This window comes from Glycine max, chromosome 9 (genome assembly GCF_000004515.6).
Source record: "Glycine max cultivar Williams 82 chromosome 9, Glycine_max_v4.0, whole genome shotgun sequence".
Lineage (NCBI taxonomy): Eukaryota > Viridiplantae > Streptophyta > Magnoliopsida > Fabales > Fabaceae > Glycine > Glycine max.
Window position 1 is genome coordinate 3,100,719 of NC_038245.2, and position 144,179 is coordinate 3,244,897.

The 144,179-nt window shown below is 31.4% G+C and overlaps 13 protein-coding genes, 1 long non-coding RNA gene, 2 other non-coding genes and 2 pseudogenes across 32 annotated transcripts in view; 10 read left to right on the top strand and 8 right to left on the bottom strand.

Annotated features, from left to right (window-relative positions):
- The window catches only part of LOC100819598 (PH-interacting protein), a 20,915-nt gene extending 12,829 nt beyond the window's left edge, over nt 1-8,086 (top strand). For all 5 annotated transcript variants that reach the window (XM_041005349.1, XM_041005350.1, XM_006586835.4 and 2 more), the window contains 10 exons: nt 1,090-1,170; nt 1,253-1,323; nt 2,058-2,154; nt 2,236-2,295; nt 3,646-3,700; nt 3,829-4,229; nt 4,317-6,302; nt 6,439-7,011; nt 7,097-7,155; nt 7,633-8,086. In XM_041005349.1, coding sequence (XP_040861283.1) covers nt 1,090-1,170; nt 1,253-1,323; nt 2,058-2,154; nt 2,236-2,295; nt 3,646-3,700; nt 3,829-4,229; nt 4,317-6,302; nt 6,439-7,011; nt 7,097-7,155; nt 7,633-7,828 — 3,579 coding nt within the window. In that variant the 3' untranslated portion in view covers nt 7,829-8,086. The remainder of the gene's footprint in view (nt 1-1,089; nt 1,171-1,252; nt 1,324-2,057; nt 2,155-2,235; nt 2,296-3,645; nt 3,701-3,828; nt 4,230-4,316; nt 6,303-6,438; nt 7,012-7,096; nt 7,156-7,632) is intronic.
- A 2,948-nt stretch (nt 8,087-11,034) lies between these two features.
- LOC100305979 (uncharacterized) lies at nt 11,035-13,308 on the bottom strand. Its single transcript, NM_001248874.2, is given in 4 exon segments — nt 11,035-11,274; nt 12,553-12,711; nt 13,071-13,146; nt 13,222-13,308. Coding segments are annotated over 4 exon segments (345 nt in total). The 5' UTR covers nt 13,251-13,308; the 3' UTR covers nt 11,035-11,193.
- Nucleotides 13,309-22,461: 9,153 nt separating this feature from the next.
- Nucleotides 22,462-23,933, bottom strand: LOC100794186 (uncharacterized). Its single transcript, XM_014761895.3, has one exon. The coding sequence runs from the start codon at nt 23,344-23,346 to the stop codon at nt 22,594-22,596; it is 753 nt and encodes a 250-aa protein (XP_014617381.1). The 5' UTR covers nt 23,347-23,933; the 3' UTR covers nt 22,462-22,593.
- Nucleotides 23,934-34,665: 10,732 nt separating this feature from the next.
- On the bottom strand, nt 34,666-37,113 carry LOC100800540 (outer envelope pore protein 16-2, chloroplastic). Its single transcript, XM_003533147.5, has 7 exons — nt 36,897-37,113; nt 36,619-36,670; nt 36,068-36,145; nt 35,738-35,769; nt 35,598-35,631; nt 35,276-35,343; nt 34,666-34,931 (listed from the first exon to the last, which is right to left on the bottom strand). Exons 1-7 carry the CDS (start codon nt 37,032-37,034, stop codon nt 34,788-34,790), a joined length of 546 nt encoding a protein of 181 aa, XP_003533195.1. The 5' UTR covers nt 37,035-37,113; the 3' UTR covers nt 34,666-34,787.
- A 1,753-nt stretch (nt 37,114-38,866) lies between these two features.
- Nucleotides 38,867-54,022, bottom strand: LOC100775758 (serine/threonine-protein phosphatase 4 regulatory subunit 3). Of its 9 annotated transcripts, none has more exons than XR_005886502.1 (24): nt 53,816-53,998; nt 51,623-51,703; nt 51,122-51,221; nt 50,925-51,009; nt 50,775-50,824; nt 50,121-50,200; nt 48,431-48,490; nt 47,683-47,782; nt 47,520-47,597; nt 47,283-47,350; nt 47,093-47,161; nt 46,934-47,011; nt 46,750-46,845; nt 45,675-45,745; nt 44,965-45,042; nt 44,783-44,876; nt 42,414-42,512; nt 41,828-42,042; nt 41,626-41,740; nt 40,581-40,712; nt 40,211-40,500; nt 40,026-40,130; nt 39,207-39,935; nt 38,867-39,116 (listed from the first exon to the last, which is right to left on the bottom strand). XR_005886502.1 is itself a non-coding variant. In XM_003534774.3 (24 exons), exons 1-24 carry the CDS (start codon nt 53,858-53,860, stop codon nt 39,446-39,448), a joined length of 2,604 nt encoding a protein of 867 aa, XP_003534822.1. In that variant the 5' UTR covers nt 53,861-53,993; the 3' UTR covers nt 38,867-39,445. The 9 variants fall into 9 exon arrangements, 4 of the variants coding, with proteins under 4 accessions (XP_003534822.1, XP_014617383.1, XP_006586899.1 ...); XM_003534774.3 differs by having other exon boundaries at nt 38,867-39,935; nt 40,211-40,317; nt 40,393-40,500; nt 53,816-53,993; XM_014761897.3 differs by having other exon boundaries at nt 38,867-39,935; nt 40,211-40,317; nt 40,393-40,500; nt 51,122-51,252; nt 53,816-53,877.
- Nucleotides 54,023-55,718: 1,696 nt separating this feature from the next.
- Nucleotides 55,719-60,390, top strand: LOC100776304 (dihydrolipoyl dehydrogenase 2, chloroplastic). Its single transcript, XM_014761564.2, has 10 exons — nt 55,719-55,909; nt 55,991-56,071; nt 56,806-56,868; nt 56,956-57,030; nt 57,104-57,182; nt 57,267-57,367; nt 57,570-57,683; nt 59,042-59,155; nt 59,313-59,384; nt 59,490-60,390. The coding sequence occupies exons 1-10, from the start codon at nt 55,814-55,816 to the stop codon at nt 59,535-59,537; spliced, it is 843 nt and encodes a 280-aa protein (XP_014617050.2). The 5' UTR covers nt 55,719-55,813; the 3' UTR covers nt 59,538-60,390.
- A 619-nt stretch (nt 60,391-61,009) lies between these two features.
- LOC112997957 (uncharacterized) lies at nt 61,010-61,130 on the bottom strand (annotated as a pseudogene).
- Nucleotides 61,131-62,142: 1,012 nt separating this feature from the next.
- On the bottom strand, nt 62,143-62,867 carry LOC100803210 (60S ribosomal protein L29-1). Its single transcript, XM_003533149.5, has 3 exons — nt 62,809-62,867; nt 62,601-62,704; nt 62,143-62,432 (listed from the first exon to the last, which is right to left on the bottom strand). Exons 2-3 carry the CDS (start codon nt 62,700-62,702, stop codon nt 62,349-62,351), a joined length of 186 nt encoding a protein of 61 aa, XP_003533197.1. The 5' UTR covers nt 62,703-62,704; nt 62,809-62,867; the 3' UTR covers nt 62,143-62,348.
- A 6,170-nt stretch (nt 62,868-69,037) lies between these two features.
- LOC100306687 (GTP-binding protein SAR1A-like) lies at nt 69,038-71,479 on the top strand. The gene is made up of 3 exons (NM_001251814.3): nt 69,038-69,458; nt 69,567-69,698; nt 70,891-71,479. The coding sequence occupies exons 1-3, from the start codon at nt 69,330-69,332 to the stop codon at nt 71,209-71,211; spliced, it is 582 nt and encodes a 193-aa protein (NP_001238743.2). The 5' UTR covers nt 69,038-69,329; the 3' UTR covers nt 71,212-71,479.
- Nucleotides 70,338-70,461, top strand: LOC112997954 (small nucleolar RNA snoR83). Its single transcript, XR_003263003.1, has one exon. It is a non-coding gene; the product is annotated as a small nucleolar RNA snoR83 (small nucleolar RNA).
- Nucleotides 71,480-73,308: 1,829 nt separating the features above from the next.
- LOC100804804 (GTP-binding protein SAR1A-like) lies at nt 73,309-75,109 on the top strand (annotated as a pseudogene).
- Nucleotides 75,110-75,919: 810 nt separating this feature from the next.
- On the bottom strand, nt 75,920-86,196 carry LOC100776839 (calmodulin-binding transcription activator 5). 2 transcript variants are annotated; one of them, XM_006586837.3, is made up of 14 exons: nt 86,007-86,196; nt 85,700-85,843; nt 84,200-84,325; nt 83,583-83,698; nt 82,555-82,643; nt 82,338-82,383; nt 81,370-81,493; nt 80,763-80,879; nt 80,622-80,680; nt 79,301-79,681; nt 78,256-78,953; nt 77,399-77,945; nt 76,588-76,893; nt 75,920-76,298 (listed from the first exon to the last, which is right to left on the bottom strand). In XM_006586837.3, exons 2-14 carry the CDS (start codon nt 85,767-85,769, stop codon nt 76,242-76,244), a joined length of 2,736 nt encoding a protein of 911 aa, XP_006586900.1. In that variant the 5' UTR covers nt 85,770-85,843; nt 86,007-86,196; the 3' UTR covers nt 75,920-76,241. The 2 variants fall into 2 exon arrangements, with proteins under 2 accessions (XP_006586900.1, XP_040861287.1); XM_041005353.1 differs by having other exon boundaries at nt 85,700-86,008.
- A 9,164-nt stretch (nt 86,197-95,360) lies between these two features.
- Nucleotides 95,361-97,558, top strand: LOC100809617 (chitinase-like protein 2). Its single transcript, XM_003533154.5, has 3 exons — nt 95,361-95,870; nt 96,329-96,488; nt 96,870-97,558. Exons 1-3 carry the CDS (start codon nt 95,498-95,500, stop codon nt 97,288-97,290), a joined length of 954 nt encoding a protein of 317 aa, XP_003533202.1. The 5' UTR covers nt 95,361-95,497; the 3' UTR covers nt 97,291-97,558.
- A 14,461-nt stretch (nt 97,559-112,019) lies between these two features.
- On the top strand, nt 112,020-118,897 carry LOC100812823 (beta-D-xylosidase 1). Its single transcript, XM_003533157.5, has 6 exons — nt 112,020-112,675; nt 114,940-115,221; nt 116,088-116,257; nt 116,369-116,817; nt 117,094-117,507; nt 118,029-118,897. The coding sequence occupies exons 1-6, from the start codon at nt 112,106-112,108 to the stop codon at nt 118,613-118,615; spliced, it is 2,472 nt and encodes an 823-aa protein (XP_003533205.4). The 5' UTR covers nt 112,020-112,105; the 3' UTR covers nt 118,616-118,897.
- Nucleotides 118,898-120,672: 1,775 nt separating this feature from the next.
- Nucleotides 120,673-123,726, top strand: LOC100813896 (uncharacterized). 4 transcript variants are annotated; one of them, XR_001382584.3, is made up of 7 exons: nt 120,673-120,883; nt 121,176-121,233; nt 122,854-122,913; nt 123,031-123,078; nt 123,215-123,286; nt 123,401-123,480; nt 123,583-123,726. It is a non-coding gene; the product is annotated as an uncharacterized lncRNA (long non-coding RNA). The 4 variants fall into 4 exon arrangements; XR_001382585.3 differs by lacking the exon at nt 120,673-120,883 and adding an exon at nt 120,932-121,086; XR_001382586.3 differs by lacking the exon at nt 123,031-123,078.
- Nucleotides 123,727-127,086: 3,360 nt separating this feature from the next.
- LOC100817970 (uncharacterized) lies at nt 127,087-129,887 on the top strand. The gene is made up of 4 exons (XM_003533164.5): nt 127,087-127,325; nt 127,404-127,621; nt 128,556-128,781; nt 129,560-129,887. The coding sequence occupies exons 1-4, from the start codon at nt 127,244-127,246 to the stop codon at nt 129,685-129,687; spliced, it is 654 nt and encodes a 217-aa protein (XP_003533212.1). The 5' UTR covers nt 127,087-127,243; the 3' UTR covers nt 129,688-129,887.
- A 1,983-nt stretch (nt 129,888-131,870) lies between these two features.
- On the bottom strand, nt 131,871-131,942 carry TRNAP-UGG (transfer RNA proline (anticodon UGG)). Its single transcript has one exon. It is a non-coding gene; the product is annotated as a tRNA-Pro (tRNA).
- A 7,261-nt stretch (nt 131,943-139,203) lies between these two features.
- On the top strand, nt 139,204-143,857 carry LOC100819041 (transcription factor MYB13). The gene is made up of 3 exons (XM_003533165.4): nt 139,204-139,418; nt 139,552-139,681; nt 142,862-143,857. The coding sequence occupies exons 1-3, from the start codon at nt 139,286-139,288 to the stop codon at nt 143,601-143,603; spliced, it is 1,005 nt and encodes a 334-aa protein (XP_003533213.1). The 5' UTR covers nt 139,204-139,285; the 3' UTR covers nt 143,604-143,857.
- The last annotated feature ends 322 nt before the right edge of the window (nt 143,858-144,179 follow it).

Here is a 144,179-nt window from a genome sequence, read left to right on the forward strand (position 1 = left end):
TGATCATTCTTTCTGTATTTTTAAGCTATCTTTCTAGCAGTTCATCCCTCCACCATCTCCAGCATCCTTGATTGTTTTTCAGCCTTGTTTTATGTTGTCTACTTTATTTTCTTTTTATTCTGTTTTAAGAATTCATCTTATAACATATAACAAGCTTAATGCTCAATAAGCTTTAACATGAGGGAAATGTTAGAATATGTAGAAAATATCTCATATATGTATGATTTCCTTCTGTCTAGTAATTTTTCTGAGAAACAAATTCCTAAGTAGAATGTTACATGATATAATGAAAAGTTGAGTTTAATTAGTCATGTAACTCAATTTATTAATGACTAAAATTGTTCTCTTCCAGTTTTTACATCTTATGAATATGTTGGTCCTGAACTGTAGTCACTTGTAGTTTGGTTGTTGGGCTTTGGTCTTCTATCTCTGTAGAGAATTTCCTGTTATTTCTATAGAAGTGAATGAACGTTCCTTACTCCTTTGACAACCTTGTGAAGCATGTGTCTGCATTTCACCTATGTCAATATATTTTCTATTAAAATAAGTACGCACAGAAGAATTTGAGGCTGCTATGATATCTATCTGTCGCATTGTTGAACAGTGGAGAACACTTAACCTGAAAGTCTAATCAATTAAGATTTAACATATCAACAATGGGCTTGAAATATTGTAGAGTATACTATTTGTTGGAGAAATTTCAGTTATAAGAGCAAGGATAGCATGGATCAAACATTTTAATCCATGGCTGACTAGTTTTTGATTTTGTAAAAACAAAGTTGTTGATGTTGAAGTTTATAATATTAAGAAAGAAAATTTTCGATAGAAAGTCACTTTTCCTTCAGGAGGAATTTGATCAATGTGAGATTTTATAACCATCAAGTTACATTGTCAGCCTTTGGTTAGCTTAGCCTCTGCATGCATGATCACTTTTCTGTTGCTTAGTTTGCTGCTTCTCTCTCTGATGTATGCTAAGTTTTTTTCTTGATACTAAGTCAATTACTGAAGGGAAAATTTTTAAATTTTGGATGCATAATACTTTTTGTTGGGTCTATTTGGCTTAACTTGATTTGTTTCTTTGCATTTTAGACATATGTTCTGGATGTTCATCCTTTCAATCCCCGGATAGCTATGAGTGCTGGATATGATGGAAGAACTATCGTGTGGGATGTGAGTCACCAGTTACTTTTTTCTCACTTCTCTGTAGGCTTTCCTTTACACTTTAAATAACTTTAATATGGTCTGACTTTAGATATGGGAAGGCATGCCTATCCGGACATATGAGATATCACGTTTCAAGTTGGTGGATGGAAAGTTTTCTTCGTAAGTACACAATGAGTAAACTAGCTTAGAACTTTATTTTGCATCAAGTGTTTTTGGGTATGTCCCACCCCCCACAAAGATATTCTCATATCATAATCATTTGCAGTTGTTATTTTCAGATACTCGTGACAGAATTGTGAACTCTATAATTTTTTGCAACAAATTTTTATTATGTGACTTTCAAAATCAGTTCTAGTCCCTCATTACATTAAATTTAAATTACTTTAGAGATGATATATCAGTTAAGTGTTTTGCTGAGGATGTAGCTTTTGGGTGATCTTTTTAGGATCCTCCTATCAATACACATTCATTATTTGGTTAAATTAAAAATTTGGTCCCTATACATGATATCATTTTTTTAGAATCACTTTGTGACTTGCATAAAGTTGATTTGTTGAATTTCCAATGCCTTTGCAACTTAAATCAGTGCCATTCTGAAATTGAATCCATTGCCGTACTCAATGAGGATTGCAATTTGTATTTGTAATATGATTCACTCTGTGGCAGGAAAGCTGTTTTCTAGTATATTTAAATAGCATTGACTGGTGAAGACATCATGATTTGTTGGACGAAATCTTCTTGTTTTCTGATTTGTAAAAACACATGGGGTGTAGCCATGTTATGTGGACCTTTTTATAGCCTTGTTTTATTGGTCTGCTGTGTTTCATATATCCATTGTATACTACCTATATCAGTTCACTTTGTGTTTTGTTAAAATTTATTTAACGTCATAGGGATGGGACATCAATTATACTTTCGGATGATGTTGGTCAACTATATATATTAAGCACAGGCCAAGGCGAGTCCCAGAAAGATGCCAAATATGATCAGGTACATACATTATCATCCTATTATGATTTTCTCTTTCCTTTGCTACTGTTTTGCACTAATGTTGTCTGTTAATATTTGCAGTTTTTTCTTGGTGATTATCGACCTCTGATTCAAGACACTCATGGTAACGTACTAGACCAGGTTAGTTGATCACTTGCTTGCTACTCTTTTCATTTAAGAAACTGTTCAAACCTAGGATGTACTGATACAACATGGGTTACAGTTACGATGACATTGACACAGAAATATGGCAAATTTGAAAATTTATAGGACACCATAGCTATGGCCATATATAAAACTAATTTAAAATTAACATAAAATAAAAACATTAAATCATGAGAATTCATGTATAAAAAACAAGCACAAGTCGTTATAAACATAAAACATAAAAAGCGATCTAATTAATTTGGTATTTTTTATCAGCATTGGTATGAAGTTTAAAAAATTATAAAAATGCAATAAAAATTATTTCAAGTGTGCATGCAATGACTAATATGGATATGAATTTGACCTGGTTCGGACACAGCTACTATTTGGAAGTGTTTGTACTTCTTAGGTTACAACATCTTTTTATCTTGGTTGTGTTCCTATGTATTGGTTTATCATTTGGGTTAGGTTGGGGTGGGGAGGGGGGCATTGTGACCTTTTACTATTAATGTTTCTCTATTTTCTTATCTCAAGTGAAAGATTATGTAGCCAAAATCCCAAATACTACTTTTTTACATTCAGAAGTCATTTTGGGCTAAACCAATTCTAAACATGGTTTCTTTTTAAAGCATTTAGAAAATCAGCTTCTTGATGCATGTAGTTATCTTTTATAAAAAAGAAAATACAAGGGAAGTTAATTTGGCCAAAACCAACTTTTTAATGCATTTAAAAAATATTGTAATGCAAAAAAAAAAAAAAAAAAAAACAAGCAAAGAATTCTAGTCTATTTAAAGTAAGGGTTTCACTTTAGATGGAAAATTGGGAAGTTCTATATAGCCATTGATTAAAAAAGCATCGGTTGAAATTGTGATGAAATGCTTGTAATTGTATAAACTGTATAGTTTGAATTTGGATTTTCAACTTTTCAATTAATGGGTATGACTCCTCACTTCTCCCTCTAAAGTGATTCCCTCACTCCCTCACTGTCAGTTTAGAGGAGCTAAGTTCAAAAGGCTAAAAAGGGGTATTTGGGTACAAAATCTTTGACCTTGTATTAAGAAGGGGGGAAGGAATATTAAAATATAAAAACCTTTTTGTTAAACTGTTAAGTGTAGTGAAGTATTTAATTTTCACACTGGCACATTAATTGCATTTTGGGAAGGACCGTTCACTAGCTCTGCTTGTAATAAATTTTGTAGAAGCATATAAGTGATTTTGATGGGTGAATCCTGTTGTTTAAAATGGTTTTCTTTGATATTGTGAGTTTAGTTTTGAATACATGCTATCTCTACTATTGCATAGCATGTGTTTTCTAATCTTAAGTAATATTAAAATCTGTGCCAGGAAACTCAAATTGTTCCATATAGACGGAATCTGCAAGATTTGCTTTGTGATTCAGGTTATTTGTTTTCTTGGATATATTCTTTAGTCTTTACATATATCTATTTCTTTGCCGTATTTCTTTCACATTTCTTGATCCCTCATGTATTCTTATTAAATGTTGGTCATACGCTGCCAAACTTCCAGCAATGATACCATACCCAGAACCTTATCAGAGTGAATTTCAGCAAAGACGATTAGGAGCATTAGGCCTTGAGTGGCGCCCATCATCACTAAGGCTTGCTGTTGGTCCTGATTTCAGTCTGGACCCTGATTATCATATGCTTCCATTGGCAGACTTGGATTTGCTTACAGAACCACTGCCTGAGTTTATAGATGCTATGGAATGGGAACCTGAAGTTGAAGTGTTTAGTGATGATACAGATTCAGAATATAATGTCACAGAGGGTTTCTTTTCTAAGGGTGAGAAAGGAGGTTCAAGCTCCAATGCTTCTGGTGATTCAGGGTGCAGCACAGATAACAGTGAAGGGGAGGACACTTGCATGGATAGCATTCGTAGATCAAAGAGGAAAAAACAGAAGGCTGAGGTAAGTACAGATTGAAAATATAAAGTGAATATTGCTCCTTTTTGTAACAACTTTAAATCATTCCTGCTTTCTTTTTCCTCCCTACAGACTGAGGTTATGACTTCTTCTGGGAGACGTGTGAAACGGAGGAATTTGGATGAGCGTGATGGCAATACTTTCGGCAGTAGCCGAAGTAGGAAGGGAAAAAGTGTCCAAAAAACATCAAGAAGGAAATCTTCTAAATCAAAATCTTCCCGACCTCAAAGGGCTGCTGCACGCAATGCTCTGCATCTATTTTCCAAAATTACTGGTACACCAACAGATGGAGAAGAAGATAGTTTGGTTGGTGATTTTTCAGGTAGTGAATCAACATTGCAAGAGTCTAATATTGACAGTGATGAATCCGGTGGAACTTTACAGAATGAACAACTGAATTATTCTAAGGGAAAAGAAGTATCATATTATGAATCGGAGGACACCAAATCTCACGAGTTAACTGAAACTCATGTGAATTCGATGAACAAGAGGTTGGTTCTCAAGTTGCCAAATCGTGATATATCCAAGTCCACAAATGAGTTTGGCTACCAGGCTGAGTTGGTTGGCTCATCATCAAAAACTGCACAAGAAGCTACCGATTTTAATGGGAACAGACCAAGTTCTAAGGATTCAGGGTATTGTTCTGGAAGTACAAGTTACCCTGCAGTTGAAAAAACAGATCAAGCAAAACTAGGCCAGGTGACAGACCATGTAGACTTGCTGGGGAAAATTAGATGGGGAATGGTTAGGGCTCGTTCATCTAAACCTTTGAGAGTGGGAGAAGCTATGCCATCAGACACAGATCCCTACTCTGGAAAATGTCCTAATCATCTCGATGAAAAAGAAAATGTTAGCAGTGGGCATGAGAAAGAGGACAAGAACTTTAGTGCACTAACCCCCGAGGTAACCCCTGAGTTAGAAATCCATAAGGATGACTATAGGGTAGATAGTTTGACAGAGATTAATGGTAAAAAAGAAAATGCTATCAGTGGGCACGAGAAAGAGGACAAGAACTTTAGTGCACTAACCCCTGAGTTAACCCCCGAGTTAGAAATCCAAAAGGATGACTATAAGGTAGATAGTTTGACAGAGATTAATGAAAATTGTGCTGGTACTACCTCACAGCCTTTTAATCTTACTGAAGATGGAGGAGAGATCACAGCTTCCAGCAATTGCAGGGACAAAAATGAATCACTAATTTCTGCTTATGTGATTCCTCAGGATATTGTAACTGCTTCCATCGGCTATAGTGAGGTTGACCAACTACCTGAACCAAATATTGGTTTTGCTTGTGTTTCAACAAAATTAAGGTCTAAAAGGGGTTCAAGGGATCCTGAAAGTCCATCCAAGCTTGAAACAAAATCTTCAGTGCTAAAGAATAGTGCATGTAGCACTAATGATAATAAAAATTTGAACAATGTGGTTGTGGATGACAGCAACAACACTAGAGTAGCGTCTAATCATGGAGAGAATGGATCTCAAGAAGTAGATCCTCAAATTAGACAAAATAGTACTTCACAGGATTTGCCAGAACCACATTCACACAGAGATAAAATGTATAAAGCTGTATATAGAAGATCAAGATCACATAGGGCTGTGACTAATTTAGCTGACAGTAGTGGCCAGGGAGAATCCAATTCAAATGGGAGAAACAGTAATTTCAATGCTGCAGCAAACTTCAGCAATGGCACATATGAAGCTATTCATACAAACGGATCCTTAGAGTTGGAGCCCACCTCTTCTGACCCAAATTATGAGCGGAATAATCTCAAAGTGCTGCAAGGACCGGGAAATTGTATTGTTAAAAGTCCACAGAATGTTTCCACAAGTGGAGGACAACTCACAGAAGAAGAAAGGTGTTCTAATTCAAAATTGACTGTTGGTTTGAGGTCCACTAGGAATCGGAGGTCTAGTTATAATATTCGTGAGACTAGTCCTGTAAATAAAAGGAAATCACTACAATCAGCTACCAGAGGATCATGGTTGTTGTTATCAACCCATGAGGAAGGATGCAGATATATTCCACAACAGGGGGATGAAGTTGTATATCTGAGACAGGTTAGTTATAAGAGCTTACACATTTTATCCGGTAGTATATTTTTTACCTTTTGCATCTGTGTGATCTTTTTTTTTTCTTTTTCTTTTTTTTTTTAAATTTCAAATTTTGAATTGCCTATGAAAATCTGTTTTTCAGGGTCACCAGGAGTATATAAATTATTGCCGTAAAAGAGAGTCAGGGCCTTGGGTATCACTTAAGGGACATATAAGAGCTGTAGAATATTGTAGAGTTCAAAGTCTAGAGTATTCCCATCTTCCAGGGTCTGGTGATAGCTGCTGCAAAATGAACCTTCTGTTTGTAGATCCGAATTCAAGTGTTGTTGGAAAATCTTTTAAATTAACCCTACCTGAAGTAACCAGTTTCCCTGATTTTCTTGTTGAAAGAATTAGGTTTGACACTGCTATGCAAAGAAATTGGACTCGCAGGGATAAATGCAGGGTTTGGTGGAAGAATGAGGATAATTCCTCTGGTAATTGGTGGGATGGTCGAATTCTGTGCGTGAAAGCCAAGTCTTCTGAATTTCCAGACAGTCCATGGGAGAGTTGTACTGTTCGGTACAAGAGTGACCTCACTGAAACACATTTGCATAGTCCTTGGGAGCTTTTTGATGCTGATACTGAATGGGAACAGCCTCACATTGATGATGACATGAGAAATAAACTGCAATCCGCTCTCACCAAATTACAGCAGTCAGGCAACACAGTCCAGGTATTTGTCCAAAAATTCCATATGATAGAATTGAGTTTGTGTGCAGGTAAATGAAAATATTCACTTCTTTGTTATTAATATCCAGGATCGTTATGGAGTGCATGAATTGAAGAAAATTTCAAACAAGTCCAAATTTATAAACAGGTATTCCATCTATGCCTTTTTTATGCGAAACTATGAAATCTATGAATAACAGTGCATTGGTTGTAAGGAGGGAAGAGGATGAGACTTGGGAGGAATTTAAATAGACTAGAGTCTAGAGGTCAAGGAAGGAAGGTTCCCTTGTTATGTTTGGTTCGAGAGAAAGGGAAGGAGCGGGAGGAGGAAATTTGGAATTATGGATAATAAATGGTTAAACCTCATAAGCAATAATGGAGATGCAATTTAGTTAGACACAATTAAAAATTTTAAAACATTCTTCTTCCCCGACTAATCCTCCCATTTTTTGGAGGGGAGACAAAAATAGGAGGGAGGGATTTGAGTTCTGTCGTTTTCCCTCTCCTTTGGTCCAAATTTTTTAATCAAAGGAAAATTTTAAAAATATATAAAATCGCCCCCTCTCCCCTTTGTTCTATTTTCCTCCAACTAAACATATAGTAAACATTTCTGCTAAATTTGCAGGTTTCCTGTTCCTATATCCATTGAATTGATACAGTCAAGGTTGGAGAACAATTACTACCGTAGTTTGGAGGCGCTGAAGCATGATGTGACCATTCTACTGTCCAATGCCACCACTTTTCTCGAAAAGGATGCAGTGCTGTCAGCAAAAATCAAACGCCTATCAGAATGGTTCACACGGACACTATCATCTTTATAGTTCTTGGCTTTCTGGAGTCACAGGCCAGCATTAAGGCAGAAGCAGCCCAGCTGGTTATTTCCCCCCATACATTGTGTAGATAGATTTTTTTAATTGTACCTTGGATTAGTTTTCTCTTGCTCGCTGAATTAGCTTCTGAGGATAGAGATAGGAATATCGAGATTAAGTAGCATTTTGCTGTGGAAAATTTCTGCGGCTACATTCATTGTTTGTACAAAGACACCACATTGATAGCAAATGCATAATTCGCATTCATAATTTCTGCTCCTTGTCTTCTGGTATGGTTACCAACCCGATGCTTTACAATTTTGATAATTGGGGTTTCTATAATGAAACAATTTGAATGGCATACAATTGAAGTATCAAAAGATAACGATGGATTTTAGGGTTAAATAACTTTTTGGTCAATTAAAATATGTTAAAATATTAGGTTTATATAACTTGTCCTTATAATATTAGTTTGATTTCGTTTTCTTTTTTTTCCCATTTAATCTCTCTCTTTTTTTTTTCATTTCATTATAGTCTTCAACTGTACTATTTTAATTTGAAGATTTTTATTTTAGTTTGTTATTTAAAAAATACATGTTTTCAACCACTGTTAGCTATGTCATTCCTTTAACAAGAATTTTGACGCCAGGGATTAAATGATGTATATAATAGCAATCAAAAGAAAAAAATTTAAGAGGATCAAAACAAAAATAACGATATATAGGAATTAAAAATTATTCAAGTTTTATTCAGGTTTGTAATGTGTTTTGGAAGGTGGTATATATTGTGTTAAGGGTTCTTATGTGTAGAGAGCTACATATTTATATTAAAAAATGATGTAATTATATATCGTTTAAAATTTTAGAAGCATTGTTTTGACTTGTGAGGAACATTGCAAGTAACTCAGATATGAACTGTTAAATTGCAAGTAGAATGTATCTTAAATTATAGTTTACTTTTACTATGACTGACCACCCATTTATTTTATGATTTGAGTTTTGCAACAATTACATATTATTAACCTACTATAGCTACCGTTACTTTAAGTATTAGTTTGTTCAGAAAAAAAAAACTTCAAGTTAAGAATGAAAAAAAAAAAAAAACCTGTAAGTTTTAGTTCCTACATCTTTGTTAGCGGCGTTGATGTATGAACAATGAAAGCAAGTTCATCTGCTATGACTCGGATTGAATGCAAATAGTCACTAACATTGGAGGTGTCTTTTGAAATAGTTGTAAGGCATTTCTTGGGAGACATTACACAAGTTTGAGATCAATTCGCATAATGTTTGTTGAGCCTCGTCCATGCAACAACAGGACTATATGATGCAAGAAGTGTCAGGAAAACATAATGATCCTGCAGCTTCCAGTTAGCATGAGTAGGATTGAAAGTGGCAACATCTCCGGTACACCAGTGGTTGGAGAGGGACAGGGAGTATCATTGGTGACATAGCCATACAGATCATGAGCCTTGAGAAGGTGAGTAATTTGAGTATGCCAAGTATAATGGTTATTGGAATTTAGTTTAATACGCAGAGGCATTTATGATTTCTACCAGGGACGACATGGTAAGAGAAGTCATTGATGGGTTGAGAAAAGTTATTAAGCGTAGGGCTAATCTGATAACAAACCCTAAGTTATCTATTAAATTATATGTAACTTAATTAAATTTGAATTTAAATGATAACAAATTAAAAGATAAACTTAAATGATCATGTCAATAGGCCAATGATAACATATAAAAATGAAAATGAGTGACTAAAAATTAATTATTTGGTGCATAAACATGATGCTAATTAGAAAATTGTTCTTGTGTTAAAAATATTCTTATACTACCTTTTTTAATACAAAATGATCTGTCATTAGATTCTTCTTTAAACATTGTAATTTTAAAATTCTCATCGACATTATTATTGTCTGACCTAGAGTCATGCATTTTCTTTCCATAATGATTGAAATTAGTCTCCGGTGTATCAAAAAAAGCTGAGTGTTAATATATCTCGAGAGGAAAATACAAAGAGAAGAAGCCTCCTAGCAATGGTTAAAAATGTTTATTGTTGACTTCTAAATTCTTCAAATAAGTATTGTCTATCTATACAATTTTTCTCAATAATAAATCAAGTTTTAATAACATTGCAATTCTCAATGACCAGTCAAGTTTTAACATTGCAATTATTAGCTTTTACACATTTTTTGTTGAAGACTGGTCACTACTATTTTGAAAATTATTTCCTATATTAAAGACGCAACTTTTAGTCCCTATACTACTTTTTTTCTATTACGCAAGTTTTTTTTTTATTTCCTATATTAGAATTGAGATAAAACCTCAATTCTCAATAAACTGAAAATAAAATGGAAGAAAAAGTGAATATATATTAAATATTTTTTTTACACAATTATGTTCTTTGAAAGCGATACTTTATTTATCTAGTTTTCAAAAGTGTTGTGTACAATCGATTCTCCAAACATGACAAGTTATTTCCAATTGTCATATATTGCCAAAGTCTATATAAATGATTGTTGGTCGGAATCCCACATCAAGTAATTATGTATTGCCAAAATGTATATAAGTAAATGTCCAACGCTCATCTTAGTACCTTACAAGTAAATTTGTGAGAATAAGTTCTAACTCAAATTTTAAACTAGTATCAAAGCATATCTTAACAATTAAGGAAGATGAATGCTTTATTGAATGATCATCTATTTAAATATAGATTTATTATAACAGAACAAAACAATAATTATTGACTTTAGGCAACTGATACACGTTCAACATAAATTACTTTTTAAAAATTGGGTTATATCGTAACCCAAATACATCAAACTTCATTAAAGTCTTTGACAAAATTGCACTTACATATACTATTATAATAGTTGCCTTCAAATCCATACAAAACCATAACATTTTTACATTATCATATTTATATTTTCCTGGGAACGTCCAACCCCTTTTAGGGGCAGATGGATGACCTATATTTATATGTTAATCGGTGTCATCGCTTTGGGGAAAAATCAAAGAGAGTCCAAATGAACTTTTAATAAGAATTTTTCATCAAATAATATAGCATATAACAAAAAAAAAAGTCATTTTGATTCCTAACTCCCCACCAAGAAAGTTAGGCCCATCCATAAAAGCAGTGTCACTCATCCTTTTTCCTTTTAACAAACCATGAAATTTATGCCCATCCTCAGAATTTATCAGCATTGGCAAACAACAGTTTGTCCATTAACTGTATTAATTATTTGATCAGGAACTGCAGTTAAACAGGTAACACAAATACTTCAGTATTACTGTCCCCGCATCAGCCAAGTTTTTTCAGATAACCACAAATAGTTAGATCTCCCCAATATTGAACCTTTGATCTGAGGAAGCACAAATTTCAGTCTCTCCATCTGTGTCCACAGTTTGGGTTGCAGCAAACGAAAAAAAGTGTCATTCCTTCTTCCCCTCTGGCAGTTGCCTGAATACATAAATAAATTCAGATGTTCCATAAGAAATTAAAATAAAGTTTCTTAGCATGCAGTTTGAAAATTCGCCAAAAATGCATTCAAAAGGGTTGTGAAGAAATGAGCATTATTTCTTCAGTGCTATTTCAAAGGGAAGTACAACATTTCAGAGTCAGAAGGTTATACTGAATTTGGCTTTCTTCTTATTCAATATATCTGCATAATTTATAATGACAGATAGACATGTTTTTTCGAGTGTAAAGTGTAGCATGGATATTTGCAGCCAATAGTAGGTCCCTCATTAATGTGTAGCAAACTAGTGTCCAGAGTTCAGTTAAGCAACTAATTTAGTGTTTGAAGACACGGCATGAATCAAATCTTATAATGTATTGTAAGATACATCATCAATAATTGAAAAAGAAACATTAAAAACATAAATTTTTAATTCAAATAAGTACATAACTCAAACACTTCCCTAGTTCCCATTTGGGGGGTGGGGGGTAATGCCCTTTTGTTTCTTATTTGAAGAAGGACTGCAGAAGGACACAAAAAATCATCACAGTACAACATTTCACCAATATTTTTCCCAAAAAAGAAAAGGCCAAATTTATTCATGGCAACAATCTGCCCAGAACCATGGGAACTACAATGGATACTAGAGCGGCATGACAAAACATGCTGAGTAAAAGTCAAACTTGGTCAAGCTTAGTTTTCATTTTAAACTTGAGCTGCCTGACATTCCAAATAATGAATGTCATCAAACCAACACAATGTAAAGACAAGAAAAGGTTCTCAAGCTACGTATAACCTATATATCACATATCTCTTAGTATCTTAGTTTCTATGCTGTAGTCAAGATACTTTTACAACCCTAAGCAAATTGACACTACGCGTAATATCTGTACACCTTTACACATTATCAAATTGTTCAGACTTTTAACTTTTATTAAGTTTCTCTCCTTATACAATTCACTTCTTCCAAATTAAGAGGTTGGGAATAGAAAGATCAACACTAATGTTAAACAGTGAAAATTTGTACTATATCCACAAAATAATAAACTTATAACCATCCTCAAATTTCACGGCACTACCTCCACATCGTTCCATGTACACAAGGAAGAAGGGAATACCCATCTAATGTGAAACAAAATCATGAAGGCATGCAATATGCCCTAACCTTGGCAGGGTACATTGTACAACCTATCTTCCCTCTAAATTCTTAATACCAAGATAGCAAACTGCAAAAGTAACAAAACAATTCCTGAGTTTCATACTTAGAACAAGGACTTTACCTGGAAAAAGACAGCTTCACCATGATTGCATTGACTGCAGCGAACAGACTTGGTTCGAGGAAGCGTTGGATCTGCAGCGACATCCTGCAACACCTGAGTGCGCTCTCCAACAGAGTGATGTATCTCATTCCTATACACACAGAAGTTATCAGCAACCTCCTGAACAACAACAAAACCAAGCTAGTGAGACAAGTATATTCATCCCATCAAAGTTCATCATATCAGAACAAGGGTCCCTCTAAACACCCTCTTCAAACAAAGGCAACCAACAAAATTGATCCATGTTTGGATACAGCTTAAATCCTGAAAATAATCGTTATTTTCTGCTAAAAACAATTAAAACTTTTTTTGTCACAAAATAAACCAATGCAAACAAACACTTGATTTGGCAAAAGCATGAAGAAAAATTCAGCACTTGACAATTCTGTACTTCGAAACAAAAATTGGTTGTTTTTTACAATCAGTGAAATGGGGTATGCTAACTAGGGCTATACGAAAAATAGGTGAAAGAGAAGAACCTGATGGTCGCAGTTGCGGCAAGCGAAGAGAAGAACTTTCTGGTCTCTGTCTTCCTTAGGGTACAGAATGTTATTGCTGAACCACAATCAATGAATCAACAAAAAGAAATTAAAAAGGAAACTCGTAAAGGAAAATGCAAAGGGGACGAACCATTCACGGCAAAATTTCATGGCACTCATCTTGCCAACGATGAGAAGGGAGTAGGAAACCTACTCGATGCTCCTTTTGTGTGCTCCTATGACCCTCTGTCTCTCTCTATTTTATATTTATAAAGGCTTAAATAACTGCATGTTATATATTTTTTACTTTTGATACCTATTTTTTTTTTTTTACATTGGTAATTATAAAAAATTTATTTTTTAAAAAATATTTGTCATTGGAAAATTTCTGTTAACCTCAATGACACTTGAAACGTGATGCTTTGTTAGCATATCAAAATTAAAAAAAAAAAGTTTAACTATCATAGTTATCAAAATAACATTTTAACTCATAAAATCATACAATTTTACTTAGTTCACCTTATCTTCTTGCGAACTCACACAAAATTGAGAAATTGAATGAACTGGCGCAGAATTAGATAGACTTAGAGTAAATTTGATATACTTGTGAGTCTAAGTCTATGTTTACTGAATTATCTAAGTGACATTAATCCTTTTTTACTCATTTTTGTTCATGTAATGTATGACATTTTATTGTTTAAGTTGTTTGATACATTAGTCCTTTTTTATTTATTTAAGTTTAATTATACTTATTATTTTATGATTTATTTGACATAATTTAAACTTAAACTTATCTAATAGTGATGTACTATTAAACTTAATTTAGTATAAAGTTTGTGGTTTATTATTTTTTTTATTATGGTGTCGAATTGATGTTATTTATAGATATTTTAATATTTTTTTTATACAAAATAGATTTTTAGAGTTTATAAAATTTTCAAGAATTTACTTATACTCTCAAGTTTAATAATCTTGGGTGTCATATAATTATTTTAAGCATGTATCATATATATATATACTAATTACCAGTCTTCAAATAAGCTTATAAAATCTAAAATCAGAAAGGTCATATATAAAATAAATAAAAATTAATCATGTTTTAGTTTATAAAAATCTTAAAATTTTAGTTTTAGCTCTTCATTTTTAAAATGAATGATTTTAGACCCTAAAATACAATTTAATATTTTTTCCAGATTAATCTTTGACAATTGGCCTAAACATTTTGAGTTTAAAAAAACATTATCATAGGTTTTTTCTTCCTAAAAGAAATATTCTAACTTCAATTCTAAATATTAACTTTATTGGTGAAATAATTGTGCCTCTTAAGAAGTCACGATACCCATTGCTAACATGACCATTTAATTAGATGTGACACATTCATGTAGAATATATTGGCCAAGTCACCATCAAAAGGCTCAAGGTAAAAACAATTCTAAACAAATGAATGACATTCATAAATAAATAAAACTTAAATATTTTTTTTAAAAAACTTAAATATATTTTGTCTTTATAAGTAAAACGATTTTTTATTTTAATATTTTTTTTATTCACATCTCCATTGCCTAAAGTGTCTTGTTTACACTTTACAATTATTCATCACTACAAAAATGTTGATGCGACTAATAAAAGTCCATTTGACCTTGCCATGCGAGATTAGTGATGCCCCAGTGTATCTAAGTTAGATGATGATCTGTCTCATGATAGGAAATTTTTTTCTTTCTCATCCCTTTAATTTTTACGTACTATGGATGTTAAAATGAGTTAAACTACAAGTCAACTCATGTAACTCTCTAAATCATAAAGAAGTCCAAAACTACAACGTATCTATTGAACAAACTGAGCCCTAGAAGCATTGGCCAAAGTTGAATCCCCGCAAAGCGGAGAGGAAAATGAAAAAACCTAGCTAGCACCATCCTTTAGGGATAAACCAAATTTATCAAATGTATCAGCTACACTATATTAATTTCTCTATACACGAGTCTGATCCAACTAACAGCTTGGACTTGTTGAGCTAAAGAAGAAATCAAAATAAAAAACTGATATGGCATGTGATTGGCCCAAAAACCTTGAAAGATGAGATTAATTGTTGTTAGGGAGTCTAATTCTATAGCAATATGATCTCACTGCACCTTTGATAGCAATACACAGGACAATAACACTCAAGAGGGAGATATAGCACCAAATTGTTGATAACAGGCCTTGAAGATCTGTTGCAGCACCATACTTGTTTTGGCAGCCTCTAGAACTCGTTTCCCATAACTGATAGCATTTTTCACGTTTCTGTTAGCATTACTGCTTAGTGCAATTTTCAAAAGTCTGTTATAACAAATTCCAGGTCAGCTTGTAAGAAAAATCTATATAAGAAGCAGCAAATGAAATAAAGAGGCATCAGAAACTTATCTCGAATTTAGCCTTTCCCTTTTGCTCTTTAGTTTTCTTTATCCCGTTCCTTATCAACCTTCAACTAACATGATATTCCTCTGTCACTTGCCAAGGTTATCTAGCATAACTTGTATGCGCTCTGACTCCGTATAGGATCAAAATGGGTCGTTAGAATTTCGACACCAGGAATAATCACCCCCAAGGTCATCAGGTTAAACCCTTCACAACCTCCACTAGCCGAATTCCTACATACTTTCCACCTAGTCACAACTTAAATACATGTTCTCATATATAGTTTGTGAGTTTATCACGAATTTGCACCTTCTATGCCATAAGTGGCTACCCTACCATCTTAAATCACCTTAAAAGACCCACAATTGATTCCTTAGGCCCTTAAACATCAAACTAGCACTAAATACCCAATTAATCACGGAATCCCTTGAAATTCCTCATTCTTCAAGTTAGAGTTACCATAAACTCATTTCCCCCCTAATTCAACCTCAAGACAACCCCAAAGGCCTCGCGATCGCTCATGACCTCTCTATACGTCAAATGTTGAACTCGGCATCATAATCAAGTCTAAGATTTGATCGAGTCTAACACTTCCATCAAGTTCAAATGAATCAAGCCTCGCGACATGATCATCAAGATTGTCCAACAATACGCACAAAAAAGGTGTGATGAAGGTTGTTAGAGACCATAAAAGGTAACCAAAACGAAAATGGAGTTCAACTATGTAAAAACTATCCGAAACTAGAAAAACCATTTATTTGAATTGAACGGGACTAGAAAACAATTTGCCAGAGCTAAACTAATTTTTTTTTTTTTAGTTCAACAATTTATTTTCTCAAATTCAAATCATACTTTGAATCGAAACTAAATTGTTTTCGAACCGGATTGAACTATTTTTTTTTTATTTATATTGGAAGTAGGAGAATTTATACTCTTTTACAAAAAATAGTTCGACTTTTATGGTTTGGTTGAATCTAACTTCATTCTCAAATAGTTCAGTTCATTTTATTCCAATATCTCATAGGGAGATGTCTTGCTTTTTGATTTGGGGATTCTATTTAGCACATAACAAACAATTAATAAAATTTTGCTCCACCAAAAACATGTTGCACTAGAACTCAACATAATAGCTATAACTAATTTTGTAAAAGTTCAGTTCTTTCTTTCAGTTTTACCGTTCATTTTAGGTGAACATGGAGGGGTCGTCTCATGTATGATTTCATGCAAATTATAAAACTCATTAAACAAACTAGAATCATACTATGTGCCTCAATCACTTCGAAGTTTCTTAATTTTCTTATTGAATTTATTTTCAATTTCTTGTTACATATAACTTAAACATGTCAAGCGCTTCACTTTTATTTTTCATAAGATATACATATGTATAATCAGAGCGGTCATCAATAAAAGTGATAAAATATTGTTTTTCATTTCTAGTCAACGTTCCATTAAATTCACATTTTTCATTTTAGATTGACTGCAAAAACACATTTTTCAAAGTGATTTGAAGATAGCTTTGGAATAAAACCTAAGTTATTCATGTTATGTTAGATATGCAACGACTATTTATATGACAAAGTCTAGAATGCCATATATTAAAATCACACACCATGTAATCACTTTGAAAAATATCAGCCATAAAAGGTAACCAAAACGAAAATGGAGTTCAACTATGTAAAAACTATCCCAAACTAGAAAAACCATTTATTTGAATTGAACGGGACTAGAAAACAATTTGCCAGAACTAAACTAAATTATTTTTTTAGTTCAACAATTTATTTTCTCAAATTCAAATCATACTTTGAATCGAAACTAAATTGTTTTCGAACCGGATTGAACTTTTTTTTTTTATATATTGGAAGTAGGAGAATTTATACTCTTTTATAAAAAATAGTTCGACTTTTATGGTTTGGTTCAATCTAGCTTCATTCTCAAATAGTCCAGTTCATTTTTTAATTAAAACAATTCAATTCCTTTCTCTTATAAAAACAATTTAGTTTTATAGTTTGGTAATTGGGTGGACCATCTTGATAGGTGGTCCATTTTGGATCATAATTTTTTACCATTGGATTAATATGATGGTAATAGGTATATGTTACATTTGCCGCACCGGATTGTTCTTCCCTTAAGTGATCTATCGCCACCGCTCGCAGTCGCCGAAGGTGATTTTCGGCGGTGACGGTTATATTTTCCCTTTCTTCCAACCTCACTCTAACCACACCTATGTCTCTCGTCCTCCACTGCGTTGCTCTCACCGACGATTTTCGGTGATGACTTTTCAACTTTTATCGCACTCCGCAGATCTGATATTCTCTTTTGACGTCTTCCTCAACCACCATCGCAACCACCTTGGTCGAATCCACTTCAGCAACCACGACGGTTCGACGACCATCCTCCATCTCTGATTTATGTACTGGCCTCCAACTCGATGCCTCCATGTCCTCAACGCGAGATGATTGCAACGAAGATGCAAGAAATGGAGAAAGTGGAGATGGCTAAGCAGAGAGGTTTCGTCGGAGGAAGTGGTTGTTGGCCTTGTCGCCGACATTTATGAGAGAAAGAGAGAGAGAGAGATCGTGGTGTCCCTGTCGACGGAAACCTCGTCGCTGTTCAAGAGTCGGAACACAATACGAAGGAAGGAGGGGGGGATGAACAGTAACGCCATTATTCGACGAACATGGCGGCAGAGTGAAGGAGAAAGAAGTAAAAATCATCACATTATTACTTTTTGTAAATCATAATACAACTGACTCAATTTTCACTATACACATGAACTAGGTAATTTGTTCCTCTTATTCTCATTTGGTCGTATGAACTAGGTTTGTTTCTCTTAGTCTCACGCAAGATATGCGGTTGGACTAATAGGTCTTCTATCTGTACGTTGGGTAATCAACCATTGCATATGCATGCAAGAGTCATCACCACCATCCTCTCCGTCGTTGCTGCCCTTAGGCCAACGTTGACCCACGGCGGCGTTTCTAACAAGAGCCACCGTGCTTGCCTCCATCTCACTCTTCACCTTCCTCTCCATTCTCGAAACCACATGATTCATATAATCCCTTGTAAGCTTCACAGGCCCTTCCACCTCAACGTCCAACCCTTCTCTCCCACCACCACCATTCCTTATTCTTATTCTTATTTTCACGTGCATGGTTTCTTCGCCGACGACAAAGTCGTGCGTGGCTTTCATGTTGAAATATAAACTTGATTTGGGCCCAAATTAATTATTTGGTTCCTTGGACTTAGTTATTTTGGGCTTAAGTAATTATGGGTCATGTTTCTAGAGAATTCTTGTAGTGTTTGGAGTGTCTAGATATTTCTTATGGTTGTAATATTCTCTAGAATACTCTTTGGATCTCTAGAGTTGAGAAATCTCTAGAATTAGTGTGTCTAGAGTTCTCCTTAGAGTAGTATAAATAGAGATGTAATCCTACACATTTGAATCAAGTAAAAATACAAAGTTCTCTCCTCCATAAAGAATTCTCCTTCCTATCAAGTTTCTATTCAAAGTCTCCAATATTCCTAAACACTTTTCCTAAACATAAAAGCCTTATTTCCAACATTTCATCCTCTCCGTGACGACACCATCATTGTCGCTCTTCTTCTTCTCTAGAGTGAAACAGCCGCCGGAGCCTCCGCCGTCGCGACAAAAGTAACGAATCACTTCTCTGTCCGGCAAAGGCGGCACGCAGTAATTCTCCTTAAAGGAATCGTACGAGCCGACGAATTTGGTGTTCATGTAATTGCATAAGATTCCGTACCTCTCGTTTTTCGTGACCCGCAGGTTTAGGTTTGCGGAAGAGTCCTTGCCACTGTCCTCGGAGATGTCGATGTGTACTAGGTTTACCCGACCTGCGAAACCCTCCTCGGTTATGGACAAAGATACGAGTGTTTTACCTAGTGAGTATGTTATGCACATTCCCACAGAGAACTCGCCCGTTTCAGTTTCACCCTCTCTGGATTTCTGCATTTGGGTGTTGATTTCCAACGGAGAACCACCGGACTTAAGCCTCACAACACTCTTATTTCGTTGCATTGCTGCTGAAAAGTGAACCTACGTACGTACGTAGTACAGATTCGAAGCGTTAAAAGAATGCAAAGCATATATGTTAAAGAGCCACCAACAAAACAGGACAAGAAAGTGACCCAAAGAGGGAATGCAAAGTATCTTGTTAAGGGCTTCTGAGATTAATTGTCAGTTTGGAGTTTCATTTTTCACCTGTCCCACGCTGCAAATTTTAAGTGTGAAACCGTGGAAAAGGGGTAGATATACTTACCTTTAATGGGATTAATTTTGGATCTAATGTACTTATTTTTATTCTCTCTTTTATAAGACTTAATTATTTAATTTATTAAAAATAAAAAATAATAATTAATTTAGTTTATAATAATAAATTTATGTTAAATATATAATTTTTTAAAACTATCATTATTATTAATAAGAAATATTTTTAATTTAAAAATAATTAATAAAAAAATATTATAGATTGAATTCTAGAAAAATTATTTTATATATCTCATGAGTTCAGAAAACTTAATCACGAGGTTTATATGTTGCTAGTATCACGAGTTTATGGAAATATCTAATAATAAAATAATCACTTGTCAAACAAATTAAGTTAATCATACATATGTGTGTTAGCTAGGTGGACGTTCCGTTACGATTCCTGGTATACGTTTATCAATCATATATTACTCTAAATTCAAAGACATTATTTCCTCAAAAATGTTTTTACTAAAATAAGATAATTACCTTTCCTCTTTTTTTTTTTTTTTTTTTTTCTATCTTTCTTGTTACATCATTTATCATATACATCACCCACACATTCACTTCCTTCCTCCCTTTCCCTAACACCCCATTTTCCTACTTACAATAGACAAAACAAACCATATTATATAATTTCACTATATAAAAGAAGATAAATTGTGAAGATGAAATATTATTCAACCCACGGATTACGCTTCAGTTTATATAATTGATCCTAATTGTCGACTATATATCCAAACTGTCAACTAATTAATCTGAGTTAACCTATCCTAATCTAACCTTCTAACTACTAACAATACTTAATAGGAAATAAAAAGTACAGATGGAGTAAGTATACTCCTATACATTAATTCATCCGAGGAACAAGGGCAGAATCAAATGAAATTTTACAGTCACGAAATATCAAAGAACCGTTATAGTTGCCATTAGTATACCCACTAGTGCTTAAAAGCGACGTGATGCTTTGGCGGCTAATGCTAATCTTGAGACCTTATTATTAGTATTACTATTGTTTTTGTTGGAAAACTCGATCGCACAATCAGAACTACTAGGCTTAGGCAACCACCCTTTCCCTTTGACATCATCCAACATGGACAACAAGGCACGTTTGACCCGAATAGAAGGCTTCTGAAGCTCAACACTCAAACCCCCATCACCCCTATCGCTACGAATCTTCGCCACAAAGTACTCTTCACGGTCATCATGTAAGGAAGCTCTTCATTGTCATCAGTTATCTTCTCCCTCAAAATGATGATAAGACCCTTTCGGTCGTTGTCACGTGTCCGTACAAGAAGGAGGAGGACTTGACAACCCCACCACCTTGCGAAATAGGGTTTTTCCTCTCGGGAAGTTGCTGCATGCTTCTTGGTCCGTTTAGGGTAACGCTTGCTAGAAGAAGACCTTCTTCGACGCTCATTTTCATCTGAAAATCAACGTTGTCGTTTGCATGGCTCGATGCGCGGTCGTTGATCGAGATGGATAACTCTTCTTCTTGATAGTTGCGATTGGATTGAGTCAATTCGAGTTCATGAGTTCACGTATTCTTCTTCCGAATGAGTAGTAATCTGCACTCCAAGTGTCCACAACTTCACGCCCTTTGGGGCTCTTGGTTTTACGTAAGACAACCATTGATGAATTGTCCAGCGAAAGCCGCTCGAAGTAATTGTTGCTACTGTGAAAGTTTCCCATGATGGAAAACCTTACACTTGGATTTGATTCCACTCACAAATTAATCACAATGGTGAATATTGGTGTTATGAGCATTGACTGGCACTGGCTTGTTTTCTTATAAGATGCACTTATACAGAATAATAAATCATTGTCTTTGAATAGAAGGAAGCGTTCTTCTTCCGCATTGTTACTTTTGGATATGTTTAAAGGTTGTTTGACTAACCCTAGAGTGTTCGTTGAAATGGAGAATGATATTCTCTTGTGTGTGGCTCGTTTAATTCTTAAGAGGCAAGCACTTGTACAATGCCATGATATATATATATATATATATATATATATATATATATATATATATATATATATATATATATATATATATATATATATATCATTGCCTCTAGACTGAATGAAGCATCAGCCATCCGCAATAGTTATTTTTATTCCTTATTCTCTCACTATACATCAATTCTTAATTAATTTATATGAAATGATTGATATATATTTCTCTTTCGGTATATGGAAAGATAGAACAATTATTCAAAGATTTATTGTGACGCACAAGCAAACTACATCATCAACTTATCTAGGCTGATTAATTTTTATTTTGACGATTATATTTTGAACACTTCATAATTTTAAATAATCAATCAACATTCCTCAATTCTTTTTTTATCTTTTTCCTTATCAAAAAATGATTTTCATTTATTTCTTTTTTTTCACTCACTTTCACATCATTTTTATCATTACTCCTTCATATCACATCATATAATTTATTATATTTATATTTTTTTCCTCTTCAATTAGGTATAGAATAGAATAATTACGTGATGTTGGGTTGAGTAGAGTTCGCTTGATAATGGTTAGTAGGCTTATGTAAGTCTTTGTAATATTTCAATTTCCATTAACTTTTTTTTGAATTATTCAAAATTTATATTTAAAAATATTAACACGAAAAACTATTAAATGAATGAAAGAGAAGATTAATTTTACAAAGTTTATCTTATCATCATTAATTTATTTATAGATTTTTTTCCACCAATAATATTAAAAAAATATAACTATAAAATAATTATTAATATTACATTAAAAAATTAAAATACTAATTCTTTTCTGACATATTTTTTTTCTTAAATATAATTATAAAGGGATAGAACAAGTAAAAAGTATCCAAATATTATTAATTAGGTTTAATTACTCATTTGGTAAAGATAGTTTCATTTTGTAGCAGGATCTCCCGGAGTTCGTAACATACGGAGGTTGGTCGGTGCTGTTTCCAAAATGTAACATGGCACTAGCCTCAGTCTCACCATTAATCTTCTCCTGGATTTTCTCCAAGACATATTCCGAATAATCCGTCGCAACCTTCACGGGGCCATCCACATCAACACGTAAACCAACTCTGCTGTCATTTGTTATTTTCACTTTCACATTCAGAGTCTCGTCGCCAACCACAAAGGAATGCGTGCCCTTCACCCTCTCCACCACGTTACTATAGTCGTTCGCCTTCTTCTTTTCCAGAGTGAAGCAACTTCTGTCACCGCTCTCACGACAAACGTAGCATACAATTTCTGTGTCCAATGCTGGCACGCAATAGTTTATCTTGCGCAATTCGTACGACCCAGATAATTCATTGTCCATGAAACATAGAACACCGTACCTGTCATTTCTTATTATCTGCAGTTTCAAATTGGCTAAAGAGCTCTTACCAGATTTTTCTGCGAAGCTAAGATTTACTATGTTCACTTTCTCGGCTTTGATTACCTTAGTTATCTTCAATGAAAGGAGTCGCTGCATACCAACCACCGAGTATGTGATGAACCTTTCCACAGAGAACACGCCCGTTTGTCTGCTGTCAGTGCGTTTCAGCTTTTGGGTGTTGACTTCCACAGGAAAACCGCCGGACTTAAGCGTCAGCATCATAAAACCGCCACTACCATTCATCATATATTGGCGCTTCTGAAATTAATGATGATTACTATGTGAATGACTATATATATCTTTAATTTGCTCACGTATACGGTTAATGATGACCTTGCATCAGGGCTTATTTATTTATTTATAGGTGAAACAGTGAAAGTGCTGAACCAGCTTGGACAGATTCGTAGCGTCAAAAGAAAGCACAAGGCAGAATATATATGATAAAGGGTCACACCCACAAGATAAGAAAAGCCAGGCTTGTTAGATTGTGTGGTTTGAGTTTCATTTTTTTTTTTTTGTCTTCTTTCTTAATTTTTTTTTAGTTGAATAAATTAAATCTTGAGGTTTTTTTACTTTTCCTTCTTTTTTAAACATTTAATCAACCTTATTTCTTCTCTCATTTTTCATCTAGTTGCATATTTAAGCACACGCCTGATATCACCACGGAAGAAAGGGGTGGATATAGTTACGATTAGCTTTAGACTTAATAAAGTGTTTTTTAGGGACCTTGCTGGTCGATTAAAAATATTTCTTGACAAACCGCCCCCCGCTTGCAATTAATATAAATCGAGCTTTAATCTGACCCACTCGCAGAAAATAATGATTTTTCTTAAAAACAATTGACTGAATTTTCTTAAATTTTATTCAATTGTGAAAGATAAGAAAAAAAAAGGAGAGTATCTTTATATATACGACGGGGGGAGGGGGGATTCTATCATGATAATATAGAATCAATATACTCCTTTTTATTGGATAAATATTCTTTTCCACGGATGAAAGATCAACAAGCATAATTTTCTATCAAATTATACTTACGACAGAAAAGAATATGGATATTTATTTAGATTATAAAAAAGATATTTGAATTTTTGTTCAAAAAATGTTTTTTTTCTGATTTTTTTTTGGGAAACCAAAAATTTGTAGCTTATGATTATTTTAAAAGCAGCTTTTTTTTTTTTTTTTTTTTTTTTTTTTTTTTTTTTTTTTTTTTTTTTTTTTTTTTTTTTTATTTTTTTATTTTTTTTTTTTTTTTTTGTAAAAATATTTGTATTTTGTTCATTTATTTTATTTTTGAAAATGTTTTTATTTTCACTGTGTAATTTGTTGTTTTTAGGGTGGGGAAGAATTCTATCATGATAATATTGAATCAATATGCTCTTTTTATTGGATAAATATTCTTTTCCACGGACGAAAGATCAACAAAATAATTTTCTACTTACGACAGAAAAGAATATGAATATTTATTTAGATTATAAAAAAGATATTTGAATTTTGTTCATTCTATATATGTTGTTCAAATAATTAAAATCAAGTTGTTTGAAGATCATGTTTGGAACAGCTGAAATCTCAATATTTCATAAGTTTAGAAAATGTTTTTTTTCTGATGTTTTTTAGGAAACCAAAAATTTGTAGCTTATGATTATTTTAAAAGCAGTTTTTTTTTTGTGATGTTTATACTCTTTACTGTGTAAAATTTGTTGTTTTTAGGGGTGGGGGAAGAATTCTATCATGATAATATTGAATCAATATGCTCCTTTTCTATTGGATAAATATTCTTTTCCACGGACGAAAGATCAACAACAATAATTTTCTACTTACGACAGAAAAGAATATGAATATTTATTTAGATTATAAAAAAGATATTTGAAATTTTTTTCATTCTATATATGTTGTTCAAAATAATTAAAATCAAGTTGTTAAAAGATCATGTTTGGAACAGCTGAAATCTCAATAATTCATCTGTTTTTGTTTTTTGGGTGTGGGGGGGGGGGGGGGGGGGGTGGATATTGTTTCTACAATAACTTAGATGTTTGGAATCTTAGCTTAAGTTTAGAAAATGTTTTTTTTCTTATTTTTTTTACGAAACCAAAAAATTTGTAGCTTATGATTATTTTAAAAGGCAGCTTTTCTTTTAGTGATTTTTATACTCTTTTATTGTGTAAAAGTTGTTTATTTAGGGGTGGCGGAAGAATTCTATCATGATAATATATAATCAATTAATATGCTCCTTTTTTATTGGAAAAATATTCTTTTCCACAGATAAAAAAATAAGAATAATTTTATATCAAATTATATATATGAAAAAAAGAATATGATTATTTATTTAGATTATATAAAAGATATTTGGATTTTTTTCCTTTATGTTGTTCAAAGTAATTAATCAAGTTGCGATCATGTTTTGAACAACTGAAGCCTCAAGATTTCTTCTTTTTTTAGGGAAAAAGTGTTCTAAAATAGGTTATATGTTTCTTAGCTTAATTTTTTTAAAAAAAAATTGGATTTTCTAAAAAAAATAAATTGTTTATAAGTAAGCAAATTGTAGCTTGTGATTACTTTTCAACAATTTTTTTGTTTTCTTTCTAGTTATTTCCGCACTCTTTCTGTATATATAAAACTATTTTTTGTTGTTGCATCTCTTCAAACTATTTTTAGAACATTTAGCCAACAAAAAGGGTTTCTGATTATAATCGAAAGCCGGTAATTAAAGTAGTGTTGATTAAATCAGTCTTGTTGTCTCTTTCAATCTACTTTCGTTCCTTCTTCTTTAAAAGGTATTATTTCTTTGCTTGAACCTATGTTTAAGAGTTATTTGTTGGGTGGGTGGAGGGTAGGAAAAAAACACATTGGGTTGCATGGGAAAAATTAGAAAAAGGAGATCTAGGGGAAAAAATTTAAAGACATTCAATTTGACATTATAGAAAAAGCAGAGGTGGTGAATGAACTTAGACCAACATACGCTGTGGTATATATAGGGTACAAAAGGTGAAGAATTGAGTAAGTATATTTTTTAAATTTTAATCCTTCAAAGTTGGTATTTATTTATTTCTTTTCACTTATACATCCATAAATTTATGCTTACATGGACCAAAGATGAAAAAATACAAACTTATGAAGACTAAAATAAACAAAATACTTTACAGAACCTAAAATTAAAAAAGTGTAAACTTCCAGTGGCTAAGAATAAATAAAAAAATTTATAGGGACCAAAATTAAAAAGCAAAAATTTATAAAAACCAAAAATATATTTTAATTTTTTTAATCCGTGAATACTTGCAAATATTTAAAAAATATTTGAATATTTGCATGCGTAATAAATACCAATGCAAGTCGCAAGCAGACACATGACAAATACCCATCCGCACTTGTTTTCATCCCTAGTAAAAATTGATAGCACAAAGTGATTTTGTTACCTACGGAGAAATAATATATTGGCATTATGACATGAATGAGTATTACATAATAAACTTTACATTAAGAGATAGGATGTTTATAATTTGGTTATTTGTGATAATTTTATAGTCGTGATATATGTCTTATTCATCACATCCAAACTTTGTTGATGTTCTTCAATTGTGATTTTTACAAAGTTCATAAATTTTATTTAATACCTTGCATGACATGTTATAAAAACAATGTAATAGGGTTTGGTTTAGAAGTATTGAAACACAAAAAACTTCCAGAAATATTAAAAAATTTACTAAGTTTTTTTCCCAATAAATTCTCATTAAATCAATTACATCATGATTTGTAAGTGAAATATTTATTTTATTTATCACATAAGTATCAACTAATTATTCAGCAATAAGAAAGTAATACTTTTATTCCTTTTTAATTGTCAGATTTCTTGAGAAAAAAATATTTCTATATATCTGTATTTATAAAATTAATAAACGAATTAATTTTTTTTATCAATTATACATTTATTTTAATTAATTTAGACATACATTTATAATAAAATGGGAAAAAATGAAATAAAAAACCTCATAACTATTTTATTAAAATAAAAAAAAAATATTACATTTCTTGATAGTTATACATAACAACCACAGAATGAGGGAGTGTAAAACTAAATGTTTCTCTGATTATTAAAAGTATCCACCATTAATTAGGTCTACCTGCTACCATTGCCTTTAAAGTATCCACCAATATAATAATAATAATAATTATTATTAAAGAGTGGATTATTGTTAGTAGAACCGTTACCATTGCCTTCAAAGTATCCACCATTGCCAATGGCAACGGTAGGGTTTTGGTGGCCAGGATTAGCATTTGCAGGATTCTTGTTTTGGCTGGGAATTATCTCAATGGGACAATCAGAACTGCTGGGATCAGGGCACCACCCTTTTCCTTGGACATCATCAAACATGGACAACAAGTCATGTTTGTGCTCCTTACTAGGTTTCTCTAGCTCAACACTCAAACCTCCGTGGCCGCCGCGACGAATCTTCGCCACAACAGAGACACCATGAGAACAGCATGCAGCCACAAAATAGTGCTTGACAGCGATCACATACGGAAGCAATCCACTCTCATCGTTTCTCTTTGCCCTCAAAAAGACAATAAGACCCTTTCGGTCAGTGTCACTTCCGTACAAGAAGGACGAGGACATGAGGACCCCACCGTGGGCAATAGGGGTTTTCCTCTCGGGAAGTTGCTGTGTGCTTCGTGGTCCGTTTAGGTTGAAGTTATTCAAAAGAAGATCTTCTTTGACTCTGATGCTCATCTGAAAATCGAAGTTGTCCTTTGCATGATCTGTTGGGTGGTCGTGGATTGAGATGGATATCTGTTCTTCGTGCTTGCTGATGGTTTTGGTCAAGTCAAGTTCGCAGGTTGTCCTTCCAAGTGTGTAGTACTCCGCACTCCAAGTGTCCACAACTTGACGCCATTTCTGGATCTTGGTTTTGCGTAAGACAACCACAGAAGAACCGTCTATAGGAAACCGCTCAGAGTAATTGTTGCTACTGGAAATGTTTATTCCCATGATTTATACAAGTTAGAACCTTTGTGTATAAATATAACTATATTAGTATACACTGGATGTGCCACACTGGCTTGTTTAATTCCTAAGATGAATTTATACAACGCAAGGAATAAAAACTCATTGTTCCTAGAAGGAAGCGTTCAACTTCCGCAATTTGTGGTTACTTTTGGAAAAAAACACACAGTGAAGAATATATATTTTAAATAGAAGAGAATTTTATCTCACGTGTCTTATCCCTTTTCTTCTCTGTCGTTTCCTTTTCCTTGCCAACATGAAAGAAAGAGCAATTGGATTTACATGGGAGAAGAATTGTGATTATGAGTTCTGTGGCATTTTGAGAATGTAATCAGAATAGAAAATGCAATTTTCCACCATTTAATTTGTTCCACACCATGGTTGGATATTTCTCGCGGCATGACTCTAGTTCAGCAAGTCTAATGCAGCTTAGTCCACTTAGGTTTTTTCTTTAAAATCTTGAGTCAAGCAATTTCTTGTGTAAAATTGATTTTTTGTCCTATTAAAAAACACAACAATCAAACCTAAGTCAAACCCTTTGTCAACTTGTTTTTTAAACTTCTCTTTTATAACTATTTTTGAAAAATATTTATTCAACCTTCCTTAATATGTTTTATTTATTTGAAAATAAAAATATTCAAACAAAATCAAATTACAATAAATTTACTTTTAACCAAAATTAAGTTCAACTTAACTTCACTTGTTACACTCAAATCTAAACACACACTAAGCTATTTTGCACTGAGATGGTTGAGCTTGGGAGCTTGGGACGTGTGACTAAATAATAGGATCGAGCTAATAGAAGCCATTTTCTACACAATGGAACCATTGAACAATTAACCATTGTCAGTTAGATTCAAGCAAGAGTCTATTGAAAGAAGTCAAAGTCGTGTATTGATTTAAATTATAACCCACCATTTTTTATGGAGAAAAGTTAATTATTAATTATTAGTTTTTTATTAGTGAAGAAATTGAACCTATGAGATTTTTCTCATTTTTTTTCTTTTTTTATCACTCAACCAATCTTATAATTTCCTATAACGCATAATTAAGTTATTGAATGAAGTGAAAAGTTCAGGGTTATGTTGGAATGAAATTTTAGTAGTGAAGAAAATATTTGAGAATGAGAGAAATTATAAAATTTTGGAATAAGAGGATATTTGTATAAATGACTACTTTTTTATTTTTTGTTTGACCTGGTTTCATACAAATTTTAAGACATCATCCTTATTTATACTAGTGACTCCTCCCAAACTAATGATTAGAATTTTGTCAACACACTTAATCTAATGATTATAAATAACTCTCTATAATTTTCTTTATACATACAAAGTTACTCAAATATTCTAGAATATTCTCTAAGTTATTCTATAACTTTATATTTCAACAATTTCTTAGTATAAGTAGCATTTGTACCACACGAATTTCAATCAATCCAGTTCAAAATTTTGTCTTTTGTATTTTATCTTTACCGCATTTCAGTTAAAGCTCTATTTCCTTTAGACTTTTGCTTATCGTTTAGCCCCATTAATTTACCTTCACCTACCCCAAGCAGTTCCTAAAGTATCTTGCACCATCAATTGTTTGCGCATTAATTTTGAAAGTGAAGAAGGATATGCCCAATTGGGGGGAGTAGGACAAGGGGACTCAGGAAAAATCAAGAAACCAGTTGCCAATAATTAGAAAGTAGTAGCCAAAAAAAATAGTAAGGCGGAAGAAAATTGGTGAGGCACAACAAAGCATTGATGGTGCAAGGCGTTCTCAGTTAGAGAAGCATGAAGAGGAGTCGAGGTTATCCAAGGTGAAACCAATCAATAGTCATGACAGAGGAGTACAGGTACGTAGTTGATGTGAAGATTATTAAACTCGTGAGAGTTTCATAAATTTAAATTGTTGATTCATAAAAGTTTATTTCATATAAAAATAATAACAAAATATTTATAAATAACATACCAATTAAAGATTTCAACAATATAATAAAAAAAATAATAAATCATAAATTTCATAATACTTAAATAACCAAGTCTAGTAATGCATCACTATTAGATAATAATTTGTAGATGTTATAGTAGTGGTATAACATTTTCATCGAGGCTTAATATTATTAGAGAATAAGAGTTTGATGTTATTAGAGGTGAAAATTTTTCGATTCAGGAATAACATACCAAATGGAGATATGTTGAACACTAAATAGACAAAAAAATCCAAAATGACTTGAGTTTTGGTCTAATTCTTTTAATTAGCTTACTCGTTGACTCGGTGATAAACTCAAGAATCTATCGAGTTTACTTAGTTTATTGAGTCTACGTAGAGTCTACTAAAAATAGAATTTGCATACGAATCAACTCACAAAGGGTAAGTAAACCCGTAAACTCGTAAGAGTTAACGAATTAACTCAAGAATTGATAACCATGGTTGATACTATTATTGGGGGTAGAATGAAGGGTAACAGACAAAGCCAAGTAGGATACAAAGAGGTGGCAGTATCTCACGCTCAAAAGAGGAAGAAATTTAGACAGAAGGCTCACCTGCTAGCTGGTACCAAATCAGAACAGGTACCTCTGAATTGTGTTGGAATGCTTTGGTTAAATGATTAATATAATGAGGTGAAAAAAATTTGTGGAATATAAGAGTTGAATTAGGGGTTAGGTTTTATGAAAATAAAGTAGATGTTAGTAATAAATTTTTGTCTATGAAGGAAAGAGACAAACTTCAATAAGAGAAAATTCAAAGATTGGTTAAGAGGAGGGAGGAAGGTCACTCACACTATCAAAGATTGGAACACCGTTGATATCTGTCTTTAGATGTGCAATCAAAGGTTACATGTCTTCAATAACTTTTGGTTTGCATCTTCAAATGATTTATGTCTTCAAAAACTCTTTTCACAAATCGAATTCAACAAACACTTAGAAACTTTTTAAATATTTTATCATAAAATCTTTTTATCAACTTTCATATTTTGATTATTCAATTGAAATGAACATTACACTTCCAATAAATTTTTTAATTTCCAATTGATAAACAAATACTCATTTAGTCATATATTTGAATGACTCTCGGATATTAATCCAAACAACATATGCACCTAAATTTAATGTCAATGCTTAATCATAATATCAATCTATCAAAAATTAATTACTTTCAATTCAATCGAAATATAGTCTCCCTCAAATCACCAATCAAAAGTAACATTATTATATCTGACAAATCAAATTAGATCAAATTTTGAATACGACAAAGAAATTTTCAGTCACGCTTCCAACTAATAATGAGAGATCAAGTTATACATCCAAAGTAATTTTAAGAAAATTATTTTTTATCTTTATTATTCATTTTCTTGAAATATAATAATTTATATTAATCACTTATTATAACTATTAGATTTCAAGAAGTGAATGACAAGATAGAAATTATCTTTCTTAGTCTATTTCTTATATATTTATGTATCTATCTATATTTAGTATGAAAGAATGACTTTTCTGGTGAACTAGTAAGTTTTGATAATTCAGTAAGTGCACTAACTAATTAAAAAGATAGTTAAAGCTAGCAAGCCTCCTAAAAAAGCGTTAATAAAGATAAGTGATATTTTTAATTTACAGTTAACAATCATAGAGAAAGCATGCATTATTTGCTCAAGAAGCTTTTGCTAAGAAAAGGGTGTATAATTACCTTATTCTGTTATTCACTACATACAATTAATCTCAATTCTAAAACCATATTCTACTAAATCCCCCGAGCAGAATAGGCGTCAAACCAAATATATATTAGGCCGTCCTGAAATATAAAAGTGTTGATGACGTATAATAGAACCGTTACCATTGCCAATAAGGGAAGTGTACTTTTGGTCGCAGCTAATGTTAAAAGAAAAAGGATTAGCATTTGCAGGAATATCCTTGTGTTGGTAGGGAAGCTGATCGAGTGCACAATCAGAAGTACTTGTATTAGGCCACCACCCTTTTACTTGGACATCATCAAACATTGACAACAATTCACGTTTGGGATGCTTACAAGGCTTCTCCAACCTCCATCACCGCTATCACTACGAATCTTTGCCACAACAGAGACACCATGAGAGCAACACGCGGCAACAAAAATAGTGCTTCACAGTGATCATGATAGGAAGCTCTTTGTCGTCATCACGTCTCCTTGCCCTTAAAATGACAATAAGACCATTTTGATCGTCAGTGTCACGACCATACAAGAAGGAGGAGGACTTGATGAGAACCCCACCACCTTGCGGAATAGGGTTTTTGCGCTGGGGAAGACGCAGCATAGTTCTTGGTCCGTTTACATTGATTTTTCCTAAAAGAATTGTGATGGTTAACTCTTGTTCGTGGTTGTAATTATTGCCACAGGTTTTCTTTCCAAATGAGTAGTACTCGGTACTCCAAGTGTCCACAACTTCACGCCCTTTCCCCCATCTTGGTTTTGCGTGGGGCAACCACGGAAGAATGGATGTTTCCCATGATGGATGGAACTGGAACCTTTGTGTCTACACTCTTGTTGTCACTCAAAAATTAATCACAGTTAATGGTGAATAATGGAACAATGAGACTCACATGTATTCCCAAGATATGCACTAATTAATTATACAACGCCAGGAATAAACAAATCATTGTGTTTAATTAGAAGGAAGAGCGTTCATCTTCCGCAATGGTTACTTTTGGATAAAGGTTGTTTGACTAACCCTTGAGGGAAATGGAGAATGTTTACTTTTTTAAGAGGGGAATGGAGAATGTTATTCTCTGGCATGTGGTTCGTTTAATTCTTAACATGCACTTGTATAATGCAAAGAATATATCATTGCCTCTAAACCAAAGCATCATCCTTCCCCAATATATAGTTACTTTTATTTCTTATATATTTTGAGTGTGGCATCAATATTTATATTTAGCAGTGACTACGTGTAACAATTGAACTCATAATAGAGACTATTTAATACTTATTCGAGATAGAAAATTCAAATGTAGCAAAATCTCATAACTCTATCATATTTTGAAAGGACATGTACTGAAATATTATTGAAGTTGATCAAAAGTTTGTGGAAGAATATATTTGAGTTGAAGAAACATAAATTAAAACTAGTGAAAGGGGGGCATTGTAATGTAGCTTCATTTCAAGCTTTTCCTGTTTACTTGTGCTAATCAAAGTTTTAAGAGTTAAAACCCTTTTTGTTCTGTGTATATCGTAAAAATGTGAGACTTCAATCAATCAAGATTGAATGCTTATGTTTTGTGTCATGCATCTGTTTTTTGGACAGTCATGTTGATATTGAATGCTTATGTGTTTTGGAACTATACCATAGGATGCTCATCTATCCGAAACCCTAATCAAGCGCACACAAAAGGACTACCAAGTCCTTGGCATGACCGAATAGTGTACAATCCTTCGGCCAGGCCGAGTACAACTCATAAAGAAGTTTTGGCTAAAGTGACTATTGCAGAGAAATTAAGATTGAATTATTAAGAGGGTTTTAAGTAAGATCGTAAGAAGCAAACCATGCCATTAACTATCATTAATGATAAAATTACCTGAACTGGTAATCCACCACAAGATCCATGGATCCAGGAGCCATCATGGGATGTATAAATAAAGGTGAAATTTCAAAAGTTAAGAGATTGTCAATTTTTATTTATTATTCTCATTTATTAGTTAGCGTCCAACTCTGATCTGACTTAATGCTGGATTCTCATTTATTACTTAGCGTCTAACTCTCATCTGACTTAATGTTGGAGTACCTTTTATAAGTAGTTTTTTGAGGACCCATCGGCTAATCACTAGAGGAAAGGATCCTGAAGCAGAAGCAGCATTCAGGAGGAGTTCACCTAGTTACCCCTTAGCAGGAACTATACATGATTAAAACTGAGATACACTCTCTGGATGAATTTGTTCAGGATGAATTGTTTTGGAACTTATGTGTGCAAGATTGTTTAGTATAGATCAGCTTTAATAATAGGCAAAATTTCTGGCCTCCAAAGTGTCTGTAAGGAGGGTATTAATAGCAAGCTACTCTTGCAATGCTTGACTAAGGAATGAAGTGACTATTTCCTTAATGTGCTTGTATGTCCTGTTTAATGGTTTAGGGGAACTCGGTCTTTAAAACTATGCTTTATGCTCCAGTTTGTTCACTTTAAGTTTTATGTGCCTGTTAACTAAACGCTTTCAAATTTTCATTTCAAATTTCAATATTTTTTGTAGGCATGACATGTACAATCCACACTTGGCAACAACAGATAAACATTTTCTCAGATAATAATCGAGAAAACAAAGTGACACAGCAAAAAACGTAATGGAAACTTTCCACTACATATCCTTCCTAGAAAAATATCTCTTTTCATGATTAGATGCGGTTAGCTTTCGATTCTGTGGATGTATTTAGTTTCAATTTTATATTTTGAATGTTTTGATTTGTCCTCAGTCAGCTACTAGAATATTTTAGTAGTGTGTTTACATTCGTGGACAAATAACTTGTCAAGTTTAGATTATTATTCTAGCTAGTAGATGAACGGCTATTAAGGAGAAGAAGAGGTATACATAAGCAAAAATAAGAAAGCAAGAACTCGAAATCCTTTGACAAGAAACTAATCACTGATGACTAAAAATTCAACATCTTAAATATCTATAAATAACTGTCACAGTTCAGAAGAGGGCATCCATTTATAACTAAAGCCAATAAGAACAGGGCATCCATTTAGAAAATTCCAGTGAGAAGATTTGCGGCAGTGGAGATAGCAGCTCCAGTGATAGCACATTGCACAATCTGTTCGTGAGTGGAATCTTCCAATGTAAGTGCCAGGGTTGCCCCAGTGATTGCTCCTGCAACTGCACTGTTTTTCTGCATCAAACATAATACAATTATGATGTTATTATTGTTATGAACATAATATATAATGATGTTACTAATGTTGTGAACACTAGAAGGCAGAGATATATCAAATGGCACTATGCTGATTGACGAGCACAATACAAATGCCTTAAAAGTAAGAAGTCCATTTTTATGACACAGAAAATGAGGAGAGAATGAAAATTATGGAGGTATAAATGGTCTAAATATCCCAAATTATAAAGTGTAGGATGAGATACATGTTTTGTCCTGCCACATAAGTTCAAATATTTGTAGTATATTGTACTAAGGTTGAGATTTCAATTTTAAACTCACAAAATAAACCTAAGTATTACCCAGTCATGAGCTCCACGAGCTTCCTTTAGTCCATATGTGAGACCTGCATACAATCCTGCTGCCACTCCTGCATTCAACAGACCTTAATTTAAGGTTCATATGACCACATAAACAGGGAAATTTGCGTTTTAAATTGTGCAATACTGGCAAATAACCATTTAGAATAAACACAGAACATAAACAAGAGGAAAGCAGAAAATGTTGAGACTCAATTAGGCCTTGCAACTTTGGCAAATTTAAGTTATCATTACAGCGCTAAAAACCATCACTATTCCTCAGAAAATTCAAATTTGAATATAACATAAGAAAATGCTTCATTACCCCATTGTAAGGACTCTTTGCCCGTGTTCTTCACCTGAGGATGAGAAAAATAAGAAAAAAGATAACACAATTAACAGAACGGCAGGCATTGAAGGATTACGGTAGGAAAAGTATATATAATATTGTAATTATAGACTCACCATGGCCTCAAGAGATTTGTTATTGGTCTCTCCTAAATGCACAAAACAAAAATTAGAACAAAATACCAATACTTTACGAACTTAAAGCTTTCCTACCCCAGAGTAATAAATTCAGAATAACAATGAAGAGATTGACATATAAAGGATAATGGGACACAATTTCTTTTCTTTCTTTTTATTTGGTGGGGGTAGGAAGTTGTCAATCTATTTTCAACTCCAGTCCTTTGAAATATTTATATTCCGAGACAACACTTCATTTGAGGAAGAAAAAGAGCAAAAAGTAATGCAATATCTATATAGTTAATAAAACTCGTACTGCATGACATGTACCTTTAAGACTTGGCAAACGATTTTTCTTGGCACTTGAAATTTCTGGTGGCAAACCTCCACTATTGTCAGTCCCGGTACCTACGATTATGCATACACATCATGCGCTGCAATGCGTCATCACTACATAATACTCATTGGTTTTATTTGAGCAATGATTTCTGAACACCCAATTTTTTCAAACATCTAATTAACACTCATTATTTCTATATATTTCTCTTCCTATCACATCTAATCATCTATCATATTTATTCTTTTTCTATCTTTTATCTGACTAGGTGTCAATTAAGTTTTTTGGTGTCTAAAAATCATCTTTCATTCAAATTGGACCAACATTTCTGTGAGAGAGAGAAAGTCATAATTTATTTCAAAACAGAGATTAATGAAAATAGATTTATCAAGACACCAGAGAATTATATTACATACATAAGAACAATTCCAATCAAATCTTAAATCTAATTATATACCAGTTCTGCATGTTATTTATATAATAATGAATAATGGTCATTTGCAAAAATAAACTTGAAATAACAGGAAGTGGAGGAGTATTGCACCTTCAATGGCTGTGAAATAAGCCTCACGGGACACAGCTTGAACTGCTCCAATCTGGAAAAACAAAAACATATATATAATAAAGGAAGACATGATCAAGGTGGTAAAAAAAAGAGAAAAGATGGTGGAAAAGATCATAGGTTCGATTTTTTTTTTTTTCACTAAAAAAAAATCATGCATCGGCCGGGATAGATATAGAATCAAATTAAGAACGAAACCACATGCATGCAATATTCATGCAAACAAAAAGAGAAAAAAGGAAATGTGCAGATAGATATACTCCAGCAGCTTTGACGAAGGTCTCAAGGATGCGATTAAGAAGAGGATGTCCAAGGTCGAAGAGTCCCTTCTTGTGGAAGTTACAAAGCTCATCAAGCAGTGACCGAGTCTCCAAGTTACTGCTCGTGTTCAGGTTCATCTTAATTAACTAAAATTACTACTATTGATTCACTTCGAAGAGAAGAAAAAGGAAGCGAGGTGTTGGTAATAATAGCAACAAAGGGAGAGGGAGAGAGAATATATAGAATAGAAGAAAGAAACCAAGAGAAGTGGGTTGGAGAACACGTGTACCCACACGTGGCGCTTTTCTGAGACAACGAGAATGCGAACAGATTCATTTGACACTCGAAATACGATGATGATATATTATATTAGATTCGGCTTCCTTTCCTTCACTGATCATGCCACTATACTTCTTATTCTAGCTACTAATCAGGGGTTAATACGAACGACTTGGTCATCTTCTGCAGATTTTACAAGTTTCTAAGGCTGTGTTTGTTTCATCGTTTTAATCTGTCGGCATGCCTTCCAATACAGTATTTTGTGTATCCTTAAACGTGCATTTGAAGCTTGTTCAATGAAAAAACAAACACACACTAAATCATTTGTAGTATTTTTACTTCTTAATTAAAACTATTCATTTCAAGTTTTCAACAACAAAAAAACTAAGACTATTGATATTTTAGTTTTTTTTTTAAATATTTATAAATTGAGTTTTATTTATTATTTTCTTCATATATTTTATTTTTGTTACAAAAGAGAATTAGCAAAATATTTTTAAATTATTTTTAAATTAAATGAAATAAAATAAAATATTTAAACTTTTTTACTGGAATAAAATATCTAAAATAAATACATTAGTATTCCATATTTATTAGATATATCATGCATTAACCTTCAACATCGATTATTTTAGAAAAAAGGTTAACAATATTTGAATATTCAAAGGTTCATTTTCCTTGTCTCGATCTCTAATGTTCAGCGCTTACACACGGAACTAACCTTCTAAAATTATTTGCCACGATCATTAATCCAATGCAAGTTGAAATAGAGAAATGCCATTCACCTTTCTTTCTTTTATTATCATAGTTACGAAATATCTATCCATTTTTTATAACTACTCTTGTGACTAATTATCTTTGAAAAAATCTCTTTTCTTAATCACATTATAATTTTTTCGATTCGCAAAACTCAAATTTAAAACCGGTTCATGTTTAGTTTTAAAACATTCATGCTCACATTGTTTCTAGCCTAAGATTTGAGTGAACAACATTGATCGGTAGGATTATTTACCGGAAACTTGCTGATGGTCAAGCTACTTGATTTCAAAATGATTTACATATCATTTTTTTATTTAATACACATCACTTTTTTTAATCTTTATGATCATTCACATTTTTAACCCTTACCGTCAAAAGATCTAACTTAACTGATTAAATAAAATGCATCAAGTTATTATAAATTTTCTGACATCATCTTCGGATTAAGAAAACTAAAAATACCTTCAACTTCAACATCTGCATCCTCCAATCATTACCGTCTTGGCAACGTGTTGTGAAGAAGCCAATCAGCATTGGTAATACTGTTATTGACTACCATGCAAAACAAAAATTCAAGCTAACCTAATACGAAACGTTTTATCCATGATCAAAAGTGAGCATTGAAAACACATCCTTGCGGCCTATACCACCACTCATAAGATGATAAGATTAAAAGTTTCCATTTCCAACGATACCTTTGGGTAGAGTAAGAGTAAAAGTTAGGGGTGAAAGTTCCCCATATAGTTTGGTAGTTGTACCTAAAGAAACGGAAGAAAGTATGTGCCCAAACAATGGACGGAAAAATTGATACAGGCCAAGCCGTCTCAACTAGAGTTTTACCTTAGAAAGACATCATACTAGAAAAAAAAACAGAATTAAAAAGCTATCTCAGGCGAAACTAACCAACATGATTTTAGTTACGATGACAATATGGGAAGTCTAATGCATACGTTACAATCCAATATAGCTTTACATCGGATCATGTTTTCTCCTTACTACATTTGCGAAAAATTGGCCCTAGAAACTCACTGCACAAATCCCTATATCACATTCACCACCAAAATTGGGTAGGAAAAAAAAAAACCTGTGTAGGGCGAATATTGACGCCCTCTATCAATAAGTAAATATAACTTATATAAGTAAAAAATGATAAGAGGATCAACCCCCCAACCCAGAATCCTCTGCAGAATGAAAAATGAACTGTAAGAGGTTGAGAAGGAAAGGTAAAAGAGAATTATTGCTGGTGAATGTTACACAGAAGCAACAATTACCATGCCCAAAAAGCCTACAAAAGCAGATTGAAGTTGCTGTATAATATCTTGCCCACTTCTCAGTGGCACTGTACAGTATTTCCACATGTCCTCCACAGAAGGAATGAATAATCAGAACCTACCACTTTGTAGAATGCAATCCTTTGTTTCACATAAGCACAGCAACCACTTAGCACCAGCAAATGCATATACGTCAAATAGCACAAACAATCTGCCTTCCTCTGTATGGTTTGAAAATCTTAAGATCCATTTACGGCCATCTCTGGGGAGGATTTTGGTGAAACCAATGTATGTTCCTCACCACCCAACTGTCCATTATCTGAAGTGCCGTACAACCCATCAGAAAAATTTCTATAGGCGGCAGTCTCTTTCTCTACATGGTTCACTTCAGCCGTTGCATTGCTATTCTCACAGAAATTTCTAGAAACATTTGACTCCTCTTTATTGTCTTCTCTACAAGGACCAGTATGAACATTGACTGAAGGTTTCTTACCAGGCAGCACAGTCTGGCTCAATGTTGAACACAAGGAAGCAAAAACACTATCTTTTGATTTTGAGTTTTTTGACAACTTCTTTGCAAGCTCAGGGTTCTCAGAAGGCAATTTTCTTTTCTGCCTGAGAGACTCCATTATCCCTTCATCCTCTTCAGAAGCTTCTGGCCTCTTTGGGGGTGGCCTGTAATCTTCATCCTCATCATCATCATAGTCAACCAGTCCACCAGGCCTTGGACTGAAAATCATGAGAAATACATTACCTTAAGGATGTTGCTCGGAAAATTAAAGCAATAGACCAGTGAAATACAATGAAAAAAAAGTATACCTTAACTTTGAATAGCTTGCAGCAACTCCATTGGATAGCACAGGTTGTTGTTGCTGCACTTTCTGATTATGTGAAATGGATGCAGAGGTTGTATCCTCCTCGTCACTGATTAACTACCAAATGTCAAGAGACCCCATGCCAGTTGTATAAAATCTCCAACAATACATGTGAGAGAAGATAAATACCTGTCATTAAAGTAGTCTTCCTCTTCTTTATCCAGAGCACGCTCATCAAGTCGTCTTCGAAGGTCAATCATAATAGCAGTACCTTTTGTCCCATCATTATCCAAACACTGCAAGCAATCACATAATCTTGAGTCGGAACTATGTGCTTGGGTAGGACTGGGTAAATATAAATTTGAAAATACCTGCTCATATTTTACTTTCAGTGAATGAATGGAAACCAAATACTCAAATTTCACTAACTGGTCCCAGAAAGAATCAACTAAATACTTCAATAATAATTTCAGATTCTCCTGCATTATACAATGTTATATCAGTACAAAATTGCTTGAGGCAATGATATCCATAATGGATACATATAACAGAATGATACCTTGCTAATATACTCGAAAAGTTCAAGAACAGCAGAGTTGAGCAGATTGTAGCGATTACCATTAGCAACAAAGGCATCTACTATTGGTTTGAGAAAGTCGCTTCTAACAAAATGATCTACCAGATGCTCATCCTGCAGGGCAACACATCAAACAGTTACATGTACTGCATGAGAAACTCATCATATATTCAAAAGAAACAAGAATGATATAAAGGGGATTACAAAAAATAGAATCAGGCAGTTACAGCTTAAAACAATGTTGAAAGCTACCAGCATGAACAACTCAAAACAGCTATTATAACAAAGTAAACTAAATTGCCCAAAACTTACATTCGGGCTAACTGATACCATCATATCCCCTCTTAAAAATCAAAAGCCGGAGAATAATTTGATTGAAAAGAAAATATTACAGGCATTGTTAACTGTTATCAAGAAAGAAGGTGCTCTCTAACTGCCAAGATTTCATTCTCAAAGGTCCTCATACCTAGTTACCTTCTCAATAAAATTTACTGCAATGAGCTCCAAAATGACAAAAATGTACAACTCAATAAGCGATAATACGATTTTACAAGAAAGGAATTCCAGCAGACGAGAACTAACAAAAATGCAGCTCATGTAGAAGTTGATGGAAGGAAATAACTGAAAATAAAAATGAGTTACAGGATTCACATACAAAATATTTTCAATATTCCATTCATAAGGTGATGAAATGAAGAAAAAATAAATTTCATATTTCATAACTTCAGGCCATCCTCAAGCTTAAATCACTTGCACTACTATTCAATATTGCCTTACCCTAAAAAAGAAACAAATCAGTAAAAACACCTCTTTAAATATAAATACTCAGGTATCAAGGTTCGTTCTATAATGATTGAGGGAGGGAGATTGTGCTATTTGCACTTGATATAAGGCTGTAAGACCCATATGAATCCTAAAATTACAAGCCCATGGATGAATGTCAAGATTGGGTTGATACATATAGAGTTGGGAAAGGGGATCTTCACTCTGGCAGTTGCCAAAGAAAAAACAGAATGTTTAAACATACATGACATGATAGAATAGTACGAACAAACCGAACAGCGCCAACAACTAGGTATTTTTCTCTTCTCCGTGTCAGTAACAAAATTTTATCAATCACTTTATTAAGAAGAAAGTTGCACCTGCAAAAGGCAGAGACCCATCACAATCACATGAAATGATCAGCAACATAAAGTCATTCTGTTTACTGCCTAGCAAGAAGGAAATACTTTATCCTGTATGGATGGTGTAGGACACAAAAGCATAGCAAGTCACATATGTTTGATAGTATCTCTGGCTTTGTCCCACTCTGATACTTAACTAGGCCACGATCTATTGATTTACTATTCGCATGAGCAACATTTTCTGAAGGACATGATGCTGTTATAACTTCAATCAGTTGTCCCAGATGCTTCTCATAGAAAATGTCAATAATTGTATCCTTCTGTCAAGTGAAACTGGAAAGTTACTAAAAACAACTCCAGTAATAACCAATATAATAAGCCAAGAATGAGTCACATGAAAGCATTTACTATTGAACAATGAGTTAATGACAACTCAATTTTGGACAAGCTAATAAGTTAATAACAATAATCAATATAGTTTAATTTAATTTTTTAAAAGAAAAAAGTAATTTTTATATTTTACATTAAAATATGATTTAAATTTGAATTTTAATATAATAGCATACCAATAATAACAATAATTTAAATTTACAAAAGAAATTGTAAAATCTTAAAAAATCAATCCAACTCCCATACTGTGATCACTCCTAGAAAGCAAGGCAAAAATAGAGATCGGGAAATAAAAATAAACCTGTGCTCCAGACAATGAGCATGAGTCTAATAGACAGCGAAGAATCTCAAGAAACTGGCAATGCATGTCATCTCCAAAGTCTGTTGTCATGCCTCTAACCTGTACATTAGAGAACATAATTAAACAAAATACTTTAAATTCAGAATCCACGTATTTACATTCCACAATTCCATGACAAAGAAAATCAACACTATATCTTTACTGGGGATAACTTTTGTGCACAAAAGTTTATTTCCATATACTGTTGAGGCTAAATTACTTTCAGGAACTCTATAAAGGTCAATATATTGATAAAACATTCAATTAGCTTCTAACAAACTTTCATAAACAGCATAGCAATGGACTACTTAACAAGTATTTAAATTCAGGAGATGTAGCACTTTACATTGACAATTAACAGATGCAACAGATTTTAAAAACCATTCATATAGAATCTTTAAATGAATTAACAAATAGAATATCCTGGTTGTCCTTTTAATATAATATCCATAAGCAAGCTTATTTACACCCTTGATTACTCTATTCTTTTTGTTAATAAGATCTTACGATCAGAATACAGGATCATACCAACTTTCACCACCATTTACTTGTGTCTCTGCTGCCTCAAGCTCTTGTACATCAGCGCCTAGTTTGCCCTAGTCTTAATAAGACGTGTCTTATGGTTCCTACTTGCTCCAAAATTTTGCCTTTTGAAATGTATCTTGTCACTTATGAAAACATACTCATCATACTTATAGTCATCAAGTCAACAAAATACTTCATCACCTGGTTCACTCCAATATCTAGATTCCTAGTCATGTCTATTCAATTTTAGGCTACACTATTATTTTATCACTTTCATTGATTATTTTTTTCCGATTGTACTTGTTCTTAATGAAAAACCTTCTAATGTTTTTACTATATTGCAAGGTTTCTTGACATAAATTCAAAACTAACTTGGTACTTCTAGTAAATCTTTCACATTGATAATGTTGGTGAATATGTCTTCCCAGTTTCAGTCTTTTTACTTTACAGGGTATTATTAATCAAACATCTTGTACACACAACACAACAAAATGGTGTTGTCAAAAGAAAGAATAATTACTTGGTTGGTTGAAATCAATTGTACCCTTCTTCACCATAAAGTTCCCCTTCGTTTCTATGGAGATGTACTTCTTATGTCATGTTATTTGTTAACCGCACTTCACGATCAGGTTCCCTACTCTTTCTTTTATCCACAACAAAATTTCTACCATATTTCTTAGTATCTTTGGTTGCACTTTGTCCATGATTTCACTACAGGTAAAGATAAATTGCAAAATCTCTCAAATGCCTTTTTTCAATTACACACACCTCCAAAAGGGGTATTGTTTTTGCCCTCAATTTCCATGATACATAGTTTCTGCTGGCATCACTTTTTTTAGACTTCCCCCTTCTCCTCATCTGTTGTACTTGATGCCGATTTCACTGCTCACCCTCTGCATATTCCATTTGTTGTTCCAGCTCCAATAGTTGTTGGAGCTCCACTACCTTTGCTTACTTACCAATGGCAAACTCAGATCCAGCAATACTTCCTTCCACTAATCGCCCATCTCATCTCTTGCTCCAACCATCCCTCCACCTATGCCACTTACCCCTAAACTTCATATCGCATCACAAAAATATATTCATCCTTTCACAATCCTAATCTTCTACTTGCTAGATTTCAACTTAAAACCAATTGGCACAAAGTGAAGTTGTCCAACAGATATATAAGCTACTCTCTATGCTTGTACTCTTTAAATAACAATCATTTATCTCCTTCCAATTTATCTTTTCTCTTCTTTGGATTATGTGTCTATTCCCAAGTCTATGTGTGAATTCATAACTAATCCCAATTGACACCAAGTGATGTTGATGTTTGATGAAATGGCAACTTTACATTCTAGTGGCACTTGGGAACTTGTTCCCTTACCTCTTGACAAGACTATTTTTTGCTGTCTTTGGGTTTATACAGTAAAAATTGAACCTGATGATCATATTGATAAATATGGGGAAACCTTTTCCAATGTGGCAAAATTGATCATTAGAATTGTTTGTATGTCATATCTCCTACATATATCTTGTACAAGGAAACAGGCGAAAGTGTGGAACATGACATCAAGTAGTATAAATGATTTCATAGATCAGAAATACAGAAAGAGAATATGAAGATTTCAGCCACACTATACTATTTGCTAGTCTTTTTAACAGTTCAAACAAGGCATTGGCGATCACACCCATCTCTCAAATAAATTAAACACGAGCAGAAAGACACACATGCACAAACACCAAGCTCATTTCATTTCCACTATTTCTTTATACATGATTCATCTAGAAAGATGTGGCCTCATTTGCATACAGAAACTTACCAATAGTCCAAGAAGTGTAATTCCCTCCTGTCGAACAACATAAGACTGCAGAAGATTAGGATCCAGATTCACGAAGAGAATGAGGATATCTGTTCTGCAACCATCACAACATTTGCCTCTTAGTAATTAATTGTAAAGAATGTCAAACAGAACATCCAAAACCAAAAAGGGGTGATCAATACCCAGTAAGAACAAGCTTCTTGTCTTGACTTTGCAAGACATCAGTGACGATGTCAAAGATGCCCTCATTCATCAGATCCCTACAACATGAATTCAAATCAAAGAACCAATGAAATTTAAGATCCCAAAAATAGAATATGTAGCAAAATATAATAAAAAAATAACCAGGAATTTTCAGGTAGATTAAGTAACTGAGTAAGGCATCTAACCTACTTGTCAAAAAAAATTGTGAGAGCTTACAAATAAAATATCCAAAGGCATGGCTTTTGATAATTATACATGAAGTTGCTTTCAAAAGATGTTTAGTGTTGTAATAAAAAAATTACTAGGCCTTGTGAAAATACCAAACTGGAGATATCAAATTTTATGTTAACGTATGCTAATGATAATAGTTTAACAATCAAAATTGAGTATGAAAAATTAAAAGCAAATGCAAGCCTCTACAGCTCCACCATTGAAGATTCTGATGAAAGAAGCACTAGCACTTTAAGACATGCTTGATCAGATTATTCCTTAAGAAAAACAGCAAACTTTTTTTTTTTTGCACAGCAAGAAAAACAGCAAACTTGAGAAGAAATAGCAAGCTCTGCCTAAATAATTACCAAGAATGCAATCAAACAATAGCAATTGATTCAAAAAATTGGAGAACACAAACTGCATAACAGGCTGACACTGTCAATTGTCAAGATTCACCACTCCAGATGCTACATACCAAAAAAGCCGAAGCTGTTGAACCATCTGTAAGCTCTTGCTTAAACTACAAAACTCATGCAAGAAACGGACCTGTCCACCAAATAGAGAGACAAAAATATTTAACATAAGAATTACCAGCAACATCAATCATGAACATAAAAAAAAAGATGGCATTAACATTAAAGCAGTTTAACCATAAAAGATAAGAAAAACATTACATTAATGGAATCATATATCAAATATCATATATAAATACAAATAAAGGTCAAGCAGGCATGCTTCATTTTGAAAGAAAGTGAAGCTCAACCTCAGGTGAAAATCAAATCACAATCTATTTGTCCAAAACACAAGGGTGTAATTAATAAAAACACATTCCACCACAGGATGGCACATGTAGTGAAACAACCAAGATTGGAGAACAAAAACTTGAATTAAATCAGGCCGAGTTTAGCTCTAAAGGAGATGCAGTGATATAAAGATTAAAACTAAAGGAAAGAGATCCATATTTGATCATAACAGTACTTTATTAGAGCATAACACAGCTACTTTATTGTGTGCATACATGTACTATATTTCCAAACTGTTCTATCAGGGTAACTAACTAAACTGTATTCAGTTAGTTGTCATGCTGTCAGTTACGAGTTAGATATTCACCAAGTGCTCTATTAAAATCGGTCACAGATTCAAATGAATAGAAAATTATGATATTATTTACATGTCTGCCTCAAACTCTATCAGTACTAGTACCTAGAATAACTATGCAACAGTTAAAGGGGGGTGGTACCTTGAATAACAAAATGCATATTTTCCAAAGTTTTGAAACAAAATCAACTGATTTGAAACGGGGAGAATAAAAGATCAATAGTTAATATGATAATAACCAAAAGAAAGTGTAGACAACAGGGACCATTTATTGGCATAACCTCACACTGGAATTCCGTTTCCTCTTTTAGTAAAATTTCATCAAATGTGACTGCACACACAAATAATAAGCTACGCCACCAGGAGGGAAAATGTTAACTTATGAAATAGCAATGTCATGCTGGAAATAGTAAACTAGTACTAGTCATGACCAGGAGAAACAAAAGACTTACCATATTTTTCTTTGATTCAGGAGAGGTGGTGGGTGATTTTAACCTAGCAAACAACTCCTGGATAAATGTACTGTCATCCTTCAATAAAGAAACAACCTAAAAATAACAGAGTAGTCAAAACAAAATATATAACAGTCACTATATTATATGTTAAGCCTTCTTTCCATACAAATCAAAATCTTACAATGGCATTGTTTGCATGTATTATGGAGTTAAGATTTGCAACAGTAGCCTCATCCAATACTCTAGCCAAAACAACATCCTAAAAACAGTAAATGAAGGTAAGGAACAGATTACAAATAAATAAATAGAGTAAACAAGAAAAGGCTTAGAAGGAGGAAACCTTCAAAAAACCAACTCTATATGTCTGATGTATCTTCGATAATACAGTTGTATTTTTTATAGGTATGGCCTACAAAAGAAAATAGTTAAATACTATGAGTAAGAAGTAAAATTTCCTTGCATATCTAGAGATCTACCTGCCACCTAGCTTCTCTCCCAAAATAGAATAAATAATCAGAACCCAAATATACCTCCTTATAAATAACATATTCCTTTAAGAATTTACGGTGATGTTGAACATGGGGAACCTCTGGATCATCTGAAATGGCATAAGAGATTCAAGAAAACTCATTTTTAGTGTTTTTACTACAGTATAGTCAGTACACACACATGCATGCACACACGTGTATAACACATAATATGTAACGGCTACACACCAAAAAAACTCATTTCACAAGGTTGAGAAGGAAATCATGTAATGAACTCACACTCAAGGGCACCAACAATGTCCATCATAAACTCATCACTGAATATTCGCTCAAAAATTTGTGTACTATTAAGCAAAACTGCAAGAGAAACAAACATATATCGGAAATGGAAAAATGTCAACAAAGTGACAAAAAATAAAATGGCATAAAAAAAAATACTGACCAATCCCTTTGATTATTTTGAAAATCAGGTGAAGGCCATCCATATTTTCCAAGTCTTCACAAACTCTAAAAACTTCCATGAGCTTCCTAAAAAAATCTTGCTGCATTGGAAATATAAATTACAAAGGGAAATCTAAAATATATACAAGGAAAAAAAAGGATGAAATTTACATAATCCTAAATTTCTAAAGCACTCTGACATACAGATGATTAGTGTGAAGTGTGTAGACTTCAGAATAAAAAAGGAAAAAATGCACTGGAATTGACTAAATAATCATTCTAAATTTGCAAACAAGATACGCATTAGAAATTAGTAATTAACATTAGTATATAATGGTGCAAGTAAAAATCAACACCATAATCATCATCAATATCACATAAGTCTCAACTGTGATACCATACACACTGAAAACTTAGTTGACAATATCACGATATCATCAGGAAGTACACTTTTCTTCTAATAAATCATAAAAGAAACATACCTCAATTTTTATAATTCATGGTAATCTTCATCTAAATTTATTTAAAGATAAGTAAAGTCAATGACTTATGTAACATAAAACTAGAAACATTATATGAATGAGAAGTCATGGATGACTTAAAATAATTATCTAGTGCATCTTATCCTTTCAGTCCTTTTAATGGATGATCTATAGCTTATAGAGAGACATTGCCAAATCATGCAGAAAGGTAACCAGCCTAATCTATGAAGATATATGCACAAATACTAGTGGTTTATTTTAGCTTACATAGCTTAAAATTAGTTCCACAAGCCATGACTGATCTGTATTGCCACTCTCAACCACCATCTGTGAACAGATAAAAAAGGATGAATTTCACTAAAGCTGATAAGTGTAAACTTTTTAACTGAAGTACAACAATAAAATTCAACTGAAGTAGAACAATATCTACCATAAATTGTGAAACAGCTTTCTCATCAGAAGTAGAGAAGGATATCATAAAAGTAACAACAATGTGTGGTTGTAACAAAAAAATCATTGAAAAACGAACACAAAATGTGTGTGCAACAGAAATTATTAACTTGTAAGTGAAATTGTAAGAAATAAATTGCATGAATAATACATACATATTGGTGTTCATGTTAAAACAAAAATGATTGATCAATTTCATATAGGAAATAGGATGTTCATTAATTATTACAATTCAATATATCATTATAGGACAATTAGCCCCTGGCCAATTATAGCTGTCAAGCTATCAAAAGTATGGTTTGCATTCTAATGAGTGGGATGCCAATTCAGAGGATAAAGCAATGCATGCAAGCCCCAGGAAACTCATTTCATAAGTTCATGCTTGTTTTAGATCTTTCCTTGGGTTTGGGTGATGGTTCCCATATTAAATTATAGGGGAACCTTTAAATGTTCCTCAGCTCTTTTATAGAGTTGTTTATCCCTCTAGTGTGCACAATGCTCCTATAGTTAAGTTTTACTCTTTATCTGATTCTACTGTTTCTTTGAATTTTCATTTCTTAGAAATGTATGATAAGGAACTCTAAAAAATTATACTTATTGAGTTTAAATTCGAATAATTCTTACAACGTTCAAAATTAAACTGATTTCTTCTCTTTGTTCAGAATATCAAATAAATAACAATTTACAAGTTTCCCAAATCTCTTTCTCTTAGAACCCTCCATCTCTGTCTCCTACAGGTGCCCTCAGAGATTGGCATGCTGTGTTACAGGTTTCATTACATTTGTTTTTGGTTTAGTTTTGAAGATTTCAAATCCTCTTGCATCTGTATCTCTCGTTTGTTTGTTAAATAAATTCTGTTTATTAAAAAATTCTATAATTATAGGATGAGACTTCTGTATAAGATAGCTTATTAACATCAACTTGTCAAATGATCTCCAATTTGCCTTATATACCAGTTTGTACATCTAATGATGTTCAGCATTGGACTTTGTGCTAGGAATTAGACATAAGGGAAAAGGAATTAGTTAGATCAGAATAGTTAGTTAGTCAGTTAGAGAAGTTAATAAGATATAAGTAGGGGGAAAGGGATACAAGGATTCATTCAGTTTTGTTAACATTTGTAAATTTGTGAATTAGGCAGCAGTACATGTAGAAAGGGTCAGAATTTGGGATTTAATTTGCCATATTATTGGTGGTAATTGCATAAAACTAATGATAATTGTACAGCAAAATTGTTTGAGAAAGTAAATCAAAAACATGAATGAATAGATTTCAATTAAATAAACTAAGGTTGTAAAGCAGTTGAAACAAGCACCTCCAAAGTTCACTCAGGATTGCAAAGATTAAAAGAAAAAGTCAACAATACCCACAGTTAATCTGCATAAAACCATATTCAAATAAAGAGAAATTTGAAAGAACATGTGATAATGATGAAATTGCAAAACTATAAATAAAAGAAGAAAGGTAGAAATAAAATAACTGAGAGGATTAAGGCATATGCCCAAACCTTAAGAATCAAAGGAAGCGTTGACAATTCAACAGCGGGCAACTCCCTTGACTCACTGTTTACACTGTGAAATGCCTCACCTGAAATACACAACAAACCATAAGACTAAGTCCATAAAGCACCAAACAAAATAATTCTGCAATATAACCGTTACCAGATAAAAGTTTGACATTTAACACAGCAACACTAACACTGGTACAAATTTATCCAGTCATGCATACAAAAATTAAAACAAGACAGTCTCACAAAAGCCGGAATATATACAGTTATACACACACTGCAATCTACACCCAAAACAATGGTTACATTACATGAACTCAGCTCTCGGACCAATACAATCATATCATAGGTATTTTGTGCCTTAATAAGGAGAAGTAATCAATCCACTTTAGTTCAAGAAGGAATTCTATGTATAGCACTGTATGGCATTTCAATGGTAAAGCAGTAATTATTTAACATTAATAATCAGCACATGAGAGGTATATAAATAATTCACTAAAACAAAAACATATTATTACTGTAGAGAAGCAAAAAACAACTAACGTTGAAACAATAATAAATAAAAAAGTATTAGAATATATTTAATAGATAATAAATGTAAACAATCTCCAGTACAGAGAGGGAATAATAAGGTTCAAATTTTGCATTACTTACTATTTAAAGTATTAAAATGCATACTCCTTTGCACATTGCAAATATTGTCCCTGAATAAAACAAGCATAGGAATAAGATCAATTCCATAGGAGAGAGAAGAAAACCAAGAGAAAGATATGAAGTAATTAAAGTTTAATAGTTATTTGCTACCAAATGTAAGAGCAACCACCAGGTTCTTGAAAGCTAAGAGCCAGTTCTGCAGCATATTCTGGATCTCTCCATGAAATAATTGTATCTGCATGACAAAATAGTGTCTACCATTAAACTGAAACAAAATGAACCCTGATATGCTTCAAGGACAAATAGTGGACTTGTCAATATTAAGTGTAAAAAATGCTATCGATTACCTTCTTGTTTCCTATAAATATCATCAGGAGAGATACAATGTGAAAGTATGTTTTCATTGTCTTCTTCATCAAAAACAAATAAACCCAGCTCTTCTGATCGCTGCATTATAAGATATTATGATTCTTCATTCCTTGTAAATACAAAAATCAAGGCCAATCAACCACCTATTTCTGTTGAATATTAGAACCATATTGTGTTGTTAACTCTAAATAGCATCTTTATGCTCTAGGACAGGAAAGATATAATGTTATTGTTATCAGACATGGTAAGGCATTAATCCTGATCAACATCACCAATCCTTGAGGAGATTACATCTTTAAATTATTATTGTCTTAAAATGCAAAGGTAAAAGCCTCTGACCATACACATAAACAGACATTAATGTGCATGGGTAAACGCCAAGGGGAAGTCAAACATACAATGTCTACAAACAGAAGTGCCCACATATGTAACATATGTGCTGGTCACAAATGAAAGCTTTACCAAAACAGTGTACAAACCTCCAAATAATCAACAGTGACATGCCCAGTGCCCTGGTCATCCCATTTCCCATCATCCTTCAGACGGTAGACCGTGACACGCTGAAATCCAATAAGAAGAAAGACTGAGTAATAAGTCATATAAACATTTTCACCACATGAGATATCAAGATTGAAAACACATTCCTTGCAACTTTTTCCAAATGAATATATTGTATTAAATCAGAATTCAAAAGTAACAAAGAAATACAGAAACTATATTCATTCAGCAAGCTCAGGTAGCCCAACTGTTAAGTGCTGTGAAAATAGCAATTTGGTATGACTGAATCATTGAAATCCTGAGTAAACCATTTACTCAGAGCCATCCTTTTCTTTCATTTAGCAAAAACTGGATATGATAATAGAATAAGCATATTTTTAATTTTAATGAGTTCTTACTTTACTAATGACTAGAGAAAAAACTGACAAAACTACGTGTGTGCTAGAACAAATACTAATGTTGATGTGGTATATGTCCATATTACAATTCATGCCACTCCACGTTACTACAGGCAACAAGTAGAATTTGATTCCCAAAAGGAAATAAAGGGGCAATAAATAAAGCAAAAGTAGCAATGTAGCATACAGAAGAAATAAATGACAAAAAGTTTAAGACAGTAAATAAATAATTTCTTGCAGTTCTCACACTGGAAAGCGCAAAGAAGCACAGACAAAAGATGGGAAGCATTATGGATAGCACTGTCTATGACCATTTGGAAGCACAGAAACAGCATGGTCTTCAATAACCAGCTCTTCATTCCCGAAAAAGTCATGGACGAGACACTATTCCATACCTGGTCTTGGCTAAGGTGTATGGAGAAGGATTTTAATACCCACTTTAATCACTGGTCATCTAATTTGAGGGAGGAATTCTCTTAGGGGGGGCTGACATATCCTGTCATTCTATTCATTCTTACTTGGGCAGTGTTTCTCACTGCCTATGCTATATGTTGTACACTTCAGTACATCTAGTACTGACCCTTAATTATAATATCTTTTGCTGTGCAAAAAAAAAAAGTAAATAAATAATTCATAACCTTTTGTGCTTAAATGTAATTCTTGATTTAACTGGCAAAAAAACTAAAAAAAGGAGGCACATTTCACTATCAAGGAAGAAACCAGGTACATTTAGCAAACACTAAATGTAACTGACTAACTGCATGAAAAGATGATAAAAAAATTGAGTGGAACTAGTGCATTGCATCCTGACAATGACAGCAGCAACTTTCCAAGTTCTTTGGCAGCATATTACTGGAGAGTGAGACAAAAATTTCAGAAAACAGGGGGCGGGGGGGAACAACACCAGATTATTGTCTCACAAATCATAACCACAACCCAAATCACCTCCGAGTGGATGAATAATCTTGACCTTTCAGTTCAAGCTTTTAGAAGAATTTGATTTTGATCCAGTCTCATTGTATAACTACTTCACATTATTAATTGTGCCCTAAAACCACAACTATACAAGTTTAAGAGCATCTACTATACAATGTTCTTTTTTTCTAATTATTTAGATTTAGATATGAACAAATTAAATATTGTATGCATTCCCAGTGCGATAAATGTTTTGCATTTTCTTTGACACTTCCAATTTTTATTCCCTTAGCCAGTGCTCCACAAGCACTCGGTAGCAAACCTCTTATCAACTAATCACCCAAAACCAAGCACGGATTGTTAAAAAGGTTTGACTTTCACAACCATTATTTAGAAAATCGAACTTTTTAATTGTCTCCCGACATACCATCCATTGGATATTGTAAAAAAAAATATAAAATTAAAATCTTTCTAAATTTAAAAAAAAAAATCAAATGGAATCAAAATAAGTATTAGTTTAGCACAACAACTAGATACAACAGTAATGCATATCCAAGCAAACACACTATCCTCCACTTCTTCACCTCATGATTCTAATAATATCAACCAAGTAAAATGATTGCACGAAGCATAACTGATAATAACACTAACTGAGTGGTAGCTAAGGATAGGGATACACAGTCCAACACTCCAACTGAATTCACAAGCACTAACACTTACTGATACGTTCAGCAATTCACTAATAAAACAAATCGAACCTCGAACTCTGGACACATCGAATAGCAAAACAAAAACCAATTGCATCCACTAAAATCAACGACAAAGCCTAGAAGCTTCCGATTACAAATGGAGCACACTTGCCTGCATCGAATTGGTGTTGTTCTGCGATTTCTCCGTCGCGCCCATGGCAGGGAGCAATTCAAAATTTCAAAAGCAAAAAAAAAAAAAAGAAAACAAAACAGAGACGGTGAATTTTGGGGGTGAGGTTCAAATTAGGGTTTGGAGGACGAGTGGAGCGAGAGAGGAGAATGCAATTATAATATTCTCCGTTCAAAAAAACAGTTTCGCGTAAATGAAATACCGGGAATGCCACTGGGTTCCCACTGAAATACGGGATTTGCCATTAGCTAGATGGATCCCACCTTACCTATAATTGGCTTGCTACTAGTTTGTTTAAATTTAAAATAAGTATTTTTTTTAAAAGTCTTATTTAATTGTTAAATAAATTCTGGACTGGTTTGTTTAAGTTTATTTTTTAAAATAAGTGTTTTTCAAATAAAATAGGTAATTTCTAATTTTTTATGTGTTTATCTAAATTGTTTACCTAAAATAATTAGTTTTTTTTTGTTTTTTAAGAAACATCTTACAAAAGCATTTTTTTTAAAACAAAAATTAAACAAGCTTACTTATTAAGTGTTTTTTTAAATCATTTTTAAAAATTTAAGCAAACTGATCTATTATTTTTTATGAATTTGAATTTAAATTTTACAAGATAGTCGCATATGCATTTTGAGCATGAGCATCATTTATCAAGTATATCAGCATCAATATTATTAGCGGGGTAAACAAGTGGAACCAAATTGAACTCTTAAAGCTTGAACTTGACTTATGAAAAAAATTAATGTTTCAAATTTGACTCATTTATTTAATCTAGCCTAATAAAAAAATTTGGACTTAAGAAATTTTAAATTTAAACTTGGCTTGTTTAGATGATTTATAATTTAATTATTTTTATTTAATGAATTTTTTCTTAAATAATTATTTAACTTTATCAATATAATATTTAATAACTATTTTAATACTATATAATTATTTATTAATAGCAAAGTGAGTTGAACATGTGATAATTGAAATTTAAAAAATAATAAAAATATATTAGATAATTAATTTAACGTTGTTTCAAGAGGATTAAATTTTAATTTTTATCTCTTAATTTTTCAAATGTATGATTTTGATCTCCTAATTTTTAATTGTAAAATTTAATTTTCTTTTTGTAAATTGACGATTATCGAGAAATTTTTAAATATGTAATGAAATCGTCTAACTCCTCTCAAAAAGAAAATTACCAGTTAACTTGATTCTTTTTTATGATTTACTGCTTATTATATTTTAAACGCTTGACTTTAAAAAGAAAATCCGTTTGATATGAACCAGCTACCTATATGTTTCTCCCTCTATAGACCTAAAGAATTTAGTGTACAACTTGAAAGAATGGACAAAAAAGTAAGTCAAGCTTATGCTATTTTGAGTTTTAACAATATTATCTTATTACTCATGTACTAAACTTTTTAAGTTTTTTTGTAGTTTTTTACATGGAATGCATACACATCTAAAGCTTTCCTATTGGTTTATACTGTTCCAAATTTTATTCCCTCTAAAATATTTAATATTTCGATGCATTGATGATGTTTAGAAAGATAAAGTTGATCCAAAAATAAATTAAACTATAAACTTCATGTCATTCTATTTGGTTTCATACCCATCCTCTTTTTCAGAGCCACTAGTACATGTAATTTATAATAATTTTAAAATGTAATAATAGCTCGTAAATTTAATAATGGACTAGATTACAACATAACACATATATGCATGGGAACCAAAGGCATTTTATTCTCACATGTCTGCTGGTTCTTGTTTAAAGTACGTGACAAGTTTTAATAATACCAAAGGCATTTTTATTTTTTATGATGTTTGAAAGTTTTATATATTATTTCATTGTTTGAAAAGTTGGAAACCTTATTTGTGCAGAAGGGATATAGTTGTATTGAAGCTCTGCAGAAGGGATATAGTTTTACTGTTTGAAAAGTTGGTAATAATGGTACTCTGCAGGTTACTTTTATTGAAGCTTTAGACCAGCTCATGCCGGGATTTGATCCTGAAATTAGCAAGTTGGCTCAGAGGGTTCTCATAAATCCCCGGAATATTGACTATCATACTGGAGTTTTTGCATCCAAGGTAACTACATCTGGTAATTTCTCATATAAATTTTTGTTGGGTAGCTACTTTGAATTTTCCATCATCATGTTTTCTATATAGATCACTCCTGCAAGAGATGGAAAACCTGTCACAATTGAGCTCATTGATGCAAAGACCAAGGAACAAAAGGACAGTTTAGAGGTACCTTTTTTCCTGAAGGCTTTTAATTAATCATTTTGTTATTACTGTTAAAAATTCTCCCACAGAAATACTAATTGGTAAAGGTTGATTGGAGAACATGTGACCAGGGAGCAAACTCATACAGAATTAGTCAGACTATTTAGTAGTTACCTTTTGTCATATGCATAGTAGGACACTCTTAATACAACATGCTCTCATGGTATCAGAGACCTTGTAATGAACTCAGATCACATTTTCAAAATTCAAGTGGTTAATATACTCACCTTGAATATAGCATAGAGAGAACCATACAACAGTACAGGTACATATAGCTCTGCGCAGGCAGACAATTCAGTGACTGATGCATAACTGGGGCAGAAGTGGTTAATGTTAATGTTCAAGGATTTCGCCTTCCAGCTTTTCTAAATTTACATTTGAATGTGCTTATCTTTAGGAGCTAGAGGCTTCTGTATCTCCATTGAATTTAGTAGTGCAAGCTGAAATCCTTGAACATTTGTAGTGTTACGGATAGGATTTACAAGTGCAGTACCATTGCAAGTTGTAACTATCTGAAAAATGTCAATTATATTTATAGATCACATTTTACATATCTATCCATTCATCCATCTATTTATTCGCCCATCCATTTATGTACATAACTATATATATGTATGTATACACACACATGCGTGATGCCTCTATCTGCATATTTAATTACTGAATTTTTACAAGCCGCTGCTTCTGTTATGCTATAGGTGGATGCTGCACTAATAGCAACAGGAAGGGCTCCATTTACACAAGGTCTTGGATTGGAGAATGTATGTCTTTCTAGCTGAAATGTCTTTAGGATAAAATGTTTTCCTCAAAGGAAGTGATTGGATATTTTTCTTTACATGTTCCTGCAGATTGATGTTGTAACACAGCGTGGTTTTGTTCCTGTGGATGAGCGCATGAGAGTACTTGATGCAAATGGAAACCTGGTTTGTTTCATGAATACATAATTTTTTTTCTTGGTCTGACACATTGTTACTGATTTAGAGTATGGAATGATAGGTTCCTCATTTGTATTGCATTGGTGATACAAATGGCAAGATGATGCTTGCTCATGCTGCCAGTGCACAAGGAATTTCAGGTAAGAAGCAAGTAATGTAATTTTGCTACTAATATTTGAGTCATTTGCTTCCATTCACTTAATGAAAATATTGTTGTTGGAAAGTGGTTGAACAAGTCACTGGAAGAGATCACGTGCTCAATCATTTAAGCATACCAGCTGCTTGTTTCACTCATCCTGAAATCAGCATGGTTGGATTGACTGAGGTATATCATATTTTCTTTTCGTTGATGTTTCTTCTCTTCCTCCACCCACTGCTGCATGTTTCATTCTTCTGTGCACATGGCTAACTGTCCCTTCCTCTGTTCTTCTGATCTGTTACCCCCTTATATTATATATATATTAAAATTACTCATTGTCCCTCACTCATATGAACTCATGGATTATGATCAAACATTATATATGCAGCCTCAAGCAAGGGAGAAAGCTGAAAAGGAGGGTTTTGAAGTAAGTGTTGCCAAAACAAGTTTTAAAGCTAACACAAAGGCCTTAGCTGAAAACGAAGGGGAGGGTCTTGCCAAGGTTATATTTCTGTATCTTTCCCTTGATACTGTTCTTGTACAAAAGCTTATAAAGTGATTGTTTGGGTTAGATTGTAGAGGAAATGGTTTTAAAACATTTGGTTTTTTAAATTTTTTCGGGCGTTGTAAAGTGCAATGATTTTGAAGTGTGATTAATATAGGGATGTTTTTCGAAAAATTACTGGATCCCCCTTGCTAAAATTGATTTTGTAGTCTAGATCTTGTAACCATCTTACAACCTTGAAAAATTTAAGAATTAATTTGGTCAAACTACTACCCAAACATTATTATGGACCCTCCAAAGATCAGGATTATGCTCCTGGAAGTGAGAGATTGGGTCCCTCCACATACCTTCTCCCCCTTACATCCCAACAGGAGACTCTTGGTCACTCAAAAATAATCTAAGAGTCCGTTTGGATAGAAAATTTTAACTGAGAAAAATAATTTATCAGAGAATTTAAATTTCTTTAATCTAAAATTTATTATTTGGATTTTTTTTATGAAGAATTTAAATTTTTGAAATTTTAAAACAGAATTTTAAATATATAAAAATGTGAAATTTTAATTTTCTTCTAAAATGTGAAAAATTGAAATTCTCTTCTTGATAGAAGAACCTTCCAAAATGTTCACGTATTTCTTTTATAACCTTCATCCTCTCTTTCACATGAAAGTTTTCGAAATTCCGTTCTCGAACTCACGACTCTTCTCTTACACTGATGATTCTCTTCTTCAAGAAACACCGGCTAAACTCCGCGTCCATGGGTGCGGGCGTAGGAGGACACATAGAACTACACTCGCCAGTCAGGGAGCAGCCATCACTGCCCATCACGCGGTGAAGATGCTCGCCGGTGCGGAGGGCCTAGGTCATGCCTTGCGTCGTTGACTAAATGTTGTGGTCGGGTGTGGTGATGTATGCCGCCGTGTCCCGGTTCCCCTATAACTCCCCCTGCAGCATTAGTATTCTTCTTTTTAGAAGCACACCAATCATATATTTTATTCTCTTTGCATTCATTTTCTTTTACTCTAAAAATTTTAATTTTTTTTATCCAAACACAATTTTGAAAATGAAAGAATTTCAATTGAAGTATTTGAAATTCTTAAAATTTAAAATTTCTCAAAATTTTAAATTTCCTTATCCAAATACACTCTAAAGAAATTGGAGCTAGCAATTAGATGCTGACAATGAGTTATCTACTAAGGAATCATTACTTAGGTGATATCAATACTATTTGGTTTAGAGCAGGCAGTCCTGGTTTACTTCTTGACCGTATTCACTCTTATGCTTTTCTCTAGGTGCATTGTTGTTGTTCTTTACTTGTCTCATTGTTTACTAACTATTTTTAAGCTGTTTTCATGCAGTTGATATACAGACCTGACACTGGAGAGATATTGGGAGTCCATATATTTGGGTTGCATGCTGCTGATCTCATCCACGAGGCATCCAATGCAATAGCACTAGGATCACACATTCAGGTGAATTTTCCTACCATAGCTGTCACATATGAGAGCCTGGGATGTAGTTAGTAATACATTTTGGTCCATTTTTGTTGATGAATTACCTGTTTATAGCCACAAGAAACTTTTTATCCCTGTCTATGGTAACTCCCAACGTTGTTGTGCCACAATGCAGGATATAAAATTTGCAGTTCATGCTCATCCGACTTTGTCTGAGGTGCTTGATGAGCTATTTAAATCTGCAAAGGTGAAGTATCCATTATTTACTTCCAGACTTGCACGAACTAACACACAAATAGTTAGTTATAGCCGGTGCTTTAACACGTGCTCCCCTATTCAATTATTAAAGCAGGTTAAAGCACAAGCTTCTGAGCCAGTAAAGGAAGCTGTTGCAGTTTAATCTTCCTTAAGTAAGTATCTGCTTTACAAGAGAGTTTCCTGTACAACGGAGTTTCAATGCATTTCACATCTTCTGGCTGAATACTTCAACACATTCAGTATCCTGTAAAAGAAGGGAACCATTGAAGGAGTCTCACCAATGATCTCCGAATGGGATGAATGTCGATATATTATTTTCTTGGCATACTTTTGTGTCCAGCAAAGATTATATTCGTTATTTTTGCGCTTTAGAAACTCGTTTCCTCCAAGTTGTAGTCAAGATGCTTCTTGTTCGAAGGCCTGTGAGAGTGTAGTCTATTTCTCAGTGCTTCAGTTTTGATTGAACATGTACATGAACTGTCAATTTTTCTTGTAAGGTTTCTCATGAAATAACCCTGTTGACCCAATAACACAGTCCACTAGATAAAGCAATTTTGTTCTCTTGTTTCTTGTCTCCCTGCTGTTATCATTGATCTTTCCAATCATTGTATGGCAAGAAGAAGCTCAAGGACCACGAGTTCATGATATGATCAAGATGGTTATGCTGTGTCATGTGTTAATCTATAAATTGTTTATTAATAAAAGATAAAAACAAGGATTGTGTTCCTCATATTCTAATTATAGATTTATTATTTATCGTATTCGATTGGATAATGTGGAAAACAATTTAAAGATATGATCCCTTGTGAATTGTGATTATCTTTTTCGGATACTCACATTCCTCTATCCTCTTTCATTTCGTAACTGAAAAACGTTAAAAAATTTATGTTTGGTTGTTAAAAAAGTTTTAAAACATAAATTTATAATAGAACTTTTTTTACCATAGTTTTGTTTCGAAAAGCCAATTTATAATTTCTTCATAAACTGATGCAATATTAGAAATTATATTAAAAAGCAAATAAGAGTATGGTAAAAAAATTCACATTTATAATTGAAAAAAAAGTGATTTAATTTCACTATCCCAATCCCAATAAAAAAATTCCTAAACAAGCATTCAAAATACCATTTCCAAATGCAATTTACTAATAGCAACTCAAATTAAATCATATTAAAAATCTAAAACATATGAACCCAATAAATAAATTGTAGTTTCATCTTTAATAATTCCATATTTTTCATATAAGAACCCCACATTGAGTGCTCAAACGACAAGGTTAGAAGTAAACTTGTAGAATTTCAACATCAACCATTTAACAATAGTTGCTGCTCGAGCCACTAGTAGAATGCCCCAGATGATGTGTTTGGAACGCAGTTCTAAATCCTTCACAATCATTTATAGCAGATGTTTTTTCAAGAGTTACTGGATTTGTCAAATTCTTTTTTAATTTGTTTTTCAATTGTCTTCTTGTAGAAGGGATGCACTGTATCAATCAGCTTACAATGCATATCAGAAAAAAAACATTCAAGAAATAAATGAGCTTAAATCGTTTATAGCAAAGATGTGCAATGAGTTCTAAGTTCTAACAGTTAAACATAAGTTGAAAGGAGATGTTAGAGGCTCAGACACGCACAAACATTGTCATCACAGACCAAACAACTTGATTTGTCATCACAGACCAAACAACTTGATTTGGTCCTTATCAGAATCGAGGAATGTTCTCAGTCATCACAGCCCTTGCTCATATTAAAATTTTAAAAAGAACAATAGAAGAGCCCGAATTAAAAAATGTAAAAATAAATTAAAAAAACTGCAGGGGAGGGTGGCCTCCACTGGAAATCACCCCAACATAAGAGAGCAGCAAGTTTTTCTTTTCTGGTGCATGACAAAAAAACAAAAAAGGAGTTAGTGGGTAAAAGAAGAAAAAAACTGTAGTGAAGGTGCACCATATGGCCGTGGGTGAGATGAGTTTGAGGGTCTATAAGTGTATATCCACAATAAACCACACACAAGTGGTACAAGCCTTCGTTTGACCTATCTACCTATAATATGCTAGGAAATGGCTTTGTTTTTTTTTATCAGTTGCTAGGAAAGGGATCTGATTCACATTATATCCTCTAAATCTAAACTGTAACTAATAAGTTCGGGCAGAGGAGGGAGATTGTCAAAAGTAACCCTAAATACATCCATTCAAAGATCATAACTGCCAATTTGATAGGTAAACATAAGATCTATTCGCTTACTTCTGTCAGCAAAAATTGCAAACACACTTCTTTATGAAAGACAAATGTGTTTGGATATTATTCATCACCAATCCAACATTCACCTTGTTTCTATGTTTACGCATTGGAAGTGTAAAACATCCATTTGACATGGATAAAAAAAGATTTCCAAACACACCCTAAAATCAGCCAGGGCCGTTCAGTTTTTTCTCTTTTAGATCTATGTCAAGATATAAAAAACCAAGAGAAAGGTTGGCTTGGTGGTTGAAGGGACAAGGAAAGGGCGAGATTGAGGATTCAAATCCCTTCTACTAGCATTCTAACAATTAACATTTTGCCCATCCAAAAAAAAAAGATACGAAAATCCAAGATTCTTCCCAATTAAAACTAGAACCAAAAGCATGATGATGTAGTGCTAAGCTAAACATTAAGAGCAAAAGCTAACTCCTTTTTCTCTTTCCAGCACTAAAAACAGCAAAGTCGAGATCCAATTCCCACACATGAGCATAGCCATAGGCAATTAGCAATGACTAAAAAACACAAAACACATTAACATTCCATTGATGATAAAAAGTAATTGAAGGGTTTTCAGTAGAAACCAGGAAAATTGCTATAAAAGTACTGCATTCTCTGTAAACAAATTAATTATACTGCTGAACGTTGATTTCAAACAAAGTTTAACCAAAAAAATGAGCATAAAAAAACCCTAATGGTTCCGTTAGAAAGTGCCATTTCACTCTTCCTCGGTGGCTGTTTCACCACTCTTCTTGTTGTGCTTCCTCGCGTACCTCTGATTCCTCAGAAACTTGGGATCCATCTACACCAATTGCCAACAACACAAACGCATAAATTTATTTATTTTGTTAAAAAAAGCATAATTAAATTACCCGAAAATAAATAAACATATGTATCAGAGTAAAAGAGAACCCAAAAACATAAAAGAGAGAGAGAGAGAGAGAGAGAGAGAGAGAGAGAGAGAGACTACCCCTTTGGTGGAAGTGTGGCGATGCCTCTTGGGTTTCTTGATGCCGTTTTTGTGGGCCTTGTAGGACTGATTGTGTGCTGTGTGATTCTTCGACTTTGCCATCTCTGCAATCAAGTGGCACAAAAATTAAAAGACGATGGGAAGAGAAGAACAGAAAAAAAGCACAAAATTAGAAGAATTTTTTGTCACAGAAATTGAAGAAACGAACCAAAGCAAAAGTGAAAGTGCAGTTGCGACCAGCTAGGGTTTTTTTTGTGGGTGTCATTTTATATACCACCTTTGATTGAGACCAAGAGTTTTGGATGTTTCTGTACTACATGTAACCGAGAGGCCCATAAATGAACAGCCCACGAAATAGTCCAAACATAATAATTAAAAATTATATATATATATATATATATATGAAAATATTTTTCAAAAGAAATATTTATATGGGACATTTTCAAGAACTCTAAATAATAAATTTATTTGAATTACGTTTTAGAAAGAAAATTAATTTATATTAAAAAAACATAAAATTTATATATAATAATTATAATGTAATTATAATAATTGATTTCAATCAGATTTTTTTAATTGTAATTTATGACCGTATATAAAGGAAATACAAAGATTTTGCGTACATATTTGCTTAGACTAAATTGTCTTTTAAACTCTTCATAAATTATTCTTTTGATCATCTTTAACTGCCTTCATCATTATTTTTACTCTCTCAAGTTCCCATTTTCTTTTTTAGGTTGTCTTTCTTTTCATCCCACTCGATCCATATCTGTTAAACCTTGTCATCATTATAGTAACATTATTGTATATTCTAAAATTGTTTACATGCAAATCAGTTTTAATATAATTTAATATATAACAGATGACTTGATTTTTGTTTACTATATCAGATTTACAAGTACTTAATTTTTAATCACTAATTCATGTTAATTTCTCTCTTTATCTCTCTCTAATCTCTAACTAATTTTCAAAAGTATGCTTGGTTTTGAAAATTTTAGTGCATAATATTTTTTTTATTTCTTCTACCTTCTTTATATATTTTATTTTTGTTATTTCTTTTAGCTTGCTAGAAATCATTATAATAATTGTTGTAAAAAAAACATTTATAATCTATAACAATAAATAAAGAGAGTACATCTATAATTTGTTCTTCATTTTTTTATAGACTATTTTATTCTTCAAAACTTATCTTCATAAATAAATTCATGTACTTAGTTAAAGGATAAAATGGAAAAAACAATATAAACATAAAGGTTTTAAAATTTCAATTTAGTAACCCAACCCATGATCCCATGTAATCTCCTTTTATCTCAGTTTTTCCCTTTTCAATTTTTTGAGTCCATTAATCAATCCATCAATAACAATATATTTACCCAGAAAAAATAACAATACATATAAAACCCTGCAAAACAGCAATACCTTCAAATATAACTGCACAATAGGATGTGGGGCTTCAATTTTTCAACGCTTGAATCAAAAGTCGATCAATAATATGTTTTTAACTGTTGTTTTGCATGACTTTCTTGCTTTAATTTGTATCTCTCATGTGGTATACGTGATTGGAGACTGTCATTATCATCAGCACTGGTATTCTATCTATTTTTTGTGGTGAGTTTTTAATTTAATTAATTTAGTTTTTGTTGTGAGTATTTTTACTTGGATTTTTCAGGAAAGATATAGCAATGAACAAGATGCAACTGTGGAAGAAAGGCTAGAAAATTATGGATTGACTCTTTTCAAAGCCTTAAGTTTTACTACCTAACTTTTTTTGCATCTTATTTGTTTGTATGAGTTGGTTTGGTTATGGTATTTTTTGGTATCAGGTGTTATAATTCTTAGCTTGAATGTATATCAATAATTTTCCTGTCATTGAAATTTTCCTAATGCAAGGTAAGTTTCTATCAGAATTTTTTTTATTGAAGTTATTTTTTCTATTATTGTAATTTCCAGTCACAGGAGAGGATTTTATTTCCAAATTTATTGATCAATTTCTAGTTATAATGATGTGTTATTGTGTTGGTTTGGCAGAATGGTACCGTGATTTTTTTAGCTGATTTTTTGTTTTTATTCTTTTAATCACATATTTACATCATACAAGGCCAATAAATAGTATAAGATAGAACTTAAGTATGGAATGTTTACTTTTAGAAGTCATATACATAATTATACATGAATTGAACCCCAAACCTATAGCAATTGTATACCAATTAATTATATAATTATATTTAAAATTTGAGTCTAACATTTACTGATGAAGTTACCAACAATCAGGAAAGAAAGTTTAAGGTTTGCGTTCAACACCTGATGAAGTTGCTTTAGATAACCATTTGCTCAACAACTTAGAGTAATGAAAATGTGTGGCTACTTTTTTTAATTTCTTTTTATCCTTCATTTTTTTTGTATTATTCCAAGTTGTGTTGATGTTTTTTGGTATTTTTTTACACATATTTTAGATTGTGTTATATATCTATTGATACTTGTGTTCGTTAAAAAAACACTCTTCAGAATATATACATACCAGATGAAATAAGTTTCGTTATCTCTAATGGTTTTAGAAGCTTTAAAAAATAGTATTTTAGTCATGTAAAGAAGAAGAAAAGTTAAAGAATGGAGTTGAGAAAACATTAAATGTTTGAAGGGATGATAAAATTATTGGGTATAAAATTTGATTCTTATATTATAAATTTGTAATTTCCTTATGTGAGCTAATTGTTTTGTTTGAAATTCAATAATAAAATGTTAATTATTAGTTAAAACTATGATAAAATAAAATAAAATTGTTGAGATAAAATTGTTGGGATAAAGTTTTATTAATTATCATGCATTAACTTGAATACTTCTAATTTTAATTTAATACATGTTAATTACTGTATGATAAGATAAATTTATAATATATAATATATTTATTATGTATATAGAGAAATAGAAATGTGAATATACAAGCGCGACAGCGTTTGTATTTTCGTTAGTTATAAACTTATAATAATGAAAATGATTAGCAATTATTTATAATAATTATACAATGTATTATAATTTTTATTACTGCATATGTATTATACTTATTATTAATAAATCAATTGTTCATTAACATATGCAAGTAATAAAAAAACAATTGCTCACATAATAATTTTATACATATAAAATAATTTTAAGACAATTATGATATTCAAAAATTAAAAAAAAAATTTATAGTATTTTCTAATTAAGCATAATTTCACAATCACTCTTATACGCAAACATCTAAATTATTGCATCTATTTTTAATTCAAACAAAATTAGAAAACAAAAAAGACCAAGGAAAGAAAAATGATAAAGGGATGCATCTTCAACAATAATGTTGATTTGATTGATTTATATGTTAAAATACATAAATTTTTATTGAAAAATACATAATTGTGTGACAAATTCTGCTATTATAACTTGTCATATGATTTGAAGGTAGCTATGACCAATTTATATTTGTTTTTTTCATGGGACAGACTATGGGTATTTTTCAACTCATTGTAATTCAGTAAGTAAAAAAATATTTTAATATAATTTTAGTATAAATAAAAAATTCAAAATTATTTTTTTAGTACAAATATATGTTTTAAAAGTTTTTATTTTAGTATAACAATATACTTCAAATGTGTTTGTTTTTAATTTAATTTATTTAGCATATACCTATAGATATATATATATATATATATATATATATATATATATATATATATATATATAATAAAAAAGACATTACAAATATACTAAAAATTCTAATAATATAAGAATTTATAGATTGTAAATCAAAGACAAAGATACGGGTTATTACAATATTTTTTTTAAATAAAACAATATGGCTTGATTTTAGGTTGCTATTTGGTTTATGTATTATGTTCCTATGATTTTATAAATGGATATTTTGATTTTTTTTATACTTTCAAAATTAAATAAATGTGGTCTTAACACAAATGATTCATTTAATCACTAATAGAATATAATAAAATCATTGATAATAGTGATTATAAAATGAGTTAATTCATGATAAAGCTTAAAAAAAGTGTTTGTTGAAATGGATAACCAATAAAATTTTATAATTATAGTGCGTGGTAAAGACAAACATTATTCTTGATAATTCTTTTTTTGGTAATTTCTTCTTATTACTTTATGGACATTTCCAAAATCAATCGAAAAATGATTAATTTACTCTTTAAAATTATAAACAAAAGTATTATTTTAAATTTTTAATTTATTAAATATTTTTCACTTTTAATTTTTATTTTTATAATTTTAAGGATAAAATAATCATCATTTGAGATAGTTTTAAGAATTAATATAATAATTTAATAATTTTAAAACTAAATTCATTGAAATTATTATATGAATGAAATGTTATAATTTATTTAATTATCATAATATTTATTTTGTATTACAACATTTCATTTTATTTTATTACGATGTTATTTTATCTTTTATTTGAAATTCAATGTTATATTAGTTTTATGAATAAATCACTAATTTTGTTTCCAAACTATTATCTTATATCCTAAATGGCTCTAATGTGATTAAGTTAATTAAAATTTTAAATTATTGAATAACTATCACTTTAATCTAAATTATTAGGGGAAAATGTTTCATAATTCATAATGAATAAACGGTTAGGAGAAAGGGTGACATTATATGTACGACCTTTGATTATGATGAAGTCTTTTGACGTTTATGTAACGATCTTTGCTTAAGATGAAGCCTTTTGGACGTTTATACATTACATGTAATGAGGCTCATTAATAAATGGCCCATGAAATGGTTCAACCATAACTATAAATTTTTAAAAGATATGATTTGATTTTAGGTTGTTTTTTGGTTTATGTAACCATTGACTATAAAAAAAGTTCCTATAATTTTATAAATGGGTGATTTTCACCTTTTTTATACTTTCAAAATTGAATAAATGTGATCTTGCAAATGATGGTTCATTTGATCACTAATGTAGCATAATAAAATGATTGATAATAGTGATTATAAATTGCATTAATTCAAAAGCTACTAATAAAGCATAAAACTAAAGTGTGTTTGTTGAAATGGATAACCAATGGAGTTTCATTCTCTCTAGAAGTATCTTGGTTGGCTTAGACAACAACCTCCTAATGGTGATGACAACAATCAAACCTAAATGATTTCTTTTAGAGATAAGTTCATGATAAATAAAGAAAAGATTTCAACTCGATCAAAGGTGGATTTAACAAAGAATTTAACCAAAATTAAATATGACAATGACAACACCTTAAATGTTTTTGGGTAAAATAAGTTAAAAAAATTAAGTTTATAATGACAAACTTAAGTCGAGACAACATTTAGTAATAATCAATTTTGACAATATTATTTTCTTTCCATTTCACTCTTTATTTTTTTCCCCTAAACAATAAATATCTTTACCGAAGAAAATTTAGGTAGGACTATTATGCACTCTTTATTTTAATCTTTCTAAAATCTTTAAAAATAAAGTGTAAAATATACAAGAGTACCTAATTACAAATAATTTTTAAGTTCATATATTTAATTACAATTTTTTCAAGTACATTAACTTATTTAATTTTTTCAAATGATTCCAAGATTTATTAATGGAGATTCATGGAGACTTTGGCAAATGGGCTGCAATTTCTTTATGTGGAAATGGCGGAAGTGTGGGCAATTGTCCATGGTCTGATACATGCCCAAAGTCATGGATTTACTAAGCTTATGGTGGAGACATACTCACTTGCCACAATTGAGCTGATAAATGGTGTTTGCATGCGGGACAATCCTTGTTACCATCTGGTGGAAGAAATTCAGTGGAGATTGGAGGACCTGGACCTTTTTCAGTGTTGCTCATGTAGGCATAGATGCAAATGGAGTAGCTAATGTCTTTGTTAGTTTTGTTGTTTCATCATGTTGTGGTGACACTTCTTTTATTTTTGTTCCTTATTTCGCTTACATGCTTTGATGCATGATGTAAGTTGGTTGAATAACCACTATGGGTGTTAATAAAGTTTTCTGGTTGTGGGGTGTTTTCCCCACTCCAATTCAGAAAAAAAAAATTATTAATTAAATTAACCTATGATAAAATAAAATATTCATGATCAATTATCAAAATATTTATTATTTTCTCTAATTTATTTTGTTTATAAATCTTACTTAAATTTAAAAAGTAATTAATAAAATAAAGAAAAAAATTATAAAAACAAACTAACAAGATATCATCATCCTAGGTTTCACCATTCCTAAACTCCTGATATAAACAACTAGACATAAAAAAAAAATTATAACTTGTGTCCAATGACAAAATATAAATCCAAGAAAAAAACATAAATAAGCCTCTGTTCTTGGTAGAACATAAATAAGGCCCTTAAATCAAAATCACAACTACTCACCACACATGGCCAGTCACCACCTACCCACCTTACCTTGTCCTCGAGTCCCATGCTTCATTTGAAAGCGAAAGAAAGGAAGGGTTAGAAAATTAAAACAATAAACTGATAAAAAAAGAAAGAAAGAAAGGGTTAGAAAATTAAAACAATAAACTGATAAAAGAAAGAAAGAAAGAAAGAAAAAACAGAGCTTCATAATATTAGTGCATTCCCACCACATGCGCAGACACGTGATCTAGGATCTCTCTCTCTAGGATCTGCTTCTTTCTCTTATCAATTCTCATTCGTAATCATTCATTCCTCCAATCTACGACTTTCTGTTGTTTCTCCCTCAACACAACACAACATGTTCCTCTTTGACTGGTTCTATGGCATTCTCGCTTCCCTCGGTCTCTGGCAGAAAGAAGCCAAAATTCTCTTCCTTGGTCTCGATAATGCCGGCAAAACCACCCTCCTTCACATGCTCAAAGACGAGGTTACCTTTCCCTCTCTCTCTTACCCTTCTCATTTTTTTTTTCAATTTTTGAAAAAAATTGATTTTCTTAAAAGAAAAAAAAATTGAATTTTTGAAATTTGGTTGCAGAGATTAGTTCAGCACCAGCCGACGCAGCACCCCACTTCGGAGGAATTGAGCATTGGGAAGATCAAGTTTAAGGCTTTCGATTTGGGGGGCCATCAAGTTGCTCGCAGGGTCTGGAAAGACTATTATGCCAAGGTTGGTTATTAGTATTTTGCTTCCCCCTCTTTGATTTTTCTGTTGCTGCTTGACGATTTTTTTATGTTTATTCGGTGGTTGTGTGCTATGGTTTGTGTGATTTTGGAGTTTGTGAAAGTGGGGTTTGTTTCATTTTAGGTACTCCCAGTTGGTCATAGGTTTTTTGGGCTTTGTAATGTTTCATTGTTGGCTCAATTGCTTTTGACAAGGCTGTGATGCAACAAACATGTTCTTAACTTGGTTGTTGTTGTATTTGTAGTGCCTTTAGGAGCTTAACTTTGTTGGGTTTTATTTAATTGGTATGGTGTTTTTGAAATAATGGTTCTAATATATTGGTTGGTTATGGCTTATGACTTCTTCACTGACCCTATAAATTCAGCACCTTTACTTCCATGCTATCTTGTTCATCATGGAGTGCCAGATTTTCTGATGAGGTGTTTGTTACTGTGATTTTTGTTGATGTATTGTTGCTGCTTCTGTGAATATTTGACCGTTCTCAACATTTATATTTTGGGTTTTCTGGCTTTTGTAACTTTTTTTTCTGATTCACTCTTTTGTTCTGGTTAATAATCTAGTATAACTCAACTATCAGCTTGGTTTTTGGTAAGTGCCTGCCGATCCGAAAGTTATGCCTTCATGATCCCTGATGAAGCTCTTTGTATTTATCTGATTCATGGGAGGCAAATATTGAAAGTGGAAGTTTCGCTGATAGCACCTCTTTAAATCTTTCTGGAGGTGTTTACTAGTTGATTTCCAAACATATCCTGTTTCCCCCTTATGAGTGAGAAAGGGTGGGAAGGAACAAATAACCGATGGCTACATCTGTGTACTAGTATAATTATTAGAGTTTCTAATGAATTGAATCATTCTTTTTAAGCATTAGATGACAGTTAAGACTCAAGACACAATTGCAAATTGATGCATTCTTTCACCTTCAGGGAGATGTATCTTGAAACTAAAATTTGAAGTTAACTTAGTTTGGTCTTTGTTGCTTATTATATGGATGCATCACCTTTCTATTCACCAATTCCTCTATATGTTTGACACATTTTTCCACTATAACTTCTTAAACGTTGTTGGTTTGTTTAGCAGCAGTAAGTTTTCCACTTATCATTGCCCAAGCTGCAATGACTCTGATGATGATGCTTAGTGTTGTTGATACTTGGAATTCTCACCCATGTTGTCTTTCCAGGTGGATGCTGTCGTGTACCTGGTTGACGCCTTCGATAAAGAGAGGTTCGCGGAATCTAAGAAGGAGCTCGATGCCTTGCTTTCTGATGAATCCTTGGCAAATGTTCCATTTCTTGTGCTAGGCAACAAGATTGACATCCCTTACGCAGCTTCAGAAGACGAGCTACGATATCATCTAGGCCTGACCAATTTCACCACAGGCAAAGGAAAGATTAACCTCACAGACTCCAACCTTCGACCCCTTGAAGTGTTCATGTGCAGCATTGTGCGCAAGATGGGGTATGGTGAAGGCTTCCAGTGGCTTTCCCAATACATCAAGTAGAGAGTCCTTATTCATTCTTAGTTCCCCTTTCTCTTGTCAACTAGCACTGTCTGCAGTTACATCAGAAGATAATTTACCTTTGTTTTTGCTTTTGATGATTTTTTATTGGATTATTTGATACAACTGCAGTGATATTACATGATAAAATTTGTATCTTCAAAGATTTTTTTGGGGGAATGTTCTCCTTTAAAATACTGAATTCTGTTGTAGCCTTGTAGGATGGTATGACATGGCAGGAACTCTAATAAATCTGGAAGAATGTTAGTCCAATTTCTTCCCTGTTACATGTGCACGGTAGCTGAGAGTTTTCTCTTATTTTTCTAGCTTGACCTGATTATGTTTGTTACAAATAAGACTGGGTAATATTGGGGCCTGACTAATTTAAGATGATCTGGGTGGACCTATTAAAGGAGATAAAGTTCTTACAATGGTCTATCATTTTCAAAAGTTAAACTATACACATTTGGAGAAAAGTTCTCAAAAAATTTAAGGACTTTATTTTTTATAAAATAAAAGGAGAAAAGTAGCTTTTGCAATAAAAACTAACTAAAGTAATTTTAAAAATTAAGTTATACACCTTAGTTTCTCTCTCTCTCTCTCTCTTTTTTTATCTCATCTCGAATTAATCCAAAGACAAATACAAAATTTAAGTTTATCTTTTCTTATTTTAATGAGTAAAATAGAGTTAACGTAAATAAATAAATTATATAAATTATTTTTTATACTTATTATAAATAAAAATTCAATAAAAAATATTTACTATTTTTCCTTAACATAAATTTATTTATGCGATAAAAAGTTTAAATGGAAAAGAAGTATAATGAAAAAAAATTTAATATTCAAATATTTTTAAATTAAAAATATTTTTTTTTTCACCAACTGATTTTGAAGGTGTATAATTATTCATTGATTACCCTCCAAGATAACTATTTTTAGTCAACATTTTTTTTTTTGTTTCTTAAGTTGTTGGACAAATGAAAACAACTTTCCAATGCAAAATAGAAAACAAATAGAATGATAACTTTCATAGTATTTATGTCTTTAAATTAAAAATTGTAAAAATATTTTTTTCACAAACTCATTCCAAAGGTGTAGAAATATTCATTGTTTACCCTCGAAGATAACATTTTTTTCTAGCTGTATATGTATATACTATATAGAGATCTAAAAAAAGCTATAGAGTTGTTGGACAATGAAAACAACTTTCAAAAGTAACGTATTATTTTTTGTTTTGTCTCCATCGATTCTGTGTTTGACTGTGTTCTTTTCTACACCTCAATTGTTATTATAACAGCATTCTTCCCTATTTCCATGTCAAACCCAATGACGCGTATCAGCCAATCAAAGACACACTCGGTAACAACACTCAACACTCATTTTCTTCGATTTTGTGATCCCATTTCAATAGTGTTAGCCATATGGAGCAATTTTGCATATGATGGGACATGAACTATGATGATTTTGCAGAAATTTATTTATGATTTCCAAATCTAAAATTAGTTTTTGAAAATGCAGCTTTAAGAAAACAAATATTTAATGTTTTTAAATTGAAATATTTTTCTTTTTAATTATGTTGAACTAATGGGCTATTTTAGAATGCTTATATAGTTTGTTTATAATTTTTAGAAAAATAATTACAAAAATAAAATATGATTTTGTACAATTTAGTTAAAATTATCTATTTTTATTATAATTTTCACAGTTTGTAAAAAAGATAAATTAAAAGTTATTTTAAAAAAATTATAGGTAGGTTTAATGAAATAATAATTTTATCATTTGAACTTTATATTCTACCTTTGTCTTTGTTATTTAGTGTGCAACAAACATTTGATTTAGATATGATTAGAATTTATTGAGCTGTTAGCTTATTGTATTCTTATCATTCTCTCCTATGGTATCTTATAAGATCTTATCAATAACAGGAGTCTTTATTAATGTTTAAATTTATTCTCACGTTACCTTCCATGGGAAGCATTCACTGTCAATATAAAAGCCCGCACATTCTTTTTCTTTTTCTCGATGTGTCGGTTGATTTTTGTTATTGTTTCAGTTGATGTTTTCATAATCTCGATCACCAGTGTTTCGGAGAAAAAGAAAAAAGAAATGTTTCTTGTTGATTAGTTGTAGGGAATTCTGGAATCCCTGGGTCTGTCACAAAAGGAGGCTAAGATCTTGTTCCTTGGTTTAGATAACTCTGGCAAGACCACTTTGCTTTACATGCTCAAAGATGAGGTCTTTTGTTTCAACTTTCAATTTTGTTCTCTGCTTCAAAATTAATGGGTTAAAATACATTTTCGTTTTCACGTTTTATTTTCTAGTTTTAGTTTAATTTTAAAAGGTTCAATTTTAGTATTTGAGAGTGTATAAGTTTCTGTTAATTTTGCTGCACCTAACGTGATAAACAATGTGATATCTCTTATATTTTGTTATGTATTATTAAGTTGATCAAACTAGTATAATAAACCGATAGAAGAACTATTTTTTTTTATTTTTTTGAAGAACTAACTTAGTCTAACAAGTAACAAATATACTTTAAGAGATTAAAGTAAAAAAATTTAAACTTAAGGAATTAAACTAAAATTAAAAGAAAAATAAGATGAAAGAAAAAGAATATTTTAGCCAAATTTATTTTACTAAACTTTAAAATAAAATTTCTACTCATGTATACGTAGAGTTTATTTCCATGCATTTTTTTTTTATAAAAAAATTGATATTCAGAAATTATTCTAAATATAACTTCTAAAATAGTTGATATAAAAACCATCAAAGTTATCTTATTATCTGCGATTGCATAAAAGTATTAAGTATAAATTATAAATTGTTATACTTAAATTCATATATTTATTAGTTAATTGAAGATGACCTTGAGAGGTTGAAATTTTGCAGAGACTAGTTCACAGCATCAACCCACTCAATTCCCAACTTCGGAGGAGTTGAGTATGGGGAAGATTAAATTCAAGGCTTTCGATTTGGGTGGCCACCAGATTGCTCGCAGAGTTTGGAAGGACTATTTTGCTCAGGTTTGTTTCTGCTACATTTTTTGTTTCATGCTTATAATTATATACCTTTAACTCATATACTTATTTTTATTTTAATAATGATAATGATTGTGGTTGTGGGGGGTGTGATGTAGTGTATATGTTAAGTGTTAGCATTAACAGTCGTTCAAGCTTCGAAGGAAGATAGGAAATTTTTTTATTGGTTTGATCTGTAATGTGAAAGGTGTATTATGTATTTTTTAATCTCTCTCAAATTTATTGATTTTTCTTTGAATAACTTAGCTGCGTTACTAATTTCATGAAGATGGCATAAACTGTCAGTCTTAGAGTACCCCAAGAAGTTTTGAACAAATTAGGCCTCATAATAAAATTCTAATAATTAATTGACACTAACTACATATTTAGTTCAACATGCTTGAATTTTACTCTAAACTTTATTACATAATTAATATTTTAACTCAAACAACATATGCATGTTTGGGAAAAGGTTGGTGAGACCAAAAGTAAACGAATCAAAATCGTTACTTTTGCATTCATTTTGCCTTGGACAGTGAACTGAATGTTGTTTTCTCGTACTATACACAAGAAAATTTCTCCTAATTTGCACTTGGTAGATGCATATGACAAGGGGAGATTCCCAGAATAAAAAAAGGAGCTAAATGCTCTTCTTTCTAATGAGTCATTGGCAAATGTACCTTTCCTTCTACTAGGAAACAAGATCGATGTACTTGATGCAGCATCAGAGGAGGAGTTAAGGTATCATATGGGCCTCACCAACTTCACTACAGGTGAATCTGGAGGACTCCAATATTAGGCCTCTAGAAGTGTTCATGTGCAGTATTGCCCGCAAGATGGGGTATGGTGAAGGCTTTAACTGGCTGTCTCAGTTCATCAAATAGGGAAAATACTTGTTGATTGATTGTCATCATGCTCATGCAATCTCAATACAAGGCTTTGTTTTTTTAATCCACAAATGTTATTTATTAATTGTTATTTTTAAACGTTAAAAGGCTTTGTTATTTATTAATCGATAAAAGGCTTTGTACATTTTAAACGTTGCTGGCAATGCAATTTGGAAACTTCTGTAGTGGTTTGTCTGCTTCTATTTTTATGTTTTTTCCTTTGCAGTCTAGATTGGTTACTAAAATTGCAGAACTAATGAAGTATGGTCTCACTATTATAACCTGAACATTTGAGTAATATTTTCATGTCATGTTAAATTTATTTCATTTCAGTATGTTCACTTTTCTCCACTTATTTAAAACAAATAAAATTCAAGTGCCAAAATCAACTAAATTAATTAATATTTTATTTTAAATTAATCAACTAGTTAAAAAATTATTTTTAATCATAAAAAAAACAAAGTACACAATAATTTTTTTTGTTGCGTATCATAATACAATACATTATACACAATGGAAAGTTCCCATTGTTATAAATGAAAGTAGGGGGGGGGGGGGGGGTGACTTCTTATAATACTACTACAAAATGTATTTTTGTTAAAAAGAATGAAAAAAAAAGAAGTTTAGGTGTGAGAAAAACGAAAAGGAGCGTGAGAATAACATTAGCTTAGTTATTATTGCAATTGATCTTCTAAATTACACTCCCAAGTCTCAGAGAGACCAATCCGAAATTTGTTTTAGTCAATATATAAAATATAAACCCAACAATCATCATATAATGGACTCTTAATTTATTACATAGAAGAGTTCCAACAACAATTATGTCAATTCAAATCTAAGAAGGCTTGTTATTTAAGTTACAAACTTGATTTTTCACCAAAAACAAAGTTACAAACTTGATCTTGCATTAGAAGCATCCCTCATAGGGAAGCTTAATTACACACGGACGACCCATTCAAGACATTAAAGCAATATGAAAGGGTCATGGGTTCAAAATCTACACTAGGTAATTTACAGGATCTGCTTCCTATATAAAAGAAGACACCAAGCTATCACTACACACTAGTTTGTCACAGGAGTTGGCTACATCCCAAATATGGGGAAACCTTGTTTTGGAAAAGGCACCAAGCTATGTCTTGGGTAACATGTCATCTTCAGAATTTAGGAATTCTTCTAATTCATCCAGCTGCATAAAGCAGTTCAACAAAGTAAACAAACATGTGAAATGAAATAGGCTTAAACATGTTTCTAGTTCGTCAAATTTGGGGTAAGTTTGGTTTGTCTTTTTAGTCCCCCAAAGTGAAGTTGAGAGGCTAGAAACAACATTTTATGAATTTGAGGGACTAAAAAGGGCAGTTTTTTAATCAGAGGACCAAAAGCAAAAATGTCTCAAATTTGAGGGGCTAAAAACTTATTTTAAGCCAATGAAATAAAATAAAAACATGAGACATTTGACATTTGCATGTGTTACTCACCATTGCTTGATTATGTGTCAGCTTCATCCTTCTATATTCTTCTTGTGCTTTCTTAGAACGGAACATGGCCTGCACACGTATGACAGACCTCTCAACACGTTCTTCGGCTTGTTTCCGGCTGGTGCGAAAGAAATCCTCCTCTGCAATTGTATCACTTTCCTGTGTCTCCTCCTCGGCAGGATTAACCTGGAGACCACGGAAGCCTTTTCTCTTTAAAAGCCAACGCAGGATCACTTTCTCAAGCACCCCAACAGACCATACGATTTTCCGATATTGCTTCCGTGCTTGAAAGCCCCTGAAAGCAGCCTGCATTGAAAGTATATGCCATTAATCTTTTCCAGGGTGTAAATTGTATTATCCAGTCAAGCTGTTGGTCTTAATTAAACTTTAGAGAGTAAGCTATGATTAGATGGGAAAGAAAGTCAATTCCTAAGTTCAAAATTCAAGTGGTATTATACTACACCTACATTCTATCAAAAGTATAAGTTCTATTTTAGATTATGATTTAAGGGTAACCTTTCTTTGCCATGACTGTGGTAATTTTCCTTATTCTCAAACAGGTAAAAATTATTCAAAGTCAACAAGAAAAACAGTTGACTTGTCAAGTTCAAATATGTGGTCACTAAGAGTGCTTGGATGAACATGAATGTTCTCATAACTTGTGAAACAGAACACATTAAGATGTGTGCCAATTGACATGAATCCACAGTCAATCCATCCAAAAATTGACTTGAACAAATAACTTCATTTTTCATTATGACATGTTTACTCAGGACAATCAACAAGAACCGACAGGAAGAGTAGGTCTTACTTGAATTTTAATAGCCTGACGCCGCATATTGAGAAATTCTCTACGGTACTTCCATGTACGGAATCTAAGCTGAATCCGAGCAGCGGCTGCCATCTTTTTCTTTGACTCATAGTTGCGAAAGGCATGTTGAATCCTCATTGCTGCTACTATCTGACGTGCTTCTTCCTCTGGGCTCATAATTTCAACTGCTTGATATCGTAATTTAAATGAATGCTCCCTAAATGCAGCTTGAATACGTGCTGCTGCCTCGGCAGCTGTACGGTAAGCTTCCAAAGTCTCCTTTAGGTAAAGTTGGTCCTCGGTAAGGTTCGCAGCATTTACTGGATCAGTTGAGCTAGTTTCCAGTGAGCCACTGATATTTCCAGCCAAGCTCATGTCATTGAACTGCTCAACCAGAGACTTCTCAGAAAGGTAAGCAGCTAAGCCATCACATCCCTTCACATAAGCAAGATCAGCAGCAGTACATCCACCTGGATATTGAGGAGTTGGATCTGTGACCAAGTTTGGCCTTGCCCCACAAGATAACAAAGTTGCAACCATTTTCTCTCTGCAGACACAAATTTTAAATTTTGAATCAAATAAACAATGAAAAGTTTGTTCATGCTCGTTAGTGGATTAAAAAGAAAAAAATGCACACAAGTATTATATGGAAACTGAAAAGATCATATAGTGCCTAATTTCATGATAAGATCATATATATTACATTGCGCCTGTTTATCACTACAGTAAAAGGAAACTGAAAAGAACATGAACAGTGAAATCAAGTCAAAAAATGATTTTTTAAAAAAAAATTATAACTAGTCAGAAAATGAATTTTAGGTCAATGTTGTTGCAGCTAGGATATCCATGTACCATACATTCCATAATATGCTGCCCAATGAAGAGCAGTCCATCCAAATTTGTCACGGAAATCCAGCGACAAGCCCGACCATGTAAATAAGGAAATTGCCCAATTATATCCCAGCATTGCACACAAATGAATTGCAGCTTGCCCTTGCGCATCATATTCAGTACTCTTGCTGCCTAAGATAATTCGTTCCAAAAGCCATTCCTTTAATTTGTTTTTCAATGAAGTTTCAAACAAGGCATCTTTTACTTGTGAAAATGGAATTGTTTTGTCATCAATTGACTTCATCAAGTGTTGCCAACTTTTAGAGATATATGATGTTTTGAAGGAAAATCTTCTAGCCTCTTTCAGAGCATTAGTTGATACTTTACTTGAGAAAATGTTAAGGCTCTTGTCTGAAGCAAAGAGCAAATGAGCAAGCCTCATCTGAAGTCGAAACTCATCCCAGTTGTATTTCTCTTCTATTAAAGCAGTTGGCTCATGCAAAATAGGAGTACGATACTCAAAATTAACAACTTGGCTGATGGGCTTATGGCCATCAAAGCTCAAATAGAGAGTGACCAATCCAGGAGAGTGTGGTGATACCCAGCACCGGTAAACTCCAACCTGAACAATTTCTACAGGAACACTTACATCACCACAGACACACAGTAGGTTGGACTTTGCAAGGTGTTGATAGTTATTATGAAAATATCCAGTTACCAGGACCTGCAAGAAGTAAAGAGACATTAAATGTTTACTTATAATTGCAAAAAAAATAAAAATGGTAGCAAACATATGAATTAATCATGCTTGTAGCCAGAGTGCTAATGGTGCCTACTGAAAATGCTCTTTGTTTTTTTACACTGAAAAAGAATTGATAGTGTGCTCCTCATGGAGTTTTAGGTTTCATAGTTTGAAGCTTTGAAATTCCACAGCCATACTATATTGTCCAAGACTGAATGAAAATGCAGAGAATTTAACCAAGAAACTAAATATTACATTTTGTGCTAAAGGAGACAATTATAACAGAAAATAATTGATAGCAATTAGACATATGAGAAGCAAAAGGAAACCTTTGTTTTCTCGGTGGAAGATGCCCACACAGGGGACACCTCAGTGAGATTAAATACTTGTTCTGGCAGAGAAGATTGCTTATTATCTGCCACCAGTGATGAATATGGTACATGAACAGAAGAAGTTGTTGCTTCAAGAGCTGATTCATCTATGGAACATGGTGTATCCGACATGATGTTCATCCATGTTCCAAAGCTGTCCTGACTTTGCAAGCCTTCGTTGACCAAAGTGCCCAAGGTGTCAACACCACCCGAAGATAAAGGACTACTTTTCAAAAGATCAGCACTTTCTGGGAAACTATAAGGAGCACTATCGCTCCCAGAAACTAGCTGAGTTAAATTACCAAAAGAAGGAATTTCTGCTGAAGGATCACTGGATACCTGGTAACAAAAGCCCTATATAGGTTACAACAGCAGCTATCACAAAGCAAGTATCACTAGAAGAAAGACAGAAAGAAGCAGAAGAACATGAAAATATATTTAAGAGATACAAAATTTTATCAATATAAACAATAACCTTTTATGTTTCATCTATTGATAAGAACGATTTTTCAGCCAATTTAAGAGATATAAAATATATTTACATTTTACTTATATAAGTGTGAAAGATATATTATATACCAAGTTCCTTGGACTTTGGTAAATGGGTACAACTGAGTTAAGTCTTAGCTCAAGAGAACACCATGAAAACAAGTAATAAGTGCCAAAAATAAAAAGAAAAGAAAACAGTGTATAACTTCGTATAATCAACAGAAGAACAATAGTTTCAATAGTGAGACAAGACATGAGCAATGCTAGATCCTGGATGCTTGAGCATCTACTTAACCTTTTGCAAAAAAATGATATAAAGCTGTCTCTTTTGACAGTATTACATACACTTTAAAAAGGATTAGCCAAAAAATAATGAAAACTCATAATGGACTAACAACAAGGGGGTGAAACGTTTTTGGCTGTGCGCAGCTTGTGTCGGTATGGCTGATTGAAAAAGAATGCCTGCATTTTACCCCTAGATTTGCTTTGAGTGTTATTGGCCTTTCTTTGGCATGCTGCTCAAGGCTGTTTCAAGGGAGTTTTCATTTCCCATACACAAAGATTGGTAGGCCACATTCTTTCATCTTTCTTTTTCCTCTCTTTTTATTTCAAAGAACATCTTACCCTCCCCATAGTTGTGCTTTACTTCTTTTCTCTCCAAATAAATTTCTTTTTTCATCTAACAAAATTCAAAGGAGTAATGGTCCCATAAAACCTTCCACAAACATAAATGAAAAAGCACAACACAGCTTAATAAAAAACACAAATAGAAGAAAGGCAATCATCTTACATTGCCAAAGCTTCCATTCAGTAAACTTTGATTTTGTTGAAATGAATATGGAACATTGCCTGCCAAAAGTAAATTTAACATATAAAATAATAAGGTTCTTTCCCAACAAGCAAAGGGTTCTCTTAAAGTGCAAACAGTTACCTCCATTAGATGTAGTAGAAGTGTTGGCATTTGAAACCACTAGGTCATCCCATTCAAGTGTATTAATCTCATGAAGCCTCTGCTCATGACTTTTGGCAGTTAAACTGTCATTAAGCTCTGTTTATCTCAAAAAAGAAAAAAGAAAAAAGGGATGAGGATATATGTTAGATTTCAACTTAAAATCAATAGGCACTAAGTGAAGTTGTCCAACAGATATATAAGCTACATCCCAAGAACTGAGGCAGGTGATGTGGGACTTCCTAATATTATATACCTAGTCAAGGAAAGAAAGCAACAGTATGGACAACAGCGACAATAGAAACCATATATATAGGATCATTAGATCATAACCAACTAATAAAAAGGCTCTTATTTATGGTTTCCTTTGGAAAGATGGGCTTAAGACAAAAATGGCGGGAGTGGGAGGAATAAAAATTTGCAATGTATAAAAAGACATGCACACTGCGCATATTTTTTTATTTAATTATTTTAACTAATTATCCTGCTCCATTTTTTTCCTAACAAACACTTAACATCTTCTGAATATAAGATGTATTACAAAGAAATGTAAGAACATAGACTGAGATCATCTAAAGTTATTTCTCACCAACAGCATATGCACTGTTCACCCCAGAATCCAAGTCATCTGATGGAATCCAAGATGCAGCTGAATCAGAGACAGAACTTGAATTTGAATTTACAGGTGTAGCAGGAGAACCTTGCAATTGTAACTGTATCATAAACCACCACCTAACAAAGGTTAGAAAGCCAAATTTTATTCAATAACTAATTCAAATGGTAAAGCATAATGACACATCCAACACTGGGAGTCAGGGAAAAGCTCCTCTAACTAAGGGTGTATCCACCCTTTGATTTAACTTAAATTGGAGTGTATTTTTTTTTATTGACAAATGTTAATTGTTATTTTTTGTTAGCGGGAGGGATCAAACCCACGACCTTTCCCTCCTTAACCAACCAACAAACCTTATATCTCCAATTAGAGTGTGATTTTAACTCATTAAAATTTAAGGATGGAAACACCCCTTGCTCACTTTAGACACAAATTCCCTTTAGAGGAGTTTTTTTCAGATGCCTTGCATTGGAAAACAACAGTATACAAGATACTTTATCCCCCTCCCAAATTTTAAAAAGCAAAAATAAAAAATAAAAAAATAAAGTACCAGAGTAGTTCACACAGAGAATAAATGAAATTTCCAACCAGACCAATTTAAAAACATTGTTGGTGTGAGACATTATTCTTATAGACAATTTTTGTGCATCCAGACACACTCAAATGATCAGGCCCAGTTGATGTAGGCTCTGCTACCAACTTGAAACAGAAACAAAGAACAATATTTTGACTGAAAAACTTGCTTGGGAGAGAGTCTCCAAGCCTTATCATACATAAAGAAATTTTGTACAAAGGATCAAAGAGGTTTCCCATAACTAGGGGAACAAATATTACAATATCTAAAAGATATTCAGCCTAACTACCCTAATTATGTAATATGTATAGCAAATTAAAAGGAAACAATTACAAAGAAATCAATAAAATATTCTAACACAATTTCTAACCTCTTGTGTGTCACGATAATGAACAAGGACTATATGCTCCAGACTCCTGAAAATAAAATCATAACATTTGTAAGTCACATTACTATTTGCAAACATATCTTTATTCTCTGTTTAACAAAAATGCAGGAAATGTATAACCCCTGTTTCTAACTCAGTTCACAAATACAGACACGCATGATATATTGGAATTGAGAACCTGAAGTCCAGAAAAACATACTTATCAAGCAACCAATAACATCTACGAACAAAGGTTGGTTTATCCTGGCCATGTGCATAATATACGTGGATCCTTTCTTCATTGCCAACCTGATTGATGACAGAAAAAATAATGAACAGAAGGAATGTAAAAAATTAGACACGCATCATTAGTGACTCAATCGAACATTGGAATCACATATAACAAAAACTGTAGGAAGAGAAGCTGATAACAAAAAATATAGTGTAATAAGGTGACAATATTAAAGAGAAATATAATTTATTCCTCAAATGTCACCAAGAAAGAATGATAAAAATATAACTAAATATTTTACAACCCAAAGTATAGAGAATGTGTGATATAAATCTAGAAGTATCACATTACTTAATTATTACTCCTAAATCTAACAGAAATGATGTCTAAATCCACAGAATGTGACAATTCCAAAAGTCCAACAACAAATTACCACTCATGGCTCATTGAAGAAAGCACATTGAATTGAAGATGGTGTCAATAAAACTAGTAAAATGCACAACTGAGCTTTAGAAAGCTCCCAGTGTTTTAATATTTAACTTATTTTAGTATCAAGGTGGCAGGTCATTCAAACCTATAATCTCATGAAAACTATCTAAACATCTCACCACTAACCCAATTCTAGTGGCTTATTTAAATATTTAACCTAAAAACTCATAAGGCCACTTGATATACTCCATCATATTCATGTCACAATATTTTATTCCCTTCACAGTCCATCTTGCCAAAAACACTCTACGATTGATCAACTAACGGCATTGATCACTCTATACAACCAAAGATTCAGTAAAACCATTTTGAAAGTCCAATTAAATTGGATCAAGGAAGGCACAACAAAACATCAGACACTATTAAAAAAGACCAATTTTACTATAGTAGGCAAAACCATTAGAAGACCAAATTCAATATAGGAGGAACCATTCAAACTCCCTGGATACATCTTCAATAAACTACATTCAGTGGGGTACTTGCTAACACAATTTCAAATAAACGCCCACGAAATTTAAAATCCTCACTTTTAAGTGTTCATGGGCTTCTTTAACAGTTTTTCCATCGGTTTTCTTTTTCCAATTGTGCCCATCTTTTCTGAAGTTCCTAAGCATCTTGCGGTCAAATAGTACAATAGTACCACCTGTTTTACAAACAAAATTATAATATAACATTAGCACAGATGATCAGAATCCTGTTGTGCATCATATAATTCTCAATACTTCAAACAACTTGTTAGTTAGTTGCAAAAACATTACTGTAATTAAAATTCCATTTAATAGATCTATGAAGGAAGAATGCCAGAAATCAATCAGAGGTATTATGTTGCTTTATATTCATAACATATACACTTGAACAATGCATAAATTTGTGTATAAAACTTTTTCTTCTTTTATGTATTTTACTTTTTGTTAAGACATGCTTCAACAAGAACTTCAGGATCTACATGTTTACAATAATCTTTATAACACAATCCGCAAAACATGAAATGCTCAGGAGAAACGAACTCAAAATGTTTCATGAAAATTAAGAAATAAAAGTTGAAAGAGACAAGAACAAAATTGATGAGAAACGATCTATATGACAATGCATATCTATCTAATTCACAAACATCAAGTTGCTGCTAATAGCAGTGTGTGATTACTTTTGGGCAAATTTACTGGCTTGGCATTGATCTTGAAATATTTGTGATTACAGAGTATGGCATGAATCTCATTGGGACGAAGCCATCTGCTTTTTGCTTCCTCCATAGTATTACTAACATCCAAATCTGGGCAACATAAGAAATTACTTTAGAAAAACAAATGAACAGTGATGATTAATATGCATTTACCATTGACCACACAATTGGTAGTAGTGATAATATCTGCAGTTGGAAGCAAATAGCAAAGAAACACATAGCAAATATAAACCCCTCATTGAAAAGTACAATTTTCTATACCATATTGAACCAAAAGTTAAAGCCGCACTTTCACATCTTGAGATTTTAATCTTTTGCTTCCTTTAACTATTTCACATCCTAACAAAAGTTGATATTGATACGTAAGTTGGACATCTCGCCTGGTTTACTGAGTCTTGGGACAAATCGTTGTAAAGTCACAAACTTTCTAAATTCTAACTATATGTTGCAAAGTTTTGTTTGAACATGTTGCAGAATTCACAAAATTAATATATTCTGCAGTCACAACAGTCTAAGATACTAACAAGTAACAATTAATAAATCTTATACATAATACAGGAAACTATTTTACTCATAGTCATAGCAAACACAATACATAGAATTAACTATTAACAATACTTCAGAAAATTTCAGTTTAGTTGATCTCAGTACTGTATTTCAAACATATGGTAAAAGTAAATGAACATTGTTAAGTCTGCTGACAAACAAAAAAAAAAGTGCTTTGATCTCATTTGGATAAACCTCTCAATAAATGCTTATAGGAGAAGAAAAAAATGAATTAAATTTCTCACGTAAGTTAAAATCCACTTACGCACTCCTACGTTTATAAAACCTTTCTCATCTAACTACTTCAAAAACTGAGATGCATAAGTTAATTTTAACTTACGAACAAGTTTGATTCATTTTGTCCCTTATTTGCTTCTCCTATATAAGTGTTATTGAGAAATTTTATCCAAACACAGTCTCTAATATACAGAAACAACACAATAAAATTGGGCAGTTGTCATGATACCCAGCTTTTTAACCTTAGTACCAATACCCATAATTTAAAAGTTCACAAAGAATGATTTCTAGTTGGTTCTCCCAAAAAGTGTTTGAACTTAATCAAGTTTAAACAACAGCCAATACTAGAACAATCTCCAAAACCCCAAATTCCCTCCTTTTCTCCAAGAAAACACAAAGAGAAGTTCACACTTGATCAAGGAGAAGCAATCCACAGCCAAACCAACCACACTTTCTTTCTTCACTCCAAGGTTGCATTGAAACTCACACACAACCATCTCTAGGAGCCAAAAACTAGCTATAAATGAGACAAAAAAACAACTTACAAACAAAATTCAAACTTCATCACACCCCCCACCCCCCACCAAAAAAAAAAAAAAAGAGGGAACTTCTCAAAATTGAAACTTGATGAAAATTGAGGTTGAAGCAAATAGAGTGGTAAGAGAGAAAGAATGCAAGTACCATCCAACGTGTGAAAGCCATGTATCTCTGCACCCACAAGCTGCCCCGTTAAGTTGTGTGACATCATCATCAAAAGACGAAAGAAACCTTCCCAACAGCTTCTTCTCTTAGCACAAAACCAACAACAATTGCATCACCGACAACCTTAACAAGAAGTCAGCAAAGACATGATCAAACAAAAGAGAACAATAAGTGAAGAGCATAATATATAGAATCAGAAAACAAGTTGTGAAGTGAAGAGAGAACAAAAAAAAAAAAAAAAGTCAACAATCAAATACGCGGAGAGAAAAAAAGGTAGGAATTTTACCTGATTGGTCTGTTGGAATCGGAAGAAAGAGAAACGGCAAAATGACACTCTGCTACTCTGTTCCTTTTTCTTTCTTCACTTTCTATTTTCTAATTATTTTCTTTTTTTTAATGAAAAATATTCCCGGTTTCTAAAGTTCTGCCATTGGCTTCTCTCAGATATGATGGATTTTAGAAAGAAAGAAAAAAGGAAAGTAAAGAGAAAAAAGTTGAAAAGTAAATATAAAATAATCCATCCATTTTAGAGGGAGCATCAAGTTACAGTGAGACTTAACTGTAACATTACTAACATCTCACATCTTCCATTGGTCTCCTAAGTTGTTATTTAATTTTAAGAATTTATATTACACGTATTTCTTTCTCCTTTAGTATTTCCTTATAAAAGGGTGAAATTTTTATATTCATATGATAATGAGAATTATTTTTTAATGCATCTCCTTACTTTTTTTATTTTATTTTATCTTTTTTAATAGTTTTACTTTTAGATTGAAATTCATGTAAAATATTTTAGAAAATAACAAATGACTACTAAATATCTTTTGATGAAAATAAATTGGATGAGTTTATTTAAACTTATTTTTTAAAAAGTATTTTTCTTAGTAAAATAAACAGTTTTATATTTTTTATGTGTTTGATAAACTGTTTTTATTTAAAATAAGTCATTTTTTATTTATTTTAAGAAATAAATCATATTTATTTTTAAAAAAACAGTTATTTAATTTTTTTAAAGATTGAACAAATTCACCTAATATTTAAGGAGTGAGCTCACGAAAATAAACACTTCCAAAGAATTTGTTCAATAAAGTGGAATGAAATAAAATAAGAGTGCACTAAAATAAAATTCTAAATTAAAATTTAATTTAATTTTACTGTTCATTTTAAATTTTTTTCCACTCTTTTTTAACTCCGAATAACGGACCCAAAGTTTTCTTCACTGTGTAGGAAAAAGGTTTGCACTTTGCACGGGGGACGAATGAGGGTTGAACATTGTTACAGTACAAATCGGCAAAGCCAAGAGAAACGCTGCCATGTTATCGTCATCGAATCATTATGTCCATGCAAAATGCTTTTTTTTTTTATATATATAAATTCCAATTTGTATGTAAGTATGTACTCGTATACAACAAAGTCAAACAAATCTATTTACCCCAATTTGTCGGGAAATTGCATAACAAGCACACGCGCAAATTTTGTGTTTTTTTTTTGTTTACATATTGTGATCTAAATACCATATTATTATAATTTATTATTTTATCCCTTCAATTTGCTCGATGGAATATTAGTCTCTTTATACTTTACACACATAGTAATTATGAGATTGTTATTTCATATTTGAAAATGGATTTTTAATATTGGCTATTAAGAACTTTTAATATCGATTATTAATTAATATTGAAATTACTAACATTAACATTAAAAGTATCAATGTTAACATCCATTTTTTAAAAAATCAATATTGTTTTACCAAACAATAATATCAATTTTTACAAAAGTTGATGTTGTTTTCATCTCACAAACATCGGTTTTTAAAAATTGATATGGTGAGTAAACAACAATATTGATTTTTAAAAAAATCGATAAAACAACATTGATTTTTTTTAAATCACGATTTTTCTAAAAATTGAAGTTGGTTTTTGAACTTTTTTTAAACTCTAAAAATAAACCAAAGTTATAAACAAAATATACTACCAACACCAAGAGTTATAAACAAAAAATTACACAAAATATACCACCAAGAGTTATAAATAAAAATTCTCAACAAATGTTTTCATGATGTTCCAAGCATCATTTTACACAAAATATATTACCAAGAGTTATAAACAAAAATTTACAGATATTAGTATTGTATAATGTACTTAAATTGCAAACAAGTCCAAAATAAAATAAAGTTAAATGTTGCATTTGTTTGAGTTCCAACTTTCAAATTTTGTGATTGTGCAAAAGTCCTCTATCCATAGTCAATTTTTGTAGACTTTCTCAAATGATTATAAATAATCTTGTATTCTATAATCCCTTCCAAATTTAGATGGAGGAGTCCGTCTTTTCATAAATGAGTACATGGTATTTGACACATCCTGAAATTAACATTAAGTACATCTTAGATATGGATATGATTTTAAATTTTAACAAATAAAGGAGTGCTTAGTTATTCATCAAACCGTTGTAGGTCACTTTATACTCATTCAACATGATTTTAAAAGTGATCGAGTTAGGAATTTGATAGTACAAGAAGTGTGTCATTTATGATATACTTTTGGTTCAGAGCTGCTTTTAAAGATTGTTAAGAAGAAAACATTATGTCAAAAATGGGTCATGATCACTTGATGATTTCCTGTGAGTCCATAAAAATTTATGAGTTCTTGTGTCCATCTAGTTAGTATAGTTGGGTTCATCCGATCTTGGTGACATGTAACAGGGTGCATAGCAGATGCCAAGTATGTCATATTTCTTCCTTTCATCTTACAAAAAACAACATGCTCATTTTACCATAAAACTACATTTAAAGTAAATTAATATAACCAATACTGATGTGTTATATCATGTCATGTTTATTTGAGAATAATCTTTAAATTTATAACCTGATTTATGATATGAACTTCAACATTTCTTTTAATTTTTTTTGTTAATATTTATCATTATCTTAATTATTTCATTTTATTTTTTTATCTTCATTCATCATTTCTAAACTATAAATTAATTAAAGATTAAAAAATATAATAAATAATTATATAACTGATAAAAAAATAGTTAATATGATATTAAACTTGTGAACGACAGATAAATATATTTTTTTCAACAATCCAACTATAAAAATGAAAGAATAATAAATAGATAAAAAAATATTAATATAAAGTTAACTTACTTTTATTAATATTATATTAAAAAATTAAAATTACACGAGTAAAAAAATAATTAATATTATATTAAAAATATTAATTATAATATTTATTCTGTAATATATTTTTTAAATGCGACGCTTGTTTTTTTAGAATGAAAAAATATTTGAAAATGTGAACCAAAACACCACAAATTTATGACAACTTAGTACCGTACGGAGTGACTATCACTTTTACATTCTTGTGATTTGGTTGTCGGCATTCCATTGGAAGAAGAAAACCAAAGATAGATAGAGTTGAATCTTAATCTCAACCATACATAGAGACGTTCATTGCATCCACCACGTACAACCGAAAATTGTGTTCGTCGGTATATCGAGATTTCATCAAGAGTTTAAAGGGTATTGAACTCATTTAACTTATTTTATAACAAAAATTATACCAGAAAAATTACAACAACTCACACTTTGAAAAATTAACTTAGTTAAATCCCTCGGTCTTCCCAAGAATGCTATAACTTTCTTGAAGCTTTGATATAATAGATTTTTATAGTTCTTAATCTTAATTTCTCCCATATGCGTACTTTACTCTTATATTTAGTTTACCCAAATTAGTTTATCTTTCTATCAAAAACTAGTATTTCTCAAAATTCTCTCTCTCTCTCTCTTCCAATCGTCTTACTTAAGGTCATTCTTGATTCCTGGAACCTCATGATTTTGTCTCTTTGGAAAAAAGTAGTTTGTGCATTTTTAATATAAAAAAAGATAAAAGAAAGAAAAACAATAGAAAGGCTATTCAATGTTCAATAATTATATATTTTAGGAAAATGGTAACCAACCTGGTTAAAGAAATAAAAAGTATAAATATTTATTGAAAATATACACTCCTCCATAATTTGCATGTAACTCAAACAATAAAAACTTGTTATTTAGGAATGTATTGGAGTAGGATTTTAAAGAATTTATTTTTTTTATAAAAAAGTCTTGTAGTATTTATTTAGGATTTTTAAATGTTATAAATAAGTCTTATAGTATTTAATTAAGATTTTTTAAAGAGGGAAACAAGTAGTAAAATCTGATGGTATTCAATTATAATTTTTTATAACTTATAAAAAAATCTTTTAGTATTATTTTTAAGAAGGATTTTAATGGATTTCATCAAACTTTTTAGTAAAAAAACATTTATATTTTCTCTCTTTAATTCAAGATGCGTGATATATGTCATATATGTTTCTCTTATTTTCTTGGAATAAAAATGTCAAATACATTTCTCCCTTCTGCACTTTTCTATTTATTTTTTAAATTAATGTTTATTTTATATGTTAAAATTAACCATGTTTTTTCTTATATTGATTACGTTCATCACGTGTTTGACTCAATTAATTTTGTTATCCACATAATTCACTAACCTTCCTACAAATTTTTCACCCTCACCACTCTCTTCTACCCATTTAAACATGTCATTAGATTTATCATGAAATAATTGTAATAATTAAAAAAATCAGAAAACCAATGTATAATTTTAAATTTATATTGTTCAAATCCAAAAGTTAGAATAAAAAAATGTTATTACAAGAATGATTAATATAAGAGAACATAAAATTAGAATCAATTTAGCTATTAAAAGATTAAAAAACTATATTGGTTTTACTTTTTTTTATTCAAACTTTATTATTTTTTATTATTTTTTTCACTAATTTTTGTAATTTTGAATGTATTTTTAAAAATTCATAAAGTTCTTTTAAATCTTATAAATCTATAAAATTCTTTAAATTTTTATGATATAAATTCATTAAAATCTAAACTATCATAAAAGTTTTATAAAGAAATATGATAAGTCATAATATTCTTACATAATCTTTAAAATTTATATTACTTTTTTATGTTAAAATAATCTTTTAAAATCTTAATCCAATATTCTCATATTCTTTTAAAAAAAAACTTGTTATTTATTGATTCCTTAACAAGAGCCCTTATGGTTAGCAAGATCATATATGTTATCTTGAAATTAAAATTTTAAAAGAAAGATTAGTCATTTTTCTCTAACTTTTACAAGTTATTTATCCGTCATAGTTACTTATAGTGTACACATTTACACTCATTTAATTTGTTGAGTCTCCTTGTGGATAACCAACCTATTAAATGGCCACGAAATGTGAATGGGAGACATCTATGCAAGGAGTTTCTTGGTGATAGACCAATAACTATGACCGCAAGTATGAAAGTGAAAAAATATGCGTTTCGACCTTAAATCCTAAGCATTATTAGGATAACAACGAGATATTATTTGTTTTGGTATTTAGTGACCCATCATAATTTTATTTTTGTTGAAATGTGCTTTTGGTGAATTATAGGAGATGATGTTTATAAACTATCCTTGATCTCCACTCCTATCTAATGGGAAACTTTTTATTGCAACATTGGCTTCAATATATACTGCATTTGTGTAACTCTAAGAAAACTGAATTGAAGTAGTTTTTTTTTTTGTGAGAATAGGCGATTATTCCATAGGCCATAGGAAAAGGGACAAACAAATAAGAGAGGGAGATGAGCCACATTATGAAAAATAAAACTTGTGTATTGACAATTTCTCTCTCAAATTAATCTACTGAACTGACTGATACAAAATATTATATTTAACTACAAAGTATTATCATGAAACATAATTTAGAATCACGCATATTCTACGCATTAATTCAGAATTATAGTTAAGCTTTCTAATCCGTGATCAGTGTGGGTTCAATTCAGATTCACTTTCCGTAAGTGCTGAATTTAATTTTCTTGTCCCGACCAACTGGTCCCTTCCTGTTAGGACTTTAAGGAAAAGTAGTTATTTCTAACCTCAAATACAACCATGCTGAATCAAAGTAGTATCGGAATTGTTAAGCAGTCCAATCGAACAGTGTTCAAAATTAAGTTTGTTTATTTTTTTTTCAGAAAAAAAACGTTATCTCTAAAAATAAAAAAACAATTACTCACTCCCTCCCAAATAATTATCTTCCTAAATGTTTTACATAGACAAAAAAAAAGAAAACAATAAAAAAATAATAATTTATTTTACACTAATTAAAATATGACGAAAGGATTGAGATATGAGTCATATATATATATATATATTTCAAACTTTCACTATTAAATTATTTCAAGAAACCTTATAAAAAAAGTTAATTTAATTTTCACAATTATTTTTTTAATATTGAAAGGTCGTATATAAGTGACTATGATCAGCTTACATTTGATAGAAGTTCTCTATTATTAAATCTTAGAAAGAAAAAAGAAAAAGAAAAAGAAAAAAGACAGATGATACTGCTAGATACATCCTTCGGTCAACTAAAGTATGTCCACACGAGAATGGAGATTTGGAATCGAATATCGGAATATAACAAATGTGAAACAACCGCTTTCACTTTTGAAAATGCAAAATTGTAAATTTGGTGCTATGGTTGTTTTTAATTTTGATTTTGATTTTTCTTTAAAATTATTCACGTATTTATTCTTTCTTTTATATGTAATTTTGGTTCTCCAGCTGAAATTTAAACATTAATCGTTACCAATGAACATTTACGAGTGCACCATTTTAAAGAGAATTATAGTTATATCCTGTTCTTTTTTATGGAAATCCAAAATTATCCTTCTTTTACTCGTGACAACATCTTCCACTTCACCAAACTTAGAACCCCCTCTTGATCCTTTCCACCTCTCTCATGCCCCTCTTTCAAGTTCACCTTCAATTGGACTCAAACCCTACCTAACTAATTTCAAATTCACCTACAAGGCAGCATTCTCTGCTGCAATTGGCGTTTGATCTTGAGGGTGGGTTTTTCGTGGCCTGATCTTGTGGGGAAGAACCCCTCTGATATCCTCCTCTTTGACAGCACCAACCTTGGTGAGGAAATCCTCAAGGGTCATCGCAGGAGCCTCGCTTGCGTTAGCATTGACGATGTTGGTGGAGACAACGTCATGGGTGGTGGCGACAGTGACAATCTCCTTCCAGACATTGTCGACGGTCTTGGGGATGAACTTTAGGAGGTCATCCATGGGGTGTAGTTTGAAGAGAAGAGGAAAGGAGGTCATTGACGATATGCTTTCTTTTCTTCGGTTTCTGGTGTAAGGTGTGCAGAGACGCCATTGTTGATGGGGTCTTGCGATGACGATCTTGCGATGGAGGGAAAGATGATGTAATGGTGGTGTCAGAGGAGGGAAAGACGAGGCGGTTGAGATCAGAGGTTAAAATCGTGCACCCTTAACATGTCACCGTCAATATTTATTTTTAATGATTCATTTTTAAATTTGGATTAAAAGATCATTAAGCAATTAATGTTTTAAAAAGTGTTACTTCAAGTGAAATATAAAAAATTAGGAATAGAAACTAATGTTTTAAAAAGTGTTAAAATAACAGCTTTTGATTTGTAACTTGAAATAAACATATTTATATTTAGCACTTTGATTCATCTATTTATTTATTTATTTTATTCCTTAAAACTGTAGGGTTAGAATAGTCTCTTTACTTAAACAATATTAAAGGAGGCAATTAATGAGGAATTTTATTAAAACTTCGAGGCTAATATTAGAAAAATAGTATTAATGTTATAAACTTCAATACTAATTCAAGTAATGCAGTAAAAAAAAAAATACTAATTCGAGTAATATATGAAATAATGTTATAAGTTATTGGGATAAACTTATCCATCAAACATTTTTATTTCAACCAATAGTTATAATAAATTATAAGTTAATTGAAATTGACCTGTTGAATACACTCTATAACAAATCGTAGTTGAGTTGTGTTAGGTTCTCAAACCCTTTCAATTACATAGAAATACTCATGTGATCATGTCCACATCTTACATTTACATTTTTTTTCCTCCCTCGATCCATTTCTATTTTTTTCATTTATTCACGATTGAACTTTAAACTATTTATTTTAAAAATATTTTCTATTAATAATTATAAAAATATCACCACTTTATATTTTAATAGATTTTATATAACAATGATAAATATTTATTTTCGTATAAATATTCAAAAATAAAAGTAAAGTGATATTTTTATAATCATTAGTATAAACAAAAAAAAAAACAAAATATATTTTTAAATTAAAAAGAGTCCCTTACTTATTGTGTTATATATATGTGTTACGTATTATTTCTGTAATAAATATTCTTAATTTTTTACCGACAAAATTGAAATTTATCATTTAGACTTAGTTTTTTTTTTTGTGCAGAACTTAGTTTTAATTATTTGCTACATAATAGTAATATATTGACTCTTTATTAGCTTAATCAATATAAACAGCTATTATATATTAATTTAACGTTACTATTTTTTTTCTTCCATAAAATTATTGATATTTGTATTTAGGAGATAGCTAATCAATGTTTAATTTAGTTGGTTAGCCATTTTATCTTTTTGGATACTAATCCCATATACATGGCCTGGAATGGAAGCCTAGTCTCTATACTTAAAGTTAAAGGACCCATGCATGAATAAGTCTATGAGAGCCTAAGGATTTCGTTGGTTGCATCAAGAATAGGTTCAAGCATCTCTACATTTTTCGTTCTATCTACTTGAATCCGTAACACGTATGGCACCACTAGTCAACAACAAATGCGATATTGATGTTGAAGGTTACCTAAGCTACTATTCTCCCTTTCTAATAATTAATTTTTTTTAATCATTTATTTATGAAAATGTATAATATGTAATTAATCCTAGTCTTTTGTAAACAATCTCTCTTTTTGGTCTCTCATATTTATTGAAATAAGAACCACATATGACATTTTCATAAATAAGGAATAAAAAGAGATTTTTTTTGAGAGACTAAAAGGTATAAACAAATGTATTAACCTATTTGCATAAGTGAATAATATATTTAACCCCAAAAATAATACTAGATGGGCAATTTTTTATTTTTTTTATTTAAGACCAAAGGTATATATTTTTTTATTACCAATATTAATTGTTAGTTTTTGTTAAAATATTAGTGGCTTCCAACCACTAAATCAACTTTGTAATTCCTCAAAGTTATTTTTCTTGAAAAATAATTATGTTTGAGTTGGATAAAATTAGAATGATAAAATTCTTCTTCCCATGTAAATAAACTGAAACAAAATAACCACAAGAAAGTTGATAATACATGAGAAGATGTAGCCTTATCATCTTACTTAAACAATCTATGCATAAGGTAATTTCTGAGCAAGAAAGCCATTCATACACTTATCCACCAACACAAGCAGTCTTTTAGGTCCAAATTATTTGTAGCAATCTGAACAAATCAAGGCCTGAAGTAAGAGCACTAAAATGAAAAAAATCACAGAATTTGGGCCTAGGTCCAATACTAGTAGCTTTTGCCTAATACAGACTTAAGTAGTAAGTACACATTAATTAGATGGAACCCCCACCCTCTGAGTTTTCTTCCCTTATACTCAAACGTGAATGAAAATGGAAGCAAAAGCTCCACTTATTCCACCTCTGAAAAATCTCTTCCTCCTAATAAGGTACACTCTCGCTTTCCACACTCCTTTCACTCCACATCACAGCCTGTCTAGAACAACCCTCTTCATACATGCAACCACTTCTATATAGTTTCTCTCACTTAGTGCAAAGAAAAACACACCACACGACAAACAAATATTATTATTCAATAGAAAAGAAAGATGAGTCCAACATGGGTTTTTGTGTTAGGTGTTGCAGCAATGTTGGTGGTTGTGAGTGGACAATCATCAGTGAAGCCTTTGGTGAAGACAGTGAAGGGGAAGAAGGTGTGTGACAAAGGGTGGGAGTGCAAAGGTTGGTCTGCATATTGCTGCAATGAGACTATCTCCGACTACTTCCAGACATACCAGTTTGAGAACCTCTTCGCGAAGCGCAATTCGCCGGTGGCACATGCTGTTGGTTTCTGGGACTACCGTTCTTTCATCACCGCTGCTGCACTGTACCAGCCTCACGGCTTTGGCACCACTGGGGGAAAGACCAGTGGCCAGAAGGAACTTGCTGCTTTCTTTGGCCATGTTGGCAGCAAGACCTCTTGTAAGTATATATAATTCGTCCCTACAAAACCGATTTGTAAGGTGAGGATTGTCTTATGAGTGTTCATGTTTGCTTTTCAGGTGAAAAATTACTTTTGAGATCAGAATTCTTGTTTTTGTTTTCATTTTGTTTTTCTTTGTTAGATTTGACATTAAAACACGTGCATAACATTTCTAACTTCAATACAAACATGTATTATTTCTGGTAAATGTGAGACTTTTTACTAACATTTATTTGACATATGAATCATGATATCACATATGATATGATCATTCGTGGGAATGACCTTATACTTATTTTGTTTTTCAATTTGTTGAATTTCATGATCTTAGTTGCATGATCTCAATAATTTGGACATTTCAAGTGAGATGGAGTTATATACATGATTAGGTGTGAGTGGAGATTTGTTTAAAGACCATGAAATTGTATGATAAGAAATTGTTGGAATAATATTTCAGGTGGTTATGGGGTGGCTACAGGGGGACCCTTAGCCTGGGGCTTATGCTACAGCAAGGAATTGAGTCCTGATAAATTCTACTGCGATGACTACTATAAATTAACCTACCCTTGCACTCCTGGCGCAGCATACTATGGCCGTGGTGCCATCCCACTTTACTGGTATTCATATCTTGAGATATCTTGAATATCCCTTAATTTAATCACCATGTATGTGGGGAAATTATTATATGTGGCACATTATTAAATTTTTTTCATAAATTGAAAAAAATGTAATTGTGCCATATAAAAATTGATCAGAATCACATATCACACATCACATAGTGTTACCTCATCTAATAATTTCTCTTATTGGAGTATCATTATATCTATTTGCTTATTTTCACAAAGTTTTGGTTGTGTTCCCAAGAAGGTAATAAATGCTTTATACAAGTCTCTACTTGTTTGTGCAAGTGGTTAGTTAGAAGCATTTTATGCAAAGATTTTACCAAGTTTTGAACAATTAATGATCAAAGTCCTTGTGTTTCTCTTCCTTGATAACAGGAACTACAACTATGGAAAAGCCGGGGAAGCCTTGAAGGTGGATCTGTTGAACCATCCAGAATACATAGAACAAAACGCCACTCTAGCCTTCCAGGCTGCACTCTGGCAGTGGATGACCCCACCAGAGAAGCACCTACCATCACCCCATGATGTCTTTGTTGGCAACTGGAAACCCACAAAAAATGACACATTGTCCAAAAGGGTACCCGGATTTGGTGCCACAATAAACTTGCTCTATGGGGATCAAACTTGTGGTCAGGGATCAGATAATGAGGCCATGAACAACATCATTTCACACTATCTTTATTATCTTGATCTCTTGGGTGTTGGCAGAGAAGAGGCAGGGCCTAATGAAGTTCTCTCCTGTGCTGAACAAGCTGCTTTTAAGCCCTCTGGCTCACCATCTTCTGCCACAAATTGAGCATTCCTTGGCTGAGATTCTTGGCCGGTCCATTCTTGAATCTTTCAAAAAATTCTTAATAAAGAAAGCAACAAGTAGACAAGATATTTCAACTACTTTGGCCTTCAAATGAGAGTGAAATGAGTTTGGAGTGGACACTACTCATTGTTAATTTGTGTATAGATTATATTACTTTGCCATATATCTTGGCTTTTGATGTTTCCTTTCTCTTCTATAATTCGAATATATTTTGGTATATAATGTATGTATACAATTGAGTATTTGATCATTAAGGATTTTCTGAACAATTTTGTTGATGTTTGCATGTTGTGCATTTCACTAATCAAATGATACAAAGTTTCATTTTGATAATCTGTTTCCCATTTACTATTGCCTGAAACCTCGAGCATGACCATGTATATTTTTTTTTTGTCTAAACTGCATACATTGATTTTTTTTTCCAAATATTTTTATGCAGTGTTTCCTCATGTCACAAAAAAAATTCTTTATATACAGTTATTTTATAATGAAATTAATCATTATTTTTTTAATTTTGTTAACGGAATTGGTTCACGTGACTTGATCCTTCTAAAGGGATAATGCTTCACTCGTTAAACTTTTTTTGAATAATTTTTTTTCTTAGGTCAAGACTATTAATTTAATAATAAGAAAAATAAAATAAAATATGTCTTCTTCCATGACTTGGGCACTTCCAGTAGTGGCCCAAATAGATCATCCCATTTGAGAAGGATCTATAACTTAATCCACGTCAAACTTTAACTAAAACTCATTTACTAAATAAATGATAGGTGCTATGTATGCGATATTTGTATATTAAAATCACATAATAATTATCTTATTTTTTTTCTCTTTTATTACTTATTTTGTATGAAAATGATAAGATTTAACTTTTTCTAAATTTTTGTTAAGAAGATATTAAAGTTAATAATTTTAGAGTAATTTTTGTTGTATTTTTGTATAGAGTTGAGTTGATGCGGAGGCCTGGAAAATAACGAATGAACGAACAGAGATGTCGCGCTCAGCGAGTCAGAACCGTTCAACCCAAGCTAATCACTTAACGCAAGGAGCCACATCAAAAGACAATTGTCACGAGCAAGCATGCTACGCGCGCATCCTACGCTTAGCACGTGGCCACTTGACTCAGCTGGACATGCGTGCTCAACGCGGGAATCGCGCTAAGCGCACAAGAGAACTTTGATTGACCAATTGGTTGGTGAGACATATAAAAGAAAAGGAAACATATTTTGTTTTCTTAGCCAAGAAGAACTCAACAGAGGCAAAGGAAGTGAAGCAAACGAAAGCAGGCAACTGATACAAGCAAAATCTATTTTTCGGAGCTCTGGCCGATCTGTTTCAATTCATTTTTTTTCCATTTTCTTCTCTTTCATCTTACCTTTATTTTTGTAAGTTTCTCATGACAATGAGGCTAAAAAATCACCTGTTGTTGGGAGCTCTGTAAACCAAACTCTTTGTGATGTAATGATTCTAAAACTATCTTCTAATATAATGTTGTTATTATTATTCATCCATATGCTTATTTACATATTTATGGTTTGATCATCTATCTTTATGTACTGTTTTATGATATAAATATTGGAAAATGTATGTATGCTAAGAACTTGGGAAGAATATCTAAAGTGCGTCATATCTAGGGATAAGATGGTTTCCTTTAGTATGTTCATGCATCTTTGCTCTTAATGCAAATCATTTAGTAATCAATTGTCAAGGGATTGAGAGCGATATTAAGTGATTTAGGTTCTTTTACTTGAGGAATCTTGGTTAGAATAGATTAGTAGTTGCAGGTAATAACCATATTAATGTTATGAAGAGAAAAATCCATTAAGATTACATTAAGAGAAGTTCTGGCAAGCAGAGCCCCCAATACATTCCTTAAGTCACCATAACATCATCTCACAACTTCGAACGCTTGTTTTTCTCAACCTTCATGTTCCTTGCTTTGTAATTAATTCTTTTTACTTTATATTTGTTGTTAATCAATAAACAAGATTCTATTTGAATCCCTAGTTGTTTAATCATGTGTGTGTCTATATATATATATATATATATATATATATATATATATATATATATATATATAACTTGGAATACAAACATAATTTTTGTGGGATACGATACTCAATTTTATCATTTTATATTACTTACGCAACTTGATACGTTTGTCAAGCAGATAACAATAAACTACGTTAATCCTCTTTAAAAATCCATTTGATTTAAAAACTTATATTTGTAACCATTCAAAAAGCCATTTTAAATTAAAAATGTATAATAATAATAATAATAATAATAATAATAATAATAATAATAATAATAATAATAATAATAATAATAATAATAATATACGAACATTATGATGCATATCTAATCCAATAGAAATAAGAGTTTTCCAACTTATTATAAATAAAAACGAGATTAAACAATTCCATCCTAAATGAATGGTGCAATTAAGAAAAGAAAAATGTTATTTAGTACGAAGAACCATCTACAAGAGTGGTACGAAACTACAGGCTAAATACATATAATAAAAAAATAATTCGTTCCTTTTTGTACCAGTCACTCTTTGTAAAATTCAGCATTTATCAAAGAAAATTGCTCTAACCATTTTTAAGTATATAGAGAATTGTACCAAACATTTATTATGGGGTTGTTTACCAACATTAAACAACCCCATAAAAATAGCATCATCATCATTTTATAGGTTTAATAATGTTATTTTTGTTATTAAATATTTAACATAGTGATTTGTATGTTCCATCGTTTAAAAAAATGATTTCCTTTTAGATGAAATTACTAGTATACAAATTGTTTTCTATTTGTGATCTCTTACTTTTATCATTAATTGTTAATTTATTAATTTTTATTAGTAAAAGATATTTAAATTCAGGATCTCTTCCTCTCTATTTTTCTCATCAATCATTAAGTCAATTTATAACTTCTTGCAGCATGTTCCATCGTTTAAAGAATGTGTGATTCCTTTTACATCAATGTCTAGCGTGTTTACCTTAATAAATCAAGCATTACTTCTGTTTTGTACACGAAAAATAGGAAAAATAAATTAATGAAACAACATAAGTTTTACTGTTTATCAAGGATGTTTAGCTCAATTAATTAAACATGACGAGTAAATATTATAAATCTTCTTATACTGAATTCAATTTCTATAGGTAAACAAAATATTAGTTTTACAAATCTAACCCCACAACTTTTGTTTTGTAAGCTTCTAAGATTTTTTTAGACTTAGAACCGTGTTTAATTTCTCCAAAGTTCTTTTGATTGCGTGTACCTAAAAAAAGTGAAATGAATTGGTTTCCCCTACGTCTTTCTAGTTAGTAGTTTGTCTGTTAACCTTTCCCCTCATTATATCAAGAAGAAATTGACCACTGGTATAGGAAAAATAAAATAAAAATGGCATAGACAAGATATACTCCATAGGCCATTATATTATCGACAAAGCATCAAACACAAACTCAAATTAATTGCATACCTCTAGTTTTCTTAGCATTATCATGAATCAGATTTAGCATTTAACTTTAATATTGATGTTTTTGTAGGCCGGTTGTTTTAAAGTTACATAAAATTGATTTAACATCACAAATTGGTTCAGTGGTCAAGGCATTTCTGCCAAAAAAAAATGATTTTAATAGAATTATTGTTGAACCGTTAATGATATGAATTCTTTTTGCCTTTTCTTTTTGTTGACTTGTGAAAACATTCTAATTTATTTCAAATGAACAATTATGTGTGCTGTTCTGCTTTGAAGCAAAACTGTTCAATAACGCTGCCCTCTTTTAACTAATGTTGTAATATGATATTTTAGAGTTGTATCTTATTCGATGATTGTTATAAATATCCACCCTTATTCACCTTTCTTTATGCATTTACATTGGCAAAAGCTAAGGCAGTATATGCAACCATTGCCAATTATGAAGTGATTCATTTCTATGCTGCTCCAATGATACTTAACTCGTTTTTTTTTTTATTTAATTTGGTTCGAGTTTTGTTGTATTGTGAACTCGAGGAACGGGATTCTGGTCAGTAGCACAGTAGATCTCTCGGAAACTTCAACGCTAAAGTCAGAAAGTGTACCAAAAATAGTGAAAAAATGAGTGAAATTATAAATCCATACTTCAGGAAAGCCTCAATATTTATAGGTGTGCCTCCCTGTGTTTAAGTCAGTTAAGTGCTCATTATTTAAGAGCAATTTTCCAAAGCTATAATAACACTTTTTTGATGGGGGAGGGTTGTTTATTTAAGCCTCCCTGTGTTTAAGCTTTGTGGGCTGCCTCTCACAACTTTTGTAATAATTTCTGGTGCATGTCTTATATATATATATATATATATATATATATATTCGTATTGCCAATAAAAAAACTATTTAAGTGCAATTATCCCTTTTACCCCAAGTTAAGTGTAATGCTAGGTCGGGTTTAGTGATCCCTTTGTTCTTTAATTAAGACAATTTTGTCTTTTAGTTTGGTTATAATTGGAGTGAGCTGGCATGGGATGAAGATCGGTCAAAGGATAAAATAAATAAAGTATAAGCTTTAAGTCTGTCAATAAAAATATGTTTTTTTAGTTTTTTATAAAACAAAAATGTCACATTTGACAAAAAGACTTAATATATAATTTCCTCATTTAAAGAAAAACATTTTTTCAAAAAAAAATATTTTAGACCTTATTTGTTGTCGGACCAGTCTTAGCCGAGATAATTCCCATAAGAAATTTAATATTGAGGATTTAAATTAAATTAAACCGTTTAAACAACTTTATGTAAGAAAAAAAAAGAAATTGCTCAAGGTTTTTTAAGGTCCATGAAGCCTTCTTATTGGGTCCGAAAATAACTTGTTTTTTGGACTGTTGCAAAGGTTAGCAACTGGAAGATACAGAGGCATTTGCTGAGGGCAAGTTGTTACCGTATTTTTATTCGTTAGTGTCATTTTATCAATAATAAAGAATGAAGGAGTAAGAAATTGTGGTTTTAATTTTCCTATTAACAAAAAATTAATAATTAATATTTTTCAATAAAAAAATATTACATGCAAGTGATATAGGTAAATATGATATATATATATATATATATATATATATATATATATATATAATAATTAGAAATTGGGTATGTTTGTATAACAAAATATAATTTTATTTATTTATAAATTATTATTATTATTCTAGTTTCTTTATTTCCATATTTTTAGTAACTTAAAATAGGTATGCAATTTTAAAATAAAAGTGATAACAGTGAATTTCTCAAAGAATTGGGTCAAGATCTATGACTAAACAAAAGTGATATAAATTAGTCTCTATTAAAGATGCAAATAAATTAGAATATGAAACATTTAAATTTCTATATGAAAATCGTCGTGTAATATGCGTTTTAATATTTGGTGCGGTTATGATATATATATATATATATAAAATCAATTTTTAAGTATTTGTGCACAAGCGAAGTCTCCACACAAAGGAGAAGTTTCCAACTGACGATGTTGGGTTCTGCAGGCCCATGATGTTTGCTTATTATGTCCCAATTTCAGTGAAACATTTTTGTTTTTTTCTGGAGAGTGAAACTTCGTACACTTCTAAACATTACATTAAGGATTCAACATTCTATAATGTAATGGGATGTTAAGGAGGTGCAAGAAACAACACTCTTTTTTGGATGCAATATCAGTTGTGTTTTGAAACTACGGAAGCACTCTTATTAGATCATAGGACAGTCTTCTCGGCAAAAAGGAAGAGAAGAAAAAAGAATGATAGATTTTAAAGGAGAAAAAAAAATGAAAGATAGTATTAAACTTAATTTAATGGTATTTGACTTATTTTAAGTATTAAAATTATTTGTCTTTTAATATAATCATAAATAAATTATTCTAACTAAATTATTTCTCTAGAAATTGTAGGTCTAGTATAAAAAAGTTGGGTCTACATGTTGTCCCATGAACTGACAAACATTGTAACCAATTGTAGGTCTAGTAATTGTGATATATTAGAGAACTCCAACAATGGACTTGTAGAAAGTTGGGTCTACAACTTTAAAATAAGAAAAGTTGTATGGAAAATAATAAAGGGAATCAACTTTAAAATAAGAACCCTTCTCTTGTTTTTGAGAAAACAAACAATTTATATATGATTTGAGTTAGCACATCTAGTCAAGGAAATTTTAGTGAGAGACAATACTCTAATTTAAGATAAGAAGAACTTTTATTTTTTTTTACAGCTAAAAAAGACTTCTAAAAACTTTTGAAATCAAATAACGTTTATATAGAACTTGTATTTAGCTTATTCTAAAATACAAAACTTGCAATTGACCTATTATATATGAGATTTCATCTTACTTCACTTGTTATTTATTATATATTAGGTTAGCACAATTCTATTCATTAGTAATTCCCCGTGATTTTAATAATATTATATGAAAATCTATACCATCCATTATTTACTCATTATATTATTGGTTGTACATCAAATTTTAATTTTTTTAAAATAAATTTACTAAACAAGTAAGATGCTAATAAATAAAACTAAATAAACAAAATTTTAGGGGCAAATAACTTCACTAAAACATGGATGATGCTCATGGACAACAAACAAAAACGGACTTCTTTTTATTGTTAAACTTTTCAAAAATTACTTTGAGTTTTATAAAATAATAATAAGATACAAATAAAAGTATATAAAATTCATAAAATGAAAACAAAGATAAACTGCAAAAGAAATATGATTGCTAATTTGCTATACTGGATAACTGCAAAAAAAATCCAAGATCCAAAAAGTTAATGTGGCAGTATCAAACTAACCGGATATAATTGGTCTGCCACTACGTCTGCACTCTGCAGGGACTTAAGTCTGAAAACAATTTGTCTACTTGTACATAATCTTTATCATGGACAAAGTATCAAGAACAGAAAATATTTTATATATTGTCTACTCTTGCCTCATTCTTACACATCTTTATTTTATTTATTTTGTTTCAAGTTATTTGTTATTGAAAAAGATAAAAGTGTTAACTGTTTTTTTAATAATATTCTAATTTAAATAAATTCAAACCTATATTTGAGCTCTTTTTTTAATGAGGATAATTTAATATTTTTTATGTTATAACTTGTGTAATTAATATTTTTTTGAGAGAACTCAGCAAAAAATAAATAAATTTTTGAGAGAAAAATAATATTTTTTTAAAGAAGTGTGTATTATTTTAAAAAATAAATAATATGAGATGGAGGCAACATGTGATTTTAACAATGACTTGTAACATCTATAAGCTCAAAATTTTTGAAAAATGAACTGGCGTAGGATAAAATTAAACTACCTGGATAAAGCAAAGGTTCTTCCCAATTGGTTATTTAAAGCAATCTTCTTTGTATAATGGATACCATAACTTCAATCTCTTAACTACCATGATTTGATTGAAGCGATCGATCTCACAAAGATGTTCCTTTCAATATTCTTAAACTCAAGTACAATTTTCCCTCAAGGACCCACTATGTCTATATTCCATTGGATTACATAGTAAAAGCAAACCAATAATTTCTCTACCTTTAGCTGCATTTTATGACTGCAGTTAGCACAAACACTTGAAGATGAAATCATTGGACAGAGAACCAAAAAAATGGTAAAGTTAAGTAGCATATATGATAGGGCAGGGCTTCAAAATTAGGTAAGTACAACTTTTGAAAAGTCAACTCAATGTTTGGGATTAAAGAAAATTGATGATCTTACTTGATAACCCAAACCATGTAATGAATAAATTATTGTTCCTTGAAATTTTAACATTATGACTTAGCTTCATCTTGTAAGAAAACTTTCAATTGGATAACTTGTTCTTGGAAAAGCAACATCTTCACGTCACCTTATATATATAGTTTTTAAGGTATACCATTTATGCCATGCCAGTTCTTTGTAGAGTGTTCATTGAAACTGTTAGAGAATAATTTTATATTTTTATTTTTATTTCTATTTTGGTGATGCGTTGCTGAGGTGGATTTGGTTCTCATCTATTAGATATGAACCAGCAACACAAGTAGCCTTAGGATGGATTTGGTTTCAAACTTTCAATGGTGAATACATAGCTAATATTTTGTTCTAATCCAAAAATCTTCATCAAAATCCACATACTCAACAGATAGGATTGATTTGTGGGCCCTTTTTATTTATGATCTGGTTAGGCCCATTGCCTTTGCCACCTCTACAATTTATCCACTCCCTCTTTTCGCTTTCATTCACTCTCTCACTAGACAAGCCACCACATCTTGCATGAGAGTTGTACGCAAGTCACTATGATAGCATGGATTCATCATTCATGTTGGTAGCCGCCACAAATATTTTGATATTTGTATGCTTTTTTTTTTTTTTGGTTTAGACCATTGGAATTCTTTACTGTAATCTCCTGTTCTAATTCTAATTCTTTAATTTGTAGCTAGCTAGGGTACAAAATCTACACTAATTGTATATTAAATTTAAATTACACACAATCACACCACATGTTTTTACAAAATGAATATTTCACAATTTATTAAATCATGTCAATTTATTGGAAAGAAGAAAAGGACAGTTTGGTTTGGTTTATTAAATTTTGGTTCGATGGATGATTGATTACTTGGTGTTATGTATCCTTCCCTGGAAATGCGGTTCATATATTCCAACAAATTGATCCACATATATACACACATTAAAATTTTGGATTATTTAATCTTTTTGGTTTGGACTATAATAAAATTGCTTACTAAGTTGGCAAACTGATTTCCTTCTACCACACTGATTTCATACTTGAATTCTATCCGATTCCTTCCATTAGAGACACATAAAAACTAAGAGATTTTAATAAACTAAATTAAGACAAAACAAAACACGAGGACATTAATGTTAGTTCAGTGAAGGAACAAAATTCTAAAATATCTTTTAAAAAGATCGATTCAGAGCTGGAATCTAACTTATAATTAATTGTTTTATTTATCTTAGAGAAAAAATAATCATATATTATCATTCAATAAGAAATTATCATTTGGTGACAGAATTATCATAAAAGTCTTATTAATTGTAAATTATCACCAAAATTGGATGTCTTATCTGGTTCCTTCAAGGTTTTCAAATGGAAGCAGAGTTAAAAGGAGAAAGAAAAAAAGTTGTGAGAGTCCCTTAGTGACATCTAATCGAATCGTTGAATGGTCTCTGTAAATTCTGTTAAACAATATGTCCCACCCGACCTAACGTAACTCAAGCTGGCTCATGCTTTTTAGTGTTCTGGAGCGAAGAAGGAAACCAACAAAGACAATACAGATTTGTTTTTTCTTTTGTATATCATGAAAAATCATTATTTGTATGAATATGCTGAGAACCAAATTCTTAAGAAAAAATTGAATCGAACTATGACCCCCCCAAAAAAATCAACTTTAAAAGGATTTTACCATAATTGCATTTCCTATATATGCTTCAAGTTGAAGCTTTACCTCATAAACTTATGGTGACCCTTTCATTTGTTTATTTTTTTTTATCAGAAATGTTAATTTATTAGTTTTTATTAGAAATATTAGTAAAAAATTTGATTTCATAATCTTTCTTTCCTTTTTTTTTTTATATATTCTTAAGCACAGATCCACATTATAATAAGGGGTGTAATTAATGCATCTCTTCATTTTTAAAAAATGACATAAATATATTGAATGTGTAGATTATATCCGCCTAATTTTGCGTTTTGATCCCCTACTCTGAATTTTATACTCCTTTTATAATATTAATTATTAATTATTATTATTTTAAATAAATTGTCCCCCTAACTTAAAGTCTTAGATTTGATTCTCCCTTTTCAATTGGATCAATCTTATATTTTTCTTAATTTGTTGAGGTTTTCTCATCATTTACCCACTAATATGAATACAATAATAAGTTATCTATGCTTAAGTGAGACAAGTGTAGCCATTTTAGAAAATTCCTTTTGTATTGAGAGCAATTAAAGATGACAACGGGGATGCCATTTAAAGAAGAGAAAATATTTGGTGTACTGGAAATAGAACGATTACGAAAGGGAATTAGAACAAAACTAATATTGCTCACATAACGCGCAGAAAAAGGCAAACAAATAATGACTGATATTATAATGGGATGACAAAACTCTCTATATCCATAAATACACTTTTTTTTCTCCTTCTTTCTTCTAATTTATACTACTTTGCAATTTAATTCTTAATATATACTATTTTAACTTTCTCTCTCCTTTTTGTTTTTTTTTAATTTAAAATATAAATATTATATTATATAATTTTTTTAATTGGTTTTAAAATTACTTATTTATTAAATTAAATTTTATAATTTTTTTTTAATTTTTTAAAGAAAATGATATTATTAAATATAATTATTTTTGTTTTATTATTTAATTTACTTAACATATTTTTTAGGTGAATATTTTTATTTAAAATCTGAATTTTCTAATATAATTATTTTTAATATAATTATATTACTAAATATAATTAGTTTGTTTATGTCATTAGATTTAATTAAAAATGAGAAATTTTGTTTAACAATTTATTTATGTCATTAGATTTACTTAAAAATGAGAAATTTTTTTTTAACAATTTATTTTTAGAATTGCATTATATTGCATTATCAATAAAATACTTAAACAATTTGGCTAAAGAAAAATTTAAGATGGAGATACGTTAGGACAATTATTTCTGTGTTATGATCATGTTCTCAGCAAATTTTATATTTTAAAAAATAAAAAATAAAATTATAAAATTTAATTTAATAAATAAGTAAATTTAAAATCAATTAAAAAATTATATAATATAATATTTATATTTTATAATATTTCAAATTAAAAAAAAAAAGAAAAAGGAGAGAAAAAACTGAGTAGTATATATTGAAAATTAGATGACAAAGTAGATTGAGAAAAAAAAAAAGAGTGAAGGTGTATCCTCGAAAATTAAAGTTGTTAGGAGATGTCACATTCATGATTTTATATTCGTCTTTCTAAGTTCTAACATCTTCGATGTTATAAAATATTCAAAATTATGTGACTCCCGCAATTTTTTTATTCTTACAAAAAAAACAGATCGTATCTGCTTTTTATTCAAAATTAAGGAAAATGATAAGGCGAAAAATCTGTTCCATGAATTTTTAAAGAATAAAAGTTCAAATGGAATGATATACCCACTTCTAATCAATGGACATCGTCTTCGTAATTATCTATTTATATCATGTTAATTGTTGGTCAGTTTGGCATCAGTTGCATGAAGAGTTTGGTAGTTACGTTGCATATTATTCACCAACAAAAAAAAAAGTGGAACAGAACTAATCATTCTGTTTCTTTTTACTGTCCTTTAATTTTTATGTGTATTTTTTAAACAAATACTATTGTGTAATTTAAAACATGCTTATAACTTTTATAATAATTTACGACACTCACTTTAGATAGGGGGTGAGAATCTCACACTCTTCGTTAACTCTTTTTAATGTTCCTTTTCATTCCTCGTTACATAGTGTTTTCTCACACAACTTATAAGAATGAAATTCATTTTTTTAAAATATTTTTCAATTTTTTCATATTATTATTATTATTATTATTATTATCTTCAATACCAAATTTAGATTAAATCACATTTTGTTTTAAATTATAATAAATACCATTTTTTAAATTAAATTATATTAATTGTTTTTATTTTGAATGTGTAGTTATATTCAAATTTGAATAAATTAAATTTTCATTTAATATTATTTTGATTTATGATTGAAAGACTGTGATAAAAATAACTTTAATTTATCCTATGCATTTGTAAGGATTAAGATGCTAATTAGATAAATGTTTGTAAACGAAATCATAAAATAAATATTTCAGTATCCTTTTTTAGAAATTAAAAATAATTTTAAACAAATACTCTAAATTATGTAAATATTTAGAGGGAGAGTTTTGTCATCCTATATTAATTTTATTCGGAGTAAGATTTTATTCCATAAATATACACGTGATCTTAAATTTAAAAACTACATACTCTAAAAAAATATTATTTTTTAAAGTTTAAAAAATAAACGTTTTTCTTTCTTTCAATTTTACGAGGCGTAAAGCAAGAAAAAAAAAACTATATTTCGCTTATGGCTATTTGTTTGGACTTAAGAAGCTGGTTTACCCATATTTAATACAAAAATAGACCAAACCATTATGTACACTCATAGCTTTTTTCCTGATTTCTTTTCCCTTGAAATGATGTTTGTTTCTCCACATTCAAGAGCATGAATTAATGATTCGCTAATTAATGCATTTGATATTTTTCGATCCAATCTGATATATTATGCTTCAATAAATAAAAATCCTCAACATGGATTATCATAATCTTTTTCAAAAATCAAAATTTAACCACAAGAAATTGTATTCCATGCGTGATTAATTAATTAAATATATGTTATTGTATTGAGACAGTAGTGGCATGTGGAACTTGGAATCTTGCTTGTGAACCTCACATGCCATACTCTCAAGACAGTTGGTAGTCTATCACATATATGATTTACAATTGGATGCAGCCCACTTCCTTCTGCTTCATTTTTTTTATTAATTGACAAAAAAATGAAATGAAATGTGAGGTGATGTTGGCAGACAATTTCAAATTATTTTTTTGTTCAATGATATCAAATTTTTAAATATGCAAGATTTATTAATGAAGTTCACAGAAGCCTCATTATTTATTCTCAATTATTCTTATATCGCTTATATAGATATACTAAATAGATATCATCATTTGCCTATCTTTCCTTATCCAATCACATACTCAAAATGTCTATATGCCTATCAAGGTATACGCACTTCTTAAAAGCATGTGGGGCCCTCACAAGTTGGCATAGAAATAGAAATTCTTTAACATACATGCACACACATATATATATATATATATATAACAATAATGATATTCAATTACATTCTTTCTGGGGTAAGTAAGGACTTACAATTCTTGTACTTCCACCCACCAGTGAAGAATAATTAATCAGTTTTTTTATACTGTCAGAATAATCAGAGTTGTTAAAAAATGAAATGAGGTAAAGTTATTGGATATTTTATTTATATATCAAGAAGAGTGAGACATCATCTCTTGGACCAAAATGAGTTCGGCATTGACATGTATCGTAGAAAAGTACATAGAAAAACCCTAGCATACTTCATAAGTGCATGCATATGGGAGGTAAAACAGAAGTAAAAACATGCCAAAAGCACATATATTTTCCTCAAATGGGGTCACGGGTTTTGATCTTCTTTTTATGGTGCCCTAGTCAATTCCAGCAACATCACGGAGGGTGAAAGCGTTTTTTCGCGGATATCATAGGTAAACTCTCCCCAAGTACAGCTGAGGTTTTTAATTTGAATAGTCTTCAAGACAAGTCATTGTAACAGGTGGGAAGAACCTTCAGAAAACCGTCAAATATTTTGACTCAGGTAGTTTTCTAATGTATTTAGGTCAATGAAATTTATGGTTCTATTTAACTCATGTGAACGAAGCCTTTTTTGATTCATAGTCAAAATAACTTTAAGAATTGACTAATTCTCATGTCGAAGATTAATTTCATTACCAACCCAGGTTAAAGTTTGTAAACATATCTTATTATCGATATATTAAAAAATCAAATATTTTAATTACGATGATCGAAAAAAAATAGTTAAATATATAAAAATTAATAGATATTTTTCACGATTAACGGAAAAAATAGCATCCTAGCTAGGAGCTAGGTAGGTTGTGGAATTGTAAATTTGTGAATATAAATGCAACACCCATATAGGCCATATGCACACAAGAAAGCTAGATATAAGAAAGCGAGAGATTCTTTCGTCCGTGAATGTCCATAACTTGCAGTTCTCAAAAAGGTTAAATATAAATTAAAAACTAAAAATTACACACGCAACTTTATCTCTCTCTGTTTTATTCTTTAAATATTTTTGGTAAGTTTTCTCTTTATTTAATTATCTGTATTCCTAAGTTATGGCATGTAATATATTTTAATCGATGTATTTTACTAGCTAGGCCACAATGGGACCGACCAGCCACCAGTCACCACCCACTGAGCCTAACTACGTGTTACACTGACTCACTCTCTCTTCTCAGTCGTTATAAACTTGATACATTACATATAAATATGATGTGTCCAATTAATCGTTCAATTAACCGACGTGTAAACCCAATCATGAAAGCTTCTTTCTGTATCCCCATGGCAATTAATATTAATCAGGAAATTGGCGGCGTATTTTCACGTTTGGGTGCGTAAGTAGTAAGATTATTTGTGTGTGTTATACGTTTGGAATTTTTTTTTTTTTTTTTATGTTAAGAAAACATGAAAACTTGTTTTAGTGCTAATATTACGAGTCTTTCACAAACATAAAATTTCCATCCTTTATTTTTAAATTGATCAATCTTAAAAAAGAGATGTTTGTAAATATTTTTTCTCGAATTAAATAAACCCTTATAACAACTTTATATTTTTAAATATTTTTTTTTTGTAATTTTGTCCATTTTCCTTGTGAGTCAAATGACTCTCCACCCCGTTAGTTTAGTTCCTAGTCTTTATAATAAAAGCTAGCTTGATATACATATCTCACTAGTAACAAATAAATTTATATTCTAAACTAAAGATGTGAAAATTTTATTGAAGAATAATTTGAAAATATATTTATAAGTATTCATTGAGTGACATGTTCCTATTATAAAAAGAATCATCTAAACTTAACTCATGTAAACTTCTCATGATAAAAAAGGTCGATATACATATGTGAATATATATGAAAATATATATGATGCATCGATCTAATTAATCCTTCTATTAATCGATGTGGAAACCCAATCATGTAAGTAGTTTCTTTTGTTTCTGTGCCCCCCAAAAACCCATTGAAAGACGCAACTCCCCCTCTATAAATAACCCACCCCACTCACCATCACTCTTCATTCCAAACCCACATTTTAAAATTTTGATCATCATGGCCTGTGAAAATGACAAAAAAGGCCACCTATTACTTGCCCTAGGGCTAGTGCTCTGCGTCACCCTGACCTTCTTCCCAAGGGTGACCGAAGGGAGGGTGCCCTTTGCATGCGACCCTAGGAACGGGCTCACGAGGGGGTTCAAGTTCTGCAACACGCACGTGCCGATCCACGTGAGGGTGCAGGACCTCATAGCGAGGCTCACATTGCCGGAAAAAATTAGGCTCGTCGTTAACAATGCCATCGCCGTGCCCAGGCTCGGCATCCAAGGATACGAGTGGTGGTCGGAGGCGCTCCACGGCGTCTCCAATGTGGGCCCCGGCACCAAGTTCGGTGGGGCCTTCCCTGGCGCCACCATGTTCCCTCAAGTCATCTCAACCGCTGCTTCGTTTAATCAGTCGCTGTGGCAGGAAATTGGACGGGTCAGATTTTGTTTCTCTTTGTGCTTACACACTTCATATCATAATTATGAGCTTATAACATCAACTTTTTCTGCTTCCACCTTCTGTTGGCTAATAAATAATTTTAAAAAAAAAAAGCAGATTCCTTGGTTCTCCTTTTCGGCCATTCATGATAAAATTATGCATTTATCCATTCAACTTTATATCCATAATAATTAATACATTACATGTTGCATTCATGTCTTGAGAATTAGAATATTATACACAGACATTAGCCAATTGGGTAAATACCATTTACATAATATATATACACACACACTAATTATCTTTCATATGCTACTTTTAGTTAAATGAAATGATTTTATCTTTATGAAGATAAAAATTCCCACATCTTGATTACAATTTATAAAATCTTCTTGTATAATTGATGTGTAATAATTAATACTTTTTTGTATTTTTAAAAAATAGTTTAGTTTTTTTTTATATATGAATTTTGAATCTCTTGATTTTTAACCAATGTACGTTTGCACTTTAAGTTTTGACACACAGTAATAATCTAATCAGGTTCTGAGTCCTCGTTGAAAATGAAAAGAGTCTTTTTTTGGGGTACATGAATAAAAAGAGTCTTAAACCGGGGCTCGAGATATATATACATATATATATATATATATATATATATATATATATATATATATATATATATATATATATATATATATATTCTACTATTTAATTACCAAAACATCTGAAGAACGACAGAAAAAAAAATGTAGTTGTAAATTATAAAAACCAATAATTTAGTATTTAGTTTCCAATCTTGTAGGCGAAAAGTCACTAGTTTTTTTTTTTTTGCCAATTAATTTTTTTTGTTCTCATCCAAATAAGATTGTTTTGAGTGCATATATATAAAAATGAAAGACATAGGAAAAATATTATTAAAAAGGTGGAGCTATTAGGCTACTGGCCACTCACTACTCACCTGTTTTAGCTGGTTTACATGGTTGCTGACGAATTGTGTCCCAACAACCATGTGCGCCTTGCATGCATTTTTTTTTCATATAGAAATATATGCAATTAATCTGAAAATCAGGCCATTTTAATGGTAAAGAAAATGATGATAGTAACTTTGAAAAATCTCATCAACTTAAATTGTAAGCAACTAGAGGGTAAAAGAAGTCCATTACGCCATTGATTCAATAACTACGAAAGCAACATCAGCCTGATTAGATGGTGGTTTTGGTTGTCCTTGTCTTTATTAGTCCCTCACGACGTCATTAAATAAATATATGTATGCATATTAAGATTGGAATAATAATTAATTGTACACCTCTGGAGGTGATTAGTAGATCCTTTACATACTTGAAATCGTTATGTTCAGTTTAATAGCGGGCTATTTTTGACAAGGTTTTCCCATCAAAATTAATTACGGTTAGAGAAGCATAGAAATCAATCATCTCAATTTGCATGTTTGAATGTTGTTTAATGAAGCGTAAAATTACATCTTCTCTATATCATTTATTAATAATTGGTTTGGTGAATAATTGAGCAAACACTATAGGTGTTTGATATCGATGTTGCCCACACCAACGCCTTGCAAAACCTTGCGTCGAACTTTCCACAACGTCCTTTTTTCTTTTGGGTCCCGGGGCTATATACTTGTTTGATGCTTAATTTTCATGCTCATTAAGTTGCGTTCGTTGTTGTAACAACGAGACCCAGTAATAGCCTAGCCAATCACATTAGCCAAAGTTGATATGTTAATTTATTATTGGTGAAGTGAAGTTCTTCTTCTTACGATAAAGTGATCTTGAAAAAGAAAAAGGAAACCATTCGATATTCGTTTGGATATATTAGTTATACGTCGTGACTTTTGGATTCCAGGAAATGTCAAAAATGGAGTGTATTGTTTGTCTTTTAGTGTCAAAAACTACTTTTATTATTCCGGTTGGTAGTTCAGCTAAGGGACAGAGAATAAACCAATATAAAGATTTTTCTTTTCAGAATAAGAAAAAATATATCTATTTTACCGGAACAGTTCTAGCAATTAGGAGACATGCATTAAAAGTAAAAAAAAAAAACAAAAATTGAAGGGACTAAAGTTTCTCTTTTTTACAATTATCATATTCTATACTAGAAGATCTAACTTAAATGATTGAGCGAATGCATAAAATAAATTTCATTATAAACCATCATGCATGATGAATTAAATATTTAATAAAATTATATTATTTCTTTGGTGATTTAATTTATCATATGTACCTAATTAATCATGCATGCAAATGCAGGTGGTGTCTGATGAAGCAAGAGCAATGTACAACGGTGGACAGGCTGGTTTGACGTATTGGAGTCCTAATGTGAACATTTTCCGTGACCCACGGTGGGGCCGTGGCCAAGAGACTCCCGGCGAGGACCCGACATTGGCCGCAAAATACGCCGCCAGCTATGTCAAAGGACTCCAAGGCGATGGTGCCGGAAATCGCCTCAAGGTTGCTGCTTGTTGTAAACACTACACTGCCTATGATCTTGATAATTGGAATGGTGTGGACAGGTTTCATTTCAACGCCAAGGTATTATTATGCTCTTAATTGTTATTTTTTTCATTAATTATCTACATATTTTTATGATTTTTTTATTATTAATATTATTGTAATAATTATTTGAGCTAATAACCCAAGTGAAATGGTAGCTATAGAATGAGTGCATTGAGCGCACTTTTCATGTGGCTCCATACTTTCTTGAATGGTCACTTATGCCACATGGATATACTGTCATGTTATTGTTATGCTATGCCTATCTATTTATTTATCTATGCTCAGCAAACAAGGCTAAATATAGTGTATCTAACTTTCGATTTCGTCTTTTTTATATAGTCTTATCCTTTTCTTTTCTTTATAAGATGTTTTCTATGATGCAAGAGAAAAATAGAACCGAATTTAACTAAAGTGGAAGTGATGCAAGTTGTTGGGACAAAGACATGAGACCACTTACAAATTAGTTAGGATAAGTGACAGCGATGCCATTCAAACTTACGCACCATAGCCCATAAACGCTTCTATTTTCCCTGCCATTGATTATGGTGTCCCTCGTGACATGCCTTTAATGTGAAAAAAGTGGGAAATTTTTTTTTCTTCCTAACCGGGATCTTTTGGACATTGATTAAAACTTAAAAGGAGAAAACATTTATTGTAAAAATTATAAAATTTGTAGAAAAAAATTATGAATAACATAATTTTCTGTATCTTAATAAAAATCTTTTTCCTTTTAATTTTTTTAATCGATATCTTAAGAATACCAAAAACTAGCCAAAATAAATGAAAATAGTTTGGTGTGGTGTGGGCAGCTGGGGTGTGGGTAAAGAAACTTTAAAGTTTAAGCCCAAATAAAAAGCATGGACCGAAATTGAAATTGGTTTGGGCTATTGATGCACGTGCAGGTGAGTAAACAGGATTTGGAGGACACTTATGATGTACCATTTAAAGCGTGCGTGTTGGAAGGGCAAGTGGCAAGTGTGATGTGCTCCTACAATCAGGTGAATGGCAAGCCCACGTGTGCTGACCCTGATCTCCTTCGCAACACTATTCGTGGCCAATGGGGCCTCAATGGGTGAGTCCAATATAGTCATTTTCTAATTCACATTCACTTTGTATTTGCTTTAACTTGTAAGTTTTAATAAATTTTGTGAATGTGACTTATTTTGCTTGTTATATAAAATAGGTATATTGTTTCGGACTGTGACTCGGTTGGAGTTTTCTTTGACAATCAACACTACACAAGAACACCTGAGGAGGCAGCTGCTGAGGCCATCAAAGCTGGCCTGGACTTGGATTGTGGCCCATTCTTGGCTATCCACACTGATTCTGCCATTAGGAAGGGACTCATTTCAGAAAATGATCTTAACCTTGCATTGGCCAACCTTATTACAGTCCAAATGAGATTGGGTATGTTCGACGGTGAACCATCAACCCAACCATTCGGAAACTTGGGCCCAAGAGATGTTTGCACCCCAGCCCATCAACAATTGGCCCTTGAAGCAGCTAGAGAGAGTATAGTCTTGCTACAAAATAAAGGAAACTCCCTACCACTATCCCCTTCAAGACTTCGTATCGTAGGAGTCATTGGACCCAATACGGATGCTACCGTTACAATGATCGGAAACTATGCTGGTTAGTTAATGATCACTAATATCATATTTATTTTATAAAATAAATAGATTAATAGTCATACATGGTCATAATAAAATAATATTACACAATCATCCAATCAAAATTTACCGATTAAAATAATTATCTTAAAAGTCAATAAACTTATCATACATAATGATTTTGTGATTGGATGAGGGTATAAAACTTTTTATGTTGTTAATGTATATTTTTTTTTTCTAAAAAAGATAATATATAATATATCTAATTTGAATATATATATTTTTTGTATTGGGATAGGTGTGGCATGTGGTTATACCACCCCTTTGCAAGGAATTGCGAGGTATGTAAAGACGGCTCATCAAGTAGGTTGTAGGGGTGTCGCTTGCAGGGGAAATGAACTATTTGGTGCCGCAGAGATCATAGCTAGGCAAGTTGATGCGACTGTTCTAGTAATGGGCCTTGACCAAACCATAGAAGCGGAAACAAGAGATAGGGTTGGGCTTCTCTTACCAGGCCTTCAACAAGAACTTGTGACTAGGGTGGCCAGGGCCGCTAAGGGCCCCGTTATCTTGGTCATCATGTCTGGTGGCCCGGTTGATGTTTCGTTTGCTAAAAATAACCCTAAGATTAGTGCCATTTTGTGGGTTGGTTATCCTGGCCAAGCTGGGGGAACTGCCATTGCTGATGTGATCTTTGGTGCAACCAACCCAGGTAAATTGTTCTCACACCATTATCTTGAATTCATTTCATATACAATATAAAATGTTTTACACAAATACTAAATAAGAATTTGTGTAAACAGTGTACGACGCATAATTAATCTAAAATATCATGCAATCATAATTAAAATTTTACACATACTACATATAGAAATTAAGCTCTAAAATTTTATCTTATCAACATATCATATTAATTAATAGAATGATATAACAAGAAAAAATAAAAATAGGCAATCCACTCACGTAATTATATCATCATTTAATCATAAATAATCATTTTATGATTTTTCAATAACTACATGAAAAGTCATATCAATAACAATTTCTGATCGATTAAAAAATTGTTTTCTTATGTTAGTACTTGATGATTAAACTCATATACTAATAATAAAGTCTTATTGCATATTTTTATATATAAAATATTTTACTCTATGAAAGAAATTAAAGTATGAATAATGGAGACATGCTCCCTATGACTTAATGAGTTATTTTTGGATTGGGCTTGTTTTGCAGGAGGAAGGTTACCCATGACATGGTACCCACAAGGGTATTTGGCTAAAGTGCCGATGACAAACATGGACATGCGTCCAAACCCAGCAACAGGATACCCAGGAAGAACCTACAGATTCTACAAAGGACCAGTGGTGTTCCCATTTGGACATGGACTAAGTTACTCAAGATTCAGCCAAAGCTTAGCACTTGCTCCAAAACAGGTCTCGGTGCAAATACTGAGCCTCCAAGCCTTGACAAACTCAACCCTCTCAAGCAAAGCAGTGAAGGTGAGCCATGCCAATTGTGACGACTCATTGGAGACGGAATTCCACGTTGACGTGAAAAACGAAGGCTCAATGGATGGGACCCACACCCTTCTCATATTCTCGAAACCACCCCCGGGAAAATGGTCACAAATTAAACAGTTGGTGACCTTCCACAAGACCCATGTTCCTGCTGGCTCCAAGCAACGACTTAAGGTTAATGTTCATTCCTGCAAACACTTGTCCGTTGTGGACCAGTTTGGGGTTCGAAGAATCCCAACCGGTGAACATGAACTCCACATTGGTGATCTCAAACATTCAATTAATGTCCAAACTACGCATTGAATCAAGCACTAAAAGATGATTAATTTAACTGTCAAGAAAATTTGACAGATACAACTGAAAGTTTTGCAAATGGCAAAAAACATATGGAGAATAAAGAAAAAAAAAAAAAAAACAGAAAGTGTTGTCTCTCCCTGCAAATGTAAAAATAAGGATACATATATATAGGTGGCAATTGTAATTTGTAAACCAACAATCATAGTGGCAAAGTGTATTATTGATACTTCATATGTTGAAAAAAGGGTTTTAATTTTAATCAAAGTTGAAGTTCTTATTTCTTTCTCATTCAATCTTGAACAAGCTAACAAGGGCTTCGTTACTGTTATGGTCTGCACCCTTATTTATTATTTATAAACATTTGGGCTATCTTCGCCATAATGACCACAGAGGAAATCAAAATAAAAAGGTAAAGGAAAAATAAAAATTGAGGTTTGGATTTTGAGGAAAGTTTGAGTAAAACAACTCTCTCAAAAGTTGATTTTGGCTCATTATTTCACAAATAACTACTTATCCAAGTTGGTCTTTGTTTTTTGTTCTGTTTATGAAGAGAGGGAGGGGGTTACTTGCTGCTACCAAAGGTGCTGCGCTTTATGGAAACTTCATGTATAAAAAAACTTAAAAATGGATTATTATCTGTATAGTCAAAGGGTAATTTGTATCCCCAATGGTAAAGTATCACCGTCACGTGTATGGTTGGTACTTTAATTGAATTTTATAAATAGTGAGAGCTGTGTATTTGCAATTACTTAAGAACATGGGATAAGGATTGATGAACTATATAGGCTATAGGAGTAGGACAATTATTTTGTACGGATTAAATCGATCTTCCAATTATTTTTTACTTGTAAGATATAAATTCTTCCCTAGTGTCAATTCTCAATGATAAGAAAAAGTTTTTGTTATAAAAATTTATACAATAGAGAAAAATAAGAAGAGAATAAAATGTGATAAGATGGTTGATCTAATTAAAAGAGACTTTGAAAAATTAATATTATAAAAAGTATTTCAACTCTCCGCTTCAATAGATTCTTTTTCCTGAAAATTACTTTTATTATTTGGGGTTACTATTTCATTTTCTTTATGATTATGTGAACGGAAAATTTACCCAGTTTGTGAAACTTTACCCTCACTTATCTTAGTAAACCTGCTTGTTTTATCTCACCAGCGGACATTCTCTACAAGAAATTTTAAACAACATCAATTTTTTTTATTATTATACACAATGTCATTTATTTTTATGTATGATTCAAGGAGGTGCTTGGACTTTGTTAATTTTGGAGTCTTCTGTGAATATACTTAGATGGTGGCTATCATGTGCCATATGCACATAAAGGCCTTGCATATGATCTTAAGCTGGATTACTATTCTATCACAGTATGCTTCTGTGCTATCTTTTATGCTCCAATCAGCTCAAATAATAGAATACTTTGTAACTGAATTTTCAATTGTTCTTTGTTACCAGAGATTGCTTATGTACTAAAGGATAGTTATGAATTAGACAGATGTTTGAAAGGGTAAGAATCCAAAGTTGTGAAGGCAGCTGAGAGAAAAAAACAGAGAATTATGATCGAATTGGCAGAAAAGATGTTTCCTTTGGCTATATATAATGGTTAATACAATGCAAATGTTAGTCTTTTACAATTATTAAAGTTGGAGATTAGAGAGTTTTTAATGAAAAAAGGGAAATAATTTACAGATATAACAACTCATAAATTCGTAATCAGGAAAGTGTCGGTAATGTAGATGACTGGCACATGAGAAAATTGTACGTTGGGGGGTATGAGATGGACCAAATGATGTTGATATCCTAACGTCTTAAACTACAACATCCAATGGCTACAAAGACCATAGTTTTTTTAAAAGTAAATCACAAGAATAATTATTTAATTGAATCTGGCCACAGTTAATTGTCATTCACCACTTTAGAAACAAAAATAAAAATCCCGCAAAAAAGTGAAACTAGTGTCAACTAGCCACTAGAAAACACCCACGTAAAGCTCATCATATGAAAGTGTTTGAGACTGGATATTTGACATTTAGCATCCAAACTTAAATGCTTAATATTTTAATTTTATTCCTTTTGGTGGCTTGTTTCTTAGCCTCTCTTCATATAAATGTAATCTCTTGGCATGCGTAGTGGATGCATATTCTTATCCAACCTTCTCACTCAAACCTCTTCTATCTCATTGTCTCTACCTCTCTTTTCTCCCCTTTAATACCTTTTTCTCTCACTTTCTCTTCCTTGCATCTCTACCTTCCTCTTACCACAAGGTAATTATCAACATCATCCCTTTTATTTAATCTCTTTCATTTCTCTCCATTTTTTTTGTGTGTTTTTCACTCACCATATAATTGGGTATCCCCATAAACCATTTTGCTTGCAACTAGTTCTTCCTTGCTTGATTGGGAGAGTGCCCTGTTTCTATTCTTTGGGTTCTTCTCCCCCCTCTTCTCTCTTTTCACACAAATTAAAGGTTACATTTCATAGATTAAGAATAGTCTAGCTTTGAATATTAGTTTCTGATTTGTTAGTCACGATCGCGAATTGGTTTTTCTTGAACAGGTAAACAAAGATGGCAGGGTATGATAAGGAAGACTATTTCTCTGCCCCGAATGCCGAGGTACATAACCAAACTCTAACCACTTATTCACCCTTTTTTAATATTTTATTTTAATTATAATATAATTTTTCGAACCTCAATTTCTTTTTCTCTTAATAGCACAAACATTATCATATAATTTGCGATTAGTGGTGCTAAGAATTAGGAAAACTAAGGTTTCCTTTGACGGCAGGTGCTAACCAGAACAAAATGATAATTAGCAATCAAAGTAGTGAATAATGTGAATGCCATGTGTGTGCTATTTGCAAATTTGGAACAACACTACCACACGTAAAGAAAATAATATCAAAACTTAAAAGGAGAATCAGACGGAAAATCTAACTGTTTATTTTCTTATTCAGAGTGACATAGCTGCACGTGTCTATTTTCATTGGTGTACCGTGTACATTACGTTGTACCCATGTACTCTTTCTAGCTTCATCGTGGTTGTACCATGTACTTTTGTGGCATTTATCATATGGGTATCGAAGTTTATTTATTTATATTTATTTTTCGAGATAATTGGTTGTCTAATTAGGTTACAGTCATGTCAAACAAATTATTGCGCGTAATATATAGAATATTATGTGAATTCAATTTCGACCTTTTCGTTTCTTTTGAATACTATACGTGACATTTGAATGTCTTACTCTTGTTTTATTTTTTTCGATGTGCCCAAGAGACGTTTTTATTTTACTTTTACAAGTACTCGTCAATGAGATACATTCGAATTTATCATTATTAATTTTTGCCTGCTTAACATTTAGAAGTATCAAAATAATTAAGCTAAGATTTGAAAAAGAAGTTTAATAAAGATGGGAAGATTTTCGAGTATTTTAGGGGTGCTTGCAAAATTGTCGGTTACTCCGTTATGGGTTTCATGGTGTCCCTACCTAAAGTGAAGCCACACAAAACAAGTTTAACTGGCTTTTGGGCTGTCAAGCAAATCATGTGAACTTCGTTTTCTATCAAACATGAGGTTCTCATGGCCATCATTGATTCACCTTTTTTTTGCCTTAAAAAAAAAAAAGAACATAATTAAGGTCTTCTAGAATATTCTCCCTCCCCACCCACGTGAAAGGGTTTTCTTCCTAAATTGCACCAACTTTTTTAACTTTGACACTCTTTTGATTTTGATGATATCAAAGGACGGATTTAGGTTCTAATTATGTTAATGATCAATAGAATTAGTCAATGCATACTTTTATTAGAAGTAGCTCAAGTATCATATGGGTAGTAATGACAACTTTTATGCAAAGAAAAACAGAACAATCACGACCTAGTCTTAGTTGACAAATATATAATTTGAACAAATTGGATTACTTTCTTACATTTAGGATTCAAATTAACGAATGATCCAATTGCATAACATCTAAGGTTAAATCATTTCCCGCTAGACAAACATTGACTGTTTTGATGAATGCCTTTTCTTGCACAAACAAATGTAGTATGTGATATCATGATTTTTCTTATTGAAGACAATTCTATTTTGTGGTTGGTGGGATATGGCCCTAAGATTCAAAATATAACATCTGCTAGCTTTATAGTATTTTTGGTCATCATCAGTTGTTAATTTTATAGTATAACATTCCCTTTTTTTTTTATTTCTTTTGGTTTGATTTAACAATTATTTAATATCAGACAACATGCGCGGGAAAGTACGGTAGGCTTGCCCCAAAGAAGAAGCCTCTGATATCGAAAGTAAGCCCAAACTAGAAAAACTACATTAGCACATCCATAATTTACTTCCTTATATACAAGTTTCAGTTGTATCTAATTTAATTTAATTTATGCTTTAATTTTTTTTGGGGTTAAAAGAATAATGAAAGAGCATTCTTTGATTCAGCAGACTGGGCATTATGCAAGGTATATTTGAATTTCAAATGCTAAATAAACACATAAATGACTTCTGATAATGTCCCAAAATCATTAAATTAAAATAAATAGTATGTATAACACAACATCTTATTTTTTTTTAATAATATTTTTTTTTGATATCTAGTCTCAACAGCAAGGTGCTGGAGTGAATCAACAATCTACAACAGCTGTGGAGACATTGCGACCAAAACTACAGGTACTTAGAGTCTTAACACTATCTATTAAGTTATAATTCATGTTTTAAATGAATGATTTTGCTTTAAGTACTTAACCACTTTTCCTTTATATATTTTTTGTTGTTTTCAAACAGAGAACTCCACATCAGCAGCTTCCTCCAAGACGACCTGCATGCACATCTGGTTGAGATAATTTCGTGAATTACTCTAATGTGTAATGCTCTCACTTTAATAATTTTTTTAGCATATCAGCATTACTGAGTTATATATTCTATTTATGCATGTATTCAATGATTTTTCATCCATTTTAATGCAGGGAGAGTAGACTTAATAAGTGGAACAAGGATTTGCTCAGTCAATTTTACTATTACAAAACTCATGATGTTCCTGATCTGATATATATATATTTACTTCATGCTTTCTATTATTAGCACTTCAATGAAAATTTCATTTCATTTCACTTTTGTTTCTTCTATTCTATCTGTTGGATATATGGGCCTAACAACAGTGGAAGATGGGACGTGAAGGGTCAAATTAATCTACTTTTTGATATTTTTTTAATGTCACATAATACTTTTTTTTAAGGTTTAACTTCCTTGTAGGGATACATGATATAATCTTTTTCAAACAATCAAATATAATTAGTGTAAAAAAAAGATATTGTGTAATTTGAAAAAACCGAGGAAGTATGAGTATAATTTATTCTGAAGGTTACTTACTTTCATTATATAACTTAATAAAAAATAATTTGTGAACATCCATGTGTGTCAATCTATAGTTAGAGAGAGAGAACAAGAAAAAAGAGAAAAAAGTGTAAAGTAATATGAAGTGAAAAGAAGAGATGCATAAGAGGGAAAAAAAGAAAATTATCAAATTAATAAGTATGTATATTTGGGTGTTCATGTATCATCTACGAAAATTAAAAATAAAACTAACTCCTGCCCTCAAATTAAAAAAAAAAAACTGTCAATAAGAATATTTGATTACTTTAAAGTAAAGAATGTAGTTTAAAAGATAAGAGTAATAAATGTTGATTAAAAAATGATTTGAGATTTCAATAATTTTTTATTATCTTTTATTACAATCTTAACCTTTTAATAAGTAAAGAAAATATTAATAAATAAAAGTATAAGGAGTACTTTAAGTCTGACATAATCAAAGAGAGCAAGAAATACTCTAACCCTGATGCAATTAAAGGCAATTCTGATGCATTCGATGATATTATTACTCGAGTTTTAAAACATAAGACCAAGTCCACCTACTTTAAGCTAAAAAACAATACCAAGATTGAATTTTAGTGAGGTCCGTAATAAACAATAAATTAAATCTCTCATTATCAAATAAATATTATTGCTAGCCATGCCTAAAATCAGCATAATGAAATAATGCTCGAGGGGCTGCAAATTGTATTTAATATTCTTTCCTCTCACTAGACCTCAGTGTTGGATATGATACTCTCAGCTACCTACTAGAAAAACAACAAAGTATCCAAGTATCCAACCCAAGCATAAAAATTAACAAGATCAATCCTTGTAAAATAACAAGCAGGTGAAATAAAAGTTGGTTTGAAACCTCTTGATATATGGTTACTGCATAGTCCACACTAGTCTCTAGCAAATCTGATATGACCATCCTATTAAACAAGTTCACCCTTGGTGGCAATCCATTAATAAAAAATTGCCCTGAAAAGGCTAGCAACTTAATATGCAGCAAAACACTTCCAGAAATTCTGAAAAATCTCATTAAGGAGCCGGGGTAATAGAAACATGAAAACTAGCTTGAATTTGCAGAGAAAGATGAGCTTATATAGTAAGGCCTTGTTTGGATAAAGTTTTCTATAAACATTTACACAAGAAGGAAATAAGAAGATAAAATGAATTAAACTTCTTTCAAAAGTTAAAATCCAGTGACGTACTTCATCTTTTATACTCTCAGACTCATCTAACTTGTCCAAAAATCAAGGTACATTCATTTTACTTTTCTTTTTTTCTTCAAGCTTTTACTCATCTAAGCATGTGAGTTATCCACTTTTCGTACCGATCAATCATCAGATTTTTCATAGCAAACAGAGACTGAAGCCAATAAGTTCATCAAATCAACAAATAATTTGTCCTCCTCTACAAGGAATCTCTTCCTCCATCTCTGTTTCATATATACTTCAATCATTATGACACCAATCCACACTATGTGGGCTACACAGCATGTTTATCTTCCAATAATTGGTACAACCGAAGAAAGAAAGTCTTTTAAACTGTCTGGACCCATCGAAATATCATGCCAAAGATTCCTTTTTGAAAACCAGTTTGGGTTTATGTTTCTCCCATATTTGATACTGCATAGGTCCCTCCACTATGTAGAGGAAATTTAAGGATTCCACCTATCACAAACCCAAACACTTATCTGTATTCTAAGATATTATACCAAACAACTCCTTTTCCAACAAGATGCCTCCATTTTCCTAGAAGGCTTAAATTAAACCACTCCAAATTTTTTACAAGACTACCACTTGCATTTGGTTAGGAGACTTTATATCTTGACTAACTCACGTTATGTTTTTCTTATCTTCACAATCTGCTCCACAGAAATGCTCTTTGAATACTGCTGAGTATTTAGGACTTTCTATGACATTTTCAAGAAAGAAAATAGAATGACAACCTAGGCAACACAAAATTCAAGATTACAATTTGACCATCTAAAGCCAATTCAAATGTCTACCTTTCTACGTAGCTAACCTTTTTATCATAGAATCTATGATCGGTTACTAAGTAGCCAGCTAGCCTTCTTAGATTCGCTTCAACCGTAAACCTAAAAAACACTACTCCTAATTTTACATTTTTTCATGACTTAGTCTTATTGTTTAATCTATTATTGAACATTCTTATCAGAGACAACCAAAATATTATTTTTAAATACATGATTTTCACAAATGATCATATAGTTTTGATTAAGAAACTAAGAGTGTGTTTGGTAGAAGGGGAATGAGAGAAATAAAGAAAAAATAGTGTAGATTTAAGTGGATCTGGTACCTTCTATACTTTACTCTAATTTAAGTATTTTTATTTCATTTTCATTTTCTCTATTTTCATCTTCTCAACCAAACACATCATAAGCAAAAATGTTAGTTTTAAACTTTAACTTCAAAGACACATTACTTATTACATGCATTCATTTTTCACGCTAGAAGTTTTCTTCAAGAATTTTTTTTTATCTATAGAAAGACAAGTATCAAAGATTTACAATAACTTAAGCACGTAACTTAACTAACTGAGTTAGATATCGTTCAGCTTTCTTTGAGAATATAGTAAATAGTAAATGACATTAATTCCATAGATTAAAACACCGATTCATTGTTTTAGAAGTAAATTGCAAAATTATGAATCCGAAGACAAAAACTTGTGGTTAACAAACAAGCAGGTGAATTTTGCTTTTCCACCGCCACAAATGTTACCCAAGCTTGTAAGGGAAGATTTAGAAAACGCAAGTAAAACAATTTTAGGTTTGATTTTATGGGGACTAAACACAGAGAGAATTGAAGTTGGTGGCTTGAACTTCAACTGCTGCCCTGTCCTTATGTTTTTCTAGTCTTGTCTTTCATAAATTTTAATCGTGACTAGCAGCAAACCCTTTGACTAATTTCCCTCTCTAATGAAATTCACCCAACATTTTACACCCATTAATGTGTGCCTCATTCATTTCACTTAATTTTGTTCAGTCGTTTATCTCGTTGAAGCTTAATTCTGATTAGGAAAACACATGCAAGAAAAAGGAATGTTCATGCCCACCCTCACTTTATTACGGAAAAAAAAGTGAATGGTAGTGGTTGGTAATGTTCGCTTGGAATTGGAATTTAACAACTAATTAACTATTTCTTGTAGCATAGTGCAAAAGAGGGTAACGTTGCATGCTTGCATTGCTATATAATGTGCTCCAAATTCAACTTTTTTTAAAAATAAAATAAAATTAGATAAGCTTGGAAAATGGCATTGTTCCGTGTGAATGTCAGGCGTTGGATTTTAACCTATGCTATCCTTTACGTTTGTGTATTCGGGAAAAACTTTGGTATGTTATTATTAACCAGAATTGATTAAACTTTTTTATTTTCTTGTGGGTTATGCATTATGCTATAAAATTTGATAGGAAATGCTGATGAGGATGAGTCAGAGGCACAGACAGGTGGTGGTGGATTCGGGGTTGTGGGGGGTGGTTTTGGCGGTGCTGGGGCCGGAGTTGGCAGTGGTGGTGGGTTCGGAGCCGGTGGTGGTACTGGTGGTTTTGGAGCCGGTGGTGGTGGGTATGGTAGTGGTGACCCAGCTCAAATTGTCTCCAAAGCCTTGCTCTGTTTCAATGATAAAAATGTGAGTGTGCAAACTGATTTTTATGTTTATTATTCAAAAAGGCTAGAAGTGCATGCAAGCACAGATAGTACTTAAGACAAAAATATGAATTTTCTCTTACTGCTCAGTTACTTTATTAAACTTCAATTTTTGCACTCACTTTTTTCCTCTCTTTTTATTTTATTGAATCTATCACTTTTTTCCTTCATTTCAAAATTACGGAAAGGTAATTTTTTTCCTTAAAACAATATCTATGCAAAAAATACTAATAATACACTCTTTTGGAACACTTTCTTTACTAGTATTTGACTGAAATTATGCAAGAAATACTAGAGATAGATTCTTTAAAAAAAATAAAATTCTCTTTTGTTATATGATTAAAATTTATTAAAAATTATAAAATTTTATAAGTTTTACTAATGAGTCTCATTTATGATTATATAATAGTTAATAAATTTTAACTAATTATCGAGAGTGTTAAAAGGAAAAAAGTGTGTCAAAAAATATATTATTATTACTGCTCATGAAAAAATTATTAAGTGTTTGATGATCATGTAAGTTGTCATTAATTTTTATATAACATGTAATCTTATATTATTAATTCTTTATTGCAAATTAAAAAAATTAAATTCATGTGTCATGTAGAGATTACTCGAATTATAAACATCTAGTAATAAAAAAACTATCTAATAATTTCTTTTTCTCGACTCTATAAATTTTATAGTTTTCCAACTTATTACCTTACATTTTTTGTTTTGTGTTGCTAATCTCCTTAAATTTGGGTTAAGTAAAAAAAATGTTATAATCATCATTAAAGTTGTAGTTAATAAGCTTAAAATCATAGCTAAACTCAGAGTTTAACACTTTTTCAGATATTCTACTCCATTATGCATATATATATATAACATAGGTTAAAATATTTCTCATATATTTTGTTATTTTGGTGGGGTCTCAGATTTATCGAAGCTGTGAAGAGACGTGTAGATTGAACGAGAATGGAAACCTGAACGTGCCCGCAGAGAAAACTGATACATTCTGCGAAGGACCATGTCTCTCGGAGACAAACTTGGTCCTCAATTGCCTGGACAACGTTTTCAGCAACTTCATATTTTACAACAGGGCAACCATACAAGACATCAGAGAAACAATTGAAGCAGGATGTGGCTATGGCCCTCAAAGAGGTATATCGTACGTGGTTTTATTGCATGCTATGATTCATTGGAGACTAAAACAACTTTATTTTAGGTTTAATATGTTTGTATGTTCATGCAATCTAATCCCGACCTGTAAGTTTGTTTGGATGAAACTTTTTTGAAGTGCATAGTTTACTTTACCAACACTTGTTTATTTATTTATTTTATTTTTTAGTACCGATACTGATTGATAAAAATTATAACGACTTGTATCTCTTAATCAAGTGATTCAAGATTGAAATCTTAATTTAGATATAGAATAAGTTATCTTAAAGAATATTCATCTTATAAGTATTTATGTCTCTGTAAAAGATTAATCATTGCCCATCGATTATTTTGTAAAAAAAATATATTTTATAGAATAAAATGAGTATTTTTAGTTATTAAAAAAAATAATTTACAATTTTATGCATGTGTTTATGTCTTTATGATAAGTCATGGATATGTTGAAATGTCAACACCTGATCTTCTCATCAATCATTTAGATTACTTACTTTACTCTTATCTTTTTTAAAGTTTTGAAAATAATTCATATTTTAATTCAGTTATAACATAACATGCATCGAACCATATTATATATTATGTCACAGTGGTCTATACATCATTAATAGTAATGATAAAAATCATTTTCAAAATAATAAATTTTTAGACTCAAAATCAATAAATTCTTTCAAAACAATTAAAATAAAAGTTATAATTTTTTATGAACAAAAATATATTTAAATCTTATCATCTATTGATAAATGGGGGGGCTGCATTCATGCAGGAAACTTCAATGTGGCTGAGCACATTCAGAGAGAAGAAAGCAAAGCCCCAAAGGCTACTAGCCATGTTGCAATGGGACTTGCTATTATCGTAATGAGACGCGCTCTAATGCCTCTGAATTTTACATGATATTACGTTGATAAGAATTATTTATGCTTGTCATCAGTTTGATGTGTACTTAATTACTGATATGTAGCTGCTTATAGAAGGGGAAAATATTTTAGGTTATGGTCGTTGTATTATACTGTATTTTCCCTTCGCTGTATAAGTTATAGATGTGTACATGTGGAACACATTACGATAAATAAATTTTGTAGTATATGGGCATATATTATACGTCAGTTTTAGTTTAATTAGTTATACCTAATTCTTTGACATCTGCAAAGAGTCCTATTTTGATCTCTTGGTTTCAATAGCTTCTATTAATGTTTACAAGTCGTAGCTTTTAAAGAGCTACGATTCAAAACCAAAATGGGGTCAAAATCGTGCATTTACAAGCTTAGGAGAGTAAAATTGTAAATAGAGTACTACTTCTGAATCTTTTATTTGTTTTAGACAAATAATCTATTAGTCTAATGACTCTAAACTTTATTAAACAAACATAACTTAATAGAAAAAAGAAAATAAAAACAACAGCAATAAAATTAATAAAGAAAGAAGGTGCAGCAGTGATGAGCTACAATGACCCCAATGTCAAGATTTTTAAAATATTTATGACTGTGATATGACTGAAATTATAGCTACATCAATCACATTTATCTATAATTTTTTACAATATTAATCACAGCTACTGTACTATAAAATCTTGCCAACAATACTCATTTTCAACGCATTTCTGCATAAAACATTTACCGATGAAGTTTTATTCTCTTTTTCAATGTGTTAATTAGCCTTCTACCAAATAGGCAAATACTGTGTGCCATGATCAGCAAATAATTATTTCCTTTATGCATGTTATGGAGCTGGATGAAGGTGTTACAGTTTGCAAGGACGGAATAAAATGCTCATAAAAATGTACTCTTGGGCCACTCAGTAGGAGTTGTTCGGGCCTCTTGTGACCTTCTGTTGACAAAATAGAATATCTGATTTAATCTCTTATCATAACACGTACAATAATCACCTAGTGGTGATGATTCTTGCTACCATCAATGAATACAACATAACACGTAATCTAAATTAAAATATTTTCCTAGAATTAAGCCAAATTAATCAAAATTAATTATCTTATTTGTAGCCATAATATTATAATTAGTTGTAATTTATAATCTTATTAAAATTAGATTATTTCTCAACAAATATATTGTTAGTGATAACTATGTTGGATTCGCTTTCTATTTGGTTATTACGAAAACCTTGTGTTTAAGATGTTTGAATCGTGATGACCTAATAATACCTAATCCTTTTAAATTAAAGATAAAAACAAAAACACTAATATAGGTCATTGATGATAAATTAATAATCACTTTGGATTTTTTTTTATTATGACAAGATCGAATCTCATATTTTACAAAACACTTGTGCCATAACAATTTAGTCATTCCTACCTTTGCAAAACAAAGGATGAACTATTCTCTTTAATTTGCATTTTTTTTAAAAAAAAAACTAATCAATCCACAAGTACTTTTGTATAAAGAATTGCATAACTTTAATTTCTCATTACATTTGGGAATACAAAGAAGGGACCACTATTGTGGATTAAAAAAATAATTTTAGAAATTTTCTCTTGATTGAAAAATAATAAAATTGACTTTAATTGAAGATTCTTGTATTTACAAAATACTAGTAAATAAAAATATTTAAAATTTATATTTTATCTTTTAAAAATGGATAAAATAATTATTTTTAAAGTTTTCTTAATTTTACATATTTGATTAGAAGTATACTAATTTGAAACCAACATTAAAATGTTTTCTAATCAGTTCTCGAATCTAGATGGATTTATTATGGTCTATGTAATTTTGATCTGACTCCGTAAAAGGGTTTTGCTATTCCCACCTTTACAATTGCTATTCCCACCTTATGCATTGTGAGTTCTAAAAACACTCCTCACAAAAGCGTGATTACGTTGAAATTCACAATAAAATAGTGTTTTTGCTATGCATATTTTTTAAATAGAAACGCGATTTTATTATGTATTTCATCACAACAAAATCAAATTCCTATCTTAAATTTTTTTTTTAAAAAAAATGGATAAATGAACTGAACAATTTTGAAAAGAAAAAAATACTTTATTAGATTGGGCTTTAGAAGAATATAACCCAGGCCAGAGCTACAGTTGCTGTTCTTGCGTGAGGGACAAAATATTTTAAAAGGGGGCATTCCGAGAATCGAACTCGGGACCTCTCGCACCCAAAGCGAGAATCATACCACTAGACCAAATGCCCTTGTTTGATAAAGTTATTAGTTAAATATATATATATATATATATATTAAATATACATTATTTCATCTTATTTCACATTTTCAATTATCTAGAATGTAAAATATTAACAATTGAACTATTACTGAACACTGTTTCCCACTATTCACGTAAGAAAATGTTATCTGACTGTTCATGTAAAATTGATTTTGCGGTGTGAATTTGAAAAACCAATTTTAGATTTTTCTGCTCTACAAGTTGATATGACTGTGCAGCCAAGGTAACGGTTTATGTTAGGAGAGGTTTTTGTTATCCAAACAAAAATCTGGACCAAATGGAGGCTGTATATATAGAAATTTTGCCTAAGGATGTAGGCTGTGATTAATAAAACAAATGAAAGTTGAAGAAATTGTTGAAAATTGAGAAGGCTGCGAAGCAAAGCCCTAAGAGATACTTCAATTGAAAAGTGGAACTAAGGTTGTAGAGTAATTTGCACACGATTAAATATCTAGGTATTAGTTGTAATGTCTTTGAATAGAACTCAATTAGTTCTTTGTTTCTAAAACCAAGCTTTACCACTAATGTGATCATTCAATTTTTATTATTTTATAGATTTTACCACCCATATTTTATTGTTATGAATTTTATCATCTAATTTTTATCATTTTATGAATTTTACCATCCAATTTTTTTTATGCATTTTATCATTACATTGACAATAAAGCTATGTCGTATTATTTTTTCCTTAAGGGTGAGTTTAGTTGTGTGAAAGATAAAAGAATAGAAGATAATTGAGATTAAATATTTGAAATAAGTAGAGAGAAAGAGGTGTGAGATCCATACTATTTTTTGAAAAATTTCTCATGAACAATATTTTTTTCCCCACAACCAAACCAAGGCTAAACATTTTTTTTAACATGTCAACCATGGTAAATATAAAATTCACAAAAATAAAAGTTAAATAGTAAAATTCATAAAATTATAAAAATTAGAATAAAATTTACCATTGAACCTTCTTTTATTGATAACTAATTCAGAAACCAAAAAGAAAAACAATATGAAAATACTAAGCACAAATAATAACAAATCTTACGTGTAAACATTTAATTTTGGAAACAATTTTTTTCACCTCATTTTCACTTTAATTGGTTATGTACTCATAGACTACAAAAATAGAATAATTAATAAGACGCGTTAATTTGAGTTCCCTAAAATAAGATTTTAAATTTAAGTCTTGTGAATAAAAAAATAATTAAAAAAGAAAAATCTCAGTAAATATTCTTTATTAATGATATAGTAAAAAAAAAAAAAAGTCTACCAAAATAATTCTTGTCATTATTTTTGTGGGACTTTCTCATGCTAAAATAGGAACTATATATGAACTGAAATAGCCTCAACCGACAAGTTTTTTTAACTTTCTATGGACAAGGCCTAAAATATTAATCGACATTACATATTTATGTCACTGTATCCTTTGGTACTGTCCATCCGTCAGCGGCAAAACAACTCAATTGCACCTAACAGCCTCTTGTGTCCATATTTCGTATACATTGGTAGTTAATAGCCAACTCCATTGGACAGCCAAAAATTATTCAAGTATTATGTCTTATGGTACATTTTAAGCCACAAAATTCAAACTGAAGGAACGAATCACATAGAAAAAATAGGAGACACCCATGCATATTCCAATGGCTCCCCATATTGCTGGCTATCACGATTTTAAACCGTGGTTGCAGTTACCATGCCGGTAAAGTCAAAAAACTTATATAAAACTTTTATATTACGAATAATTATAGAAAAATACAATTGTAATTATGATTGTAATGCGATTGTGATAAATCAAAATATTTTTATATTGCGTTCGCAATAATGACTGGAGACTGTAATTTAAAAATCATACTAACTATATACCTCTTGTTCCACACACTTGCATGCGTGGACGTTTCTCCTTAATTTAAATCATGCATTCATTCACCATCACCTTTTGCTTTGGACAAAGAAAACATTCCTAACAGCAACTACTACAACAGATTGGTACTTAAAACACCATGGCCACTGAGATGTTATGCAAAGAAAACGTTCAGCACAGCATTTACTACAGATTGGTACTAATTAAATACTACTATGGCCACTGAAAAACTTGTTGGTACCCATAACATACGGTGTACACTCTCAATCTTCTAGCAGCTAGGTCTAAGTCAGTTAGCACACAGCCATATCTCTCACCTTATGCATTGGTGGTTATCGTCAACATGGCATGTGAACCTATTAAATGCTTTGCCAAATGAAGGGTCATATTGATGTTGACAAATTAAATTCACTACTCTAACAAACTAGATGACTTGTACACGAGTCAATCAAAATTACATTAAATTCCTTTATGTAGATCAGAGAGTACGTAGGGCGAAAAAAATATCATGTCTTTCACCTTTACCATTACGTGCAAATCGGGATGCTAGCTAGGAAGGTTAGGTCATATGATATTATGACAAAAGTAAAGATCGATGGAGATAGAAAATAACGACTGGACAATTCCTATTTATTTCCATATTTGACAACTCAAGACTCAAGAGTTCTTAGATAACTGAAAAGTCAACAAATTATTATTTATGTCCATAACTGACAACTTGCTAGCCCTTTTCAATTTTCCATAATAGACAACTATCAGCCCTTTTCAATATGTTCTTGTACTTATAATTTAACGTGGTTCAATTCAATACGTATATATTTATAAATGACAAAGTATGTTATGAAAAACATTATGATACTTTATACAGTTCTAAATATTAATTCCTCTATAGTCATTTTCTTTTTATTCCATTTCAATGTCCTATATGATCATGTCTCATTCTAAATCTTTGCAACTCTTAATAATTAATTGATTGAATTCCACAGTCTGATGGAAAGCATTATTTAAATTTTGCCAAAAAATATATTAAACTAAAGATTTTTATTTGAAAAGCATTATCTATCATATCATGATATATATTTATTAAAACTCAAGTAAAAATAAATAAATATCAACAAAATAAGAAGCTAACCATAATTTTTCAAAATGAGTTTAATGGATATATGCAATTATATATTGTGAGTGTAAAAGATTTTACACTATCAATCAATTAAAAATCAGTTTTATGGTAACTTTTAAGATTATTATCAAAATCAACAAACTTATCATACATAATAATTTGTAATAAAATAATAGTGCAAAAAATTACATATTCTTTTTTCTCTTTCAAAATATCAGCAATGTGCCGGTCATTAATCGCGTAGGACATACTAAAGGGAAAACATTCATATATTTTTTTTAGAGTTTTTATAACATTTGTAAAAATTATACTCCTATGAAAATATATCGAAAACAAAGTTTCTTGGGAAAACCATAATTTCACACTGATAAAAAAAAGAAAAACTATATATGGTTAGAACATATATATATATATATATATATATATATATAAACTCAATTTTATTATTGTATTGATTAATTTGAAGTACCTTAAAAAAATCTTATAATTTTTTAATTTCCCTTTATGATTTTTTTCTTTCATTATGTGTCAAACATATATTAATATTAATAATGATTAACATTTTATCATTCAAATCACATTCATTATATTTGTCATCATATACAACAGAATATACCAACAAGTCATTAGTCTGACTCTTGAAACAAAATATTGAATCGAGTTTTATAAATAGAAGAAAATATTATTAGAATGAAATATCCAACTATAAGTGATCAATCACCTTTCCATTAAAAATCAATTAGTTATTGACCGTGAATATTTTGTGTCATTTTCAATGGAAAAAAAAATATTGTTCAAGATCTCTCTTCTTTCTTTAGTTCAATTCCTATACAATTTCAACAAATATATTTAATTGCAAAATTTTAAAATAACATTAATATCTTGTGGAGATTGGTTAATTGTTTTCGATCTATGCCCTAATTTGGTCGACCTGGAAAAGCTCAAGTTCAAACTTGGGGTTGCTAACATATCTAATGCTACATTTTATGACTGGTACGTACGTGCAGCAATCGAGGGTATGGGTGGGTGGGTGGTTTTGCTGTTATGTGAGGATATGATGAGAAATATTGAATGCTAGATTTTTCTCAAATTTCTGTTTCTACGTATTTGTAAAGATTAGAATATTCTTTGTAATTCTTTTTAATAAAATTATTCAATGCTAATAAGAAAACAGAAAAAAAAATATAAGCAAAAATATATATTGCAACTCAACATATATAATAATTTTATATGTAATGTACTGGCTAGAAAAAATTATATATTGCAGTTGTAATATTCGAATAGGGTTACTTAAAAAAATTTATATTGCAATGTGAAAATGTTCACGAGGCACATGTAATAAGTGCATATAAAAGAAAGTGTATGGTAAAATAAGATGAATGTGGTGTTGCAACTTGCAAGTTCATATAATAGTAGGTGGAGCTCCGCTTGGTCTCTTTCACAGTTGGTGTGTGTAGTGGATGTGGAAGATGCAGCGGTGGCAGTCATTGGTTTTTGTTTACACTAAGAAAATCTTTCGACCTATAGTTGAAAATTAATTAATTCTATTTTATCTCTTTTAACAAAAAAAAATTCATACACATAATCAAATTAAACCTTAACTAACATACTTAAGAAATTCAATTATCTACCTATACTAGACCTCCCCTTTCCAATTCCCTGATTTAATTTGTTGCTAGTTGAAGTCCCAATGTTTGTGATGAGGAAGATCCAAAATAATGTTCTGAAGTAGAGCACATGGGTGGCAGGGTGTTTAATAGGGAACTTAATTTTGCCTAGGTGATGGGGATTCATTTGAGATTTTCTTCCTCTCATTATGGTCTTTGAGAAATGAGAGGGAAATCTTGTTGCATAGCAGCAAGCTACGTATATATAAGTATGGATAGATTTTTTTATAAAGAAATGAAAATAAAAAGATAAAATAAATTGATTTTTTATTTATTAAAATCAATTTATAATTTTTGTTTTTTAGAAAATTTAAATGAAAAGACTCTTTAAAAGTTAAAGTAGCTTTATAATAAATGGTTAAGGATATAGAAAAAAAATATTTAATGTTTCATTAGTATTCTAAAATGACAATAAAAATGTGACAATATTTGTTTTTTTTTTTTGGCTAAAGCATTAAACAAAATGGGATGGAGGTAATATTTACCCTTTACCAGCTGGGTTATGCGTGACTATGTTAATTGTCAAAAAGATTTGAACTAAATGTCATTATGGAACGGATGCATCAGGTTGCTCACTATAATTATTATCTTCCCCAGTTTTCCCTTGATCTGGCTGTTCAAAATGAATAGTGTGTTTGGATAACACCAACAATTAATTTCACTTGCTCCTCGAAATTATGGTAGTGTAGTATCATGAAAAAATAAAAGTAATTATTTATTACTTAGTCTATACCATGAAAAAGTAATTAATTATTTTTCAGTATGAATTTAAACACACTAGAAGTTAATATGAACTCGTGTTAAAAATGCATACTTAAAGGTTATAACTAGCATATTTGGTCACACCTTATCAGACATATTTGATGTGAAAAATAATGTATTTTTTATATTGTGTTTGGATAGCTATCAAAAGTAACTATTTGATGTTTCAAAGTAGAATTAAAATTGATTATGGAAAAATTGAATTTAATCCAAATACTATAAATATTATTAGTTGGAAGGGATAATTATGACATATTTTTATGTATTTAACGTGACTTTTTACTTTCTGAATAAATTTTCAAACACGTTTAGTCTCTCTAGAATAGAAATAAACATTTACATATAATTCTCATTTAATTTTTATAACGCCAAAATGAATCTTGTTGAGTTTTAACTAGGAATAATATCTTTAACTTAGTCTCAATTAGTTAGAGTATCTTTAACTTTGTTTTGACCAAAGTATTAAAAAAGTAGGTCAAATAATTTAAATTTAAGGCCCATCAACCAATCCTAACTCACAAGAAAAGTTTATCTTTTTTATCGACAAATATTAATTATCAACTATTAGTAGCAGAGAAAATCAAACTCATAACCTTTTTTTTCATTCTTCTCTTTTCCTTTTACCATTAAACCAACCTTATAACTCCTATAAGAAAAATTTGTCCTAACTTTTTAAATTTTACTTTTTAAGGCTCTATTTGTTTGAAGAACAAGAGGAAAAAATGTAAAGAAATGAACAATAAAATGATGTGAGAGCATCTTTAATGGAAAAAACCATTTTGAGTTCTTGAATCACTTTTTGTAGATCTCATGATGTCACATAGGATGCAAAAAAATTTGTCATTTTTCCTCTAATGGAAGAACTCAATTTGGATTTTTGGATTTTACTTATATAGAAAAAAAAAAAAGAACCACTATTTTGTCTCAAATGACATTAAAAAAAATAATACTTGATAAAAATAAAATTTTTGAGAGTTCTTTTTCTTAAACTCAACCTCCAACATAGAGAACTCTTAAACAAAAATAGTAATAAATCTAGTAAACTTGAGTTCTTGAGCTCTAGAACTCAATTGAAAAACTCTTATTAAAGATGTTAGAACTAAGTTAAAAAACTCTTATTAAAGATGCAGACTCACACTTTTATATTTTATTTTAATTCAAAAAGTTGATGGGCCTATGGGGTGATCCTAAGAACTTTTCGGTCCTAAGATAGTTTATATGTCAATCATTTGCTCTTATGGGCCATTTTGACCCTAATCCACATGTAAGGATAGAAAACAACAAATAAATAAGTTATGAAAGAGTAATAATATTTAAACATTTTTAAATTTTAAACATTTCATTTACATATCTTATTTTTTTTTTTATGTCTCTTTCTATTACATCATATCATTTATCTAATAGCTATATTTATCTTTGTTTTTCTTTTTTCCTTCCGGAGGTCTTGAATAGATATTTGGGTGTACAAATATTTATCCTTTATGAAAGTAGGTTTGATGTGGGTCGTGAAAACATATATTTCCCATTCATTGCTCAGACATTACAGCGGCCTCAAAGAGAAAATGCATTACTAGTTTACTACTACCTCTACTACAATGATATTTATCTTGTGGTGGCCACGCTCGTAACTAGTTATAATGGTAACTCCGAAAAAGGAGAAAAGGGCAGTGTACTTTAACCTGCTAAAAAGTGCAACTTTTCACTGAAGGGTTCAGATCCACCATTAATTACCACTACACATGTCATTGTTCCCATTTCCTTTATATACTGCTACAGTGTTGCATCCCTTCCCACATCCATTCAATAGTAGTAGCTAATGAGTAATCTATGTCTGAGTGTGTGAGAGTTAGTACTTTGTGAGTGTTAGTACTTTGTGAGTGTTTGTGTTTCATCAGAAACATTTTTTTTAAATGGGGAGATCTCCTTGCTGTGAGAAAGTGGGGTTGAAGAAAGGAAGATGGACTGCAGAAGAGGATAAAATCTTAACTGATTACATTCAAGAAAATGGTGAAGGCTCGTGGAAAATCTTGCCCAAGAATGCAGGTATATATATACATACATTGTAAAATTATTTTTTTGGGTAGGCTACATTGTAGAATTATGTACTTGCGATTTAATTAATGATTTCATGTTGTATTGGTGTTAATTTTTTTTTTAATCTTACAAAATGAATTAGGTTTGTTGAGATGTGGGAAGAGTTGTCGACTGAGATGGATCAACTATTTGAGAGCTGACGTGAAGAGAGGTAACATCACTCCTGAGGAAGAAGAGATCATTGTCAAGTTGCATGCTGTTCTTGGTAATAGGTGATGCTTCGCACCCTCATATCAAATGCCTTTAATTATTTACTTTATACTATATAATTTCTGAATACCAAATGCTGAATTTTTTTTCTAAAAAATTGTTCCCTAGAAAGGCTTAATTAACCTACTGAGACAATTGGATCCACAATTCTTATGATAATTGACTTACAATTAAATTATACGCATTGAGTTCGATCCTGATATAATTAAAAGCATTCAACAAAACCTACAGAGACATCTTTTAAAAATAAAATTGTAAGGTTAATACAAGTGTTGAAACAATTAGCCTAACAATATATATTGCAACCGACTTAAAATCAAAACATTAGTAATAAAAGAAATAAGAATGACCTAGGCCACACATACATGGAGACAACTACTGCTTCCATATACAAAAGTCCCACAATATTTTAAGAATAAAGACAAATTATCCCTTAAATTAATAGTGTGTTTTTTTAGGACAAACTATAAGACCCACATGAAAGAATAAATTATGCTTCGTCATACATTAGCAATTGACTAAAAGAACGACAATGATTGTTTGAGGTCACTCTCGTCTCCAAGACAAAACTAACGAGACAGAAAGAGAAAGTTAGATATATTTTTCCAACAGTAAATCTGTGAGGGAATGTTGGTTTCACTGTACCCTTCTTCAATTCCTCACAAACCATACGGGTTCTGTGAGCCAACGAACACTCACCATAATAATAATGGAACGTGGCATTAATTATGAAATGATGTATCTTAAGAAAAAGTAAAAATATCAAAGGAATTATGGCCGGGTCACCATAACATTGCCAAGCAATAATTCTAAATTCCTATAAGAAAATTTTCTTGGTAAGTAAATAAAAATATTGAATTGATTAATAAAAGATATTGAAAGAAGATATACTACTGCTTCAGAAAAAATATCAACAATGCAAGGCAATTTTTTTTTTTTAAGAAAATGGTTTATAGTTTATAATCATATATACATGAACAGAAATAAGTATTTTGAAAACGTAACGAAAATAAGGTGAAGCAAATAATGAAAGAAAAAACAATGACTAACTTTTTTACAACAATAATAATATGCTCTTCATCAAATTTAAAACATAATTTATAATTTTAGTTATGTTTAATTTAATTTTATAGTACAACTTACCACGAGTGATTTTTAGAAACGAGGCAGGTGTTAGGTAGATCTCTGTTACATTCACACGGCCAAGGTGGACCTATTCACTGCATTTGATACGGCTTCAACTACTGTACCAAATTCTTAGGAATGAGTTAATTGTATGCATTTATTTGGCTTAGATATTTCCTCTTTTGCAGTCAGAAAAAAATATTTTTTTATTTTCTGTACCAAAAGAAGCCATTTCCTCTTTCTTTATGACTTTATCACAACGTCAACATTTACTACTTTAAAGTTGTAGTATATTTTAAATTATTTATTATTCAAAAATTGAAAAACTAATAATAATTTTTAACTTAATTTTTATATTTTTATTAATTAAAATTTGAGAGTATTAATATAGTAGTATTTTGTTTATATGTAATTATATTTTTAAAAAACAATGATACTTAATATGCATTTTCAGTTATATATAAAAATTAATTATTTTAAACAATAAATAGTTACAAATATCGGAATATGGACTTTTTCACGTTATTTTTATTTTACATCTTTTTCACAATATAACTTTGTTGCAAGTACTTGTAACAAAAAAAAAAAAACAATATAAACTTTTGCATAGGTTTACACTTACAACTGAAAGACATTGATGATGGATTTTTTTACGGACTGATTTTATTAAATATTTTTTACTCAAGTTTATATTTTGTAGAAACGTGTTTTTCTCTTGATTTAAGAAAAGTTAAAATTAACAAAATCAAAGATATTTTTAATCCAAAATTTAAAGATTAATGCGTTGTACAATAAACCTTATGTTTTATATATATATATATAAACTTAAGCACCAAAGAAGTTATTTGTACTTTACCCAAATTAATTGGATAGAATATTTTGCAAATAATTACTTGCTCGCTGTCTATACGATCATACTCGTAGTATGTAAGGGTCACTAAACAGAGTTAGGTATCAGGACAGTTGGTCAATTTAGGTTTGGTTTGTATAAGTAACTTAGTTTGCATGGCTACTATACGGAGTTAGGTAAAAGGGCAAACATGATCCATTTAGGTTAGGTTTGTATTGAGTTGGGTATAAGGGCCAACTTGATCCACTTAGGTTTCATTTGTATTGAGGTAGGTACATACACAACATATCCATTTTAGGTTTGGTTTGTATTGTTTAAGCGGAATTTTTGTTTGCACTCCTCGCCTTTTTATTTTTTCTCTTCATTCCCCAAGTTTTTTTTAGTTTTAGTATATTATATTTTCAAAATACTTCTATTCTCCTGATCTTTACTCTCACCCTTTGTAGGAGTGGTGACAAAGTATTGACCCATCCTGTTTTATAATGCGGTATCTTTAATGTGTCAAAGACATCTAGGAAGGCTAACTCATAATGTTTAGGAGTTGGCTAGGGAACTAGGCCTCCTCCCCCCCAAAAAAAAAGTTTAAGCTTCTTATTTTAACAATAATTCAAATTGGAAAATTTAGTTAAAGGACATAAGTATGTTATTAACTTCGCCTAAATTTGAATATACAGTTTCCTTTTAGTGGAATTGATTTTAACAATAACAATAGATGTGTATTTTGAAGAATACTAAAAACAAATTAATATCAATCATATTGACTCCAATGATTTTTCCTAACAATAAACATTCTCCAATGATTTTTCCTAACAATAAACATTCTTTTCTTTAACAAGGGACATTTCAAATTACTTAAGTCAATAATATATTTTCTTTAAGAAATAAATAATGTTGACCTAAGGAGTCAACCTGACCGGGCTTATTGATAGCCCATTGGGTTGGTGGGTTAAATGAGAGAAGTTGAAGGAGTTAGTGGGTTGAAGCACCTAACCTGGCTGGTGAATTTTAGTGAATTAGACAGGCTGGCCTGCTGGACCTGACACTTTTCCATCCCTTACCCTCTTTTCCTTCCTATATCCCTTTCCTTTTTTCTATGTATGCATGTATGTGTGATCCACATTTTCAGAAGCCATTTAACTTTCGAGTCGCAGTTGTTATTTTCCTCTTTTTTGTTTTCATGTGAACTTACAAGAACGTTTGATTGTAGGTGGTCTGTGATAGCTGGACATTTACCAGGAAGAACAGACAATGAGATAAAGAACTATTGGAACTCTCACCTTAGGAGAAAGATCTATTGCTTCATGAGATCTCTAAATGAGTCTCTTCCACCCATTGACATGGCTGCTATAAACTCTGCCACATCCAAGAGAAGAGTTCGCGGTTCAAGAAACAAGCCAACCACAGAAGAGGAAAAGAACATTGCTTTGAGCCAAAACTCCTTTGAGTCAATGCCTAGTTGCAACAGAGAAGAAGGTGAAGAAATTTCCATGATGGATGCTTGTTATGAAATGGAGGGCATTACAGTTAGTAGCAAAGCTGCATCATACCCCAGTCTTGAAGACAGCTTGGGACCATATCATCATTGGTCTGATGATGAAATCATGAAACTTAGTAACATGTTTGAAAATGGGGTGCTTGTGAATCCATGTGGTAATGATTTAACCCTTAAGGAGGAGCCTAATGGAAATGAATGTGGCCAGATGAATGTGGATGTAATGGGAACAGATCAAAGCAAGAACAATGGTGTTTGGAACTCATCAAATGGAGAGAGTGGAGAATGGTACCCCAATTGTTCATCAGTGAATTCTGTCATTGATTATCAGTGGTCTGATTGGGACATGGGAGGAAGTGTTCAATCCAATAATCAGTGGAATCTTTGTGATGACCAAGTGATGAATTGCTTGTGGAGTACTGGCATTGGTGAAATAAATTATGGTTTTCATCCATAATCCTAATCAGTTGCACAAAATTGCTTGCAATTAAGTTGTTTATATATAGTACGCAATTTTATTTTATAATAGCTTCGTGGGATTAGGCTGGGGGAAATTTAATTAGAAGTGAAAGGGGGTTACTTGATTTGTCAGTGATTTGTGCAATTTGCAAGATGTCATATATAAGATTAAAATCTATGTTGTCGTTGTACTGAAAATAAATAATTAAAGTGTATCAATATATATGATGTACTAAAATAAAAGTCGTTATTTGAAACCATGATAGTAACATTTATTTGTGTTCCTTATATATTGGGAGAATTGTTTGTTTTTGTAAAGCTGCTCTGATATTTAAATTCATAAGCATTAGTGTTAGGGAAAATATTTAATGGGAAATAAAATAGAAGTAGAAAGGAACAAATTTATATGAAAATAAAAAAGGCTTTACTATAATGTTTTGTAGGCTTCAATCTCCATTCCTCAAATGGGCTTAATTAGTACTGAAAAGGGCAAGTAAATGTCAAGAAACCTTTGTTTTTCTGCATGTCGAAGGTTTATTCTTTTTCATGGTTTCTATTCCCATCTTCCGGAAAA

Coding starts and splice junctions, on each gene's coding strand:
- LOC100775758 (XM_006586836.4), bottom strand. CDS start 53,860: ATGGGCGCGACGGAGAAATCGCAGAACAACACCAATTCGATGCAG. Junction 47,351..47,519: donor CATTGTTGGTGCCCTTGAGT/GTGAGTTCATTA, acceptor ATGCCATTTCAG/ATGATCCAGAGGTTCCCCAT. Junction 44,877..44,964: donor AAGAAGCTTGTTCTTACTGG/GTATTGATCACC, acceptor TGATGGTTGCAG/AACAGATATCCTCATTCTCT.
- LOC100306687 (NM_001251814.3), top strand. CDS start 69,330: ATGTTCCTCTTTGACTGGTTCTATGGCATTCTCGCTTCCCTCGGTCTC. Junction 69,459..69,566: donor TTCACATGCTCAAAGACGAG/GTTACCTTTCCC, acceptor ATTTGGTTGCAG/AGATTAGTTCAGCACCAGCC. Junction 69,699..70,890: donor GGAAAGACTATTATGCCAAG/GTTGGTTATTAG, acceptor TTGTCTTTCCAG/GTGGATGCTGTCGTGTACCT.
- LOC100817970 (XM_003533164.5), top strand. CDS start 127,244: ATGGCATTGTTCCGTGTGAATGTCAGGCGTTGGATTTTAACCTATGCT. Junction 127,326..127,403: donor TGTATTCGGGAAAAACTTTG/GTATGTTATTAT, acceptor AAAATTTGATAG/GAAATGCTGATGAGGATGAG. Junction 128,782..129,559: donor TGGCTATGGCCCTCAAAGAG/GTATATCGTACG, acceptor GCATTCATGCAG/GAAACTTCAATGTGGCTGAG.
- LOC100776304 (XM_014761564.2), top strand. CDS start 55,814: ATGCCGGGATTTGATCCTGAAATTAGCAAGTTGGCTCAGAGGGTTCTC. Junction 55,910..55,990: donor CTGGAGTTTTTGCATCCAAG/GTAACTACATCT, acceptor TTTTCTATATAG/ATCACTCCTGCAAGAGATGG. Junction 59,385..59,489: donor AGCTATTTAAATCTGCAAAG/GTGAAGTATCCA, acceptor TTATTAAAGCAG/GTTAAAGCACAAGCTTCTGA.
- LOC100819041 (XM_003533165.4), top strand. CDS start 139,286: ATGGGGAGATCTCCTTGCTGTGAGAAAGTGGGGTTGAAGAAAGGAAGA. Junction 139,419..139,551: donor AATCTTGCCCAAGAATGCAG/GTATATATATAC, acceptor AAAATGAATTAG/GTTTGTTGAGATGTGGGAAG. Junction 139,682..142,861: donor CATGCTGTTCTTGGTAATAG/GTGATGCTTCGC, acceptor GTTTGATTGTAG/GTGGTCTGTGATAGCTGGAC.
- LOC100803210 (XM_003533149.5), bottom strand. CDS start 62,702: ATGGCAAAGTCGAAGAATCACACAGCACACAATCAGTCCTACAAGGCC. Junction 62,433..62,600: donor GCCACACTTCCACCAAAGGG/GTAGTCTCTCTC, acceptor CAATTGGTGTAG/ATGGATCCCAAGTTTCTGAG.
- LOC100800540 (XM_003533147.5), bottom strand. CDS start 37,034: ATGAACCTGAACACGAGCAGTAACTTGGAGACTCGGTCACTGCTTGAT. Junction 35,632..35,737: donor ACAAATCTCTTGAGGCCATG/GTGAGTCTATAA, acceptor TCTCATCCTCAG/GTGAAGAACACGGGCAAAGA. Junction 34,932..35,275: donor CTCGTGGAGCTCATGACTGG/GTAATACTTAGG, acceptor TGTTTGATGCAG/AAAAACAGTGCAGTTGCAGG.
- LOC100812823 (XM_003533157.5), top strand. CDS start 112,106: ATGTGGAAACCCAATCATGTAAGTAGTTTCTTTTGTTTCTGTGCCCCC. Junction 112,676..114,939: donor TGTGGCAGGAAATTGGACGG/GTCAGATTTTGT, acceptor ATGCAAATGCAG/GTGGTGTCTGATGAAGCAAG. Junction 116,818..117,093: donor AATGATCGGAAACTATGCTG/GTTAGTTAATGA, acceptor GTATTGGGATAG/GTGTGGCATGTGGTTATACC.
- LOC100809617 (XM_003533154.5), top strand. CDS start 95,498: ATGAGTCCAACATGGGTTTTTGTGTTAGGTGTTGCAGCAATGTTGGTG. Junction 95,871..96,328: donor TGTTGGCAGCAAGACCTCTT/GTAAGTATATAT, acceptor ATAATATTTCAG/GTGGTTATGGGGTGGCTACA. Junction 96,489..96,869: donor GGTGCCATCCCACTTTACTG/GTATTCATATCT, acceptor CCTTGATAACAG/GAACTACAACTATGGAAAAG.
- LOC100776839 (XM_006586837.3), bottom strand. CDS start 85,769: ATGATGATGTCACACAACTTAACGGGGCAGCTTGTGGGTGCAGAGATA. Junction 83,699..84,199: donor GCCAGTAAATTTGCCCAAAA/GTAATCACACAC, acceptor TTTGTAAAACAG/GTGGTACTATTGTACTATTT. Junction 80,880..81,369: donor GAACAGTGCATATGCTGTTG/GTGAGAAATAAC, acceptor TGAGATAAACAG/AGCTTAATGACAGTTTAACT.
- LOC100794186 (XM_014761895.3), bottom strand. CDS start 23,346: ATGATGAATGGTAGTGGCGGTTTTATGATGCTGACGCTTAAGTCCGGC.